This window comes from Gallinula chloropus (genome assembly GCF_964237585.1).
Source record: "Gallinula chloropus genome assembly, chromosome: 1".
Classification (NCBI taxonomy): domain Eukaryota; kingdom Metazoa; phylum Chordata; class Aves; order Gruiformes; family Rallidae; genus Gallinula; species Gallinula chloropus.
The window spans coordinates 186,569,562-186,713,740 of NC_140085.1; the positions used below are offsets into that span (position 1 = coordinate 186,569,562).

Sequence of the window (144,179 nt, forward strand, 5' to 3'; positions counted from 1 at the left end):
AAAATTAGCAAGGAGAAGGTTCACTTGCTGCCCCAAACACAGACTTGCCACTATGCACTCCTTTCCTTTAAGCTACTGCCTTCTGCCTGGTGGAGAGAGGATACAGTGTCCCATTGATCTTGTGGGGTTTTTCTGGTGGCTGTTTCTGTCTCGGGGATGGCAAAGCATGGTTCCACCAGTCTCTCTCAGAATCCCTACTGCCATCAGCCACCAGTGAAAGACTTTGGCATGCCCTGCAGCATGAGACCTGGATGGCTTCAAGTTTTCATGGGAGCTCTGTCTGGGTTGATTCAGCAGTCCTAGTTAGTGCAGAGGACTTAGCTTTTTGCTTTTTTTTTTTTTTTTTTCTGGCTGGATACCATAGCTAACCTCTTTCTGGGAAGGTGATAGCCACTAGTTGAACTCATCTTTTGAGCTGGTAGGATGATGACACCCTTCCTGCATGGTCTTCTGTGTATGTACTCTCTTTGGCTATAACTTTTTGAAATGCTGTCACTTTGAGACCCCAGCTGTAAGGATTTAAGCTTTCAACACATTGAGTAAGAACCTATTAATATAAAGATAATGCTGTCATATAGGTAACTGAACCATACCTTTGAACAAGCAAAGTGCTGCTTCAGAAAATTACCAACCCCTTGTACTAGCTACCAGAAACATTAAAATAACTGCAATACTTTTAAGTACCAGTAAGCCAGGGGGAGATTTGTTAGGTTTTTAATGATCAGAGCAATTTATGTCAGCACTAAAGTTTCAGCTCAGAAAACAATAGATTCAGTTATTGTAGCTGCATCTATATTAACCTGGTATCATACCAGCAGAGTACTCTCTGAGTGGATCTTCTGATTTTCCTACTACTGTCACCCTTTGTTTGGCTAGAGCAGCCTGGAGCACGAGGACTTGATTCCTACAGAGGACAGAAAACCAGAGCATGTGCTCCAGCAGCATGCCTATCATGCTCCAGCTGCTAACAGTCAGTTCACAGGACCAGGATAGAGCTCATCTAAGGCAAATCTCTTGAAATACAGGTCTCAATAATTTTTGTGTCACTCTAGAGGTGTGCTCCCATTGCACTGTGTTATTTGCCAAGGCAGATGGAATCAGTGTGTCTATTCCTCTAGGCATCACAGCAAGAAAAAATAATGCTCAAGCTCCAGTGCACTGTTGTGACCCACTGAAGTCTTGCAGATGCTTTTAAGGAGCACAAAGCAAGTCTCAATAAGGAAACTGATGCTTTCCTTATGCCTTGGTTCTGTCACGCAAAGATCTGCAATAGCAGGTGGTTTTCTGAATATAACCAAGACAGCAGGGCTCTTGTCATGGCAAGCACAGGTACACCTGTTCCCTCTTCCTCTTTGGTGGTTGCCCTTGATCAGGCTTCTCTGCAGAGTTAAAAGCAGTGTTGCAATATTTAGCTTTTTTAGCAGTCTCTCAGCTGCTCTCGTTAAATCAGCTTTTACTTGTACAGTAGAAGTAGAGCTGGTCACCAGCCAATTTGATTCTTCACTTCTACCTTCTCACCTGACACAAACTGAAGTTTGGCAGATAGGCTGCTAACAGTTTTCTCCATGAGGCTGACCTGTTTTCCTTTACACTTGCCATTTTTAATTTTGGTCTAGTTTTAGTTTTTGGTTTTGTTTGGTTTTGGGGTTTTTTTGAGGAGAGGTGTGGATAAAATTAAAAATTGAAGAAGCATGAAGGTAAAGGTAAGGAAAAGACTTGCTTCAGAGCCTGGCACATGATACTGAAGTCATCTTACTCTGTAGCCCCTGAAAATATGGCAGCAACAGGTTGTGAATGCACTAAAAAGCTTTGCCCATTGTCTCTTAGCAAAAGGCAGACATATAGCCAGTATACTCCAAATCTTTCTAGTTAAATAGATGCCATAGAGGAAAACACACTAGGTCAATGGTTGTCAATAAACAGGCTGTTAGTAAAACTTATTTAAGTAGGTCAGTATAATTAGAAGTAATGGGGTGAAATTTAGCGAAGGAAAATATCAACTAAGTACTTGGAAAGCATTTTGAAGAGTGAAGTGTGTTGGACTGCGAAACTTTCTCTCCTAGTGTTGAAATACTTGCATATGTATTCTTCATTTACATTCTGTGCTGTTTCGCCTTTCTAATGTGATATGATAATCATGTAGCTATGAAATTTGTTGGTAAATCTTGGCGCCTCTGATTTAATCCTAGCAGTATATATCTCTCTATTGGGGCAAATATTGAGCCAAATATCATAGATCAAAAATAACCAGATGGCAGCCCAGAAGGGCTCTGACGTCTGCTCGAATGTGGAGTAACAGGGTACCAAACTGTGGATGATGACACCCTGTTGCCTGCTAGCACTTCGTGTCAAGTCAAAAACTTTAATTGCCCCAAAAGTGAAGCAGTGTCTGCAACAGCCTCATGTGTGCCAAGTGATGACTGCTAATGTATTATCTCTTCACTTTCTCGTCAGATATGGATTTAATGTGAGACATTCTTGACTTCTGTAGCAGCAAGTACATGGCAAACTCGAGATCATGTATTGAGGTTCAACTGCACGGGCATCTCCCATCCACCCCAGTGTGTTACTAGCATCTTTGAAATCTCAGTCTTTGCTGACTTTCTGGGATCACAGGGAGGGGAGACATTCTCCTTTCCACCCCTTTGACCCACTGTGTGGCCTTTTATATGCTGCACAACCAAGGAGAAGTTTGACAATAACAACACTCCTTGTGGAGCTGCCTTTGGAATTGTGTGCATTCCTCCTTCCCCAGCAGGTATCAGAACTCATTGTGCTCCTTGCCTCTTCATAGGGAGTAGTATGGCAGAGAATACCTGCTGTAGAAGCAGCCAGTTTCTTGACTGGCATGACTTTCACATGACCCATTTCAAGTGTACTTACTTTTGTTTCCCTACTAAATGTTTTGTGTCCAGCTACCATTAATTAGAGGTGACTGTGAGTAACCACAGGGAATCTGTGAGCTGGAGCTTGCATTGCTGATCACATTCACTTACCTTCATCACTAATTCTCAGATAGTGCCCGCTTCGAGTGTGTCTGGGGCAGAACGTCCCTTGCCTGTCACTCCAAAAGGATATGGGTCTTCCACTGGGTTTGTGTCATAACTATTAGTTCCCTGTGGACATCTCTGATACCCTAGTGTTTCATTTTATGCTCCTACACACCAGTATTCAGGCAGATGAAATCTGCTCGTCAGATCTTCACAGGGTCTACTTGCAGGTGTCCGTACGTATACTAGGTGAGAGCAGAGACTAGAAAGTGTTGCAACTGACTGGCATGTAGATAACTAAGGCAGGTTGAATAATTTTGCTGTGATAAAGTTGCCCAAAGGTAGCGGTGTAGTGACTTCTGAGATGGAATCCTGCTTGTCCTGTACGTGTGGACAATGAAGGGTATAATCTGTTTGTCCAGTCCCCAGAGATGTCTCAGGCATGTAGGATATCTTAACGGCCATTAGACTTTCTGCTTAGAAAATCTAATTCCATCCTGGCTATCCACTGACAGCAGAGAGAGTTTAGGGACTTAGCTGAAATGTCAATGTCTACATTTAGACATCTAACGTAGGTGTCTTAACCCTGAACAGAATCCCACCCACAGTTTTATCCTCCAGAAACCAGTAGTCTAAGGACATGAGATTGCCTGAAGCAAAATGCCAAGAACTTGCCAGTAAATGATTGTCAAATATATGCAGCACTTTGACACAGCTCTCATCCAAACAGTTGGTTGCTTTTCAGAAATAAATATGAGTACATTTTTAGGGTCCCCTGCCACTAGGTGTGATTCTCAGTTCTGTGTGACTTATTTTCTGTTGCTTGATCGACTGCCCAGTTGTTGTTGCTGTTGTTGTTGTTTTGTTTCAATTTCTTTTCTGGCCCAATCATGTCAATTGCTAAGCCACTGCTAAAAATGGTGAACATTTTTTACTCTTACTGATGTCTACAATATGTGGGATAATGATACATTTGTTCAGTCAAACCGAATAATTGTTTCTGAGAAAGTTTTATTGCCAGCTGTTTTTATTACCTTGAGGTTGACCTTATGTTTTCAGACAATTAGCTTGATTAAGTTCTTCCTGATATGCCACTGTGCAGTGAACAGTGGAACTATTTTGCAAAGGCAATACCTAAATTATACAACCCTTGAATTAGTCCCAGTTGTCTCGCTACCTGAGCAACTGAGTGTGATTATTCTAGAAACAGTTCAACCTCGGAAAAACAAAGTTGCTCAATTTTAGCATGAGAGTGGCTACTGCAGATGACATTAAAACCTCTTCCAACATTTCCTCACTCAACCAAAGTACTCAAGCAGAACACGTACCAATGGCAATTTAATTTCCCACCTTGTTCCAAGCAGTGAATGTAGAAGATGAAGAGATGTGTGCCTCAGTGACATGCTATCTGAGGCATCTCATACCCTTGAATTTTTGCTGCTATAAAAAAATAATAATTTTGAGAATTTTGATTCATAATCTTCCCCAAAAGGAATCTGCTTTGCATTCACAAGCCTTAATTTTAAATGGGAATCTTTTAATTTATGAGTCCTCTTTTCTCCTCAGACCTCTGGTAAAACAGTATCAGCTGTTCTTATAGAGGATGATACGAGGTTAACAGTTCCTGATTATTTTTTAAGGGCTATTGCATTCCTGTACCTCTCAATGGAAGGAATGTCATTACATAGTTTTAGATTTCCTTGAATAGAAAGCACTGGTGTTGGGCAGAACATCAGGGCACTTGATCCACTTTAGCAGTGTGCTATGTTCACTGTACCTGGCTGTCACTGGGCTGGTGGAGACATATGTCCTGTGGGACAGCACAGCCTAGCTGGGACCAATGGAAATCCCTGCCAAGGACACCAGTTTGACTGTAGGGAAAGCAGTGGCTGAAGGGCATATTGCTATACTGAAATAAGGTAGCTGTGCCTTCAGGGAGGATGCTGCTGTTGGGCCAGCATATTTAATGCCCCTCCTGGATGTGGAATTTCTAACAGTCATCATTAGGTTTTCAGCAATATTTTTTGCAGTTTCATTTGTGCCCTACTGTTCTCCATATATATCTACCCTCAATACTTTTTTTCTTTCATCAGGTTCTGATATATCCACTCTTAATTACTTCCTAGACAATGTTCCCTCTTGCTTTGCTTCTCTCTTTTACTCCAGCAAGTTTTCCTGGCAACTAAAATTAATCTTGGCATGGGTCTTTTGTCTCCTGCTTGCACTCATTTGGAACTTGAAGCCAATTTATTTGGTGGTGTTCTCCTGTGTTCCAAAACCAAACCAAACTGTGTAAACAGTTTGAGATGCATTCTGATTTAAAAAAATACAATTTTCAGGGAGTCTGACTTGTATGTAACCTGATGTTTGGTGTTTTTTTAAAATTATGCTAAAAGGTGCTTAAATGAATATTTAGACCCATAATGTTTTTTGAACAGTGCACTGATCATTCAAAACATTGGCCTGATCTCATATTAACATGGCAATCTAATAAGTGATAAGATGAATTATACAATGGTGCAGCTATTACTGTCTAAACATACATTGTCTTTACAAACTCATGGCTTTTTATAGCTGCACCAAACAGCTCTCATTCATATTACTAATATTACTTTATTCCTTGCACACAAGAATAATTCTGTTTCCAAAGTTCAGCATCAAAATAGCATTGTTTCAATTTCTCCCTGTTCCCTGAAGTTGGAAAGGAAGCTGAATTCATTCTTAAAGGGAAAATGACAATGCAGGGAGTCTGTTTCTGCTAACCATAATTTTAATCATTCCTTTGAGATGAATCCTGGAGTGACTCAGAAACCCAGTCAAGGAGCCTAAGATATTATTGTTTATGTATATGAATATGTTAGGTAGTTCAAAAAGTTACTCTATAAGCAGGTTCTAGAATGAGGGAAAAACGAGTACAAATTTTCTGAGTAATTTTTGACTGAAAATTAGGTTTTTAAAAAGGTCTGTTTTGCAGTGATATTCTAGTAGATGCATGGAGTCAAGAAACAATCTACTTTCATGACAGAGCGTGAAGATTACTTACTAGAAGCACCTAACAATGTTATACCTTTGGTTTATATGGATTGTGCTCAGCTTCGTATATTAAAGTCTTAACTTCAAAACAAAAACAATTTTCACATGGAAACTCCATCACTAGCAACTGAGTTTGGAAGAAATTCGTATGCTCAGCTTGTAACTGGTACGTTATCAAGCAGGGATTAGAGTGTGTTGGATGCACCTGCACAGCTATGAATGATTGTAATAGCTTGCACATATGTATTTGAAGGTCATCTTCTTACGTAGCTTAGGGTCAATTTCACCTCTTACAAAATAAATCACCTTACCAGGTGTAATGGATTGCAAATATATATATCCCTTGAACTTGCATGGGTGAGATGCTTTAATGTTTCAGGATGTTTTATGAGATTTCTAATGGTCACCAATGGTTTGATATATTGGTGCAGCAAAGTATCTGAAAAAAGACATATGCCACATCTTGCCACATGCTGTCTACCTGGACTTCAGTAAAGCCTTCGACACTGTCTCCCACAGAATCCTCCTAGAGAAACTAGCCGCCCATGGAATAGATGGATATACTCTTTGCTGGGTTTAAAAACTGGCTGGACAGCTGGGCCCAGAGAGTTGTGGTGAATGGAGCTAAATCCAGCTGGCAGCAGGTCACAAGTGGTGTTCCCCAGGGCTCGGTGCTGGGGCTGGTCCAGTTTAACATCTTCATTAATGATCTGGACGAGGGAATTGATTGCACCCTCAGTAAGCTGGCAGACAACACCAAGTTGTATGGGAGTGTTGATCTGCTGGAAGGCAGGATGACTCCGCAGAGGGACCTGGACAGTCTGGATCGATGGGTAGAGGCCAACTTTATGGGGTTCAACAAGGCCAAGTGCTGGGTCCTACACTTTGGTCACAATAACCACAGGCAATATTACAGGCTTGGGGCAGAGTGGCTGGAGAGGTCCCTGGAGGAGAAGGGCCTGGGGGTGTTGGTTGACAGCCAGCTGAACATGAGCCAGCAGGATGCCCAGGTGGCAAGGAAGGCCAACGGCATCCTGGCCTGTATCAGGAATAGTGTGACCAGCAAGAGTAGGGAAGTGTTAGTTCCATGATACTCAGATCTGGTGAGGCCACACCTTGAGTACTGTGTTCAGTTTTGGGCCTCTCACTACAGGAAGGATGTTGAGATGCTGGAGCGCATCCAGAGAAGGGTGATGAAACTGGTGCAGGGTCTTGAGCACAAGTCCTGTGAGGAATGGCTGAGGGAGCTAGGGCTTTTTAATCTTGAGAAAAGGAGGCTGAGGGGAGACCTTATTGCTCTCTACAACTACCTGCAGGGCGGTTGCAGAGATGTCAGAGTTCATCTCTTCTCTCTAGTGACAAGCAATAGGACTAGAGGGAATATCTTGAAATTGCACCAGGGGAGATTTAGGTTAGATACCAGGAATAAATTATTTACTGAAAGGGTTGTCAGGGATTGGAACAGGCTGCCCTGGGAGGTGGTGGAGTCACCATCCCTGGAGGTATTCAAAAAGGTGTGTAGATGAAATGCTTAAGGACATGATCTAGAGGTGGACTAGTCAGGATTAGGCTATGGTTGGACTCGATGATCTAACCTAGGTGGTTCTATGATTCTGTGATCCACAGTGCAATCCATCATCTGCTGCTCTGTGTATTCACACTTAAAAGGGAATTAGAGTAAGAAGCAGGTTTCCTCTGAAGGGAAATATTTCCAAAACAAGATTGTCCCCTTGCCTGCAGTTAGATTGTTGCTGTATCTGATTGACAGTAGTGACAGGAACTTTCCATGTATCAGGAGATTTTCCTAATCAGGATAGGGGTCGTGTCATCTTTTCTACATTAATCTAACTTTGGTTTGGACCAAATGAAATTTATTTGCATTTCTTTCTTTCCAAAATGCACTTTCTGATCATCTTTGGCTCAGAAACTTCCTCAAATGCAGATGTTCAGGCTTAGATTCATACCCACTTATGCCAGTCAAAAGAAACAAATGGAGATTTGACTGAATTGCTTGCAGCAGGGCTTTCCTTCTCTTTCTGTACTAACTCTAGGAGTCCAAGATAAATACATTCCAATGTAGAAACCTTAGCAAGCTGTCTAAATTTAGGTAGGTTGAATATAGGTACAGCACCACTGAATATGGTTAGTACCTACAGTATTTACCTCTTCCATTCACTAGTATGAGATAGATGCCATTTTATTTTCTTCAGAAAAATGGTAAACACAATAATAATTTCTTTTTAGCCACTTGATGATGGCCTCTGTTTTGCCTCACTGTCAAGTCTGATAAATGAAATGACATGAAAATAAAATAACAGAAGAAAAAATAATGGCTCATATTTTTGTTCCACCTATCTTACAGAATAAAATAAAATGGTGGTAGGTATATTTAGAACAAAGTTTTCAAGAATAAAGTTCATGCAGTTCACAGGCAACATTTGACATTCATAGCTACAAGAGGTCAGAGAGTCAAAGACTCAGTGAGTACTAACAGAAGCAGGGACCTCTGTGATACACGTAAGTAAATAGGAAACTGACTGAAACTCAAGCACTGGGGAGGAAGCTGATTGCTGCAAGAGTAGGAGAAAAAAAATCTTTTATATATATGTATCATTGCTGAATCGAGTGCATTAAGAGACATGAATTTTCTTTTGCTTTGCTCTTGAGACCAGTTATTTCACTATTGCAGGAAGCAAAGTTTGAAAGGGTAGTCTGTCCAGCATTGCAGACCCTATATAATAAAGTATAAGTTTTTTCCTTATACTGGAAACTTATTGACTGAAAACAACTGAGGAGCAAAAATACATGGGTTGTCAGCATATTGAAGGTGATGATTATGGTACAGCCTTGAACAAGGCGATTATAGGTCTAAAACTTAAGTGAAATACCTAAGCATGAAATAGAGGATTATTGAAATCATTGTATGAGAAAGCAGCAAAGTGTGTCTTGGAGTAAGTTGTGCACTTCAGGTCACTCAGAAAAAGTGATACAGCAAAGAAATAGTGTAAACAGAGACTGAAGATTCAATTCAGATGTCCACTTGTAAAAACCTGTTACCACTTCAGGGCCCCAGGGCTCAGGGGTGGGACAGAAGAGCTGGAGGGTGTCCATACCCTTTCAGGGCAGCAGCTGGGTGACAGGTAGTGCACCCTGAGACGTTTTGGGTAGGAGCAACAGGCTGGAGCTGTTAACTGACAAAAATACTGATTTCAATAAAATTCTTCTGTTGGAGTTTGTAGCCAATGGGTAACCAACTTTTTTAGATTAGTATAGCTACATTTTGTTTTATCTAATTAGATTGTAGAACATTGTCTACTATTAAGTCTTAATTGTTTTGCTTTGATATAAATGTTGTTTTGATTTCATTAATCATTATATTTCTTTTTACTTGAGTTATTATATCATTGGTAGCTGAGTTTAGGTAGTAAGTTTTACAGATTTTCTATTTTTGAAGTCTTTTAGTAAAATATATTAATGTGTGCTGACTCACATGTCTCAATAAGCAGTGTGAGGGCAGAACCATTAAGGATCTGGGGGGGGATACAGGCCAATAAATTCCAAAGACTGAAGAGTTCCCCTTAACTAGTCTTTATTTCTTGCCAGCTTTTGTTTTATTTTAGTTCGACCTCTTTTGAGGCTCCCTGCAAAATACACATACCACTCTGAGGGCAGCAGCCAGTACTTAAATGTTTATGTGAGTGTATATGTTTGTACGCAGATCTCCTTGCAGCTGGCTCACTATTGGCCCTAAGCACTAGAATGTGTTTTAACTTATGCTTGGGGTGGCTTAACTTGTACATCTGAAAATGGACCCACACGGGAGTGTTTTTATTAGGAAGTCTTTACTGAAGCTATTTGGGCAGCCTGCCCAAAACCTCCATTTTCTGGCCAAACTTCATGCGGGCTGGAGCTTCATCACGTGAAGCATGGGAAGACATGCAGACCTGCACAGAAACATTTCCTGGAGCGTAACTCCTACAAGTAGTGCTCCTGTCACAAGGTACTCTGCTTCCTCTCTACTTTCCTCCTCAAGTGAAGACCTTTTCTGTGCAACCATAGTTTGATTTCTCAGCAGAAATGGTGTACTCCCATGCTTTCCTCATTTGGAGAAAAAACACCGACCCTTTCCATAAGCAGGAGGTTAGCCCACTCCTCACATCTGATAAATGTTCTTGTGATGTACAAATGCTACAGGATCACATCCACAGAGGATAAGGTCTGAGCTACTGTTGGAAGTGCTGGCAGAAGGCCTTCTGTGTAGCCAGATGACATTGAAGTACTTTCTCTTGAAAATTATTTTGGAGAGTTCCTGGAATTCACCCAGGAGAATAACACCAGACAAGGAGACAGGGAGGTCAGCTCAACTGGATGATGCAGTCACCATTAAGACTATCTGTGTTATTGCCTTCTCTGTCCTTCCCACTCCAAACTGTCTGCCTACTCGGTAGGCTGGGCTGCTGACGTTTGTTCTCCATCATTTTGAAGAACAAGTTCGTGACAGTTACTGGAAAACAGTCTTCTCTGCTGTGGTAGCAGACTTAAACGTATCAGTATGCCCCTCTGAGCAAGAACAAATATTTCAGGATTCAGGGTAATTCCCACACTTTCCCAAGGATGTTTGCATACTGCTACCCATCCACAAGAGGTAACCACGCATGCGGGTTTTTTTTTCAGTGTCCTCTTTCTAGTTTAAATAAAACTGGAAAGATGAACTAATTTAATGTGTACTAGAGAGCTATAATAACTTAATGATACTTTTGTGAGCTTGTGGTGCTTTTTCATATGAGGAATTTACTAGGCTGTTTTAGCTGTATTTGAAGCAGTAAGTTCTTGAATCCCTCTGATTTTAACAATTACGGAGATTTGAGATACAGTGTTCCTGACCCCAAATTTTCATGCCCCTATATGATCTGTTAATAATTTCTAATCGCTCTCAACAATGGGGATTTTTTATAATCACCTGAAATTATATTTTAATATTTCTCAAACCTCAGGCTGATACCAATCCTGACTTTAAAGGTCACTGTTACAAGAAGAACCTGTCTATCTCAACTAAGATCAGCCCTAGAAGATGAAAATTTTCTCCCATTCAGTGTAGCCTAAGTGAACTTACAGAACAGCCTTACACTATATGTGAAGCACTATTCTTTCAAACCCTCAAAATTGCTATGAGATCGCATCCTGTCTTAAAACTGACAAAAAAACTCCATCTAAGCAAGTAATCCATGTCACCGCATTAAAGGTTTATCACATTCGGTGTCAGCATTTGCACTCTCCTGGGATCTGATCTCTCTGAATGTAAGATGCTGGTAGAATTTCATCTGTCATACATCCATTGTATCTTGGTCCCTCAAAGCTGTCCTTTCTACTTGATGTCCTGCCTTGCTGACTGTCAAGACAGAACACACAGAAGCAGACAACATGACATCCTACCTTCCATCATCCATCTGCTCACTGATGGCTGTGTACTGTGTCCTGTTCTTTGCTTTACTGCAATGTGGATTATACAGTACTTTAAACCAGCACACAAAAAAATTAATCAACTATATTCCAAATTAATCAGCAGTCTCAAGGGACTATTCATACTGCACTATTCAGTTCATCTCCTGCATGCATGACTCAGTGTTAAAGTCCGAATTACTACTTTTGCTGTTGTCAGCTTTCAAGTCCGAAGTTGATCATAGTTCTAAGAATGCAAAATTGCTTGCAGATGAAGACTCCATATACTTATTGCCAGTTATAACAGCTGTAAACCCAACAGTGCTAGAAGACACGTATGGGCAGTCAAACTCCATCACCTGCAGCTGAGGTTGTTATAACAGTCCCTGGGAAGGTGTTGGCTCAAGCCATTTGACATCCTCCCGTGCAATTTCCAGGCAGTTATCATGGACCACAAATTATTCCTGTAGACAGTTCACATTCAGCTGTCCTATTTTGGGACCTTAAATTTTCAGCAGTATGTGCAGAGCCTTTCCAGTTGACCTCAGTGCTAGAGGCATGTTTGAATTACTCATCTAGATATTTGGTTATACACCAGTACCTGGACTGATGATGGATTCAGAAATAAAGGGTTTGTCTGATTTTCTTTTGTGCTTATTCAAATGAAACAGTCTGTCCTTGTGACTGAGAGTGAAGGAACTTCATGCTTCTTTTGGACTGGGATTTAACAGAGCCTGAGTCTTGCTTTCAAAAATTCCCTTAGAACATTATTTTTACTGTGTATCAAATAGGATTCTGTGTCAGATTAAAGCTGGGTATGTCACAGATCTACTTTAGAAAGAAAATTTCATACTTGCATGAAAATAACAAATGTCAGAAATTTTCCTTTGCCATGAAAATTGCATATATAAAATAGTTTCAAAAGATCACAGAGAAATCAGCTTGTTATTCACTTGTCATAATTGTTCTGGTTTCATGAGCAGGGTGCTTCCATAGTACTTCTTATGAAGTTTCCCCTTTTTGTTTTCATGCAAATAGTCTGAAAAGGAAACTTAGGAGCACAATCAGAAATGTGGTTTAGACATCATGGAAGAAGCTATTTGGTATAATAATGCTATAATAAGTCTTAGGGGTCAGTGTCCTGGTTCTGGCCAGGCCAGAGTTAACCTCCCCAAGCAGTCAGTACAGGTGAGCTGAGTTATCCCAGGTCAGCTGAGTTAGCCGAGCTGTTTCCCACACCACCTGACATCACTTCCCCACAAAAGGGGCTGGTTGGGGAGGGGCGCTCCTGGGTGCCTCCAGGGTAGTCTGAGTCTTTTGTGGTCCTTGTGTCCTGCAGCACTCTGTAATCCTTGGTATGGGTGTGAGTGTGATTGGCTGTTACTGTTCCCCTTTCATGGTGCTTTTGTCAGTAAACTGTCCTTAAACCCACCGAGGCTCTGTCTGTTTCCATTTTGGGAGGAGCAAGTGGTGTGTGGTGCTCAGCCGCTGTTTGGGGCTGAGCCACCACAGTCAGTGATGGAAATAAAATATCTTTAGAAGGGCATTATTAATGAGGATTTTAGAAGTTGCACATGTTGATACTATAGAGCACATCTGTGTCCATCCAGGTGCCCATCTGCTGAAGGAGATGTGCTGCCATTGAGTGTCTCTACCTGTTTCTGAAAGGGTTACAATAGGTAGGAAAGTGGCTTTTTACAGAGGACCTAGGTAGGTGCTGGTGGGTCCCTCTTCTCTCTGTCATACCCAGCTAAGAGTGTTTTGGGTTAGGAGACAGCATGCAAGGGAATGCAAATCAGGGTCTCCTGGAAGAATAGTAAGCAACTGATTCTATTTGTAGGTGCAACAGATAAGGCAAAGGCAGAGGCTGCACAAAAGCTATGGAATTCTGATTGCTTTTCTTTTTAGCTTTAACTCTGATGGGGAAGCTTCTATGTACCTTTGTTTACAATGTGCATGTATCTCATGTGTAATACATATGATACAGCAGCAGAAGACAGTTTCCAGTTATTTATTTTAGCATCAGTAAAATCAATAATCAGCTTAAGAAAAATCGAATTATCAAACACAGATAAATAGCGCTGAAGCGTTAAACCTTTGCCACACTTCTTTGGGTGCAGCCCAGGATACAGTTGGCTTTCTGGGCTGTGAGTGCACATTGCCAATTTGTATCCAGCTTTTAATCCGCCAGCACCTCCAAGTCCTTCTCCACAGGGCTGCTCTCAATCCATCCTTTATCCCAACTACCTTACTGACCATATTTGATGCCGGTTTATTTTTTCTAGTTGTGTGAAAGTTTGGCTAAGTGTTTAATTGTTTTTAAGTGTGTTTTTTTGAGAAACATGCACTGTCAAAAAAGGTATATTTTCAGCTATGACATAATTTTCTAATAAAGATTATTTTTAAATGAATACATCTTCATTTTGCAGACAGTGAGGTTTGGGGTTTTTTTCCTACCATTAATCGTAATCCTAAAACATTTCACAGCTGGGTTTACAGTTAGTCACCTGTGCATGTTGCAGCCTAGTTACTCTGGTATTCCACATTGTATGTTACATAATCTCTTCATACAGAGTGCATTAAAGAATAAGTTCCATCCTTTCAAAGCTTGATATTAATTTTTACCTCTTCTATTGTAAGTGCTGTAACTTAATGCCTTGTCTGGATTAGTAGAGCAGAACACTGATCAGTGTACTATTACATCTTACAGCAGTAGAAATTTTCTGAGCTATCAGTTGGGCCAGAGAAATTATCAAATCTCTTGCAAAGGCAATTGTAGGATTTTTTTTTTCCTATCAAAAATACAAACCAGCCCACAGATAAAGTAGAAAGGGGATATTGTGATACTTCTCTAAACTGATCAAAATAATTTATTTTGCTTTACCACATCTGTTGTATATTCTTCAAGTCAGAGAGGGTTCCTCTAAATGTTGAATATATTGCATTAGTTATAGCATATCTTAAATACAACCAGTCAGGTTTGTGAAGATGACAGGCAAAGGAAGAATATTATTGAAGATCTATTCCTCTCTTTTTTAAAGTTCAATAAAGAGACGGAAAACCAAATGAATTTCTCCAGGGTATGAATTTGAACTCCATGAGTCTGAACACTTGGACGACTTGGGTACAATCTGTCACATGATCTTTATTGGCTTCTGGTTGTAATGTATTTCTGATGGGTGGTTTTATTCTTGTTTTCAGGGCAAGTTATGATGTCTTTATCTTTTCTGTGAAGTATTTTGTTCTATGTCATGTATATGGAGTTTGTGGAAACTGTAATTCCCCTTTTGCTAAGTTTTGCACCAGAAGTGGTATGTTTTCTTTAATTCCCCTCACACTGGTCCAGTGTACAGGACCTCTTGTTCCTTTAGACTCTTATTCCTGCAGAGTTTACAGCTCTCATAATGTGACAACGTAAATCTGTCATATGCATGTTTACTTGTGACACCACAGTATCAGTTGTCATTCAACACTGTATGTACATAAAATCAAAATAAAGGTTTTATTTTTGTCAACACCCATGAAACTTACCTTTGATGTATATACTATCTTCCAGGAGTGCACTATATCAGTAGTCAACCTCTACTTTCTAATTGCATGTAAACATATATTTTAATTATGAAAAAAATCATTTATGGCTGATTATTTTCAGGAAGTGGCACAGGCAAGAGAGAAAGACTAGCAGAAGGCCACTGTTTAGAAGAATGATGATGTGTGTTTATAAAACATTAATTCTGAAAGAGGCAAACTAAGCTTAGATATAATTTCCCCAATCAAGAATCATGAAGAGGTAAACACAAGAGTTCCAGCAAGTGTTTTCTTTAGGACTTACAGTGAAGTAATAATAGACTTTCCCCATCCTTGTCATAAAAACAAAGAAACAATCCCCCCAAAAATCATCTTAACAAAATCACAGTAGATCCCATCTGTAAATCCCTACACTCTTCTTCTACCATAAGCATCTCTATGGGGCCCAATTTAGTTTATCCAGGTTATTTTCTGCTTTAACTCCCAAGAAATGGGAGAGTAGGGGAGCTTTTATCAATGATCTTCCAGTTGCAGTCACTCAGTTTTCTCTGGGGTCTTGAACTTTGTGGAAGACTCTGCTCTACACTGGGCTGCTGCAGCCTCACCTAGACTACTGCATGCAGTTTTGGTCACCACAGTACAAGAAGGACACAAAACTATTGGAGAGTGTCCAGAGGAGGCCAATGAGGAAGGTGAAGGGTCTGGAGAGGAAGACTTATGAGGAGGAGCTGAAGTCCCTTGGTTTGTTCAGCCTGGAGAGAAGGAGACTGAGAGGAGACCTCATCATTGTCTGTGGCTTCCTGACAAGGGGGAGCAAAGAGGCAGTGCTGATCTCCTCTCTTTGGTGACCAGTGATAAACCCCGAGGGAATGACATGAAGTTGAGACAGGGGACGTTTAGGTTACATATTAGGAAGAGGTTCTTTACTGACAGAGTGGTCGGGCGTTGGCACGGGCTCCCCAGGAAAGTGGTCAAGAAGCATCTGGATGATGCCCTCAGTCCCATGCTCTGACTTGGCTGGTCCTGTGTGGAGCCTGGAGTTGGACTTGATCCTTATGGGTCCCTTCCAACTCAGGATATACTATGATTCTAGATATTAAGAAACTGAATAATGGTTGTGCATTGTTGTGGATTAACCCAACATCTGCCTGACAGATTTTAAATAGAACCCTCCCCCCCTTTGAGACCTAAGTCATTCTCAGGTGTCAGCTGGAATCAGGCAGGATGTCCTTCAGCCTCCCTGTAACTGGAAGCAATTTGTGAGCAGTGGAATGGAGCCCTGTATCTCCATGGCTGTAATGGGAACCAGCATCCTACCTTTCTTGTAGATAACTGCTTGCAAACATCTACTTTTGAGTCTGTTTATTTGGACATGAACATCATTAGCACTTTTTTCTTCTTGAATTGAACTTGCAATTTTGAAAAGCAAGACTGAACAGCAAACTGATCAATACAGTGCATTAACAAGAAGTACGTGGTATCTCTGTTCCAGGAGTAAAAATGTGTGCTATCCATCTGTACCTTATTTTACTTAGAGTGTGATTAACAGAACATAGTCCAAAGCAGCCCAGAGCGAAGACCAGTATCATCTTCAAAGGAGAATTGGGAAACATATTGCAAAAGATTGCAATTGCTCAGCTCCTGTATATGGATCTGGAGAAGAATTCTTTCTAACTTGTCTCCTTTGCTGTCTTCTGTCTGCATTAAGCTCTGTTGATCTGCTCTAGAAAACAAAGAAAACAATTTAGTAGTGGCCTCTGTACTTACCTCTCACCACTGCATAAGGAGACTGGAACAGATAAATTACTATGTTCCTCACAGTGTTTAGTTAAATTTGTAGAGAATCAAAACTTCACAATGAAAATACATACTGTCTTTTCACATTTAGTATCTCAACAAAGATTTTTTTTTTTTAAACACCTGAAGGAATTTGACAAAAAGACAGCAGGTTACTGCAATTTGGGTTGTCAGCTGAGAAAATTACAAGAAACTCCAGTTATTTGACTAATAAGCTGTTCAAACTCCGACTGAACTGTGGAGGGAAATATTTTATGTGAACCTGTCCTTTTAAGTCAAATTTCTCTTCTTCCTCTTCATTTTTTTTTCCAAGAGCAAGGTATAGCCAGGAGAAAATTTTCCTGTTAGAAGGAATTATTTTTGCAAAGTCCTTGTACAAAATATGCAGAGTAAAAGCAGAGGCATCAGATGCTTTATTATATGTCAGACTTTAGCATTGGTTTATAGTTGTAGTGTTTCAATATTCATTCTAGTTTACAACTGAATAGTTCAAAATCAAAACCATGGTTATTATCTGTTGGTCTGTGGGACTTGATCTCATATAGATTTTGTTTCTCCTTCTAGGCTCTGAGTTCTGATTTGTACGTTAGTAATTCTGGTTGGAAAAGCATTTCAGATGAATGTTTTTCTAATAGTATGTAGGATTGAATCGAAATCTTAGTAGGAAAGCTCACCACTGAGCTGTGCAATCTGTGATGGCCACAGATAAGGTAAGTCAGGGCATTTCAGCAACACTAGGAAGACGTAAATGGTAGTAACTATTTCAGCTCTGAAATGCTCTTTCTGCCTGAGCTAAAGAGGCAGGTAAAAAGCTGTATCAATTATCCAAACACCTAGGTTGTGTAGGATATTGCATGGAGGTACCAAATATGCAAAGGCCTCATGAAAGACCCAAGCCATGTTGGAGTGCAGATGGGATGACTCATACATCTCAGGGAGTACCTTAGATGAACAACTGAACCTAAACTACTACCACAATCAAGTTTAAACTCATCAGCAGCAATTCAATGAAAAAAAAATTGAGGATGAAGTAGAGCTACACATTTAGTGCAAACTACGTTGTATCACCTTGTGCTTGTCACAGGTTTAAGGAATAGGTAACAACTGCATGGTGTGCTGACAGATGTACTTTGACTTGGTTATATGCTTCAGTTTGCAGGTTTTGCTGGTGGTTGTACAAATTCTGTCAGTAGAGACTGTTTGTACTTGTTTAATTGTCACTTTTTAAAACAAGTTTTAAATTCTTATGTAATGCAAATATCAATTTGGTGCACTGTACCCCAAAAATATATTACTGATTTAATCTTTCTTTTCATATTGCAGAGAAAAAGTATTAGAATGGCATAAAATATGGCCCAGTTCTACTACAAAAGAAGTGTCAATGCTCCCTACAGAGATCGAATCCCTCTTCGCATTGTACGGGCAGAATCTGAACTGTCTCATTCAGAGAAAGCCTATCTGAATGCTGTGGAGAAAGGAGATTATGCCAGTGTGAAGAAAGCTTTGGAGGAAGCAGAAATTTATTTCAAGATCAATATTAATTGCATTGATCCCCTGGGAAGAACTGCACTCCTCATTGCAATTGAAAATGAGAACCTTGAGCTCATTGAGCTGCTCTTAAGTTTTAATGTATATGTGGGAGATGCTCTATTGCATGCCATACGAAAGGAGGTAGTCGGTGCTGTGGAGCTGCTCTTAAACCACAAGAAGCCCAGTGGTGAGAAACAGGTATGTGCAGGATTTTCTCTAGTTTTGTAGCCTGGTGTAATAATGAGAGAAGTATTGTTCAAAGGAAGCAGCCAAAAAGAAAAAAACAAGCCAACCATCATCTGGCCCATGACTATTTGGAATCAGAAAATCAATAGTTTTGATGCCATATGTGTTCTATGCATTTGTGTTTAGACATCATAGAATGATTTGGTTCCAAAGGAACACTTAATGATCATCTAGTCCACCCCCTTGCAACAAGCAGGGACATCTTTCAGTATATCAGGTTGTGCAAAGCCCCATCCAGCTTGGCCTTGAACAATCTTAAGGATAGGGTATCCACAGCTTCTCTGGGCAACCTGTTCTAGTGTCTTACCACCCTTGTTGTAAAAACTCTTACATCAAATCTAAATGTACCCTCTTCCAGTGTAAACCACCTTGTCCTATCATTGCAGGCCTTGGTTAAAAGTATCAATGTTTTTCTCATTAGCTCCTTTTATATAATGAGAGACTGCCCTAAGCTCTTCACAGAACCTTTTTCCCTCCAGGCTGAACAACTTCACAACTTCAACTCTCTCAGCCTTTCTTTGCAGGAGGGGTTTTCCAGCCCCTCTGACCATTTTCATGTCCCCCCTCTGGATCCAGTCTAACAGCTCCATGTCTTTCTTGTGCTGTGGACCCAGAGCTAGACACAGGACTTCAAGTGGGGTCTCACCAGAGCTGTTTAGAAGGGAAGACTCCCAAACCCCCTTCTTGGAGACTGTGCAATAAGAAGATAAAAACTTCTTTAAGTCACAGCTTTCATCCGTTATAAACTCACTCAGAAAAATCTGGAAGTTGATAAAACTGTTAGGTTTTGCATGTGAAACCTCTGAGGTGGTAATATTACTCCTGCAGATACTAGTGGGAAATCCTTAGTCATTCAAAGATGCACGTCATTCCAAAGAGAATAGTGATGGAAAGAGGTGGTCCATTTGAATTAATACAGCCCCTCCATGTGGAGATCACAATCTCTCAGTTCAGCAAGGCAACACTGGGAGACATGACCCTATTGATCAGAACTTCAGCCTGTCATAGTCATCCATCCTAACAAGGGCAACTGAAAGGGTACAAACTCTTCTCCTTTTCTCCTTGTCTTTTCTAAAAGGAGAATTCATTAGATACAGTATTATGTGTCAGATACTCTGCTGATACTCTGCTTCCCCTTGCACTATCTTGAGACATCACTAGGAGGAAGCTAGCCTCTTGCATATCCTCCTCATTTTAAGAAACTAGTGGAGATGGGATAACGTCCAAAATTTCTGTTCTTCTTAGGACTCTTCCAGGAAGAAACATCTTTAAAATAGTTATAATATCATACTGTATTTTCATCTATTTCAGTGTTCATATATTACAGGTACTGTATTAATGTATTTCAATGAATAGTATGTTGAAATGATTACACCCCTTTCAAAGATAATGCATACAATATACTTTAATTACAGTATAACGTACTTGCTATGGATAGAATTGCAGATAACAGGTAAAGAGTATAATTTTTGCTGATAAAATAACATGAATTCTATGCTTTTTTATTATGGAAAGAAAGAAAGAAAGATAGTAGGTCTTTGTACAAATGTGTGTGTCTGCCTTCTTTTCTCGACAGTAAAAGCAGAGCTCCTTTATAATGACAACTGTTTTATGTCAGAGAAAGGAAAGAAAACTAGATTAATTCTATGTTTTTCTTGTTTCATTATATCTCAACTGATAGTGTAGATGATAATACAATATATGGGAATTTCTCAATGCAGCGTACCAAGACCTGTAAGGCTCATTGCTCAGCCCTGGGCCAAGCTGGTTAAACCACCGGTGACTCCATTCTCCAGCCTCTATAGTGAAAGTTGCCATTTACAGAACATTTACCCCACGTCATTGTAGCCATCGAAAGTTGTATCTTATCTGTGATCTAGCTGTCTGGGCTCCCCTTACCAATAGAGAAAAATGGATATTCCTGGAGAACAACTCATGCTGTCTTTCTCAATTACTTGTCTTAGCATAAACCACTTTTTGGACTAGATAGAGGGCTTACAAATTTACCTTACAGTATGTGCCTCAATTTCAGGCTGTTCTTTTTACTTTTAGGAGTACTTTTGGTATGTGCCACAGCTACTATAATGGAAACGCTTGAATACAAACAGTAAAACTTGCTTTAGGTGAGCTTCATGCCATAGCAGGCAAGAGATAAGCTTACTTTTTGGGTGCATACTACGGTGTAAAATTAGCCAAAGACTGCTTTACTCCAACTAGAGGTTACCTCTCTGGGATGGAGTTTAAGCACATTGTTTCAGTGCCAGACCCCATTGCTGGCTGTACAGCCGCTTCTCTTCCTTGGCTTTCCTATGGGATAACAGTGTTAACATCCTTCTCAGATTTGATGTGCAAAGTGTTTTACAAAAGCTAAGTTATATGCTCTTTTCACAGCAGCGCTTGCTGAGAGTCTTCCCATTACTGCAAAGAATAATCATGAGTCATTTAAAACAAAGACATCTCCTTTTGTGTCTGTACAAGGCTAGGCTTGCCCATTTCAAATGCAAATAGTGCTTGCAAGCCAGTGCTTGCCAAAAACGGCTTTTAAACAAATAGATATCATCGCTTGTACTGGGGACCCCAAAGACCATTAAACTTTTCTAGGTGTTGCATGTGTAGATAATCACGTTGGTACATTTTTAGGAACAGGTCATGCTGAAGAGAATGTAAATGAGCTTTACATTTTTGCAGTAAGCATTTTGCTGCAATAAAGGAGATACAACTGCGAATATTTAATATAATAAAAAGTACCTGCTGGCTCAAAAATCATTACAGCAGCCTGAAGATAATGAAATCTGGATGGTTAGAATGATATAATAAAATTGGTATTTTCAACACTTAAACAGAAAGATACATTTTTTCCCAGAAGAATCTAGTTTCTTTTGAAACTCCCGTTTCCAACTACAGCATGATTTTTTTGGATGACTTTTTATTTGTAAATATTTGCCATATTGTTTAGATGGTGATTCATTTTCAGATCTGTGTTTTTAATAACATGAGATATTTGCTTGTTTGGTGTTTCTTCTTTGTGTAAAGTTTGTCATGTGTGGTAAAGTCCTGGTCCCTTAAAGTTAGTGGGAGTTTTGCCATTGATTCAGTGAGGTCAAGATTTCACCTGTTGGGGTTTTTCGCCCTGATGAAAAACTATTCACAGAGGAGACAGATAATAAGTAATAAGTAAAATTCATGTGCTAAATACTGCCAAGCTCAAGAAACAGTATAGATTCCCAAGTATGTCATTAGTTATGAAAGTTTTGAGCATTCAAAGGCGGAAACAAAAACTAATGACTCATGATTTACAAGTAAACTGATTAACTCTGTTATTCATGAAATAATATGTATGTATGATGCATAGATAATTTCAGCTTCACTCATACAATACAGTATGTAAAAAGAAAGAGTTTTTAAGTGTAGGATTTCATACATAATTCAAGAGCTCATTGACAATATCAGAAAGCCAGAGAAAATGTCCTTTTATATCAACAGAAAGCTACAATTCAGGACAGCTGAAATGGATCTTTTGAAAAAACTGATTTTCCCAAATTTAATTTTTTAACATTCAGATATTTTAAAAAAAGGTAGAGATGTAAAAAAAAAAAAATCCAACCAAGAATCAATGCATTTAGGTGGGTTTTTTTTATTTTTTCATTTTTGAAAGCTTTTCCAACCAATATCTTCAAAACTAGAGATCCCACCAAATCTTAGTATTCAATACTTCCTCCTCACCACCAACCTAATAATGAGATCTTGTTAATATTATCTCTGAGCTAGTCTACTGACCTCGTGGTGATTAGGGTCTACCTAATATCCTAATGTAATGTGCTTTGCATTTCAAAGACCACATGTGTTACATTGGTTTTAATCTGATTATCAATATAGGGATACATCTGGTGCCACCTGGTGACTACAGATGAGGCATGTATGTTTAACAGCTTTGAATTCTGTTTGACTCATGTTACTCAGTGTATGAGTGAGGTTTATACATTAACACAACTCAGGAAAAACTTATTTTATCACTTGCATTATATTTTCTACACTTTTTAGCTGTACCAGCTGCTAAAGCACATGTGAAGGTGAATGAAAGCACAAATTGAGGTGAATGACTTGAGGAAACTTGTCCAAGTACTTCTAAATTACCAGTTCTTCAAAGCCATATGTCTTGAATCATATGCCAAGTCACTACCCTGTTGGATAGTTGAATGCTAAATTAAGAGGGGAAAAAAAACCCCATGCTCTTTAAAATTTAGTATCTGCAGAAAACACATTTATCTTATTAAACTGCATCCACAGATGGGATGGAGGTTAGGTAGCATAAAGACTGAGTAGAGTACCGTTATTTGAATCACAGTGTGCTCTACTACTTGAGGAAACCAGGCATCAATCTCTAGTAGGGTGATGTGCCACCTAGATGTGCATGTATATTCAGGAAGACTGAAGCAGAGGTATAGCTGTCTTCTAAGGATGCTACAAAGCACGTAAGTGAACCTGAAGTCTCAGTCATTAAACTTGAATCTGTGTAGTGTTGTATTAGCCAACAGTCTAGATTCAGGGCATGGGAACCTGACTGCAGTGTTTACAGACATTGCCTGGTTAGCAAAAGCACAAGCTAGTGCTTTCATGCCTCCCTACTCACTATTAGACGTTGATCTTGTGATACTGTGGGTATTTTTGTAGGTGAACACCCTAGGGACAGCTTTCTGCAGATGGCTGAAAAAAGTACATTGCTAATGCCAGACTGACATCTGCAAACATAAGGCAATTGCGAGAGGAGGGAGAAGTTTAGGACAGGGAGGGAAATGATCACAGTGATGTGTCCCTTGTTCACTCCTCCTGTGGTGTGGAAGTCAGTTAATGTGGAAACACTGCTGGGCATGGAGGGAAGGCAATGGTAAGACAGAAGCTGGCAGACTCCAGCCCCTGCAGCTTTTATTCTCTCAGTTTGGAACCAAGAAGTTAGCCATCAAGGTGGTTTGGGAGGGAAATTTATTTAGCACATTACTCACTCCATGGGTGCTTTGGATGCAGAGATGACGTCACTGTCTTCCCCAGAGGTGCTGCTATCCTCAATGAGACTTCTATCCCTGTCTCCTGTCCACTGTCCAGACAGATCTTTCTGCCTGTAGTGCATCAGCTCATTGTACATCACCATTTCTGTGGGGTCCCAGCAAGATACATAATATCTAGATTTTTCTCATCTCTTGTTCAACATTAGCAGAACATGCAGAGAAAAGGAGAAATTGCTGGCACACAGCTGGAAGTAGGAAGCTGAAAAGAGACCATATCCACCTCTTGAACCTTTCATAGCTTGTTTACTCTCCTGGGACAACTAATGTCACATCATAAACTACTTTATGAAAAAAATAAATCCCTATCTTCTACTTGTTATGCTATGTCATACATGTTGAATTTCTCCATCTCATACTTGAAGCATCTGTTTCTGCTGCTTGCTCACTCCCACACACTCAATTGTGGACTCTGCCAGTTAAAGTCAAACCAGGAAGCCAGGCCCCAGCATCTTCAATGTGCACTTCAGACATCATTGACCTTGTGCTGGGTGTGCATGGCAAGGTTTAGGTAACAAGAGGAGGTGGCTTCTGTGGGAATCTGCTAGAAGCTTCCCCTGTGTGCAATAGAGCCAATGCCAGCTGGCTCCAAATGGATCTGCTGCTAGCCAAGGCCAAGTCAGTCAGCAGTGGTGGTAGTGCCTCTGGGATATCATATTTAAGAAGAGAATTTAACCAAGAGAAATTGTGGCCAGAGAAAGGAGTGAGAATATGTGAGGGAAATGGCTCTGCAAATACCCAGGTCAGTGCAAAAGGAGGGGGAGGAGGTGCTCCAAGTGCTGGAGCAGAGACTTCCCTGCAGCTCATGGAGGTTGATTGTGGAGCAGAGATTCCACCTGCAGCCTATGGAGGACACTACGCCAGAGCAGATAGATGCGCAAAGGAGGCTGTGCCTCTGTGGGAAGCCTGTACTGGAGCAGGCTTTTGGCAGGACCTGTGGCCTTGTGAAGAGAGGAGCCCATGCTGGAGCAGGTTTGCTGGCAGGACTTATGACCCCATGGGGGACCCATGCTGGAGCAGTTTGTGAAGAACTGCAGCCTGTGGGAAGAACTTGTGTAGGAGAAATTGGTAGAGGACTGTTTCCTGTGGGAGGGACCCCACGCTGGAAGAGTGTGAGAAGGAACAGCAGAGACAATGTGTGATGAACTGACCACAACCCCATTTCCTGCCCCCCCTGTGCTGCTGGAGGGAGGAGGTAGAGAAATTGGGAATGAAGTTAAGGTTGGGAAGAAGGAAGAGGTGGGGGGAGATGTTTTTAAGATTTGAATTTATTTCTCATTATTCAACTCTGATGTGATTGGCAGTAGATTAAATTAATTTTCCTGAGTTGAGTCTGTTTTGCCTCTGACAGTAATTGGTGAGTGATCTCTCCCTGTCCTTACATTGACCCATGAGCCTATCATGATATTTTTTCTTCCCTGCCCAGCCTAGGAAGGCAGTGATAGAGTGGCTCTGGGGCCTCCAAAAATACTGATCCATGGCACAGACAGTTTCATATCATCGGTTTTAATGAATTTTTGTGGCAATGTCTCAAAGACCTAAGAAAGGGTAAGATTAATGCATTGGATAAATATTGATAAAAATAGTAGTTATTAGAACAGACGAAACCCAAACATCCAAAACTTAAAAGGTACAGACAGACATTCCTGAAGGACTGAAAAACATAAAACATATTCCTTGGTGAAGAGCCTATAGTGTGTAGGTACCAGAGACAGGGTAAAAGAGTCATAGAGTCATAGAATGCTTTGGGTTGGAAGGGACATCAAATATCCTCTAGTTCGTCTGGCAGGGACACCCTCACTAGACCAGGTTGCCCAAAGCCCCTCCCTGGCCTTAAATGCTTCCAGGGATGGGGCTTCCACAACCTCTCTGGGCAACCTGTTCCAGTGCTTCACCACCCTCAAAGTAAAGAACTTCTTCCTAATGCCTAACCTAACCCTACCGTCTTGCAGCTTAAAGCCGTTGCCCCTTGTCCTATCACTACACTCCCTGGTGAAAAGTCCCTCTCTTACTTTCCTGTACAACCCCTTTAAGTATTGGTACGCTACAATTAGGTCTCTCTAGAGCCTTCTCTGGACTGAACAAGCCCAACTCTTGCAGCCTGTCTTTGTAGGGGAGGTGCTGAAGCCCCTTGATCATCTTTGTGGCCCTCCTCTGGACCCGCTCCAACAGCTCTGTGTCTTTCCTGTACTGGATACCCCAGAGCTGGACGCAGTACTCCAGGTAGAAGAACAGAGAGGGGTCTGGCATATGGTTAGGAAGTGGTAGCATATACTGATAACCAGAATTAGCATCTCAGCAGCTTCATGAATTTTACTGCCCTTTCAAGGCTATTAGTTAAGGTGGGGTTGAGCTACCCAATCTGTAAAGGTCCCTTCCAACCCACACCATTCTATGATGCTATAATGCTAAGATGGAGATGATCTCAGCAGGGATCGCCAATGCTACCTGGTCATAGTGGACCTGGTAATGCCCCCCCGTCCCAAAAAAAGACACATGCACCTTGCAGAATCCTCTTCCACCACCGCAATTCTCCTCATAATTCCTGTGTTTTACAAATCTTGTTAGCTACCATTTGGGTTGTTCTTAGAGCAGATTCAGTGTTCTGATTTCACTACCAGATTCCAAGACTGCCTCAGGAAATGCATAAGGATAGCTGTCATTTTCTCTCCAAACAGTTGGCAAGCAACCCTTTTCATTAATATTTAGGGGTCTTTTTAGTAGCCTTTCCAGTCATAGAGGCTTCACAACTGGGATATTCCTGAACAGTTACGCAAAAGGAATGGTATATTTTAGCCTTTGTCTCTGAGGGAAGTGACCCCAAAATGAAGGAGATTAAATGTCTGATGTAGGGGGTAGTGATGGCAAGCTGGGTTTATATACTTTTATAAGGAACATGGTATCTGGAAGAGGTGGGTGAAGAAATGGGTAAGCTGAGAAGTGCCATGTAAGAGGATATCAGTTCTGATATTTTTGCATACCAGGTGTGAATCCAGGAATCTAACCCAGCCAGACATATCCTAATGCTGTTGTATGACACATACACAATGCTTGTCATGGATATTTTAGCCATATGAGAATGAGAGGATCCATTTTTGAGTTCCATAGTGACAGTATCTCTCAGGGAGGCACCTGACCATCATCCCACCTCTGGATGTCAAAAGAGCTAGTAGAAAGCTACAGGGAGGCCTGGGCAGCTCCCCCACCCCTCCCCCCCCCAACTGGATGAGAGGCAGATCAGCACCTCAAAGCTTCCTCTGGTATTTATTGTGTTAGCAGTCACTGTGAACTCTTGGGCAGGAAGAGTTATCCAGAATTAACCGTGCGGATCGGTAGGAAAGCTTGCTATCTTGGGTATTTTTTGGGACATTGGGAGAGAAGGAGCATTATTTTTCTGTCACAGGCTAAAATTATATTTTATAGATCTTGACGCATTTAGCTGGTTGATAATATTTGGAGTGTGGGAAGGTAGAAGAGGAGGTTTTTGACAATACCAGTTGTCTTTCACTTGAATCTGCTGCATGCAGTTCTGATCAGAATAAACAACGATTGGTTTCATGCCAAAACGTGTCTCAACGTCTGATTTTTTTTTTTTAGCAGTGTTGCCATATAGCTTTGAAAAGAAGGAAAGGATGTAGAACAGCAAGAAGGAAGGAATGGTCCTTCTTGAGGATGTGTCAAGGATGTTGTACAGTATAGTTTCTAGGCCACTGGGGCAGGCTGCTATGTGGATATTCAGGCATTTGTCTAAGCTATCTGGGAAGGGATACAGACAGCAAGGCTAGGCAACTCTGCAGGCAAAGTGCCTTCATCCTGGCAGCATTCCCAGAAATAGATAAAAAGTCTAGAGGTGAAAAGTCAGGAAGCAACATGAAAGCAGCACAGAGCCTGAAGAGTCATTTTCCATTCCTGAGACGCTGGCAACATAGATTCTGCTTTTCTTATGGAGCTCCTAATTCCCCACATGTGGCCTCATCTCCTGCTCTGTCCCATCTGTGTCTCATAGTATCTTTGGATTTATTGAAATAGCCCTTTGAGGAGTCTTAAGGTCCTGAGATGAAGGTCTTCTCTGGAACTGTGTTTGTAGCTGGGAGGATACCATTTTGCCACCCCTGCTTTGCCCAACAACCTAATGGTATATGCAGAGAAATTGCAATGTCCGGGTTGTACGTCCCTATGGTAACAGTGTGGGTCATCATGGGAGAAGACTGGGGAATATATGCAGCTTCTAGGTCCAGCACATCTGCAGTGGACTTTAAATACAAAGATGTTGGACCTGTTTTAAGATGTTACTTCAAATTTTCACCTGGTTATCAAACTGGGACTTAGATTGGTGAAGAGGGACCAGAAAGAAATAGATTTTATGAGCACTGCTTGATCACATGTAGTTTCTCTTACCTAAAACTATCTCCAGTAACTTTGGAAAATATCAGTCACAATAACTTGTGTAATGCTCTTCATCTCTTGAGACTAAAGCATCATTTTTGTTTTGAAAATGTTTCCCACAGAAGTTCATGAACTAAGTGCCTTTTTTGAATGCTCTGATTAATGACAGTCTAGCTAGTAATGAGTATGGAGGAGGCAATGCAAAGCTATTTTGTCATCTTGAAGTGGAATGTGAGGGCACAAAGTTGGTTCTACCCACTTCTAGCTGCTTGAGTGGGTAGCTGAGTATTTTTTTTCCCAGTGGCAACTGATTAATTAGAATTTTCTGACAGGTTTTAAAATATTAGTAGACAGAGATGAATGGGAGAGGCTGCGTAGGGGATATTTCAGTTTATTGATGAAACAGATATAGTAGCCTATACATGTGTTCAGTCTTTCCTATAATCACTTGGGTACATGAAAACAACATGTAGCTCTTAAGGAGAGGTGTGCTATAAAGGTGGAGATTGCACATGAGATGGAGATAGAGATTCACAGAAATACTGGTCCTTGATGTTTTGGAGGGATGCTGGCTGTTTTCAAGTTTAAAAAAAAACCAAAACAAACCCTACGACACTTGCATGTGTCATTACATTTTGGCAATAAACCCAAATTGTCTGTGTTTACATGCATCAGAGGTAGGGTGGGTGGTTGTGTAGAAAAACCTGTGACAATTACTAAAGAAAGACGCCAATAGCTGGTGTGCTGGTGCCATCAAATAGAGCTGCAAGCAATTTCAGTATTGAGGCAGGCAGTGTGCTCGACAATACGCACCTAGCAACAAATGCTAATTCATAATACTCCAAAGTTGAAGCAGTGGCAAAAGAAGCATGCCAGAATATGGGGAAAGGTGACAGTTTCTCAAACTGTACAAAATGGTGAGCTATTTTTCATTTGCAACATTTAAAAAAAGTATAATCTGATTAGCAGGATCCTTACAGATAGATTCCTGGCAGTTGTTGTTATCAGTGATCACTTACACCAGCTCTGAATTCATTCCTCCGCTTCAGCAGTTGGCACAAGTTCAGAAAACACTGACGATTACAAATGCAATTTAGTTCCAAGAGAACTGGCAAAGCAAACTTCTACCTAGACTTAAGATTAAGTGTTTTTCTGTCATTATTTACTGGTTTTTCCACACTTCTTGTTTTAGTTTATGCTGGAAATGAAAGCACTTTTCTGCCATGAGGAGATAAGTGCAGATTGGCAATAAACATTTGAAAAACTAAATTGAATAAAAATCTTTAGAAAAATCTAAAATAATTCAAAATTCTAGAAGGTTAATGCAAAAATTATTTCTGTAGTCATAAAGTCATAATTACTCTCAAGAAGTCACATTTTCAGTGTTGATTTCTTTTCCCTTCTTACTATATTTGTTGAGCCCCACTTTAAAGCACTCACCCAAGTTTACAGTCAGGATAGGGACAGCATAGAAATGAAAAAAGGATAATGTCCAAAATCTCTGTTTTCTACAATTAGTGGTCCTGTACCATCAACTTCATAAGCTTCCATGCCTGGAATCCTTTTTGCCAAACTATCTCCTTTCACTTCCTGACAACTCAACAACTGCAGACAGTTTCAACTGAAGATTTTAAAAGCCTTTCAGTGCTTGGAAACAAGCTAAGAGTCAGTTCTGAGCCCAGTAATATTAAGGTGACCAACAAATAGAACCTTTTTGATGGAGGTAGTCTTGTCCTCTAAGATATAGAAATCCCCATAGCCAAATATCTTTACATTTGGCTATGCAGTTGAACTTATGAAGTTAAAATTGTATAAACATTAAAGGAGCAATATAAATGAACCAGTTCCTTCTCTGCCTAGAGCAGCCTCTCAAGGTTTTACCCTTGATAAAAGATTGAGATGTGTGCTATATAAAAATATAAGTATATATTATACATGCATATAAATATATGTATGTAGAGGGATGGGAGTCAGCTCCCAATTCGGATGCCTGAAGCTGAATGCAGTGCAGCAGCAGAGACAAAGATTTATGCAGGGATGTCTCCTGGATCAGGGCCGCTTGCCTGCCCTTCACCTGCACCGCAAAAGGGTGAGATCCTACCCTCCAGTAAGTTTTGTGTCATCTATGTAGATCTCTCCGGTTCTCTAAGGTATCTTAAATGGTACTAGATGCCAATGTCTAGGTACCAGAATCACTCCTTTAGTGCTCACATAAAAGCCAGGTATCTGAGCTCCCAATTAGGTCAGTGAAAAGCTAGATGGTCTGCTGACCAAAGGCAGCAAATGTCTACCGTATGCTTAGAAACAGAGCTCTCTGGACTCTACTGGGCTACCAGGAGCTCAGCTCAGACACTCACATGCCGTGGATAAGTGAAATATGACACATCCTAGTATACCTGAGACACGTGGGGCCCTGGCAGTTATGACACAGGAACTGTGCAAGACCTATGCCTGTGTGGAGCGGTGACTGGTATCACAAAGGACACATGGAGGTATCTAAAACAGCACTAGACACTGACATCGGAGCAATTGAGATGAGTAGATTTGCACTGGGTACCACAGGAACTTAAAAAAACTAAAGTTCACATATAGAGCCTATAACTAGGTGTTTAAATCTGTCAATAAATCCCATCCTGAAGGTTTATCTACAACCTAACCTCTCTCTTACAGAGTCCAATGCAGAAACTCAGGAAGGATTTTAGGAGTAGGACCACCAGAGCCCTGTTGTTGAAAGAAATTCTTTTAAAGGCACAGGAGTTCCTGGTGGATGCAAGTTTTCAGGCAATCCAATACTGCAAAGTGGTCCACTGATAAAATTTTTTTAAAGGGCTATTGTACAGTTCTTCCTCCTGTGCTGAAATGCGGTTACCTGGAACTTGCCATGGAGATACCTCATAAATAAGTTGTATTCAAGGAAGAGTAGAATTCAGAAGACATTTTCAAAGTGAGCATTAGTCTTTGAAAGTCAAACATGCAATCATGCCTAATAATCTTTAATATGAATGGCTTTCCAAACCTTCAGCCATGGTAAAGCCCTACGAAACTTTAAAAAACAGAAATATGTCACTGTTGAGAAGCTTGGTCATATATGGCCCACACCACTTCACAGTTAGATTTGCTCTTGTCATAGGGCATCATCCCTTGTCAGATTCTTCTGTGAGCAGTGAAAATTACAAAATCTGATTTCCATATAGGTATGTGCATCCTTATTTAATTTCTTTGGTTTTTAACATTCATATGTTCATCACAGCTTTTAAAGAAGCTGATGCACTTCAAATACCCTCTTTTCATATGAGTTCTTTGGTATCTAGTAATGCAGTTGAGCTCACACTCCACAATTTTCTTCAGATATCTATCAACCATCTCTTTTAGGAAATGCAGGAATTTAGTATCTTCAATATTTCTTCCTGTTAGCATCCAGCTGGAACAGCCTAACAAATTCAAAAGTCACAATGGGGTGACTGACAGAGTCCATTAACATGATTACATAGACTTACTTTTCTTAGGAGACCAGCAATTTAGCCTGTCAATTTACCAACTGTTTTCTGGATGGAGGATACGCATGTCACATATTGTACTGACAGAAGTGTTTTAATTGTCCTTTATGCCAGTGCCAGGATCCATATCTTCCACATCTTTGCCCCAGACTGTCAGGAAGCAAAATTATTTCCCCTTTCAGTTCAGCTACTAAAATATTAATGAGGTTGGTAATAAATTATTATCTAAGTTTGCAGGCTTCTTTCAATGTGTGAGGCCCGTTGGCAGGAAAAAAAAAAACCAAACCCACTAAAAGGAAACCTGAAATATCTATCCTCAAAGCCTTACATTTCTTATATATACAGGCAAGATGCAGCTGAATATTTTCAGAAAATGCAAAAAAATGTGTGCCACCGTTTTATTTGTTACCAAGTAGTTTTGTGACATCAACTGTAAGTACAACCTGGCTGACAAGATGAAATATTTCTTCCCTGCTCATCTAAACTTCTGCTTATTAAGCTTCTGTTACTATCTGTACTGAAGAGAGTAAAATATACCTATATGAGCTCAAAAAAGGTTTCCATATCCTAAAGCACATTAGGAATAACATTTTACCCATGCATTAGTAGGATGCACCACATATATAAAGTGTACAGATCAAGATCTGCAATGAATTAGTGAACTCGAGAGGAATACCACACAAAGATAAGACTAACCTCAAACAAGGAGAACTCACAGTGTTAAAGGATTTGAACCAATCCATTCTCCTTAGCACCAGTTCCAAAGGCTTCTTTATAGCAGTCTGCCCTGAAACACCTCTAGCTAACTATTCTGCTCCTGGTCACTCACTGCATAGGACCGGTTATAATAATGTACAGCTCTCACATTTCTCCTTTGATCTCTTTGCAGTGGAAATTCAATTATTTGTCAAAATTTTAATTATTATTATTTCTAGTCATTTTCTGTTGTTTGCCACTACATTTATAAAAAAAATTCATAAGCAGTAGTATTGTTCAATTGATTCTTGAATTCAGGAAGGATCTTAAAGCATCTGTTGTTAAGGAATTGAACACAGCTGAAAGTATCAATAACCTGTAGTAAAATTCAATTGTCTGTCCTTTGACTCTCAAAGGACCTTCCATTTTTCCTTGGTCTCCTCTGTCTGCTCCAGAAACAAGTCCTGGTTTGCATCTGTGAAATACAGAAATTTTATAGTGTGGTTCAAAAACTAGAGCTGCTGCTAAATAAGAAACCCCTGAATAACATACCATAAAAAACATACTTATGAAACAGTTTACTATGACGTCTCTCTGCATCATCTGCAGATTTGTGGAGCTTCTATGTCCCTACCAGACATTTTTACTTTTTTTTTTTATTTTCTTCTCTTAATATTTTGAAAATGTATGAAACATTTTTCTTGAAGTTTCTTGCAAATTTTATTCCCACTTTTGTTCTTTGAGTATAGCCCTTTTAAGTTTTCCAGATGTGAAATTTACTTCCCAGGTGTGAAGATATCTCAAATTACTTTGCAATGCAAATAATCACAATCAGCTTTAAATTAAGTTTAGCTAAATCCTGCCTTTGCCTCTGAGACGCTTGTATCTCTTCAACAGTTTGCTGATACCTAGAGAGGCCATGAATCTGTGATTGTTCTTTCTGCAAAAGCTCCTTTTCAAAAACCATCTTTCTCATTCCTCAGCCAGTGGGATACGTTTTCTTGTTTCTAGATCCATGGAGCTCTGGGCTAAACAAGGGAGGCAGCTCAGATACTAAGGACTCTTTTTTTCTATCATTTCTCTCAAGTCTCACTAGAGAAGCAAGCCAATTTCCTTCTGCCTCCCCAGCTAACTATTGGAGTCATTGTGGGAGCAGGCAAAAACCAGGGAAAAGCAAGAGTTTTTCAATGTTTTTTTTAATCAGACCAGACACAGGTTCTCAGAAAATCAAATGTCAGCCATAGACTTAATTAAAATGGTTTTACCCTTATGAACCATTCTGTGTTTGAAAAAAGTATCTACGTGCCCATTTAAAAATGTTCAGATGGGAAGGACCCCACTAGGTCTACTTAGAACTTTCAGGAAGTTTTGATACTGGCTTTGTTTGTCATGCAAACTTTGAGGAATACATAAAAGAGTTTTACTATGATTTGGCAGAAATAATTTGAGTTGTCCTTTAATCATTTCCATAAGATCTTTTTTCTTTCTTAGCTCATATATTTTTACAAACTATTTTCATTTTCTTCTTTCAGTGTTCCTGAGTGAAAACAGCTCTGCTTGTCATTTTCCATTATGAGTGCTCAATCAATGCTGAGAATTCTTACATGAAAAAACGTCCTCTACCTAGTTTAAAAAATATATGTGGTGAGAGAACTGGTGTGAGTTTCAAAGCTGGAAACAAATTCAGAATATCCTGACAGTCTTTTACTGAGTGTCTTTTAAGTTATTTCCCACCTTTGCTCAAAATACTGACATTGAAAGAAGGGCATATGCATCCACTAATAATGCTTACAGGAAAGCATTAACTGAAAATGGCCATTTTTGTGTACAGGCTGTATTTTGGATCAGCTTGCAGAGATACAAGGAGGGACAAAAAAAATTATAAAAAATTTAAAAAATGAAATGCAGAAGCCTTTTGGCATCAGTCACACACAGCAAATGCATGTCCCAAATCTATCAAATCAAATATCTTTTCCTCTGATTCCATCTATAAACTGTTATCAATTCATTGTGCAGCACTTCCTTTCCATTCTCTACTCTTCTTTTTCAAATAGAAGAAATCTATACTTTTTTCACAGCAGGGAGGATCCTGAAGAAAATAATCAAACATTCTGCTTGTAAGCACCTAGAAGAAAACATAGACATGAATAGCAGCCTACCAGAACAAACCTTGTCAAAACAATATAATTTTCATTCATCACCAGACAGCAAGCTCTGTATGTTGGGGAAAAGCAGTACAGATCATATAGCTTGAGTTTTCTAAGATTTCAGAAACTGTCACTCAAAATACAGTCTAAGAAAACCACCCTTAGAGTAGTTGCCAACAGTACTTGGTGAAACAGGGTGAATTAATCAAATGGAAGGATGAAATGAGCAGTTCTGCAGGGGTCTGTCCCAATCACTATATTCTTTTGTGACATTTAAGATGAAATAGAGGGCATGTTAAACCTGTAGACAACACAAAGCTGGGGGGATCACAAGGCTGTTGCAGGACACAGTATGAACTCCAGATGGTTTTGGCAAATGAAAAATTATTTCTGTAAAAAAACCCCAACTGGTTCAGTAAGAAAAAAAGTATGAAGAACTAAGTAAGCAGAAATAATCGACCAAGTATATATTGGGGGTGAAAATTATTTAGATAACAGTTCTGCAGGGGGGATTAATGCGCTAACAGAAAAAGACTGGACAGTATCATATTACTGTGCAAAAGTCAATATCGTATTTCATCACATCAGAATGAGCACAGATGATAAGATACACTCAGAAGTGATAAGGAATGTGCAGAAAGAAATAAGCAGGCTCAGAAAATTGGCAAATATTCCCTGTAAGGAAAGTCTGAAGGAGTAAGAGTGTTTAAAAGAGAAAACTGAAGCTATAGTGAAGATCCAATGTATTATCTGTATCCACATTTTACAGAGCAAGACATTATAGGCTTAAATTGCACAAAGGCAGAGCAAATTAAATAGCAGAAAAGTTGCCTGGAAATGTTGCAGTCTCCACCCAGCGCTGCGGAGCTTGAAGAACAGATTGATCAAATATCTCTGGGGATTGATCTAGGTGTAGTTACCATACTTCGGATTCAAGGGGGTAAACAAGACATGCTGACAAGTTCCTTCCTGCTATCCAGTGCTTTAATTCCATTGCTGAATTCTTATACGCTGTTTGGCTCAAGTGTTCCACAGATGTGTTAAGTATATGCTGTTGTTTGTATCATGCCATTACGCAAGTCATCCTCATTGTTTAGAAAAGCAATGTTGGTTCCAGTGAATTACTAAAAGCTATTGCAATTCTTTTTCTTAACATACAACATCACCGCTTTTTTTGTGCAATGTGGCTGGCACAGAGACTGGAAGTCATCAGTCCATGCTGTGACTATTGTGACACACAAATTGATTCAGCTGTAATAGGATGAGCATGAAAAAGCATTAGAAAACCATTGGCTTACATCTTGCGGTAGGTTAAGTGTAACTGATTTTTAAAAACCACCAGCTCTGAGGTTATGAAAATGCAGTTTGTACTTGGAAAAATGAATTAAAATAACACAGACCTGTAAATTTAATGTTGCAAAATTATTTTATGTACAGAAAGGCAAGCACTGAAGCCTCCTTAAATGTGACAGAGATTTTGTATTATCTATGATAACATCTTTGCTCCAAATCATGTTCCATCAAAGCCAAAGAAATGGACATGATATTATATGACACACTTAAATAACTGGAAGGAAGATATCCTTTGCTAGGAATGATGCATATTACATCAAATATGGATATTTAGACCTGATCCTCAGAAACGTTTAGGGCTAATGTGATATACACTTAGAAAGGCTTGGAGGGAAGCAAAAAAGAGCAGGTCTTTGCCCTACCAACAGCAGATAGAAAAATAGAAAACTTCTAAATGTAACATGTTCCACAATAAGTGTTCACACCTTCTTTTTGAAAACCATAGAAAATTGGCCAGAATGATGAATCCAATCCTTTTGAAAAATATCCATGTAGCATCCCAGCAGTGCATATCAGGAGGTGTGGGCTGTGGTTAGCTGTGAGTTAGTATTAGCATGAGGTAGTACAGCCATCAAGTTTTCAGATAGTTCAGCATATGGCATGTGCCTGCCGAATAAATCCTGTTGGGCTGTATGCGTGTATTACCTTACTCTGCTTTAGTTATCTAAAATTGGGCATCTCTGTTAGGTTGCTTATCAAAGCTCATCTCTGCTAGGTGCAACTTTCTTGGCTGATTTGATATCTAGTATTTTTGTCAGAAAATATTAGGGACATTAAGAAAAATCGGAATTTTCATTAAAAATAGTGTAATCACAATAATTTGAAAGAAAATGTTGGGGGAAATCAGTTCTTTTTATTGATAAATTATATAGGAATTTTGGAACGCATTAAGGTTTCAAAATACATAAATAAATAATCCAGAATATTTTTTTTCAAAAATGCTCCCTCCCTCAATCTGATTTTTTTTTTTGTTATATCTTCCTGACATTAATTCATAACTGGAATTACATACTGGGTTGATATAACAGTTGTTAAGTGTACCCAATTGGGAGAAGAAGAAGAAAGAGATGGTCTGCCTAAGCGACCTTGAGTCACTGGCAGAACTGGTACCAAAACCCATGTCTTGAGGTCCAGATAGCTGCCCAGCTGTTACTGCCTCAAGTCAGATTTATGTGTCTTCTCTCAAGGAATCCTTCACTTTTTTCCATTCATAATGTTATTTGGAATCTGACAGAAGATACCAACTCCAAGCTGCAGCCCAAAGAAACCTTTCTACCATGAGCCATGAACTTGTGGTTATGGTTTCATTTTGTCTGTCAGTTGTTTCATTTTGCTGTGAGCCATATCCTGTAATTTAGCACAAGAGGGAGTTTTTATCACCCTGTGAGCCCAGCATTTAGAATTTTGAGGTCTTGATATATTTTATATAAGAACAGGAATTTTAATTCTTTAAACATACTTTGTTTCAGATTCGATATTTCATTTAAGAACCAAGAAGATAAGCATCACTTAACCTCAAATACATACTTCCCCATTTTTGTCATCTCTATTGCTTGTGGCTGGATTTCAGAGAAAAGAATTCTGAAAGAGGAGTGATAAACAGACAGCATTGAGATGAACTGTCGGTGTGAAAATGTTAAAGGACACAATTTGTAATGAAATCTTATCTGCTGGACTAAGGCAGCATTTCACATGTTTAATTAGTATTCAAAGTGTGCATTCTTCAGAAGTTACAGTATCTCTAAAGCATTTCATTGCACATTCATACATTTACACTTAGTTGTAAGTTGTCAGTTAACTCACAGTGCCTTCGAGAAAAGTTGAGGTTCTGTGGATACATCTGTTTCCTACAAAAAAGAACTGATGTGAAGGCAAAATATTATAAAATGAAAAGAAAATACCTCAGTGGCACATTAAGAGTCCACTACTTACCTTCAGGAAATATAGTGAGTCCAAGGACAATAAAGAAGTTGAACCCTTTCCAGGGAGGACAGTAAAGCTGCCTGTGGAAAGCAGAAAATGACAACACACCAGATGGGTGTTGCACGGCTGGGATCACACACACTGCTCCTAAATGATGCTGTCCCTGAGCTCAGCTTAGCAACTTCCATTTGTCTGCCTGCCTTACATGCTCAACGGCCAACATGGCAATACACAGCGAGTGCCCTGGGATGGAGAAAAGTAGTTTTGGTCAGATCTGGGGCCACCATTACAGGCCTGAAGTTTGTGCAGTCTCATGAGGAGAACTTCAGCACATCTTTTCAGGATGGACTGTAAACAGACCCTTTCAGTGGTGTGACAACTGAATTTGAGTTATCCCGAAGTTATATTTTCAAGTTCCTCAAATTATTTGCTAGTTTATCAATAACTTAGAGCACAGGAAAGAAATTGGGTTTAGAGGATTATTTTTAATCCTTCCTAGTGGAACTACTTCCACCATCACACTCAGAATGTATTTCAGCTGATATAATATGAAACAGAAGAAGAGAAGAACTCTGTAAATCAGAATGTAAATCAGAAAAATGTTAATGCACAGGGATAATTTGTATGCTATGGGCTCTGCTGAAATGTAGAGTTTCTCATGTTCAGGAAGGTTGGCTAAAGACAGCTGTAGGATAATAGTGCTGAAGCAACTGATGAGCTTGTAGCACACCTTTATAATATTAATTTCCTAATATATTGTGGTACTGCATGAGATGACATGTATTAATCTTGTTATCTGTCACATATGCTTTTATTTCTTTGCTTTAGGTTTCTTCCCCAATCATGCTGTCATGACTGACATGACTCAAATTTATTCAGTAATTGCAGCCACTGCAGGATTTGCTCTCCTTTACAAGCAAAAGGCAAAATAACTGTAAATAAATAACAAGAACTGTGCAAGCTATCTGTTTACCAAAGGCTTTATGTAAATTCTGAGCTGTTGTACATAAACAGTAGGTAAATGGGCAGTGCAGTTTTCAGTCTCTCTGTTAAGATATTACAGTAATGAGAGCCGCTGTGAGAAATATAGATGGAGACACAGACACGCACCTGTGGTATTGGTTCCTCCTTTTCCACACTCATTGTTATCTTTTTCTATTTGCTGGATGTCTAACAAAACATCAGTAGTTGGTATCTCTACCTCGATGTCATAGGCACAGAGGATGTCTCAGACTTCACTGGCATTAATTTATCCTAGATTTCTCTTTCTGTCATAGCAAAGGGGCTTCTCTCCACGCAGACCAGACAGAGAACTTCCACATATTCAAGGAGGTTGTTCTGCAGGGTATCTAAAAAAGTTGCTAGATACCTAATTCCAACTGTCTCATTCCCACTTAGAGTAAGTGCAGGGAAAAGGGACATAATAAAAAACTCATGTACTTGAACAGTGCACAGACTTACATCTGCGCTCTCATGTTTCCTGTTTTGTATTGGTTTTGCCTACTCATCCCCATTCAGGTATGCATTCAAGTATACAACCCCAAAACTGTCCTATAAGTAAAGTTGGAGTAAAAAAATTTCAACAAAACCTAAGAAGGTGAAAATCATTTGACCTTTCTAAGTTTAAGCAGCCTCACACTTGACATATTAATTCCAATATGTGGAATATATCCACACCACTCTAAAGCCCTAGGGAGCCACAGGCACAGCTAGTGACTCTAAGACCTAGGAGTTTCCCATCCTCCCAGGATTTAAGGACAATTCATATGTTTTCTGTGAGTGTTCTGTCAAAGCTTTAGATTGTATGGCTAATATCAGTGTGTGCTGGTTATTTTTATTGGCTTCAGTAAAGAGTATTATGTTTCAGTAGTTTGAAAGTAAAATTTATCATGTCTGGTGGTTTCAGAACAAGTATTCTGGGTCAACAGTTAAATGCTAAAATATTCTGAGTGCCATGAGAGCACTCAGAACTTCAGAAGATAAGTACTTCATTATGCTGCAGATTAGGGAATTATTTGACCTTACTGCTCTGGCATGCTGTATATCTTTGGTTTAAATGAGTAGGAAATCTTAAAATAGGAGGTAAATGGTAAGAGGTTAAACTCATGATGTAATTAAAGTTGCAGTCTTAAGGTTTGTCCTTTATGTTTAAATGTTTCTGTAAGTTAAAGCCAAAATGATTTAATACATACTTCTATATTTGGGTAAAGTCTGATGGTACAGATTCCAAAATGTATGCATTCAATCTATAGCTGAGTTACTTTAAGATGAAAGGTTTTGATATTAGGAAAATGGGCAGCTTTAGAGTTAATGGACCCTGTGTACAAGTCAGTCATTGCAGTGCTGTGTTGTTTGAAGCTGTGTCTCTTAATTTTCCAGAGAAGATTGCGGTTAATGACATGTTAAGATAGCCTTCAGTTCTGGCAGGGCTTGAAGCAAATATTGGTTTAGTACTGTCAGAAAGTACAAAGATAATGACATGCTAAGTGACAGAGGAATATTCTGAGCAGACAGTGAGTTTGGAGTTACAGCTTTGCATCCTTCAGTTTTCTGCCCTTGTGTCTCTCTCCTCTTATCTCTGGTACTGTGACCCTAGGGCTCAGAGAGAATCTCACTGGTTGTGGCAGATGCTGTCACAGCTAACCCATCCCTCCCTGCCAGCCATTTTCAGACCTATGACAGACCAAAAGCTCACTTCTCCAAATGCAGTGTTTGAGCCTTTACTGCCATTTTCATTTCTAGCCTCAAGAGCATTGACCAGAGGTGCAATTTAGAGAGCAGGAAAAGTGTGTGTGTGCCAACAGGTGCGCTCTCTTTTTCTATATAACATGTGAGTAAAAGGGAAGGTAAATCTAAGACTACAATAACCAGGGAGGTTTGGGGTTGAAAATGCATCTCATTTTCCCCACTGACATCACAGACAAGTGAAAAAACAGATATGGATTTCAAGCTCCAGTCCAAACTGTGCAGGAATAATGAAGCAATCCTGGTGCATGGGCAACCCTGGGAGGGCTCTGCTCAGTGTTCAGCCTGGAGGTGGCAGATGACCTGAGATGCCCTGGAAATTTCCAGCATTGTGAGCAGTCTGGACATAGCCAGAAAGTCCTCTGGATACACGTCTAGGTTGAGTTTCTTGTCCTGACTGCAGCAGAGCCTGAGCACAGTGATTAGACCTTCTGCTTGGTTTTTTACCCAAATGCCCCCCATTCTTTACCTACCAAGTAACGTTAAACCCATATTTTTCCTTATGTCTGCACACACTACACAATCTCATTTCTACCTCAGAATAAAGAGGAGGAAAGCAGAAGAAACAGCTTGCTTGGAAGCTGTTCAGATCACAACTCAAGGTTGCATCTCCCATTAGATTGTGGAGAGGACTGTGAGGACGGCCGATCCCTCTGTATGGGGTCATGAGGGTGGGTGGGCTAGCTCAGGCATCCCACAGCCTTGCTCTGAAACAGACTCTGTGCCAGGCTTGCCCAGTGCCAAGCCAAGTGTGCATGTTTGAGTGCGTGGGAAGGGAAAAAAGGGATTTCTTCCCATTGACTCCACATACCTTCTCAGAATCCAGTACAGCAACTCGAAGTCAGCAATACACTATGGCCAGGAGGGGATGATTTCCCTAGGGATGTGTGATTACAATCCCAAACGATGGATATCCAGTCTTGACTTTCCACCCCATTTTACATGAATAAGTGGCCACCTCCCAGAGTAATTCTCTCATTCAGCTAATTAGTGCTTCAGGCCCAAGTTTTACAGCCCACACACATAGCAACTCTTATACATGGACATGGTCCCATTGAACAAACATGAGCTGTTTTACATGCAGAACAGCTAAAAATGTACAAAACACACACAGTGTCTTCATTAGACAGAGGGAGAAAAAAAAATCCATGAATGATCTATGGATTTAGATCCACAGGCTTATATTTCTTTTCAGCTTATTTCCATTCTACTTTTCCACTGAGTTTCTGTTTGATTCTGTGCATTTAATTTTGTTCTGCTTCTTTCCATCCCAAGGCTCTAAACATAGCTCGTTTCAACTCATTCTTACACTGTTCTCACAGGCTTTACCTGTTGCCTATTAACTTCTCTGCTTAGCTATTTCTGCTTTCTCCATGAGGTCATTCTGCTGTCAAAAGGCTTCTATCAAACATTTTTTCCTCTGTCCAGTGGCCATCTATTTCCCTGGACTTTAGATAACTTTGAGTCAAATGTCTTCCTTTTTTTGTCTACCTAAAAGAGCATCACTCAGAGCACCTCGATGATGTGGATTGAATTTATACTTGGTTACTGAGCTATGGACCAAAGACAGTCTGGTGATGATGCCAATACCATGTTTTTAATTGACATTGGTTAATTACACCTACATGGCTTAATAGTCTAATAAGCTGTTTTCATCTGGGAAACATTTTAGATATTTAGGTATTGTAAAATAAATGTGCCAAAAGCAAAAGACCTTACAATCTGCTGACAAAATGTAGAAACACAGAATAAGACTGAAAATGCAGAAATGTAGACCAGAAGAGGCTTTTAAAATGTTGTTGACACCCCTTTTTCCTATAACAAGTCTGCACATATGAACAGGACCAAGTCTTAAGATGTAAAGCTCTTTGCAGCAGGTGGCTTTGTTTCTCTACACAGTCATATTTCCAATCTTCTCTTTAAGAAAACATATTTTTTCTTTCTGGTTTACTTACCTGTTTTATTTTATAAGTCCAGCTGGTCTGTGTCCTGTTCACTGCTTCCTTCAGAGAATCACAATTACGCCCCCATCATTCTGTCTTCCCAACAAAATTGTGATTAACCAGTGAGAGATGAGAAGTATTTCCATCTTGCTCACAGCTGGCACTCCAAGGGACCCAACAGGAGTGTCTAATCATTTGCTCCATGAGCTGTTTATATACAAACAGGCTTTATGAAAAATCACACCCTGTTTATAGCAATTTATTAACTGGAAAGAGACTGTCTTAGGTAATTGAATTTTTATGTGTAAAGCATTTCCTTCAACTCTGTCCAGAAGCAAAGATCCATCAGCAAGTGTAGTACCTGGAGAACTATTCATAGTTTTATTTTCTATAGCTCTTTTTCAGTGAAGAGGGCTGTAAGGGTTTTTTTGCTTTTTTTTTTTTTTTTCCCCAGGTGCCACCAGTGCTTCTGGACAAGCAGTTTTCAGAATTTACGCCGGATATCACACCCATTATTCTGGCTGCCCACACCAACAATTATGAAATCATCAAGCTCCTTGTGCAGAAAGGGGTCTCTGTACCCAGGCCACACGAGGTCCGCTGTAACTGTGTCGAATGTGTCTCGAGTTCAGATGTGGACAGCCTTCGCCACTCTCGATCCAGACTCAATATCTACAAGGCTCTGGCCAGCCCATCGTTGATTGCTTTGTCCAGTGAGGATCCTTTTCTTACCGCTTTTCAACTGAGCTGGGAGCTACAGGAACTGAGTAAAGTTGAAAATGAATTTAAGTCGGAGTACGAGGAGCTGTCACGGCAATGCAAGCAATTTGCGAAAGATCTCCTGGATCAGACACGGAGTTCCAGGGAATTGGAAATTATTCTTAATTACAGAGATGATAATAGCTTGATAGAAGAACAAAGTGGTAATGATCTTGCAAGATTGAAACTGGCAATTAAGTACCGTCAAAAAGAGGTGAGTCTGCTGGAGAATATTTAAGCGTATTTAGTAGTAGTAATGTGATAGATAATAGCCTGAAATACATCTTTTTAACTGAGACAAATTGCTGCTTATCTTTTTTTGTTTTACAGGATCACTTCTTTTTTCTTTTTTTTCCATTTTGAATTTGCTGAATTTGAGTAGCTGTTATAGTTTGACAGTATCAGAATTTAAAATACTCCTTTATAGCACAGATCCAAAGAAACCTTTTTTCTTTTGCACCTGACTAGACATGGTTTCCAGTAGTTGTGCTCTCTCATCAATATTAGGATGAGAAATACATGCAGAATACTTCAAAATAGCTTTAATTGTGTCTGATTGATAGAAAAAAAAGAAGCTACGTACTTAAAAATCTATTAAATGGTACCTCTATGAATTACCTCTATAAAGATATTTCAAAGAATCACAGGGTTGATTGGAAAAGACCTTTGAGGTCATCGAGTCCAACCTTATCTGTCCTCTACTAAACCATATCCCTAAGCACCACATCTACCCGTCTTCTAAATACATCCAGGGATGGTGACTCAACCACCTCCCTGGACAGCCTGTTCTAATGCCCAGTAACTTTTTTAGTGAAGAATTTTTTGGTAATGTCTAATCTGAGCCTTCCCTGGCACAGCTTGAGACCACTTCTCCCCGTTGTATCACCTGTCACTTGGGTGAAGAGACCAAAACATAGCTATTGTAAGTAGATACTGAAACATAAGAATAACAGCAATGCACGATTCCCCAAAACGACACTCAGATGCTTTTTCATAAAGAATCCAAAGTTAAGATACCTGAGAATTGGTTTCCATGACAAGTAAAAACTCCTGAGTTTGCTTCACTGGTACTGATACTCAACTGGAATCAAAGGAGGACTGTGTTTGTTTTAAAAATACTCAAGTGCTTATGTGCATACAACAGCAAAAGAATCAAGGCAGAAAAGTGAGTTAGGAAGACAGTTCCCCTGATACTTCCAAAAGTTGACTTGATCCCTGCTCATCAGAATGTTAGAATATGTTTTATCATCTCATTTGGAACCTGTACATCAAAAATCAGCTGAACTGTGGAAGTGTATAGGCAAGAAAAATGCAGTTAATAATTAATAGTTAATTGTTCATATAAAATATGACAAATGCTTAATAAACTTCTGTTATACTGAACTAGTCTTATCACTGGTAAATCCCTGTTCTGCAAATGCAATAATGTATGAAGTACAACAGAAAGGTTTGCAGGAATAATAACTAAACATGTAATGATTCTGTTGCCCATTGGAGATATAATTTAATAATCACAGAATCACAGAATTGTAGGGGTTGGAAGGGACCTCGAGAGATCATTGGGTCCAACCCCCCTGCCAAAGCAGCTCCCTAGCTCATATTGCACAGATAGGCGTCCAGACAAGTCTTGAATATCTCCAGAGATGGAGACTCCACCACCTCCCTGGGCAGCCTGTTCCAGTGCTCTGTCGCCCTCACTGTGTAAAAGTTCTTCCGCATGTTGGTGCTAAGAAGTTATCATGAAGGTAGGCATCTACTGAAGTACTACTGGAAAAATACCTTAAGTCTTCTAATGAGCATTTTTACCTTCAGGAAATGTATTGCATAATTTTATATTTGATAGTATATTTTTTTAGGAAACGTGTTCGCTGCCTTTGTAAATTATTTTCAGACAGTACTGTTCCAGACTTTTCTTAACAACTACTATTTCTATTTCTTGAAGTGCCACTGCTGTCCTACAGGACAATCCTGTCTTGTCTCCTATTTAAGAGATTCTAGCTTGGACTTCTTTCCAAAGGATTCACGCATTGAAATAAAATTCTGACCTGTCGTATTTGCTTATTTTATTAACCTAAATACAAAGCTTGAATTTTCTTAATTTGAGATAGAGACAGTGAGAGACTGATTTTTTTTTTTTAATAATTGCATCTGGTTCCCATGCCTAATTAAATTGCAGTAATACAGCTGGTTATGCTTCGTTGATTCTCCGTGATACCAAACATTAAAGCAACACTGATTGAGTGCAACAATTCCAAACAAGTGGATCTTTTATATTTTATATTTTACATACATTTTTCATTTCTATAAATATTTTCCACTATCTCTAGGATTTGAATCTCCCTGAAGTAAACTCAAGTTTTATTACATTCTTTTGCTGTGTTCCTAAATGTATTCTCTACTAGACTGTGGAGCAAATAGTAGGCACCATAACTAATCAGTCGTTTTATTTGTCATCATTACAGCAGTATTCTGGTAGGCACAGATCCAAGGCCAAGAAGCTTACCTCAGGCATAATAAATGCTTGGATTCTGGCTGTCCTGCTGTATGTGCATCATGATGAAAATATATCAGACGGGTCTTTCGATTTCTTGTGTTAAGGAAGTTACAGGAGCCACTGAATAAAAAAGCCTACCAGGTCTGGGAATTCTTTTGGCCTGGGCACTGGAGCTCAGCCAGAAGCACCTGGAGACCCTGGGGTCTCTGTCCCAGGAACAAGAATCCTGACTGGCCCTGCTTACATAAGACTGGCCCCTTGATTGCTTGCTTGTTTGTCCCTGATCCTTTGCCATTGTTTAGCCTTCCTCTAAACATCCCATAATAAATTTTACATAATCCCACAACACCCTTCTGGTATCCCATAGTAACTTTGAATTTCTCAAGAGTCACATGAAACCCCTCCAACATCCCATAATACTTGTGATAATGATGCTGTCCCCTCCTAGAGGCTGTTGCAGGCATTCTCTTAGTGGCTGCTTTGTCAAAGGCTAGAGTCTCGGTCTTCGTCATTCCTTACTATAGCCTGTTTTCTGTGTTGAATTTATCATTTTTATTGTGGCTTTCTAGCTCTGTTATACTAACTAACGCTTAGTCAGATAATTAAATGAACAAATAATTCAACGAACCATATGATCTCACATTTCATATACACTTACAGCACAAAAATCCAAGCTTGATAACAAGCAGCAGAGGCAACTTATAAATCTGATTTTTTAAATAGCAGGAAAAAAGCTTAGGCTGGATTTTAACTCACCCATTAATATGTTATTTGGGATTTAACCTGTTTAAAAATCCTGGTTTGGGGTGTGTCGTGGTTTTACCCCAGTGTCCTGGCTTCAGGACACCCAGCTGAGAGCCAAGATCCAAGCAGCTGCCTGCTCTTTAAAGGAAAAGAGGAGTGGGAGAAAGCAGGGTGGAGGGGGTGGGGGGGGTAGGGGGATGGTAAGGGAAAGGAAGGGAAGGGAAAAGGAAGGAGCAAGTAACAACCCAAAACCAAGAAACAAAAAACTCGTGAGTTGGGTTAAGGATAGTTTACTAGAATAGCAGAAAGATGAAATATAACAATGCTAACAGGACTTTAGAGCAAAAAATATATGAAGCTGTTGATACACAATGCAGTTTCTCACCAAACCCACAACTCAAGCGATGCCACCCCGAGCCGTCCCGGAACCTGACCGTCCCCCAAAACCCATGTGTCCTGTAGCCGCCCACTCCTCCTCCCATGAGCCCCCATTTATACTGAGTATGATGTAATTGGCATGGAATACTCTCTTTGGCCAGTTTGGGTCACCTGTCCTGGCTTCGTCCCCTCCTTTCTCATTAATAGAGAAATATGAAGAGCTGAGAAAGTCCTTGACTGCTTGACAACAACTAAAAACATCAGGGTGTTATCAGCACTGCTTCCATTTTGACACCCAAACACAGCATTCCATCTGCTGCTACAAAAGAAATAAACTCCATCCTGACCGAAACCAGGACAGGGTGATACATCTGCTTCCTCTGCCCTATGTTTCTCAACCACCAAGAGTCAGTTCTCAACCGAAGACTTTCCTGTTATGAGAGGAGGATTTGTGATTTTTTTGATGGTATCAGTTCAAGTTACTTTCTTTCTCTTAACTTGCCCGCTAACCTGCAGAACAATAACAACAGACAAACCAAAAAATATCCTCCAACAAAACAGCAAAATGGGTAAGAATACATGGTCTACTGTTCTTACCTTGCCACCCATCCTTAAAGTCTCAACCTTTGTTGACACTGTTTACCAAAAGGCATTGTAATGCTATATCACGGCTGAAGTAAGAGCTCCCTGAGTAAGCAATCAGGTCTGCTTGTTCAGAAAATCCAATATAACTCGAGAAATAGCAGCTACCAGTTGCAAAATAATGAATCATAGAATCATTTTGGTTGTGAAAGATCTTTAAGATCAAGTCCAACCTCCTGGGGAATGAGACCAAGAGGAACACATGTCCCTTTACATTGTTTTTACAATTAATTGCTCAGGAGTTAAAAATTACTTTTTTTCTTTCAACTTGAAAATAATGCCAGAAATTATTAGCAATAATTCTTCTTGCAATTAATAAGCAAGTGAGTATGAAACAAATTAGAACTAAACCTTGTAAATGACTGCAATAGGCCTTGGATAATATAACTTGGTTTAATCTCAAAGCCACAAGATTGGGCAGGAACAGCAGATTGAGTGTACTTGTAGGAGAAACAGACAAGTGGATGGGGAATAATTTTCCTTATGTAAAGAGAGGAAAATTGACAAACATGAGAAGAAAAAATCATCCAGCAGGGAGTTACTGAGGAGATTCAGGATGACATAGTCTTTGATCAAATATAGATCTAAAAATACCTTGTAATGAACAGCGAAAGGCTCCTAAAAGTGAAGTGATTCCACAGTGCTTGGTGTAGCGGTCTGCAAGCCACTTACACCACCTCTGTATTATCATCTATGGAAATGAAGAAAACCCATTCATTCTCAGAGGTCTCTGCATTGCTTATGGTCAACAGATTGCCCCTGAAGTGTAACTTCTCCACAAAACCAAAAAGTTCATGCCAGTTGGATTTGAGGATCTCCACACTGAAAGAGCGTATATTCTGCGTTTCCATTCCTTTCATACTTGTCATAAATAATACTGCAATCCTCTTTCATGTACTGTCAAAAACCATCTCAGTGGTATCAATTCTCAGTCCACGGAGTCACATCAGAAGGAACTTATTACGCTAGCAAGGAAGAAACTTCCCTGATAAAACCACCTGTCATCTTTCATTAATAACTAATAAGTTTGAATGAAATTTATAGTTTCAAGTTTACACTGCAAAATAATGCCTGGAAAGATGGTGGATAGTGTCTGTTCCAAGTTAGGTGACAGAACCAGGGACTACCAACCAGCACGCATGTTTTGTGTGCTTACCCAGTTATTACTGTTTTTTAGCACAGCACATGGGTAGTGGCACCTAAGGTACCATTATTTTATCTGTTCATTTTGCACCACTGATGCTGTTTGATTGCAAGCAAAGACACATGGCTGATATGTAAAGTGCCTGCTTCTGACATCTACTGTTGCCTGGGGCTACAACTAGCAGCAGCCAAAAAAGACCCCCTGAAGTCATCCAACGAGTCTGCATTGGGCAAAAACATTTTGTTGTCTAATTAACATACTGCATAAAGTTATCTGAACTGAGGGAGAGTCTGGCTTTATGGAGGCTGTCATCTACAGTATCACTATGCTTATTTCTAAGCAGATAATGACCAATGAGAAAATTTCCTGTTTTCCTGAACCAAACAAAAATGTCATCTGATTCAAGTGTAGTTTTGTTTAAGGTTGCAGAGGGGAAATCCCTGATTGATTAACAAGCAGAAGTTAGTCTACCTATAATAATAATAATATTAATAATAATAATACATAATTCTAAATTTTAAGTAATTTGCAAAACCCTGGTGCAACAATCCAATTAAGTAGCAGAGAATAGCAGCAGTCTCCAATAATTACTAGACAGTCATCTTTACCACTAATTACAAAATGCATGTTCTGTCTCATGTAAATTGAGAGTTTTTAATAAAGGAATCACTGGAAAACTCTAGTGTCTCTTGCTTTTCAGTTAACATTGGTTTAGCTTTTGTTTTGTTTAGGTCTTATGCGTATATCTGCACTTAGGTGAAAATATGCTGTAACACTTAGTAATTTTTCCATGTATATGAAGTAAGGAAGGGAGGTCAGGGAGGTTAATAGACTGAATCAATATCTTACGGTTTCACAGTAAACTTAATTAGTGCAATTCAAATACTTGTAATTTATATCTCTGTCTCATCTTGCCCCATATTAACTGGCCCGTGTCATTTAAGCTATAGGTGTATGAGGATAAAATGATAACACAAGACAGTAGCGGGATTATTGGCAGCATTGTCTCATTTTCCTTTATTAGCCATTCTGATATCAACACAGAGGAAATATGAAATTTTAAGTATATAGCAGTTAACCTTTCACTCTCCAAATTAATAAAGACTAGGTGGTGTTTGTTGATTTATTTTTTATTTAATTTCCATTCTGTTTACTCTATAATTTTTCACTTTCTCTGTAAGGATGAGATCATTAGAAAATTTAGGAAACTTGGTATTAGCAGGATGTAAAGTAGGTTAAATTCTGCACGTTTCAGTTTGACACTCTTGAAAAAATTTAATAAGCTTTTTTCTGTCTGTATCTTAAAAAAATAAAGTAAATGCGTCGTTACAGCATCCATGCATGGCTCTGTATCATGTTGAGGTATAGATCCAGAAAGAAGAACTAAGTTTGCTAAATTATACATTCAGGAAGGACGTTTTTCCTGAATTTGTAAAGGTTTAATTTAAAGCACAGAACCATTTCCAAATTTTCATTTCTCTTTCTAGTACATTTCTATAGAGCTGACTACTCATTGTTTATCAAAAATTTGGCTGCTCAACTACTAAAATTCTCCCAAATACCTCTAGTTGGTCTTCTAGCAGTTCCCAGGACAGGCCCTGCTTTTCTGAGCTGTTAGCACCCGCAGGGCCTGAACTGGCAAAGAGGCAGAGAAAGAGTGAAAAGATGAGTGGGTTTTAACAATTTAACACAAAGTCATTTAGATTTAACAAGAGTACAGGCTCTTTTAATAAGAATTTCAGGGAAAATATTTCGGGGAAATCAGCTTTAGACTAGCTTGCTCACTTACTTGCAGGCGGGCGAGAAGTGAGATAGGACTCCCTAACACAGGAAACGCACAGCATGAATCAACTTTTTTTAACATAAACCTGTATGTTCCCATAAAACACACAGCAACAATTACTGATATGAGCAATATTGATAAATTTTTAATAGGTTAATTACATCTTAAGTGCAATAATACGATATTTACATTTCATAGATCAGTTCTTGTTTTCTGGGAAAATGGTGCTGCAGGGTGAAAAAAGTTGTTTGTTATTGATAATAATAGCCACCTGTTTGCTCCTGTTCAAAAGAGGACTTTTTAAAATGCAGTCATCAGTCTTTACTAGGTTTTGATGCAAAATACAGCCTCAGTGAAATGGAAATGTCCACAATAATGTTACATATTCAGTTAAATTTTCCATGAAAATATGTCAAATCATTTAAATTCTTTCATGTCTATGTCTAAACTTTTCAATAAAATAATTTTGTTTGACCGAAGTTTCTCTTTATTTCACTTGGACTTTAACTTTTTTTACAATGCAGTGCTTACACCTACTATCATCCATATTGTATTATCATACAAAGCAATATAAATATGATAGAAAGCAAAAATTATTCCTTATCAAAATTGAATATCTCCACAATGTCTAGAGAAAATAATTCCAATGTACTAAAATGAAAAGGTTTTGTGTTCTTAGTAATGGTGGGGTTTTTATTTTTAAACTGCACTGCCACTCTACTAGGAGACATTGGCTTTTTATGGAATATAAAATATGCCTGGAAATGCTGGAAATTTCTGTAGTAGTCCTTTGGCTGTAATGGAGTTTAAGAGCCTTAAGTCAAGCTTTGTGATAGTTACAAAGTGGAATTTTCCTTTGGAACCACAGTTTGGTTTTGAGAAATTTTAGTAGCCATTATTATACATTCCTCATTAAAAGTCTTTCTGATTAAAAAAGACTGAATTATAGACTCTGCAAGCAGTAATGGCTTTGGAAACACAACATCTAAGAATTATCCTGTGTTTGAAAAAACACCACACCTGAAAGATAAACAGAAACAAAGCAGCCATGTGCCAGCAAGTCACTCTGTGTGAATATCAGTTAAAAGGTGCAGTCAGAAGTATCCATGTATGAAATAACAAAACCCCACAAAAAATGGACTCTGATAATATTTGGACATTTTTAACACCAAAGGAAGATGTGTTTAGTCTATGAATCCCCTAACTGAGAGGAGTGATGTATGCACGTTTGGGTCCATGTCTCCAAAAGACCCATTTCTGCAGACTCTCAGCCATAGTGTTCAAAAAGTTTGATAAACATTTTTCCAGGCAAGAGCCAGGTACTCCAAACCAGGTCATATGTTTGCCTTGTAAATCATGTAAAAGTCTCTGTGTTTATAGATAAAGACTCCGCAGATTGTTAAATAGTATAAATTATGTAAGTAGCTTATCTGCTACACATACCTAAAGTCTTCTTCTAATTGGTGATCTATTACCTCAGAACTGAATGAAGTGTAGGAGTCCCTGTGGAAGCTGTACTTATTGCTGCTGGAAAAAAATTGTTCTTTAATCACAGGGTGGGAGCACATCTGCTTAATACAGCATTTAATTGTGCCCACATTTTAAATGCATGATGAAGCAATCCTCCTAAAGTATGTGAGCAAATTCCTTATACAGTCAAAAGACAGAGGTATGCACTGAGGGAGATCCTGTCTGCTCAAGATAAGACATCTAAGTTAACTCCAGAGACATCTTTTCCCTTGGCTGGAAAAGGAAACAGGGCACTTCAATTAGAAAGAACTTCACTAGGCATTGAAAATGTAGATGCAAGTTAGACAACTTACCGCCTCGACTGCAATTTCTACCCTGTGGTAACAGAGATTTCAGATTCTGAAGGCCCAGAGCCCTCATAAGGGGAAATGAATCTCAGCAATAACTTTTTAATGATGTCTCAGAAGGCATAGATAACCTTTGAATGCTATCTGCTGCAGACAAGTTGCAACCGTCTTATCACAGTTCTAGTTAAACTATTCATGAACTGACACCAACATCTTTTTATTTTGAACACTTGCTAGAAGTAATTAACTTAAAGAGGAGGAGACTTGCTGTTAATGAAGTATAGTAGTCTGCATCTTCCTTAACAGAAGTATTTCTGGGATGTCTGCCTTCAGCAGAAACAACCAGTACTGCACAGCCCTAACCAGCAGTGCGCAACCATTTGCTTGGGTATGACTGGCTGCAACAGAAGTTGGCTTTTGGTTTATAGGAATCACTACTAACATACCTACAAGCTTCCCTACAAATGTGGAATAGATTTAGCACCATGAGCTAATTTTTTTCTACCTACAGTAAAAAACCCAAATAACTTAACAAACAACATTTTAGAGAAAAAAAATCTTTAAGAAGGTGAATAAAGATGGTAGTGCATAGGGTTTCATTTTGAATGTAAACCTATAACTGTAGGAATTTGCAGCCCTCTTTTCATCTTCCATAAGCTTGCTGGGGATCTGGTGGTCTTCCTCTCACTCCTACAACAGCATCTAACCCACAGCTCCGGTTAATTAGTTTTGCTGGGTGATAAGCTCCAGACCAAGCTGTGGTGGCATTTGCATCTGGCAGCTGCCTCCATTCCTCCTGTGGCCTCCACCAGCCATTCCTGACTGCTGTCCCGCCTCCCTTGTGCAGCTCCTATGTCGTGCTCCCCATACCTTCTGCTGTAGCTGCAGTTATGCTTCTCTTCTCACTAAGTCATTTTGGCAAAACCCAAGAGCTTCAAACAGTTTGTATTATTTCAGCTCTAGTAACTTCCCTTGTAGCACAAAGAACTTGTACAGGCATCTAACTCACAGGATGCTCTTAAGCAAACCTCTCGTCTTTCACATGTCTCATAGAAACCCTCTTACAGCCTTTGGTCCTCCTGTCCAAGGCCTACCTTTCCATGCCTCTGCTGGGTACAACTGGCCTAAGATAGAGTGACTGCTTAACCAAGGCATGTTTGAACATATGGGCTGAAACTTATGTATACCATTGCAGTATTTTTTTTCCCACTGCTTGGAAGGACTCCCTCCATTAAGATAAATGTTTATTGAATAGTGAACAGCCAAAGCAAACTTGATTTAGGCCTGCCTACTCCTTCTTTCAGTTAGACAGGACTTTTAGGACCGAAGCTCCTTCTAAAGACACATAGGTTATGAAAGGAAGCTTCTCTTGTTTCCCCAGGCTCAGTTCTAGAAGAGGCATGCTTAAGTAGTCAGAACAGTGGATGTTAGTCCTTCCTTTACCACCAACTTGCTCACTGCCTTTGGAAAGACGATTGCAAGTTAGATTTAAAAATGAAGTATGTGTATCTGCAAGTTCTGTCAAACTTTGTAAGTATGTAAACTCCCTAATCACTTAAAGATTTAGTGGAATAATCACTAGAGGTCTGTTCCAATCCAAATCAGTCTGTGATTCTATATATTTTGTCTGTTACTCATGGGTTTTGTGTGGTGGCCAGCACAATCAGACTTTAGTTACAGGTAGGGCCTCTTTGTGTTATTGCATTACTATGAGAGCAGTAATTACATTGTAAGGCTGACTGCAGCTCTTAATGATGACAGGTGAAGTAAATACAGCAGGGATCCTCATTTCTTAAGGCTTGTATTTTACTTGTTTAGTGGATAATGCACTCATGACACTGGCAAAACAAATATTCTAATGCTTCTTTTCTGCTTAATGAATGAAACTCATCCAACCTACCTCAGCAGAAAGTGTATGGCTGAAGCAGATTATGGTACTTATCGACTCAGCTTCCGCTTTTATTGTGCTTGATAAAGCTCCTGCTTAGACCTGCCACAGAATCGATCTCTTTCTTGTGCTCCAGTGAAATTTTGAGGACTTTTTAAGGTTTGAATCTACCTAGGAGAATTTGTTATTGGACCATGAAAGGGGATTTTTCTTTGTTTCTGTGAAGATATTATCATCTATTTCTTCACCTTAAAATAAAGTCTTAGCTTTCTTTTAAAACATGGCAACAAAGTAAAATGATACCTTTTGAGGGCAAAACTACGGAAGAAATTGTGGTTGTTAGTTACAGCTTCAACTGGCTGGAAAACAACACATCAATATCTGCTATGTACTCTTGTGGGGACTGAAGGAAGGGTTAGAAAAAGTAAAAGGCACGCAGAGTTTTTGCTGGAAGGTTGTGAAAAGCTTGCTAGTTCTGTGTTGCTTAACTTTTCTGGTAATTAAACTGACGTTTATATTTACAGGACCAGACACAACTTAAAACCAGTGTAAAGACATAGAATCATGGCATCATAGAATGCTTTGGGTTGGAAGGGATGTCAGAGATCATCTAGTTCCAACCCCCCTGCCATGGACAGGGGCACGCTCCACTAGACCAGGTTGCCAAAAACCACATCCAACATGGCCTTAAACAATTCCAGGGAGGGGGCTTCTACTGGGAAACCTGTTCCAGTGCCTCACCACCCTCGTAGTAAAAATGTCTTCCTAACATCTAATCTAAACCTACCCACTTTCATCTTGAAGCCATTGCCCCTTGTCCTGTCACTACACTCCCTGATGAAAAGTCCCTCTCCCACTTTCCTGTAGGACCCCTTTAAGGGGTAGGCTGTAACTAGGTTTCCCCAGACCCTTCTCTTCTCCAGGCTGAACAAGCCCAACTCTCGCAGCCTATCTTTGTAGGAGAGGTGCTCCAGCCCCCTGATCATCTTTGTAGCCCTTCTCTGGCCTTCCCTTAGTAGAACCATGTCTTTCCTGTACTGGGGAACCCTGAGCTGGATGCAGTACTCCATGTGGGGTCTCACAAGAGCAGAGTGGCAGAATCATCTCCCTTGACTTGCTGGCCATGCTGTCCTTGATGAAGCCCAGGACATGGTTGACCGCCTGAGCTGCTACTGCACACTGCTGGATCATGTGATCTTATCATCGGTCAGCACCCCCAAGTTCTTCTCCCCAGCACTGCTCTCAATCCATTCTCCATCTAGCCCATTGTTGTGCTTGGGATTGCACCGACCCACATGCAGGACCTTGCACCTGGCCTTGTTGAAATTCATGAAGTTCACATGGGCTCATGACTCCAGGCTCTCGTGGTCCCTCTGGATGGCATCCCTTCCCTCCTGCTTGTTGACATCACCACACACCTTGCTGAGGGTGCACTCGATCCCACTTGATGCTGAAACAGAATAAAAAGATGAGAGAACTGAAAACACTTGGGGTTTTTTTCCAAGTGGTATTTTTATTAAATTTGGTCACACAATAGTGGAAGTACACTGTTTAAGAATTTGAATGTGCTACATGCAGTGCTTTTCAGACACACTCAGGATCTAATCTGCATAGCTGGTGTGGAACTGCTTTCAGTTGGGGTTTTTTGTGGAGTTTTTTTCTGCTTAGACAAATGCTTAGCAAGACCATCAAAGAAGTGAGGTTGTAGACTCATTCTGACTTGTACATGTTAGTATGTTCGGGATTTCACAGACCCATAATTTTCCTTTATACAATAACCCATATTTCCTGTGCCATGTATCTCAGTTTTGTGCAGATGTCTTGGAAATACTTGGGCATCTCAAATAGTGCAAGAGATGTACTAGACCAGGTTGCCCAAAGCCCCATCCAACCTGGCCATGAAAACTGCCATGAGGGGGGCATCCACAACTTCTTTGGGCAACCTGTGCCAGTGTCTCACCACACTCACAGCAAAAAATTTCTTTCTTGTGTCTAATCTTAATCTCGTCTTTTTTTAGTTTAAACCCATTACCCCTTGTCCTATCCAGTTTTCCTGTAGGCACCTTTCAGGTACTGGAAGGCTGCTATAAGGTCTCTCCTGAGCCTTCTCCAGGGTAAACAAGCCCAAATCTCTCAGCCTGTCTTCAGGATATCTAAAACCATACTTACTACATGTTTCTGTGTGGGTAGCTGAGTTGTATCTCCAGATATAAGTGAATTTTTTTCCTACAATCCATTGACTGTATTAACTAGATTGTCCCTAATTATTTACTTATGGCACAGTACATACATGTTTCAATCTCAAACTGGATTTCTTGTCTATGGTAGTCATTCTTGAAAAGGGACAAGCATTTGTAGGATATTATGCTGTTAATCTAACCTAAAATGAGATTATTTGCCCTTTGGAGTTGCATTTTCTCCCCATTGGCTGGTGAAAGATGTCCTGATGTTTGTTTTAGGCCATATTTTCAATAGTTAAAGCTGTAATGGAATTTATTTCAAATTGGGTGTCCAGTTTTGCAATAACCAGGGTTTTTCTGCAGTACTGTAATTTATTGGTGATAACACTGGAAGAAAAATGTCTTTTGGCATCACTGTTTTATACTGTCACTTCCCCTTGTTGCATTAAAGGTTAAAGTAATTTGCAGTTATGCCCAATTCGTTGTTTTAAGTCCAGTCGCGGTCAGTGTACTGAACTATCACATTACAGATGCACAAATAACATGATATATCTTCAATCTAGTTGCCTTCCATGAACTACCAAGGCCACACTTAGAAGAGTTTGATCACATTCAATGAGAACTATTTTGGCTAGATTAATGAATAGTGCGGTTTATTCAAGCAACAGATACACAGGTTCTTTTGGATTGCCGGTGATAAATTCACTGTCTGCAAAGCATGTGCAAATACCAAGAGTATGAGTAAAACTGCTTGGCTGAAAACGTGTTGCAAGATATAAAGTGACTCTGTAGAGATTTCTAAGTTTCCCAGGGAGACACTTGGTGTAACCGAGTGTTCGAATCTTACCTAAAGAGATCTCAGTGCAGGGGAAGAGAGGCTCTGCCTGTCGACTAATCCCAGAAGTCAGAATGGATGGTACCTTCCCTAACATCATCCTCTCTTCATTAAGCTATTTAATATAATTTCTTACCTTTTAGGTGGAGCTTGAGTGATTCTAGTCATACAAACCTTTGTTAGAATTGGTGTAAAAATTTCTTGCTTCGTGTTTGAAGGTATAGGCTGGCAGGAATTCAGAGCACATACTCAGTGGGGGGGTAGTTGCACCTTGGAGGCAAGCAGCTTTCAGGATGGAGGCGTGGGGTTTTATTATAGTGATATTATAATGAGCAAAATTTACTGAAGGACAGCATTTTGTCAAAACATGACACACGGCCCAGGGTAGCAAATGTGCAGCTTGTCGGTTCCATTGTACCTTCAAGTTTCTGTACTGACACAGAGCCTGGCCTCGGTGTCTCCACTCTGCTCCACCCTCCGTGTACTGTTCTCTCAGTGTTAGCACATAAAGCTCCCCTGATGTTACTAACCTCCAAGCTAACCTAGGAACTTATTGTGAAAAGGACTTTTGACATATCAGCTGCTCTTCGCTCTGGAAGTTTCTTGAATGCTGAAACTTTTTTTAAAGTGTGAACATCAGTCTTTGTGTCATTCTTGTCCTGAATTACGTAATCTTTATGGAATCTCCAAATAGGGTGGTTTAATCTTTTTATTTTGTTTTGTTTCTGCTGTAATTCATTTTAATTTGATGTTTTCTCTTTCCATTATTGTGTTCATATGCTCTTCTAGCGAAAGATGAAAAGTTTTAGCAAGGCAAATGGGTTGTTGAAATACTTTGCAAAAATAAGACATTTTGAAGAAAGATTTTTAAAAAGTTAAAGCTCCTATGCTATGAGGAGAAGAGGCTCACTTGTTAGTGAGCACTTGCAAACAAACAAGGACTTGATAAGGAAGGATTTTAGAGAATGTTTTGAAGAGCACAGGAAAGCCAAAGGTGAATGCATATGAATAACAGAAACAAACACAGAGCTGAACATCCTCTGGCATGTTTTTAATACATCAAATCATGGGTTTTATTCTTTGAATGTGTTTCATTCCTGGATAATGTTGCAAAAATGTGAGGATCCTTACCATCTGTGAGAAAGATGAATTAAGATCTTCAGCAAGTAGAAATTGATGAAGGTCTACAAAGTGCAACATGCCTATCCTCTGTTGCCAAAGTACAGGATCTGGCTCATTATCTTTTTAGGTGGATGAAGAGGAAAAGGAAACGTTTTACTCTGCCTGCTGTGCAAAAAAGATAATAATATTTAATTACCAGGGTAATGTAGTCATTTAAATTAGAGGTTGTTCTAAATAGCTAACCTTAAGGGCTTCATTAGCATCCCTGTTATGGTTCACAGAAAGACATGACTCAGTTACACAGTGTTTGACATAAAACAAGCTGAAAGTGTAACAGAAGGTAAAAAAGATTTGACACATTATTAATAGCATTAGCTCAAGGCTTGGAGTCTTTTTTTCTGCCATCTTACTTTCTGCCCTCTACTAGAATGTAGAAAGAAACTAGAAATAGGCATTCCTGTCGTGTTTGTGCTATTAATCCCTGACTCATTCCACAGAACCTCAGGTATTTAAACTAAGGTACCTCTCTGAGCTGCCAAGCCTTGGGCCCTTTCACAGTCAATGGGAAGAGACAAACATCTCCAGACAGCGACTCAGCCCATCTAAGAAAAAAATCATTTTTGTCACCACCTACATTACTTAAATTTCTTCCAGAGGAGACATGGGGTAACAAGGAGTTTTGTGTTGGCTGAAAAGAAGGTAAAATCCTTCAAGAATAGCATGTAATTTCTGAAAGGTAGGTGACAGTGGGCATAAGCTAATGTGGTTTTGTTTTTTGTGGGTTTGGATTTTTTTTTCCAAGTCTTGTTGGTATTCTGTAGTTCTGAGAGCTGCAAAAGGTCCTTAAGCTGAAGCAGATAAACCATAAGGGTCTGCTTACTGGGATCCCTTCGGCAATCTAAGATGCAGCTTCCTTTCTAAAGCACTGTGTTAACAGATAAGTTCAGGCAGAAAACAAGTTTACCACTGTCCTGGTTTCAGCTGGAAGAGTTACTTTTCTTCCTGGTAGCGGGTATTTAGGATAAGAATAATGTTGATGACACACTGGTATTTTGGATGTTGCTAGGCAATGTTTATACTAAGTCAAGGACTTTTCAACTTCTCGTACTGCCCTGTCAGCCAGGAAGCTGGGAGGGGACACAGCCAGAAAGGTTGACCCAAACTGCCCAAAGGGATACTCCATACCATATGATGTCATGCTCAGCATAACTTGGGAGAAGCAGGCCAGGGAACTGACTTGGGAACTAGCTGGAACATGACTTGGGAACTAGCTGGGCAATGGTGGTCCACAGGTGATCACTTGTTTTGTATATATATGTGTATGTATATATATATGTAGATACATAAAAATTATTATTACCATCATCATCATTATCATCTTCCTTTTCTGTCATCTTGAACTGTCTTTATCTCAACTCACAAGTTTTAGCTTTTTTTTTTCCTGATTCTCACCCCCATCCCACTGTTGGGAGGGAGCAGGTGAACATCTTTATGATTATTTTAACTGCCAGACTGTTAAACCACAACAACCACAAAGACTTATCTATAATTGTTTATACATGGTTACATATTTAGACTTAGTCAGCTTACACTCAATCTAGAGTTTGTTGGAGGGAGAAAGCCTAAAAGATGATCTTTGATCTAAACCAAAATTATTCTATGATTATGTGACTCAGTATTAAAAATAAATTTTACTTTAGGGACACGACTCCGTTCATGGAATCCTGACAAGTTGTGTTTGAGCTATAAAAATGATCAGACAGTCTCACATCAGCTCTACCTGAGCAGTTTAATGTTTCTGGACCTGAGCTACATACAGACTAAAAGTCAACAGTTTCAACAGAAATATGTGAGACTCAGAGTTCACTGTACTAAGGTCAACAGCTAATGTTCTTGAACCTGCCATTCACTTTTCAAAGAATCATATCTTTTCTTTGACCAACACGATCCATGTATCCACCTTTCAGAGGAGCTGGCAATGTGTCCTTGGGAGATAGCTTTACAGCTCTCATACTGCACAGGCAGCACCTCCCTCCTGTCAAAATCAGCTGTTAGGGAGCCTCCAACATGCCATGCTGGGACATTTTTTTCACCAATATACAGATACTGGGAAATGAACTTAAATTTTGCTTGGAGAAGTAAGAACTGTGCAAAGCTAGATTTCAGAGGTTTGGTCTGATAGAAAACACCCCTCAATTTTACGTGAAGATTCTCAAGTTTAGATGGAAAGTTGTGCAAGAGATAACAGTTGTTTGAGCTATGACAACCTGCATGACTACACTTGTGTTGAGACATTTCTTCATTATTATTTCCAAAGCAGGAAGCCTGTAGTGAACTTACTCAAAATCAAACTTCTGAAATAAAAAGGCAAAACTTTTATATTTTCTTTCACCACATGTAGCCCTATTCTCAATACAAATATATTAGTCAAATCACATGGAAGCTGAGTAGCATAATCACACTTGAATGAAGAGACATTTTCATACAGTTAGATCTTCCTAACCTGACTGTAAAAAATTGCTCTTTGCTCTGTACTAAAACTTGGCAAAAGTAGTCTGGGAGTAGGAGCAATTTTTGTTTTCAGTGACAGATCTTTCCAGGTGTAATCATTGCAAATTACAGTGTGCAAATGGTGGTTAAACAAGACCTTGTCAATACTTAAGACTATATTGTTTTGAAGTTGGCTTGCTTTTCTGTTGCAACTTTTTCAGTTAGAATATACATATCTGATCACAGAAACAGTACTTGGATACTAACTAGATTTGTGGCCAAAGAGGTATCTTTTACCTTGAATTTACCAAGGCTTTCAGCTTCTTTTCTTGCTGTATTGTTGTATCCCAGGCAGAACATTACAGTCCGATTGGAAGAACAAGACAGGTAAAAAACTGGTTGAATGATCAAGCTCAGAGGGTTGTCATTAGTGGGTCATAGTCTACCTGAAGACAGATAAAAACTGAAGTGCTTTAAGGATCTGTGCTGGCCCATTAGAGAGGCTGGAGGAACAGGATGACAAGAGCCCAGTGAAATTCAACAAGGACAAATGGGAAGTCTGGGAAAGAAAAGCTCCTGCAGTGGCACAGGCTGGGGATTCATAGAATCATAGAATTGTAGGGGTTGGAAGGGACCTCGAGAGATCATCAGGTCCAACCCCCCTGCCAAAGCAGCTCCCTAGGACATATCACTCAGATAGGCATCCAGACGGGTCTTGAATATCTCCAGAGAAGGAGACTCCACCACCTCCCTGGGCAGCCTGTCCCAGGGCTCTGTCACCCTCACTGTGAAAAAGTTCTTCCGCATGTTGGTGCGGAACTTCCTGTGCTCCAACTTGCAGCCATTGCCCCTTGTCCTATCCCCACAGACCACTGAAAAGGGGCTGGCTGATTCCCCCTGCATCCCCTGCTTAAGATAATTATAGTCTTTAATTAGGTCCCCCCTTAGTCTTCTCAAGGCTGAAGAGTCCCAACTTACTCAGCCTTTCCTCATAGGGGAGATGCTCCAGGCCCTTAATCATTTTTGTAGCCCTGGCAGCAATGCAGAAAAGGATCTGGAGGTGGGAGCACCTCAAGCTGAACAAAAGCCAGCAGCAGAGGAGGCTGATAATAACCTGGGCTGGACTAACAGGAACCTAGCTGAGGCTGGTGATTCTTGCACTCTAATCAACACTCATTTGATCACATCTGGATACTGCATCCAGCCTTGGGTTCCTCCATTCAAAAGATTCAGTGGAAGGCCACTGAGATGGTGGGATTCTGGAGCACTTGCCCTCTGAAGAGAAGCCAAGGAGGCAAGGCCAGTTTAGCCTGGAACAGAAGAGCAGAGATGACTTCAGGGGGATCCAACATTGCCCCCCCAGTAACTACAGGGAGGTCAGTGAAGACACAGAGCCTGGCTCTTCACAGCGGTGCACAGTGAAAGGACAGTGAAAAATCAGCATCAGTCACAAGAAGAAAAGTTTGGACTGGAAGTAAAGGAAAAAAAAGCTTTCCCTTAGGTACAGTTAAAAAATGGAACAGGTTTCCTGCACAGGTTGTGCTGTCTCCATCCTTGGAGATTTTCGTGACCTAACTGAATAAAGCTATGAGCAACCCAGTCTGATCTCACAGGTGACCCTGTTTTGAGCAGGAGATTGGACAAGAGACCTTCTGAGGTCCCTTCTAGCCTGAATTTTCCTATGAAGAGTCACATTCATTGTAGCCAGCGTGCTTGGAAGTCTCCGTGAAACTCTCATCAAGTCTACAGAGGATGACAGATAATTGCCTCTCTCTTCTTCTGTGGTATTAAGAAATCTGACCATATTAGCCTTTCTCATACATATTTGCTGGTATATGCCCTGGCATTTCAGCTGAAAGCATAATGAGAGGAACATTTTTATATCTTCCTAACCCTTAACACATTTTAAGGGTACAGGAAGAATATTTCTGTTGTTATTAATACTGTAGCAATACTGCGGGGATATTTAACTTTACATACAAGTAAAACAAGTTTCAACAAGTTTGCAAGAGCCAGGCAATAGGAATTCTCAAATTATTAAGAAAGTAAAGGTGTAAATCAGCTTTTTTTTAATTATTATATTAGAAGATAGAATATGAAAGTGTTTAGTTTCCAGTTTTTTTTTCCCCAGGAATGAAACACAAATACGTAGCAGTAAAGACAAAAGTAGTAGCAACAACAAAAAGCCCCTAAAACAATGGACTATTTAGCAATTATATATTCTTCCTCTACCAACTTTCAAAAAAATATGATACTACCTCAATACATTTGGGTGAAAATTATTATCCTTTTATTTCCAAAAGGAAAATCAAGGCAAAGAAGTTTCCTTCTTTGCTGCTTTCCTTCATAAATGCAATTAATGTAAATTGACCACAGTCGTAACACCACCAATATAAATATTCTGCCAATACAAACATAAATATTATTCTCTCAGTCTCAGGCCTTTGGCTTCTATCCTCCCTCCATTTCCATGGTGAAGCTGGGTTTTGTAGCAGGTCCAGCAAACTCAGTATTTCAGAGAAAGAAAAGCATTTCTGCAGAGTGGTAGTGATATGTGTCTGCCATCAAGTCTTCTTTTCAAAAGAGGTGGTGAGTTTTTGCCTTCATAAACCATCAGGGTTAGAGAATTAATGGTTTGTTGTGTCAGATCCTTCTTTGGGCTTTCTAAAATTCCCTGCAGAAAACTCTGATGTTAGATTATCTCTTAGGTTCTGAAATGAAGCACTAAAGGAGCTTGCAGTTAAAACTTCAGAGCGCTGCCGCTGTTTCCCCACACAATTACAATGTAATTTAGTTGACATTATAGTTCAGTTACCAAGTATGGTTTGTTTTGGCTGCCATCCTCTCTGCCTCTCACTGAAGTGTTTGGATGCTGAATAAATCCCAGTTTTGTTATGTTGGATGCTGGAGTTGCGAGCTTCTCTCGGGGTTGGAGCTGGCTGGTGCAGGATAGGTAGGGAATAAAGAGGAAAGAGGCTGTCACCACCATCACCTCAGCAAGGTGGTATTTCAGGAGTATATTCGAGAGGGGTGTTTGTTAAAGGAGAGGTGTTGCTTTTCTAATTACATTATTTGATGGCATTAGCATGAGGCCTTTACAGCTGCAGGCTAGAAGTTGTGGAGAAAAATAGGTACCAAACATGACTCTAGCTCAGGTGTCATCCAGCCTGCCTGTGGGTCAAGGCAGAAGTCCTCCAGGTTTGAGTGATTTCATTAAAGCCTATATGTTACGCATAAGTGCAGGGGATGGCAAAGCTACGTGAGAAATCTAAATTTAAATTGCACTTCATGTAGGAACTTCAATTTTTCCTCGGGTTTGCTTTATATTTTTACTCTGTATTCACTTATGTCTAACTATACAATACATTTCTGTGTTCTTAATTATAACATATGTCTGATTCCCAAATAAATTTCAGTTTATGGAATCGTTATTTCATGCATATGATCAGGATACATCTACACCATAGAAGAGTGCAAAGGAAGCAGAAGAAAATACTCCTTCAGAGTACCAGTGATCTATCTTTCACAGGGATTAAAGAGCAGCTCTTTCTTAGAAATGTACCCTTTCTGACTTGCTGGAGCAGAAGTTAGGGCATGCCTGTCATGCAGGCAGTGACAACAGCCTATGGAGCACATTTCTCTGTCAGTGAACAAATTGTCTGTGATTTGCCAAGGAAGAGGGTAGCCTCAAACCTTCAGGGACTGAAACACAGCCTTTGCTTATATCATTCCACATATGCCTCTTCCACCTCTAGCTTTCTGGAAACGGTCATTTTTCTCCGCATTTTTAAATAAAATATATTCCATTACCTAGAACTGTGTGTTTTACTGCGTCTCTGTAAGAAATAGCCACGGAAGTTGGGCAAAAACCATCTCGCCGGTTACCCAGTTTCTAGGAGCATGCAGTGAATTTTAGAAACACTGGTCTAACAGAGAAACATCACATACATCAGTAAAATGCCATACAAGAAACTGGGTTTTTTGAGACTTTTGTATGCACTGTTAAATGAAAGCAGACCCTAGCATGGCCCTAAGACTGAGTGATTTCTATGCAAACAAGCCGCAGCATGTTGCAGGTTTGCCTTTCAAAGAATCACCTAGACAGGTTAAAACTTGAATGAGGCAGGAATAAATAGGTAGTGGGTATGACTGGGGCCCAGTGCTCTAATTCAGTCACTGGTTTCTCAGCATGGATGTAGCCGAACATCCCTAGAAGTGACCCAAATGTGAAAACTTGATTAAAACAAGCTCTTTATGTGTTCCTTCATCACTCTGGGTCTTCATTCCTGTGTACAAGAACAGTGAGAGTAGCTCCAGATTTTCTTTTGAGGTACCAAACTCTAATGTTTTGCCACAAATAGCAGGGAAGGCACTGCTCCAGGTCTGTCATTATTTCTTCAGGCTGGCACATGCTAGGGACACAATGTCATTGCCAGCTATTGTAGGTATCTTACCATTATGGGAAAGCACAGTATTTCTTGGGTCTTTTCACAAGCAAAGGTCATTTTCTTCAACCACAACCTGTTCCTAAGTGTTAAGAAGCTTTTGGAGAGCAAGGTTTTTGAGCAAGGAATTATACTCCCTGCAATTCTTTCCAAGATTCATGTTCTGTGATTAAACTGCTGAAGCTGCACATGGTGGCTGTCAATCGGCCATCCAAGAGCAGTACCTCTGAATTCATTTAAGGCAAAAATGAGAAGAAAGGTGGATTGTACAGATCATGAAAACATTGGGGAAAAGAAAAAAAATATCTCTGAAGGACAGAAGGAAGTTTCATGAAGGCCACACTTGACTGATATAATTGATGCATCTGCTGCACACTCACATGCCTTTCTCTCGCAAATGATCTCAGAATAACGCTCACTGAACATCATTGCCAAAGACCTATCATTTCAGCTTAGTCTTTATGCAGGAGCTGGGTGATTAATTTGATTTCTCAGCCTTTAACATTTTCTCGGATAAACACACAGCCAAGTTAAACAAGAGGAACATAAAGATGAAAAGAGAAAGAAAAGCAGATTGAGTGACTATATACATTCTGTTCCTAAGTAATAATGAAACTACAAATCCAGACCTCCCTGCAACATGTTAATAGAGAACTTTCAAGAGAAAAATACGCAGTTTATTGCTTTATTTAGTTTCAATGCTTTTGTAATCAGTCTGTGTTTTTATTTTCCCCTCATCCCTCTAATACTGTATTCAGTCAGCCTTCAAATGAGTGTTGTGCTTTCCAAAAAACTGGATTCATACTGATTTGGGGGAGCTTTGGCATCTTTGGTTCCACACAAGCTTCACATAATAAACAGACAGTTCTAAGGAAAGTGGGAAACCTTGGAGTTCAGCATGACTCTTGCTGGCTCTTTTATCACTTGGCTAGAACAGCATAAGCTTGGAGTCAGGAGCAGTTGTGCTCATATCCATTTTTCACATCAGGATGCAGGATGGCACCTCATAAAGCTAAGCTAATGGAGTGAAACCTAGACTTGCCTGGTGCTAATGGAAGGTGAATATCACTTCTACAAGAAGGTTTCTCAGGCAAAGAGCCTGAAAATGGAGAGAAGAAGGAAGAAAAAATTTTGTAGTCAGGTTTCTTCCAAAGAGCTCCATGTCCTGATCAAATCTCAAAGGACGTTCAGGAAGGGAAACAGAGGTGGTGACAAGCAGTGTTCCTGAGGGGTTTGTGCTGGGACAAGTGCTGTTTAATATCTTTATTAATGACATTGACAGTGGGATTCAATGCATCCTCAGAAAGTTTGCTGATGACACCAAGCTGGGTGGTGAGGTTAATGTGACAGAGGGATATAATGCCATCCAGAGGGACCTGGACAGGCTTGAGAAGTGGGCCCAGGTGAACCTCATGAGGTTCAACAAAGCCAAGTGCAGGGTCCTGCACCTAGTTTGGGACAACCCCTGTTGGTTAGGAGATGATGTGCTGGAAAGCAGCCCTAAGGAAAAAGACTTGAGAGTACTTGTGAATGAGAGGCTAGACATCAGCCACCAGTGTGCATCTGCAGACCAGAAGGCCAAACACATTCTGGGCTGCATGAAAAGAAGTGTGGCCGAGAGAGGTGATTCTGCCCCTCTACTCTTCTCTGGTGAGACCTCACCTCCAGCTTTGGAACCCTCTAAACAAGAGGGACATGGACCTGTTGGAGCGTGTCCAGGGGAGGGCCACAAAAATGATCAAAGGGCTGGAGCCCCTCTCCTGTGAAGACAGGCTGAGAGAGTTAAATGTGTTCAGATTGGAGAAGAGAAGGCTCAGGGGACCTTATAGTGGCCTTCCAGTACCTAAAAGGTGCCTGTAAGAAAGCTGGTGAAGAACTGTTCATGTGGTCATGTAGCAGTAGGAGAAGGGGAAATGGTTTTAGACTCAAAAAGGGGAGATTTAGGTTGGATATTAGGAAAAAAAAATTCTTAAGTATAAGAGTGTAGATCACTGAAAGAGGTTTTCCAGAGAGGTAGTGGAGGCCTCATCCCTGAAGATATTCAAGGTCAGGCTTGAACTGATCTAGTGAAGATGTCCCTGCTTACTCCAGGGAGGTTGGACTAGATGACCCTTAAAGGTCCTTTCCAACCTAACACTTTCTATGATTCTATGGTTATGATTCTATAAAGCTAAGAATGTATCACTACCTTTTTTTGGTGTCTGCAACAAATTGCCCAAACAAAGAGCATGGTGGTCTCCAGTGATGACCATAAAATTGCTCAGATGAGCAGGCAATACCCAGAGGAAGAACCTAGTTTTTGTAGTCCCTTTCCTACCCTTCTCTCACTCAGAGATTTTCCCAGATAATTTTTCTGCAATTAAACTCACACTGGGTTCTGTGCTTCAGTTGCTTGCAACATTTTTATTTGCAGGGCCCTCCTGAATTTTGAAAGCTTGGTTTATCCATTTCTAACTTATCCTTCTGGAGACATGGCAGCTACAGAAAGTAAATAAAATGATAGAATGATCTGGACGTGAGGGAACTTATTGGTTCTGTCATACAGCGGGGATTGTAACCACCTTAAATCCTACCTCCTTTTGACTCACCAGTTAATTCATAAAAACATTAACAGTTCAGGACAGAAAACTCTTCAATGTAAGAAACATACACTAATAATTGCTGACTAGTTCAGAAGTGTGGGGTGTTTTAGTTGGTTTGGTCTTTTTTACAGACCCTGGGCTGTATAATGTTCATTATACAAGTGGCAATTTGTTTCCAAATCAGCTTTAGTTGGTAGCATGAGCATGATTTACAGTGACTGTATGTGAAACACAGTGCATGTTACTTCTACCTGTATGAATATATGCAGTTGCTTAGAATATAAATTGATTTTGATCTCCTAGAAGGAACTTGAACTTTTGAGTTTATAAACAAAATGTGTTTATTGCCTCAATTTATTCAATGTTAGAATGAATACTGGGAGAATGGTCATCCACTATTTCTATTGTTAGTGTATTCTGAAGAAACTATTGGTGCAGACAGCAAACTTGGAATCAGAAGTATCTTGAAGACTGCTTTTGGAATAATACCATTGAAGTGATAAAGATTAAGCAAATATTTTGGCTGTTACGTCTTTTTACCCGTATGTGGTACACAGTTTATTACAGCACAAGTGCTTGGAACAGTTGAAATAAATAGTTTAATGTATTTTTTGGAAATAATGTGGTTCAGTGATATGAGAGACAGGCTCTGCCTCTTTTCAAAGAGACTAACCAATGGTGAAAAAGATCTTAGTAATACTTTGTATTCCGAGAAAAGTAATTCAAACCTAAATAAATAAATTACAACCTGTAAACACAATTAATATGGCTCTTACTAAGATTTTTGTTGCCCCAGAAGACTCTGCCTGGCTTAATGCAGTAAGAATGTGGAATCATAAAAAATTATTGGTTGAAAGGTACCTCAAAATCATCTGGTATGTCCTGCTCAAAACCAGGTTAACACTAAAATGAAATCAAATTGCTAAGGAACTTGCTCAACCAAGTTTTGAATATTTACAAGGATGGAGATTCTGCATCTTGCTTGGACAACCAGTGCCAGTGCTTAATTGCTACAGTAGGGAAGAATATTTTCCTGAGATCAAACCAGAATTTTCCTTGACACAGCTTGTGACCATCCTCATCCTTTCATTGGGCACCTGAGAAAAGTCTGGTTCTGTCCATAATCTCCCTTTCATTTGTGTAAGACATCATGTTCCAAACATGATTCTTCTTTTTTTGAGGCTAAGCACAAGCACACCCAATTACTTTCTCCTTTCCATGTACATCGTGGGGTTCAGCCCCATAACCTCTTGGAGGTGCTCTGCTGGACTCACTGCAGTTTGCTCACGTCTCTATGGTAGTGGGGGACCCAAAACAGGACACTGCACTTGAGATGTAGTCTCACAAATGCCAAAGAGAGGAAACTATCACCTTCCTTGTCATGCTTGCTGCACTTTTACTACTATGGCTCAGGCGATACTTTTGCACTGCATGGGCCCAGTCATATTTAGCTTCTTGCTTACCAGTGTCTCCATGTCATTTCTGCAGTTATTCTCTAGACTGCAAATTCCACCCTGTAGTGTTCCAGAGGGTATATAAATATCACTATTGGGGTTTTTTTTTTTTGGAGAGGGAAGGGGGCCTTTTTTTTCTTATGCATGCAAATACATCAGGGATCCAACATGAGTAAATACATGTTTTCTTATCTCTGCAGATACTTGCAGAGCATTTTTTAATTACATTTCCCTAGCAGAATGTCTTAAACTTAGGTGAGTCTAGCATTTTCCCAGAATGGGAACCACAAGTATTTTACCAGCATGCCAGTTCTAAAATCTGGAGCTACTTTACACACTCATCCCAAAGCCCAACAACTGATTCACTTTTCTCTACCACTGGGAAGTCTAACAGTACCATTCATGCATACCTCATTCCTAAGAAGTGCATTCTAGTGTCAGTTGCCATTGTCTTTTCTAAGGAATTAATCAGAGTCACTGAAATTAAAGATAAGCCTTGACTTATTTAATAGATATTTAATAGTTTTATGTGTGCTGATTCATTTTACTGAGAAGGAGCAATGAACTAAATGAAGAGCTTCTGTCTGTGCTGATGCGACAAAAAGGAAATTTAAAATGTATAAATTAAAACCTGCAGTGTCATTGTTTGTATAATAATGTTCATTAATCCTTTTAATGAAGCATTTCAGTCTTCACTTTTATGTTTTCCTTTTCTTTTGTTTTCTTCCTCATATTTGAAGTTAACAATAGGAAAATTATAATTAAAAAACCTCAAACCCTGGCATTGTATTCTGTTCTTGGGGAGAGCAGGATAAACTCTGGATTTTATGATGAAGGCATCTGTGCTGTGAATTCTTTCACTGTAGGGACCTGATCTGAAGGCGTTTGCTCTGGTGCTCTGATCCCAAGCAAGCTGCCTAGTTCCTTTAATGACAAAACTGCAGATAGAGCTGAGGAAAGGTTGACCCAATGGTTTGTGCCCAGCAAGATTCATGATTATAATGGTAGTCGGCTCCAGTCAGCACTTGACTGAAAGGGGATGGACAAGAGAAGATTCATAATAATTGACACAGAAATCTGGGCTTCTGGCCTGAGACAGAAAACAGACAGTATAACTGGACCCAAAGGACTGCAGAAAATGGTCCCTAGATTTTAGAAAGGAAAATGTAGGGCTGATCCAGTCAATAGCATTTAAAAATATAAATTTCAATTAAATGTTATTTGCCTTAATGAATCAATCCTCACAGAGTAAGTGCCAAAATCTGCAAATACAAGCTTTGGGGAAGATATAGAACAGAATATGCAGTGATTTCTCTAGAGGAGAAACAGTCTACCAAATTTAGGAGTCTACTTAATGATGTTGGGACTTGAATCTGTCATTAGTGCCAAGAAAATATAATTTTCACAACCAGTAGACAGAGAATTTTGACATCTAAATTTGAAATTAAAATAACTTAAAGGAGATTGGGTTTTCATGAAATATCTGGGAAGATATGTAAAATATGAGAAGTTAAATGTTCTAAAGAAAGAAAAAATAATTGGTCTTAATTCTTGTTGAACTAGACCACAATCATTGGAAAATGTGTGGGACAAAGCAGCAGACCTCAGACCTAACATTTCCTACCAGCTTGGCTGTAATGGCAGTACGAAACAGTACAACAGAGAATCTGGCCATGGTTTTATAAAACTTATTAGTAAAAAACTTTATGATAATAATTTCTTTTTGTTTTCTCCCCCCAAAAAAGATCTTGAACAGTTGTCTATTAGCGGACAGTATCAAGGATAGTTCTTTGTGTTACAGTGTAATTCGCTTCTACATAAGTTAAAAAGGAAATCACTTTCCTTTGACAGCTTTCAGTTCTAGATAATAATCAAATGCTTTTTCTGTATTACCTACACTAAACTACCTACTGATCTCAGAATGAGAATTTAATTAGGGCCTCATATTTTGTAAGTGTAAAAATGAGGATTCTGTTACACGGGATGTTTTTTTTTACTGTATTTTTGTGTATTTCCTAATCCATAATGAAATAAACAGAGGTATTATTGTGTTGTAGACAAGAACTTGACTTATTATAATGATATATTTATAAAAGAATTATTTTTATGAAATATCTCTATAAAGACATTATATAGTTAATAGTATCACTCATGTTATTTCTTCATAATTTCTGTTGACTGAAGGGTATGTATTATAGAAAAACTAAAGATCAGATTCAATCAGCAGTGAAAATGAAATTCAGGGCTATATATAAGCTTGGGTATCAGTAGAATCAGGCTCTGATATTATTTATACCAGATTATTTTTGCTGGCACTGTGAAAAATTTCTGATTTTCACCAGTCTGAGGGACGAGCCAATTCCCAGCATGACAACTAAGAGAATGAATACCAAAACATTTTCAGACGGGCAGGCTTTTATAAAGGAGCTAAAGATGTGCAACCAGGAATAATCATTACAGAAAAATCCCTCACATAATTACAAACTGCTGGAAGCTATTGGAAGCCATTGTAATGTGAAAATATAAACTTGCTGATTGCTAATTATATGGAGGCAGTGTCAAAATCAAATAATATGCAACATAATACTGACAGTACAAAAGATATTTTGAATACCTCAGAATGTAATATCTCCAATTAAGGAAGAAAAAATATACTACAGTGAAAATATTTTGGCATAGGCAATGCGGAACCGACAAATTAATGTCACAGAGTTTTTCTATTTCTGCTAGTCATAAAATACCCATGTAAAACTACTTTTTTTTTTATTATTTTTTTTTAGCTCCCAGTTCAACAGAGGATTTACATGTCTACTTAGTTTTACTATGTAATCATCCTAGATGCAGTCCTATACATTTAATAAAAGAAGTGCCTTATGTCTTGGAGCATGTCTTTTTGCCATCCACTTCTACTGTTCCTTTCTAATAGAAGATTTATAATGGAGTATAAAACTCATTTGACCAGAGAATTTTACCATGAATACTTCTTTTATTCTTTTTTTAGGTAGAGAAGGACTTTTTAGTGGATAAATTAGAAAGTCAGCTGTAATAAGCATCCAGGATCAGTAATAAAATGTAATAATTGCAGATAAAGTTACTTGACCTTTATAATCATATGTGACCTATGGGTAATGTCTGATACAGCCTATACATTTACCCTGCAGGTCCCAGGAATACTTCCCCGCCCCCAGTTCCTGTATGTGCTCAAATACTTACTTATATTGTTACACAAGAGGACAATGTGTGGGTCCACATCTTCCTCTCAATTCCTCTGGTCCACAAGAGGGAAGATTCCCCTTTCTGGGCAGCTGAGGAACAAGTCTGTAGGGTTCACCATTGAGTGCACCAGGGTACCCCAACTGTTCCTCATTCAAGGACTTTTATTTAATAAATGTAGGTATTACTACTAAACATATTTCACAGTGTAGGATGATAATCTCTCAACCACAAAAATGGAGCAAGTAGTCAAATTTGTGAAAATTAATTTTGATATTTTTAATAATTCCATACAATTCCTTGATAAGTGAAGCAGAAAAGCATAACTCTAAAAGAAGGTTATTGTTTGAGGTTATTTTCCAGTTGTCTGAATTTGGAGGGTTTCATAGTGAATTTCATTGTGTTATACAGCCAATGGAGCTCAGAACCATAAAGAAAACACTGCAGTGAAGAAACAGATATTTTTGTTACTTTAGGCCATTGTTAGCTAACCTTGCCAACAGCGTTGTTAGATAAAAATGACAGCATGATATCTGGATCTCTCAGAAATGCATTATGTTATCTGTAGACACTGTGTTGCAGTTTCTGTAACAGACCTTTACCAGCAGCATTAGAACTCCCCTATGCATGCAGCTCTTAGAATGCTGAAAAAGTATTTTATATGCTTGCTGTACACTATTAGTTGCTTGTTATGTGTTTTATATCCAGTAAGCTGTTTAAAGTACATTACTGATGGTGCTCTGCTTAACTCTAGCCATATAACATATATAGCCTATGTTATTTTTCTTCTATAGTCAGAGGATCCAATCAGTGCTAAAACTGTCCTGTCACAGTCTTAATTTTAAGAAAAGTATGAGAGCTAATTTCTCCAAAGGTTGCAATTTAAAAAGCTGACTCTTCAGTCCCTGGGATTTGAAAATTTTCTGAACTTAATGGAAAAACTTTCTCTACCTCAGAAAGCAGTCCTTGTCCTTAACAGGTAGTGCCGTAGATACACAGTCACACTGCAATGAATTCTAGTATGGGTATTAGGAGATAACAAACAATTTTTCAAGCCTGCTCAGAAATGCTTTCTCTATGCCTATTAATCTCTCCAAGGATTAGAACTGAACAGCTACTGCCCACCCAGTGTGGGGCACTCTCCAGATGGTGCAGTCAGCAAGCATCAGTTTTGGTCTACACATCCCTGGGCAGCCCAATATTTGGTGGAGATTGGAAAAAAATCCCATCGTTTTACTTAATTTCCTCTACATTAAATAAATGGAAATTAATTCCTTTTAAGCCGCGATTAGCAAGTAGTAGGCCCCCTACGCATGTCATCAGGCTTTCCTAGCCACTGGTAGTTGTTCCTTCACCTGGGTCCCCAACACTGAGAACAGCCCAAATGTGGTAAGAAAGGGTACACAAGAGACACTTAGGAACTGATTACTTTTAGATGAGAGGATGTGTAATGGGAAATTATTATGAATCACAGAATCACAGAACCACAAGGTTGGAAGAGACCTTTGAAGATCATCGAGTCCAACCATTCCCATCCTATGCTAAACCATATCCCTAAGTACCTCATCTACCCTTTTTTTGAACACATCCAGGGAAGGTGACTCAACCACGTCCCTGGGCAGCCTGTTCCAGGCCTTGACAACTCTTTCAGTAAAAAGTTTTTTTCTAATATCCAATCTAAACCTGCCCTGGCACAGCTTCATGCCATTTCCTCTTGTCCTATCTCCTGTCACCTGGCTGAAGAGACCATCGCCCACCTCTCTACAGCCTCCCTTCAGGTAGTTGTAGGTGGTGATAAGGTCTCCCCTCAGCCTCCTCTTCTCCAGGCTAAACATCCCCAGCTCCCTCAGCCGTTCCTCATATGAAGGGGAAACAAACATGCATCTGGGGAAAAAAAACCCCCACAAATATTTTACTCAGGAATTAGTTTACAGGTCATACATTTTCACTAGTCAAGCAAAGAACTAAACTGTACCTACTCGAGCAAACTGAGGTGAGAAATTTTATAAGGAGATCCCCGTTAAAAACTTGGCACAAACATAACTTGAAGACCATCTGGTCTGACTGCATGCAATATTATTCCAGACATTTGAATCTTGAAACAAACCTCCCAAAACCTTGTGAATGCATTTTTTCTAATGGAAGAGAACACTCTGTTACTCTTCTTTATTTTCCAGATGCTTAAGGTATGAGTAAATTTTCTTGTCTTTCACAACAGTCAAGAGACTGTTTCAGTACTGGTGTCTGGTAGACAAATATGTCTCTGCTAAGGATACTGGCATATAATGTTTGAATTTGGCTCAGGTTAACCTTTCTGACAGGATCCAGACATATATAAAAAGGTGCGTGTTGACTCTCATTCCAAATAAATAGCGTTTTCTACCAGTAGTAATCTCAGTGGTTTCAGGAACAGTTGGAGAAATTACCTATTATTCATACCCAAAGGAACTTGGCTGCTGTGGTTCGAAGTATTATCAGAATAATGTAAAATCCAAAACTAGGTGCATTTGATTAGAATTCAAATGTGAGATAATTTGCTTACAATTAATACTTTTATTATTTAGTAAGAAAAAGAAGTGTCTGCATAGCTTTATTAAGTCTTCAGCTACTGACTTAATCCAATGTATCCATATTTGCATGTGTATAATGTATTGGGTTATGGTAATGGCAAGGGGAAGGCTACAGTGATGGCTCCTGCAAGAAGCTGCCAGAAGCTTCCCCCATGTCCAATGGAGCCAATGCCAGCCAACTCCAAGACAGACTCACCACTGGCTAAGGCTGAGCCAATCAGCAATGGTAGTAATGCCTTTGGGATAACGTATTCAAGGAGGGGGAAGAAACTGCCGGACAGCTGTAGCTGGCAACAGGAGTGAGAACATAGAGGAATATGTGAAACAACGCTGTAGACACCAAGGTCAGTGCAGAAAGAGGGAGAGGGCATGCTCCCATGCAGCCCATGGAGAAGACCTTGGTGAAGCAGAGGTTGATGGTGGAGCAGATATTCACTAGCAGTCCATGGAGGACCCTATGCCAGAGCAGGTAGATGCCCAAAGGAGTCTATGACCCTGAGGGAAGCCCGTGCTAGTGCAGGTTCCTGACAGGACCTGTGAACCTGTGGAAAGAGAAGCCCACACTTTGCTGGCAGGACTAGTGGCCCCATGGGGGACCCATGCTGGAACAGTTTGTAAATAGCTGCAAGCCTTAGGAAGGACTCACGCTGGATCAGTTGGTGGAGGGACCCCATACTGGAGCAGAGTGTGTGTGTGGAGAAGGGAGCAGCAGAGACAACGTGTGGTGAACTGACGGCATCCCCCATTTCCTGTCCCCCTGTGCTGCTGAGTGAGAGGAGTAGGTAGAGAAATCAGGAGTTTGAGAAGAAGGGAGGCATGTGTGCAGAGGTGTTTTTAAGACTTGATTTTATTTCTCATAACTCAACTCTGATGTGATTTGTAATAGATTATATTAATTTTCCTGAATTGAGCCTGTTTTGTCCATGATGGTAAGTGATGAGTGATCTCTCCTTGTCCTTCTCTGGACAAACAAGCCTTCAGCTGTATTTTCTCTTGCCTGTCCAACTGGGGAGGGGAGTGACAGAGCCCCTTTACTGGGGACCTGGCATCAACGCACCACACTAACATTGTTTTCTTTTTCTTCTTTTTTTTTTTTTCAGCAAAAATCAACAGCTCTTGCTTTCCTTCATGCATATATTACTTCTACTTTCTTATGTCAAGTGTAGGATGCTGCTACTGTGTCAACTTTATAAAAGAAAACATTAGGGAAAATAGGAACTAGTGATCAAATAAAAATATGACATAAAATCCTGGAATATCCTTAGAGCTTCTTTGATGGGCTATTTGAAAAAATAAGTAATATTTACTTAGTTTATGTTTTTGGGGATTTTTTTTGTGAAATTCAGTTTTAAAGATCATATTTTAGAAAATGAAATCACAACATGGAGAACAGGCAGACCATAAAATATGATACAGGATAGGACTATATCCTGACAAGGATTAGTGAAGCACTGGGGAATGTTACTGCTTAGCTCATATTGTGCAAGCATTATATAATGTATCTATAAGAATTTTGTTAGTATGAAAGCATGTAACCCTGATTTTAAGAGAATTAGCAGGGGACATACTGATAATAGTTGTTTCATGGCTGTGGAATCCAGTTCCACTGTTTACACATCTCGGTCATGTTTTTCATTTTCGTGGTGACTTCTACCTCATGTTCTATGAATTTTCCACAAATGTTGCTGGTTGGATAGTGGAAGTATTTTCTCTTTGAAATCATCTTTTGAGGTACATGTGTTTTACAGTCTGTTGGGTCCTTGTGTACTCATCCGATGGGGAAGTCAATTTTGATGGATTTGTACTCTACTTTTTTCACTGAAGGAAAGGTGGGTTGATTCAGCCCTGTTTTACTGGGATTATCAGTATGAGTGGAATAGTACAGGCTGTGGATTAATTTTTTTTTTTTTTTAATCATTCATTATACCGGTGTTACTTACAGTAACATACATAGCATGGAAATGCCTTTCCAGAGGTAACAAGGAACTAACCATCTTCCTTTTTCTTTCTGTAGTTTGTTGCTCAGCCGAACTGCCAGCAGCTGCTCGCATCCCGCTGGTATGACGAGTTCCCTGGATGGAGGAGGCGACACTGGGCTGTGAAGATGTTGACATGTGTTGTGATAGGACTCCTTTTCCCGGTCTTCTCTGTGTGCTACCTGATAGCTCCCAAAAGCCCATTAGGGCTGTTCATCAGAAAGCCATTTATCAAATTTATCTGCCATACTGCATCCTACTTGACTTTCCTGTTCCTGCTGTTGCTTGCCTCTCAGCACATTGACAGGTCATACTTGAAAATGCAGGGACCGCCACCAACCATCGTCGAGTGGATGATATTACCGTGGGTCCTGGGTAAATGTATTACTAAAGAAAATACAGTGAAAAGTGTTTTGACCCCCGTGGTTTTACCAAGTGCTCCTGAGGCGCGGAAGTTCTGTCATTAATTACTGACCTACTAAAACAGGCAATTGGTCCATCTCCTCCAGTACCTAGCAGGAGCAGTAGGCAACTTGGGAAAAAAAACACAGTGAGGGAAAGATATTGTCAGTTCATTTGAATGATTAAGCAGTGCCCTGAAACATACATATTGATATTCTTATTTATATCTGTTGTCTCCAGGTCAGAAATTGTTCTTATTCTCTCTCCTCTCCTCTCCTCTCCTCTCCTCTCCTCTCCTCTCCTCTCCTCTCCTCTCCTCTCCTCTCCTCTCCTCTCCTCTCCTCTCCTCTCCTCTCCTCTCCTCTCCTCTCCTCTCCTCTCCTCTCCTCTCCTCTCCTCTCCTCTCCTCTCCTCTCCTCTCCTCTCCTCTCCTCTCCTCTCCTCTCCTCTCCTCTTCTCTTCTTTTCCTCTGTTAGTCTGCTTTTTAAGAAAGGGTCCCTTTGCCATGATAATTATTTTTCATATATTAGAATGAGGCACAGTTTAATTTCTATAGTGTTATCAATAACCTTAGCTACCTATTCTTGTTTCTAATATGACAGTCCCACCTATTGCAAATAGTACTGATGAGCATCGTCAAGTATTTTCATTAAACCATTCATGCAGAGTATTTTTTCTGCGCAAAACTATTAGAAAGAAATTGTCACACGACTTCAAACAAAGTATGTTTACATCAGAAGACATAAGAAAATCCCCCAGCATTTTTTAACGGGAAAATATTCCCACCCTGTCCTGATGGATTAAAATAAAAATTTCAGTCTGAGAGTATCGAAAACCTACTTTCTGGGAGCCATGTTGGCTTTAAATGTCTTCCTGCATGATTGCTCAGTCTGATCAGATTGGACTATCCTAGGTCCTCCCTAGCTTCTCATGTCTCCCCTGGTAGATGGCATCTCTCTTCGTGTACCATGATCTCCTCCCTGTTTCTTATTTTAGGAACCAACACAAGTTGGACCAGGTCAGGGCAAATACTTGATCTTGACTGAAATCGAATTGTAGAAGGAGGGACTTAGTAGTAGCCTTAACTGCAAGAATTTAAGTTTGATTGTCTTCATTTAAATTGTCATCACATGGACATGCTCATTCACAGACCTTTCTGAAACATTTTAGTGGGGTTTTGATACTGTTACCTCTCTCAGAACTTCCCATTAAGATGATGTTTCTCTTCACTTTTGCAACTTTTACAAAAACCTGGTTTTTTTCGAGCAACCAAATTGACAAGGGTTTTAGAATCATTGACCATATCTAATTTACAATGCAGCATTGAATTTATAATACACGGATTGGCAGTGCCTGATATTCTAGAGGAGAATGAGTCAGTGACTTTTCCTCTATATGTTCCTTGGTAGAACACTGTGGGAAGCAGGAGGCAGGGTTACATCTGTCTTTCACTTAAGCAAATAAGCTTGCATGACCAAAACCTGTGATCGTTTCCTTGTTGGGATCCTCTCAGAAGGAGCTGCCTTCCACAGATTAAATGCTTTCTGATATTTGCCCCATGATAGCACAGAATAAACAAGTCCTCACCACCAGCCTTCACTTTAAGGTGCGTTGTCATTCTCTGTGTAAATATGTAAATATGGCTGCTAACGTTAAAAAGCCAATATCTAGTATTATTGCAAAGAAATTAATCGATCTGGCAGGCTGCTTAGAATGACATTTCCTACAGACAAAGTAGACTAACTTCAGTGGGTGAGATTAACATTTAAATATGAAAAACAAGAATTAAGAGACCAATACAAAAAACAGTAGTTTAGTACCTTATTTCCCTAGAACTAAATGCTGCCATTCTGAGGAGGAGCAGGGGGCTCTTCTGTGCTGTCCTGTGCCCAGAGGATGTATTAGCAGCTTTTCTGTCCAGTCTTCCAAAATAGCAGGTCAGCATCTATCCAAATTTCACAGTATCCTGTGGTTGAAGGGTAATAAGAACAAACACATAGCTGACACATAGACCTTGAGATGCCAGAGTGGGTTTTATCATTAACCTGCCTTTGTAAAGAAGGAACTTAGAGCCCAGAGAAAAAGGCACAATTTGAGAAGGGCGAGGGCTAGTTTGAGCTAAAGGCAGTTCTACAATTGTGACTAAGTCCTCCAGAAAACGTGCAGCAGGAGGGGGAAGAACCTCCATTGCCCTCAACCTCTGACACTACTGTTTACTTAGGAAAGATTTTAAATAACTCAGCATCCAAAAGCACGTGTTGGAAGAAACCATTAACCCTGAGAATTATGACTATCAAGATGACTATCATTTCTAAAAACAACACTAATATTTCCAGTACAGACTCATATGGCCAGATGATGCCTGTACTTCTAGTCAAGGAAACTGCTTATATAAAAACATATTCAGGAGCATGAGTAAAGATAATAGTCAGATACCACGTGGTCAAATAGTTTGTGGTTATTATAGACTGTAATGTTCAGAAAAACTCTACCTTCCAGAATCTCTTGCATCTAAACCAACGTATTTTACAAACTGTTTTCTAGGGTTTCCGTTGGTTTCCTGTAATTCCATGTTTCAAGTTTGCTGGGTTAAACTTTCATACTTGAGTTGCCAAATAAGGCCCCAGATTCACCCATCTTAATCTCAGGCAATGCGTTAGGCACCTGAATTCCCTCTATCACTGAAGGAGACAGACACAGATCTCCACAGGATGCTTCAGCTCACAGTTTGTGATCAACATACCCATTTCAGTGAGGTTTTTGGTTTTTTTTTAAGGAATCATTCTCAGTTTTCATATTCACCTAAATACAAACTGTGGTCTAGTCATCATTTAATAAACTAAATAGTTTTATTAAGTCCTTGTCAATAAGCTAAGGTTAGTTTCAGGGCCACAATTTAGTCTGTCATCTCTTCAAAATGTACAGTTATGTAGCACTGGTAAAAAGAGTAAATGCAGCACGTAGAATTATACAAGGGAGCCAAAATCTGAGGTACATAGATATATCTTTGCATTTTCTGGATGTAGATGAAAAATGTTAATGTCTGAGACAAAACTAATGTGCCTCTAGGGTTACACCTAGTCTCTGAAATTGGAAACATGACCAAGTAAAACCTTTTCCCAAAGCAAAGGTTCCCCTGGAGCAGCTACAGAATGTCAAAACTATTAACATTTTAAACAGTAGAATTCTTTTTTGTCTTCCTCTTAATTCATGCTCTGCGTGCAGTTTGCATTTTAATAGCTACCTCCCTTAAAATGAAGGGAGAAAGAGGAACTCTACTTTCCAAGCTTCTAATTGACATGAATTTCAGCATCAAGTCATAGAACTGGTTTGGGAAAGATATTTAAGAGCATCAAGTCCAGCCATTAACTTAACACTGCCAAGTCTACCAATGTCCCAGAACACCACAACTACCTGTTTTTTAAAAATCTGCAGGAATGGTGACTCAACCAATTCCCTGGGCAGCCTGTTCCAGTAATTGACAACCCATCCAGTGAAGAATTTTTTCCTAACGTCCATTCTAAACCTCCCTTGACATAGCTTGAGGCCATTTCCTCATGTGCCATCACTTGTTACTTGGAGAGTAGACCAGCATCCACCTCAGCTACAACCTCCTTTCAGATATTTTTAGAAAGATAAAGTTTTCCCTCAGCCTTGTTTCTCCAGATTAAACAACCCCAGTTCCCTCAGCTGCTCCTTATAAGACTTGTGCTCCAGACCCTTCACCAGCTTCATTACCCTTCTTTAGATACACTCCAGCACCTTAATGTCTTTCTTGCAGTGAGGGGCCCAAAACTGAACACAGTACTTGAGGTGTGGCCTCACTAGTGTTGAGTACAGGGGAACAATCCCTTCCCTAGTCCAGCTGGCCACACTATTCCTGATATGAGCCAAGATGCTTTTGGCCCTTTTGGCCACGTGGGCACACTGCTTGCTGCTATTCAGACAGTTGTTCCTTTTCCTCCAGGCACCGTTCTTCCCCAAGCTTGTAGCAGCATTGCAGGGGAGGATTGTGACCTAAGTGTAGGACCCAGCACTGAGTCTTGTTGAACCTCATAGAGTTGGCCTCAGCCTATCAATTGAGCCTGTCCAGATCCTTCTGTAAAGCCTACCCTCAAACAGAACAACACTCCTGGCCATCTTGATGTAGTCTGCAAACTGACTGAAGTTGCACTTAATCCCCTCACCCAGATCACTGACCAACACACTAAAGAGAACCGGTTCCAATATGGGCCCTGGAGCTCAGGGTCACAAGCACCACTTGTGACCAGCTGCCAACTGGATTCAACTCAATTCACCACAACTCTCTGGGCCGAACCATCTAGTGAGCTTTTTATCCAGAATACACCAGTCGAAGCCAATTTCTCCAAGAGAATGGAGCATATGTATTTTTCATAGAATTTAACAAGTTTTGAGATTGTCCATAACAATCTACAGTTTCCAGTGATCAAGCAGTTATTAACATTTGTCAACTACTATGTAATAGAAGACTGAATGTGCATAATTAGCACATATTAAAAGTGTCACTGGAGTAGGAGGCTCAGAGGAAAAACCTGTATTAGGCTACATTTCCATGGAGACTATCGATTTTACATTTTAAAAGTCTCTTAAGGAAACTTCTGCATTAATTTTATTTTTCTTTTACGTGATTAGATGATTACACAAGTGGTGTTACAGTATGTGGTGGTTATTCGTGGAACAATAACTCAGTATAAAAAGGCTAATCTTATACCTTTAAGAAGCAGTTGTGGAAAATTCTCTCAGTGAGAAGATCTGAATGTCCTGTCCTTGCATTTAAATAAATAGGAAACAAGCTTTTTCTGGTAAGGAAAATTAATTCTGTTCTTTATATTACCTGTCAATTCTGATATCCCAAGCATGCCAGATGTTTTATAGAATCACAGGCCTGTTGCTTGTATTTGAGGATCCATCACCACTGAAAAAAAGGCAGAAAAACAAGAACTCTGTGTTGTGGAAAAAATTAAGGAAGAACAGTATGTTTCATCATCAAATTTCCCATCCAGTTGCTGAGTGGCCCCTGAGCATTATAACAGTGATACAAAGGGGAGATTAAGTAAGGCCCTCTGTGTGCCTTGATGGCAGCACACATAAGAATCACATAGATCCCTACAGACTTGCCATACCTGTTCTTCTGCTCTAAACCCTAATCCCAGACCTAGCAGTGAGCATGCTAAATGTTCTCACAGTGGGCATTCAGTTTACCAGGGAGTGCTACAAAATACAGAAAAGAAAGCTGACAGCCAGAAAAACTTTGTGCTTCGAAGATGTGGTTAAAAATCTCCCTGCCCGTTCGTGGCTGCAGCAAAAGGAACATTTTTTTGGCAAATTTGTTTTGATGAGCTTTTTTCTCTTTTATGGGCATCTTTAAATGCTCATCATAATTATGTTGTTCAGAATAGTGCCTGGAGCAGGAATGCTTCAGTGCCTTACTGAATGTTTGTAACAATGCATTCCCCATCCTTACTGTCAGAGTGGTTTATTCTGTTGGAGTATATGAATCTATAGAGAATGTGGATGTTTGGGAACTGTGCAAACTGCAAACATTTGTGGTCAGCAAACTGCTGGTGGGAGGTATGGGAGCGTACAGTCTTGTCAGTACTTGACACAATGTACATCCAAACCAATAGCACGGCAAAACACTTCGTATGAAATGATCAGAGGTGAGAAGTTCACTCTGCATCATCTTCCAAATTTGGTCAAGAAAGCGTTGTGTAAAAAATGAAACAGTTACTACAAATTGATGTGTTCCGGGCAGAAAATATAAAGGATAATATGAACAGCAAGATGAAACAGTACATAACCAGTAGTGACGAGTAAAGTGCAGAAGAGGAAAATAATCCTAGACAAAGCTGGAACAGAACTACTAGTCAGAAAGAAGGATAATGCACATGACCATTCAAGGCCAACACAGGCTAACTGAACTGCTCAACACAGGCTAACTAAAACAATAGATCAGATTGCTCAGGTCCTTGCCTAGTCAAATCTTGAATCTCTTCCTGTGTCTAGCAACTGGTTAGCTTTTTCCTGGTATCAGCTGGAATATCCCATGCCACAATGCAACCTCTTGCCCTTCCAATGTGCACCTCTATGACAAGTCTGGCAGACAAGCAGCAGTTTCATTAGTGGATGACAACAGTAATATCCCCCCACTAGTGTCTTCTTCTCTAGGCGGAACAAACCCAACTTCCTTGGCCTCTTCTTGTACACCATGTGATCCAGCCCCAAGTCACCTTGGCTGATACTTGTCTTTGTGTGTTTAAGATTTAATCTAGAATGGGGTTGCCATTTCCAAAACTGAGATCAAATAAAAATGTCTTGATTACGGTAAAAGAAGTCAGGAGACTTTTTCTTGGGAAAACATTTTCAGTGGTGCCATGACCTCCAGTTAACTATGGGTAACCATGTGTATTTTTTGCTATTCTATTAAAAATCTATCCTAGAGTTGAAAAACCTTTGTAAATGTGTCTCCCATCTAAAATAGATGTGTGAATAAAGACTGCACTTTAGTTCCTGAATCCCATTCATAGTGTCAAGACAGCCATAATTAATGGCTGCTAGTTGCAGTGGCAGAGATGTGGTCCAGGACAAGGATATCCCTGCACTTTGCAAACCTGGAACCTTTTGCTTTATTCTCTCTTCAAATCCTTTCCCTAAGCATTCAGGATCAGCTGCAATTTAGGCTAGATGGAACAGTGTGCTGCCTATCTTTATTGGTCTTTTACATTGTTCAAATAGAGTACAGAAAATAAAGGGAGTTCTCTTCCTTGATAATGACTGAATGTTCATTTTATATGCACATTTATTAGCTATGGCAAACTTGCTTTCTCAGACAATGACTTAGAGCTGCATGCAAGGACTCTGCTTTTACAGTATAATAGGAAATAATCATATACAGACAACAAATCAGTGCAATGAGATTGGCAATCACAATATTTTGCTGAAGAAAAATACTGGTTTTGGCAAGATCCAGATACACTCTTTGGCCTTCAATTGAAAAGCATTGTGCTTTCTCCCTAGCATTCAAATATTTCACATTTTAACATTACTGTCATATAGCATGAGGATAGAGACAGCAGAAAATGCCTACATTATGTGTGTAAAGCCTGACTTTGATGCCTTTGCTTCCTAGTAGGGACCCTTAGTAAGGTGGCTAAAGACATCTGTAGGGATTTTTGTCTTCTTTAATTCTCTTTTCCTTCAGAAGATTCCCATCCTCCCATTTTCAGTTGAATGTTTCACCCCCCACACCATTATGCCTGCCTTAGTACTCTTCTGGGATAGAGGTTTGGTTGTCCCTCAGGCTGAGAAAAGGCGGCTTTCCTTTTCCATGTGAAAGATACCATTTTTGGCAATACGTGGGGTGGCTAGCCTGGATACATAGGTCATCTGAAATGGCACTAGACACTTTTACTTAAGCATGATAAATTAAAAAACCTAGTATCTTTCATGTTTCTCTAGTTCGTGAAAACTGCACCATCACCATTTATAGTCCACTGGTATGGAAAGCTTAGATACATGAACCTGAAATTATTTGGATGAATATCTTTGATTAATTTGAACTTTATTAACCCCCACTGGACCACTCTTATTGTACATAACAGTCAATTTAGTTACAGTTAGTTAACAGTTACAATTTATTTTCACATACAATTTTTCTCGGCTTTTATTCCTATTCTTAAACCAAAGCCCTCTTTTAAAGAGGGGGAAAAAAAAAGGAAGAAAAATGGCCAACAATTTTGAGATAGATGTAGTAAGTTAAATCTCTTCTAATCATCCACTATGATAATGAACTACAAGTCATTTGCATTTCAGAACATCTTGCAAAGGAAATTCAAAAGACTGCTTAAAAAAAATTAACTGCTAATCACATATATTTGCTTGAAAATCAGACTTCTTTCTATTGAAGTTATGTAAGGATGTGTGTGGTCTAAAGATACCAGTTAGTATCCTTTCTACAGATCAAAGAATCATGGAATCATAGAATGGTTAGGGCTAGAAGGGACCTCAAAGATCACGGGCAGGGACACCTCTCACTAGACCAGGCTGCTCAGGACCTCATCCAACCTGGTCTTGAACACCTCCAGGGAGGGGGCATCTACCACCTCCTTGGGCAACCAGTTCCAGTGCCTCACCACCCTGGTAGTGAAGAATTTTTTCCTAATATCCAATCTAAATCTATTCACCTTCCAATTTAAAACCATTCCCCCTCATCCTGTCACTACTAAGATACCAGGTTAAGGGAACAGCTGTCCCATTTATATGGATGCCATAGTGCATAAATACTCAAGCAACTGAATAATCTGATGCTATTGGACCAGGTGGTGAAACTGAGCCATAAATAGTTAAGGAGCTCTTCATACTGATTTTCCAAACCATTTCCACCTGCCATTCCATAGTGGGTGAAATACATCTATATAATGACATAATTCATAACAGCGTGCCTAGGACAGTTTAATTTGCAGCTGATTACTGTTTCCTAGAAATTTTATTTTTTCTTAGGGATTGGACTAAATGACCTTTAAAGGTCCCTTCCAACCCAGACTATTCTATGATCCCTTCCTTGAACAGATGAGTAAACACACTGCTGATGCATAATCAGCACTGAATGATCTCAGATCTGCTGTAGTTCGTCCAAAAAGCTCGAATACTCCGTAATCCTTGCATTGTTCATTACCTTTTCACTGCACTCCAGAGGCATTGCTAAACTCATCTTCACTGCTTCTGTGGGGGAAGGAATTAAATCCAATTGTATAGATAAGAAAGTGAAGACAAGGAGTGAATTGAGGTTACATATTAAGAATTCTCAGAGTTGAGTTGTGTGCACAGATAAGTCAAACCAGCAATTTCCAGACTCATCTTACTTGAGTGTAATTGTCATGGGAAGAGAACTGGGACATAAGTGATGCTTCTGGCCATGTAATTCTCAGCTCTTTCCCTGCCCAGACACAGGACCCAGACACTGTGCACAGTTGTTCCCCACCTGAACACCAATTTTCCTGTCCCAAGGGGAAAGCAGAAGGCGTGTTTTTGTTGGGGTTTTTAAAATTTATTTTCTGCATGATCCTTTGAAATAGCTGTTAACAAAATATGCTGCAGATTGGGAGTCCCTGAATTATGCCAGGATGTCTCTCTGTTCCTCTTTCTACCTTTGCATACCTTCAGCAGAGATCAGTTCATCAGCCCAGGTGTAAAACAAAAGAGATATTTCAAGCCTTATCAATGCTCACTGAATTCCCTGGAATTACTTTCTTTTGTTTCAGAGAGCTTTGGATCCTTAGCAGCTTCTCTCACTTCTTATATCTCTGAAAACCCCTAGATAGCATAGTAGAGCAAAGTTGAGTTTGTCAGTTAAATGGTTTCACAGTCCAGTGAAAGTATGTTCTCCAAGAAACACACTAAAAGGTTGTTGAACTTGGCATGCAGAGATTGACCCTGAGGAACCTCTTGCTTCCCATCACTTAATGGTAAGGAACAAAAATAGCACAGAGCAACCAACCTTTGCTGGGAAAGGTAAGGACAAAATTAGCTAGGGATCCACAAATGTTTTTAAAACCAAAAATAGGTCAGGACACTGCCTTTCCTATCTTTCTTTGATAACTCATGATATTATTATTTACAGTGAGACTTTAAATGTATGTATAAACAATAAAAACCAGTGTTGTAGAGATAGCATAGTATTTCTATAGTTATCTTCCAGCCTCCACAGAAAGGCTTAACCTAAGTGACAGAGAAGATTTGTAAGAGAATTGAGCTGCTGCCCTGCTTAAAGTCAAAAGGTGTGAGTGTGCAATCTGAGCCTTATTTTATGAACAGAAAAGTATGTCCAGTCATTTCAGTGTCTAACATCCAAAAATTTCAAGACTGGAAGTAATAGTTCTTGTAGATAAGAATATATATAATAAAGTATTATTTTATCTGTGTATATGTATTTATCTTTGTATACAAAAATCTGCAGATTCATCCTCTCTAGTAAGTGATATCCATTACTCAATTCTTAAAGAGTTTTAAAAGTCTTATGAGGTAATTATAGTGAAATACAGCATTTTTTCTAAGGAAGATTTAGTTTTATTTCAGTGCCTTTTGTTCTTCAGTTGGAAGGATTTTAATTTCCATCCATCTTGTTGGCTTGGAAGTTTTTTTTTATATAATATGTAGGATTTATTTTAGAAGAAAGAACTTTTCTCGTCAATGTTCAGAAATGTTTACTGTGAAAATATATTTAGCGCACAGTTTCCTTTTTTTCTTTTTCCCCCTCCAGATTTATTTTATCTGATCTATTTTGGTCCCTTTCTTGCAAAAGGCAAACTGGACTTCAGTCAAATGGCTGCATTGATCAGCTTGCATGTATAATACTTCACAGTACTACACAAAACCTTTCCACGGTGTCTGTCATTACCAGGGCCTCATGTGGTCTGTAGGATTCTTGCCCTGAATTTATGTCTATTTGATTCCATTAAAACCACAGGGTGTATAATGAAATTTGTTTCAATCATCTCAGCCCGTTTCTAAATATCCATGCTGTTATTCCTCTTTTACTGCTCCAGTACCTAGTTGCAAACAATACAACAAATGCTTGAAAGTCTCACCTTCAACTTTTCAATTTAAGTCCTTGATTAATGAGGTGGAAGGCTGCATAATGTTGATAATTTCCTTTCAAGTGGCAATAAATGATAAAAGCATGTTGATGGGGAATGGATAGGTGAGGGTATAAGAGGCAGGTGTGAAATCTAGTTGGTGTGAAGAGATGGGAAGGGCACAGCTGGAGCAAAGGGACATCCAGAATATAGGAAAGATTATCCAGTCAAAACGGTGAAATTTGTTCTGGGTGGAATTATTTCAGCTAAATACAGGCACCTGGGAAGTTAGCCATCTGTTTTCATTCAGCCTGATCCTGCATGGATCCCTTTTCAGTCAGTGGGAAGACTGAGCCACCTGCAGATGACAGGATTATTGCCTTGGAAATGCTTGTTTCATCCCAGGGCTATAAAGAAAGCTTTGGGCAGTGAACTTGTCCCCAACTTGACTGTGTAAAGGCTCTTGCTTTTAGATCTCCCCTTTGTATTTGGCTGGTTCCTCTTAGCAATTTTCCCTCAATGCTTGTGTACAGTCTGGTGATGTCCCCTCTGCTTTGTTGAGACGTCTTTCTCGCTGCTGAACACGTAGCTCTGACATGACGTTGCTGCTTTGGCACATTAATAAGCAGACAATTCTTGGACTCTTGATCTCTTTGCTACCTGTAACAATGCAGCCATTAGGCAGTCCTGGCACTGTGTGTCTTCTCCTCTTCTATCGTGTCAGATCGTATTTTGCAACTGCCCAAAAGTCTCTTTAGATAATAAAGTCAGGTTGTGTCTAGCTGTCCGTAAGTCTTCTAAATAGAAAAGGGAAGTGTGCAAGGTCACAGAGATACTGCTGCCCTTTTTTAAAAAAAATACATGTATTTTCCTAGCCTTTTCCTGATACTCCCAAGGAATGTAGCAGAACAAAATTGGCATATTGTATTCAGACCCTGTGAAGGTGAGAGCTAACTGACTTGTGCCCTCTGACCCTTCCTCTTTGTAGAAAGGTTTAGTTATGATCTACAGCAGGATTTCAAGACCTGTGGCTATGTGAGCATAAAATGATCCTAAAGAGCACAACCTGGAATACACAAAGTTCATTGCTCAGAATAGGTCCATATATAAGCTCAACAGAACTTAGAGAAACCTTCAGTTTTGCAAAAAGGCTCCAGCATTTCAGAATATGCTTTTCTAGGATAACCCTTCATGCATACTTGGGAGGATTTACAGAAATCCAGAGATCCCAGTTTTTCTGGCATTCATTTCTCCAATTAAATACCCCTCAGGATACCTAGCCATAGAGGCCTGGTACCTCCGAAGACTCTGATCCCAACTTTCGCAGTGAGATTGCCCTGGTCTTGTGGATTTTGGTGATCAACCTTAGGATTTTGTACCTTCAAATATTTGCCTTCAAAAAGATATATCTGGGAAGCTGTACTTGTGCATACATGGCTTTTGTGTCTGTCACAAACATAGCATCCATCAGTCAGTCTAGCTTGAATTTCTCAGAGACTCCTAAGATTTTAGCAACTGTATATCTGGATTTTGCACTCAGGTGCTTTGACTGGCAAGAAAGACTGAACATCTCCAGTATAACCAATAAAAATATGTAGGATTTCCAGTTTTCCATAACCATTAGCTTGAAAAGAGCAAGCCCTGCATCAGGATGAACATAGAAGTTGTCTTGAACCAAGAGAAAATTTAGTAGCGCAGCTGTTACAATGTCAAAGAGCACTTAGAACTTTCAGATGCCAAATGACTTCAACATTACTGGTAGTTTGGACTAGTTTTTAATTCAAAATGATCGCATTTACAACAGCCATATACTCTCTTCCACTATTCTGTAATGGGTCAGTATTTCTCTGTTAGTGTCAACTCTGCAATTATATTTCATTTTCTGAAGCCCAGGAAGTGCTTGGAAGAACAGTCTGGCTTTTCACTCACAAAACAAATCAACTGCAGCAGCATTAGTCAGCATTTCTTTTTCAATCTGTACGTAATTCTATTATATTTTAGGCAGTGCCATCAAAGTATATGATCGTAGAATCATAGAATTGTCTTGATTGGAAGGAACCCTTTAGATCATCAAGTCCAATGATCACCCTAACTTGCCAAACACCACTAAACCATGTCCCTCAGCACCACACCTAACCATCTTTTAAATACCTCCAGGGTTGGAGACTCCATCACTTCCCTGGGCAGCCCTTTCCAATGCATAACAACCTTCTCTGTGAAGAAGTTTTTCCTAATATCCAATCTAAACCTCCCTTGGTGTGTGATGATGCTGAGCAAAGACTCTTACAGAGAACAGCTCTGTTGCATTTGTGTCAGTTCATGTCTTTGGCTGGTTGTGAATCATGGAATATCTCAGCAGAAGACATTAATGGACCTACAGCCTCTCGCTTAAGCATTCTTTTTATTAATCATCTCAACCTATAACTGCCCTGTTTTAAAAGTGTGCTTTAAAGGGAATGCTTAACTGTGATGAATTACAAAAGAGTTAATTTAATTCTATGAATGTATTGATTTGTGTAAAGCCTTTTCTTTGGGGATTTTCTATTAGTGCTACTGTGCTTTCTGTGCCATAGCAGTCTTCCCAATGTCTGGGAAGCTACATCTGTATTATTAAACAAAGAAGGCCAAGGAACAGTTCTCTAACAGTGAGGCTTAGGGCCATAGCTGTCATCCCAATGTCTGGGAAGCTACATCTGTATTATTAAACAAAGAAGGCCAAGGAACTGTTCTCTAACAGTGAGGCTTAGGGCCCATATCTGCATTACACAGCCTTTAGCTCCAGATTGCCTCTTAGCCTGGAGCCAGGTGTCCCCAAGCTTCTGTAGCACTGTAGCACAAGGGTTATTTTATGTGACATTCGTACATTGGGGTGATTCAGAGCAGTGTCTGAAATGTGAGGGTATAGTGCTGATCATGAAACATCTGCTTTTATGACCTGATGATGATTGACATTGTGCCTAAAGAGTAGCAGAAGAACAAGCAGGGATATTTGTGAATATATTTGAAGGTTGGAGGGGACTCTGGAGGGAAGGGGCAGCCAGACCTGCTGTTGTCAGTTTCATACTGTGTGTCAGGAGGGACCAGCTCTTTGAAGAGTAAACAATTGAGTCATTTCACAGGTATTTAGGAGCCTGCCTAGTAGCCTTGTGAAGGTGTGTTTCCTTTGTGATGGCACTTGGACAGTTAACAGCAGCAGTGGACACTGCTAGTGGATGTTGACTCCTGCCATGCAATAGTGTTCAACTGTTTTCTCACTGTGACTCATCACAATTCATTGCAGCTTGAAAATAAATGTTAGCTTCTTGATAGTGCTCTATTTTGTGTGTTAGTTTTACCTTATCTGATCTGTTAGGGTTGCACTCAGTCTGTCTAGGCTGCTGTAGGCCCGAAAATCCTGTATCTCACTTCCCACCATGGTGCTTTCTCAGAATGTGCTCCCACAGCTGAAATAGTGATGGTGGCATGGCTGGAAATGAACTCTATGCAAATAAATGTGCTATACAAATGAGATGATTTATGTACTCCTGAGGCTTGTGGTTATCGGTGGTGACACGCAGAAGCCAGACAGAAACGTGGCTGAGATTTTAAGGGATAAAGTGATGAGGAAGGGAACCTTTCCTTTTGAAAGCAATCAGGAGATTATTTTTTAGGGATCGTGTTTGGGGGAAGACACAAGTTTTCCATGCAGATAACTAGAAGACCGATGAGACCAAATGTTAAGGTTCAAGGTGAATTAAGCCTAGATTACAGTGATGCAGGAGTCTATAGGCCCCTGCATGGAATCTGCTTAATGTTTTCTAAATGAACATGTGATAAGCAGATGGATAAAAGCCATGTTGAATTCACTGTATCTCAGCATCTATATGAGAGAGGCTTGTCTCTTTTGTGGTGAATTTTGTCCCTTTAATTAGCACAGAAGTAAGAAATTCCTTTAAGATAACTGTAAAAATTAAAGATTCTGTTGGGATTGTTATAAAAAATGCTCAGTAGATAATAACATGAAGTACGCATCTAAATACTGTTTTATCATACCATATTATACAATAATTTCGAGTATCTTCTTAAGAGATTTTTTTTTATGTTTACAGTGTTAAAAAGTCCCCACACAGTTGTCTCTGGAGCTGTTAAACCATGTTCACGTGTCAAGTCAACATGCAAAATTTCCCATTGGAATTTAATATTTCTGTATTATAAAGTATGCTCTGCACACCTGAAAACAGTTTCCATTCCTTCATATCCCAAAGGAAGGAATCAATAAAAATATTTTGTTGGAGACACTCCTCATTTCTATGCAAAAGGGAGATTTTAGAGCAGCATTGAAAACAATAGTAATTCTCTTCCTTTTTGTATGGCTTCCAATTGAAATATATTAATGTGTTGGAGTGAATCCTGCAGCCATAAATCTTTCAGTTTGAATTATACTGCAGCAGATACCAAGGACAGAGTTGGCAGTGGTGACCAGTTTTAAGACCCATTTTACATTTATTAGGATACAATGGGAAAAGAGATTGAAGAAAGCCAAAGAAATTGCTTTTGTAAAAGCAGATGATTTTTTTTTTGTTGTTTTGTCTGAAAAATTAATTCTGAAATTATTAATGGGAAGATAGAATTTCACCTAACTGTAATTTGGAGCACTTCTCCACCTTCCCTTTAAAATTAATGTAAGGACAATCAGTCCATTGTGAAATAAGTGTCTAGAATAGTCACATCCTTTTTTATTTAATATTCATGCTTAATGAATTGTGTTCTATTTACAGGTTTTATCTGGGGTGAAATTAAACAGATGTGGGATGGTGGACTACAGGACTACATTCATGACTGGTGGAACCTCATGGACTTTGTAATGAACTCCTTGTACTTAGCAACAATCTCTTTGAAAATTGTTGCATTTTCAAAGGTAAACTTTTTCTTAAAACTTCAACAAAATACTTAAGATAAATGAAGATAGGGTTCTTAAAACTTTCTTCTGTATTTGTTGGTTCTCAGGCTTGGTAAAGCAAGAGATGTATGATGCGCTTATTCAATATTCTGCTGCTATGACAAGAAGCTACATCAGGATAAGAGTGAACAAAACACTGTGATTTATACTTTTTTCTTTTTGGCCCAGGCAGTATTCTGTTATTTTAATCCTGAACAGTCATACTGTCATTTTCTTGGAAAAGGAAAATCACTGGTAATATTTAATGTTTGCAGAAAATTATGCTTTGTGTTAGTTTTTGCCTATTTTTCAGTAAGAAATTATTGCCCCAAAGACAATTTTATGCACCGGGCAAAACTTCCAGACAGGACTACAGGAAAAAATTACTCAAAATGGGGTGGGGGAGGGGAACAAAAAGCTGAGGGGCAAGATTTTAATTTTGTTTTGAAGATTTATGATAACAGCAACATGAAAAAGGAAAGCTGAAATGGTCACTCGTGTCTGGATATGTTAATTTTCTCATCCTCTTTGTGGACTTTTTGTAGATTGCTTTATATTCCCACTGTTTGAAGCATCTTCCAGCAAAACAGTCCTTCTTTCCAAAACTGTGGAACATGTTGCATTTTATATGTATTCCATATGAATCCGCAATATGACAGAAATTCCTCATAAAATTAAGTATTTTAATCCAAAAAATGGTCTTAAATGCAAGGAAACTACATCTGAAAGGAAATGAAATAATTTCTTAGCATCTGTCATGGAGCTCTTATCAATCACATCGAAGTAAAGATAACAAGCCCATTTATAACGGCCACTGTGATCAGCGTTGTGTTTCAGCTGTTTCGAGTTCCCTGCCATCAGCTATTCTGTATGCATGGAAGGAGAGTCTCTACTCTGACAAGATCCTTTTGGCTGGGAGGAGGAGGCAGTCAAGTAGCAGGTTATAGCTCCTTATCCTCAAGCAGCAGCTGTTCCCACTGCAGCCCTGCCATGAATATAGAGGAACTTAGGAACCTCTAATTTACATCATCTTGTGTTTATTCACAAGGTACACATGTCAGCTGATCAGGGCAGGGATGAGTAAAGACCAATGATCTCTGGACACACCAGCCTCCTCCTTGTGACAGAAGGTTTCTGGTATGCTGGCTCTCTGGCTGCAAACCTTTGGAAGTCCTCTCACTCAAAGAAATTTGGAGCTGTTGCCCAAAAGAGCAAGATGCTTAAAAGTGTGAAGAGAGCTGTCATCTATAGCTGATGAAATGCCTTTTTACACACAAGGTTGCCTTATCTTAAAGTGACTGGAAAATAGTTATTTCGCTGTCCCATTGTCCCAAGCAAGCAGTTCATTCAAAATGCATGTTTCCAAAGCATTGAAGATGGCCAATTATTTACTCCAGAATAATATTAATTAGAAGACATTCTAATCCTTTCATCTCCCATTTAGTTTCTGCTTATGGCAATCAGATTCCAAGGTGACAGTATCTGGGATAATGTGCATCCATTGCTCTCCAAATCAGTTCTTGCATGCTAATCACAATCAACACAGTGCATAAAGCACTATCTTTGGTTCTGTGGTTATTATTTTTTTGTACTGCATGTGCTTTTTGTTCCTTAAAAGAGCCTCAGTTGTGGCAGGCAATAGAAACATGAACGGAGTAACTGAATACCCAGTCACGCTTCCCTCAAATACCTACGAGTTCCGCACCTCTATGCCAGATGTGATTGAGATGATACCAAACATAACCACTACGTTTTGATGTAAAGCTTGTATTTTCATTTTCTACACCTTGCAAGACAAGTTTTTCTAAAATACAGCTTTTCTGTATTTATTGACTCAACCCTTACATGTATTCTACCTCCTATGAATCAGCTCAAACCACCTAAGAAAGGATTTTAACCAACTCTCTGGAACAAAATTAGAAGACTGCCCTCACGCTACTCTCCTGTGTGATGAATGTTCCCAGATAAAAATGTAGTGTTTATTGCCCGTTTGAGGCGCTCTGGCTGACATAGTCAAGCAGATGGATATTATTTACAGCAGCCAACGGGATAGCATAAAATACACCAAAGAGTGTAATTTCATGATGAGACAACTGCTAAGATAACTCAAAGTTATCTGTTTCACCGCCAGTATTCAAATAAAATGAGTACATCTCATATTTTTGAAAGGGCTATGCTTTTTGTCTCAGATTGTATATCAACATGTGAGGTCTTTTTAAATTACCCAGTATACCCACTGAAAATGCTGTCCCTGATAAATAATGTGATTATAAATAGCACATTGTCACATGTTTTATGAGATTAAAAGATGACTGATTTTAAGCAACATACCTGTTTTGATGGAGGATTATAAATATAAATAGAAATTGCACTCAGATAAATGGTCATTTTTGTGGTTTTGGAAGATAATTTATTGTGTACTGATGCATAAAGTTAGGTACAGTGCCAAGTTATGTGCAGACACTGCTTGCTTTATCTTAAATATTTGTTGAACTTGAGCATTGGACCTACTACTAAAGATTGCGTGCAAATTCATATTACTGAGTATGTGTCTCAGCCACTGACGTGAAAAGCTAGTAGAGAAACAGGCTCCTATTCAATGTAAGAACTCTGAAAAGTAACTAAAAATACATTTATTCCCCTCAATATTTACTGGATTAGTTATTACTGTGTCAGATCTGCTCTGTTCAGAGGTAAACAAGATGATGTTTCTCTTCCCATTCTGTAGAAGCTAAAATCTTAGTATGTTTGCATTGTAAAATAATTTTGATTGATGTTACACCAGATTCACAGAATAAATGTCAATTTAGATAGGAGCATTAATGCTGCTACCCCAAGAAAAAATACAGATTAATTACTCAGTGTAATAACTGTTTTAAAGTTTTTTGCTAGGCCACCCCCCTGTTCTCTTCTTATTGCTGGTCTGAAATTCTGCATAGTGAATGTAAAGACTGGGACTTATATTTGAAAATAGAAAGACGTCACATTCACATATGACCTTTCAGGAAAGGTTTTTAACTTCTTTTCGTGAAATGAATATTATTTAACCTTTACTTTTGTCATTGGAAACAAGGGGTCACATTTGACCAAGGTCCAACAGCCCAGTAGACAATCATGTAGTCTGATCTACATGTCTATTTGATTTCTCCTGGTGCTTTCGTGAGACCTACAGTTCATGACTTTTGTTTTCACGGGAGAACAGTGATCACTCGGATTTTTTTCTCACAAATTGTTCTGATATTAGATTTGCATTTAAATTGCTTTGAGTGAGGATCAAGAATTATTATCTTGTATTCTCTGTGTGACTTTGCACACTCATCATATATTTGCCTTGATATTTTGTTGCTTACATACTGTTCAGTTTGTTTTCTGCTCTTCTTAATTTTCCGTGGATGTGCCATGTACGTTTCCTAAAACCAATGAGACAATTATGGGTATTATTTAATCATGTTAAACAATGGTGGGCTTTGTTACACATCAAAAGGTTGTGTTTGGATTTGAAACGGGGACAGGAATTCAGCAGGGTCACAAAATAATAAAAGAAAGAGTCAACATCATGATTTACAGCAAGCTCAGCGTTGCTGTATTTGCTCTTGCCATTTTCCATTCCCTGGAACAATAACTATGTATTTATTCTATATAGAACAGAACAACAACAACAAGCATAAGTGAGAGAACAAATCATTTCTGCATGATTTGGGTTGTTTGGATCTAAAATACAGTTTTCTTTTTTTTCCCTATTTTCACTGTTTCTAATTTTGACATGCTTAGTGTTTTCCCTCTCCTGCTTTCTTTTTCTTTTCACACGCAAGGTTCTTTTTTCTCCTGGTTCTTGTTTGATACTCTAGATTTCAGCATCCTGTAGTTAGTGGAATCAGTAGAGCTTTATTGTCATACGCCTTTTACACTCATGGTTTTCTTTACACTATTTGTTGTGGTCTGCTATCTTGTACATTCACGGGTCATTTTCAAACTTCCTTCTCAGGCCTTCACCTTTCTCATTGTTTTTCAGCCAAGTATTTCCAGCCTCTTAAATCATGTCTCTTCAAAACCAAGAGTCCTCACTCTCTGCTTACAACTATGAGGCATTATGTGTTGTATCCACACATGCAGGAAGACCTTGAGCCCAAGAAAGGCAGTCAGTTAAGCTGGAAAAACGTGGTTGATTTTGTTTTTACAAATAAGAAGCAATTTGACCTTTTCTAACGGTTTTAACCCACCGTTTTTGTGTTTCAATCCAGAATATCATTAAAAAAGTCTTTTCTCCTTAACTTCATCTCTTCCAGGAAAGGTCACATTGGATACATCTTGTCAAACTACAACTGTAAGATAGGCTCTCCCCTGTCCCAATCATCAGTGAGGAAAATCAGAGAGTTAAACAGAAACCCATGTGACCTGTTTGCTATTATCTGGTTTTGCCCATTTTACATTGCTGACTGTCAAAGAAGGTGACAGAGAGCACAGATGTGGCTGTCCACATCTAATTGGTTTAATTTGATCCTCGTTCTCTTGCTATACCATATGTTATCCTTATTCAGTGTCCGATGGCTCCATGTTTATCTCAGAAAGGTATTTCTTAGATATGTTAGATATGCTTCATCTTCCTTGGAATCCGCCACTAGTTGCCTTCATCTAAAATATGCCTGCAGTTGCACGCTTTTCTTTCTCTACCAAAATCTCCATGTCTTTCTAGTTTAAAATATCTTCTTTTATTATTTTCAGGAATGTATTTTAACTCATTCCCCTGACACACCTTGTGTACTTTTCTGTAATCTGAGCATCTACTCCACTGTTCAGCACCTAGTCTTTGCTTGTATTGACGTTTCTTCCTAGTTACTTAATAGGTGCAAGTTTTCACATGGCAGGGATGTGAAGTGCTGTCAGAATTCAATATACCCCACCTGGAGTATTGTGTCCAGTTCTGGGCTCCCTGGTATAAAAAAGACAGGGATCTCCTGGAGAGAGTCCAGAGGAGGGCTACAAAAATGATTAAGGGCCTATGAGGAAAGGTTGAGTGAGCTGGGACTGTTCAGCCTAGAGAAAAGAAGACTAAGGGGGGACCTTATTAATGTTAATAAATATCTTAAGTATGGGATGCAGGGGGAAATGGCCGGCCTCTTTTCAGTGGTCTGTGAGGATAGGACAAGGGGCAATGGCTGCAAGTCAGAGCATAGGAAGTTCCGCACTGACATGCAGAACTTTTTCACAGTGAGGGCGACAGAGCCCTGGAATAGGCTGCCCAGGGAGGTGGTAGAGTCTCCTTCTCTGGAGATATGCAAGACCCGCCTGGACGCCTATCTGTGCAATATGAGCTAGGGACCCTGCTTTGGCAGGGGGGTTGGACCCGATGATCTTCGAGGTCCTTTCCAACCCCTATGACTCTGTGAATATACTGAACAACATTATTCAAAGAAAGACATTATAGAGAACATGCTGAGGAGTTCTCACTTCTCTTTTCTCAATAAACATTGAAAAAAACATGGGTTTTTTACTTTCTTCTTGGTTTTACCTATTAGCTGGTGTCTTTGGTAACTCAGTTCTGTTACTTCATCACCAGTCTTGAACCAATCAGAACTGTACTGAAGGGGAAAAGTGGATGAGGCACAAAAGATTCTCTCTAGCAGGTAGGATGTCAAATGCAGTAAGGCTTGATTTTACAGCATGATTATTATGGGAGACGGTAGTCTAATAGAGAGACCACTGACCTAGGACTCCAGCACATCTGGATTTAATGCCCTACTCTGTACAGCACAAATATTACTGGTGATTGAAATGTAAAGCTGCGTAGTCTCCAGTTTTGCAGTTCTCATCGCCAAATCCACAAGACTTGTCCGGTGCTGTGGCCACTTGTATATGTTTACATAAATAAAACTCTGCCAGGGATTACTGTCAGGTACTGTGACTGTCTCACCTGCACTCGCTGTTTGTTAGAGCAACCCTGGCATGGTGCGGGTCCTGTGATGACTAGTACTGTCCAAAACAGTGCCCAGTTCCCATCTGCAATTTGAATCATAGAATCTTAGAATGGTTTGGATGGAAGGAACATTAGATATGTTTATCTAGTCCAAACCCCTGCAAGGCTCAACAAGGCCAAGTGCAGAGTTCTGCACTTGGGACATAAACCCCATGCAGCACTACAGGCTTGGGTGAGACTGGCTAGAAAGCTGCCTGGTGGAGAAGGACCTGGGGATGTTGGTTGACTGCTGACTGAATATGATCTAGCAGTGTGCCCAGGTGGCCAAGAAGACCAATGACATCTTGGCTTATATCAGAAATAGCGTGGCTAGGCATTGGTGAGGCTGCACCTCAAGTACTGTGTTCAGTTTTGGGCCCCTCAGTACAAGAAAGACATCAAGGTCCTGCAGCCTGTTCAGAGAAGGACAACCAGGCTGGTGAAGGGGTTGAAGGGCATATCTTATGAGGAGTGGCTAAGGGAGCTGGGGTTGTTTAGTCTGGGGAAGAGGAGGCTGAGGGGAGACCTTCTCACTGGACTCAAACTTGGCTTCCTTGGCCTGCTGGTCATGGTTCTTTTGATGTAGCCCAGGGTATAGGTTGCCTCTCTGGGCTGAAAGCGTACATTGGTGGCTTATTTCCAGTTTTTCATCCACCAGAATCCCCAAGTCCATCTCTTCAAGGCTTCTCTCAATCCCTTCATTCCCCAGCCTGTATTAATACTAGGGGTTGCCCCAACCTAGGTGGAGGACCTTGCACTTGGCCTTGTTGAACCTCATCATGTCCACATGGGCCCATTTCTTAAGTTTTTCCAGGTCTTTCCTCAATGGCATCCTTTCCCCCAGGCATATCAGAAGCACCATTCATTTTGGTGGTGTCTGCAAACTTGCTGAGGGCACATTCCATGCCACTGTCTATATCATCAAGGAAGATACTAAACAGTGTTGTTCCAAATAAAGACCCCTGACAGACACTGTTCATTGTTACTGAACTCCATCTGGACATTGAGCCATTGACCAGTACACTCTGGATGTGACCATCAAACCAATTCCCTATCCACCAAACAGTCTACAAATCAAATCCATATTTCTCCAGTTTGGAGAGAATGATGTTGTTGGAGGCAGTGTCAAAGTCCTTGTAGAATTCCAGATAGATGATATCCATAGCTCTTCCCACGTCCACTGGTGTAGCTACTCCGTCACAGAAAGCCAACAGGTTGCCCTTGATGAAGCCATGCTGTCTGTCTCATATCACCTCCCCGTCCTCAATGTGCCTTAGCATAGCTTCTAGGAGGATCTGTACTATGATCTTCACAGGCAAAGACTTAAGACTGATAGATTTGTAGGTCCCAGGGTTCGCCTTTTGACCCTTTTTAAAAATTGGTGCAATGCTTTCCTTCTTCCAGTCACCAAGGACTTCACTTGATTGCCATGACTTTTCAAATATCAAGGAGAGTGGCTTGGGCAACTGCATCAGTCAGTTCCCTCAGGACTCTGGAATGCATCTCATCAAGTCTCATAGGCTTATTTATGTTCATGTTTTTCAGGTGGTCTCCAACCACCTTGAGAATAGTCACCTTTGGAGGGTGGACATGGTGTAGAAATCATAGAAGCATAAAATCACAGAGTGGTTTGAATTGGAAAGGACTTCAAAGATCATCTAGTTCCAGCCCCTTGCCATGGACAAAGATGCACTCCACCAGACCGGGTTGCCCAAAGCCCCCTCCAACATGGCCTTGGACACTTCCAGGGAGGGGTCAAATGTTGTTGTTAACTGGCAGTGTTGTTTCACCTGGTCTTAGTAGCACAGAAGAGTCCCTTTCCTTACTACTGAGGTTGTACACACCAGCTCTCAAGGATGCACTTGGTAGCCTAGAGTAGGTAAATATAGACCACATCACAATCCCTCTTTGAAATCTGCTTCATATTATATTATCCAGTGGTTTTGGAGTGGTTCATAGCATAGATTGTGTCCTCTAATGCGTTCTGTAAAACAGATTAATGAGGCCCAATTAATAATGATGAGTCTGGCCACAGCTTCAGTTCAAAGTAACATCTTTCATCTTCAAGGTATTTTTTGGTAGAGCTGGAATAGTAAAGAGTCACAGTTCCAGGGATCAGACTCTGATAATGAGACACAGAACCAATTTGCTATGGTTCATTAATAAACAGCTTTTTCATCATTGGTCCAGTGTTAGTGATTAAATGATATACTTATTGCTTGATGAAATATTTTCTTCCAACTTGCCAAAGTTCTTGTAATTTTTGATCCATCATTGTTATATCTGCACTGTTCTCCAGGGAACTAATTTACCTGATTTTTACAGCTGAAAGTTTCTATAATTCTAAAAACCCAGGTGTTCAAAAACTGTTCCTTTTACTTTGTCAGAATTGTTAGACTTGCTTTTGCTACTGTGAAAATTATAACTAAATGCAAAATGCAGGCCAAAACTAGGAAGCATAGACCATCCTGCAGATAAAAATGAAAGACAGATACATGGGTACTGCCCATTGTTTGTTTTGTTAAACAAAACCTCTCTCCTGAAGACATTTTGCTTTCCAAAAGATGTTTAGTTTTATTGTTCAATCTGCAGATTAATTGAACAGCTTATAAGGAAACTGTCATAGATGTTTGTCCATAAAACCAGAGGAATAATTTCTTCCCTTCTGCTTGTTTTCAGTATAGTGGGCCCCTTCCACGGGAGAGCTGGGACATGTGGCATCCAACCCTGGTGGCTGAGGCCCTGTTTGCAATCGCGAACATCTTTAGCTCCCTACGATTGATCTCATTATTCACTGCAAATTCTCACCTGGGACCTCTGCAGATATCTCTAGGAAGAATGTTGCTGGACATTTTGAAGTTTCTCTTCATATACTGCCTTGTGCTGCTAGCTTTTGCAAATGGATTGAACCAGCTGTACTTCTACTATGAGACTGATGAAACTGGCAGCTGCAAAGGAATAAGATGTGAAAAACAGAATAATGCATTTTCAACGTAAGTGGTTGAGCTATTTCTATCCCCTCCCCAGCCCTCAATATGTTAATCACTTAGATGCTGTTTACAGGACAGAGACTATCTGTTCTCTATTGGTATTGCAGTGTTGTCCTGACAGACACATTTAATGTTACCCTAATAAAACAAATAAATATTCACATTACGTCGCTCACTAATAATGTTCATCCCATAGCACAGTGAAGTCTGTACAATTCAAGATATCTCAAAAGGTAAAAACATAAAATAAAGAGGAGGGGGAAGCAATATGAGATTAGAAAGTACATATTTAGAATTAAGGGAAAATGGTCACCAGATCAGAGCTTGCTTATCCCAGCAGCTGTCGCTCTGCATTTCTTCTCTGTCTACTGGTGGGCATTAAAGAAGTTTTGTGTTCTGAAACCATGGTTCCTTTTAAATGTGGTAAACTGAGGCAGGAAAAACATTCAGTCCAGGCTTCCATTGACCCTGAATCTATTCTACATAGTGAAATACTGTATTCTAATTTCTGTTTTTAAAATAAATCTACCTTTTTTTTTCCCTTAAAAATCTATTTTATTTCACTCTGTTCATATATAGTACTAAAACACTACCAAATGAATGGTAATTCTCTATCTCATATTTCAACTTACAATCTGATTTGAACTCCTGCTATAAATGCCTGTTACCTTCTGTGAATCATGTTTAGGCTATTTTTTTAAAATGCATTTGTTACCAATGGCTTCCTTCTCAAGGTAAATAATTTTATAAAAATAACACCTTTTATATCATCTTAATCAAGTAATTTTGCCTAGGCACAGCATATTTATTTTACACATTGATAACATGCAATGCAGGTCTAAACTTTGTGAGATCTGAACAGAAGAGCACAGGGATATTTTTCAGAGCTGAACACTGAGGAAGCAATATTGTTCATCTGGGAAATAGTTGGACCTGCTGGTACTAGTGCTGGAAGATGGTTTCAAGGCAAACTATGAAGCCTTAGGAGCCTTTTCTGCAACCATGAGCAGGGGAGAACAGTTATTCAATATGTGCTCAGGCAATCGTAAGGCATGCGAAGCACTCCAGAGCAGTATTGTACTTCTCATGGACACTGTTCTAAAGGAGCAGAGAATCAGGTCTTAGAGTTTCTATAAATAAAAGCACACTGCCCACTCAGGTATCTCTGTAGGGCAGCACCGTACTGGGTTTCATGACAAAGTTACATTTCACAGATACCACGTGGTGGGAAAAGAGCCAAATAATTCAGCTTTGCCTAGTTCAGGGCAGCGGGTCCCAGCGTGCAGGACCATCCAGGGTGGTACAGGTCCCTGCAGTTCAGCAGCCTCTCAGCTCTGGAGGCAGCAGGGACAGTGCTGGTGACTCCACACATCCTTTCTGTGTAACCTGCTTCTGGTGTCAGGATGAAGGAGAGGAGAAGAGTGGGACCATGGAGAAAACCCATTCCCATTCATCTCAAGGATCTGAGAGGAATAAATTTTTGCTCCAAACTTTTCAGGAGCGACTGGGCCCACACTAATGACACAATAGTGTAGTGGAACATTGTTCAAAGTGAAATTATGTGAGCTATCTATTTCCAGTGACAGAGCACTGGACCAGACTGACCATAGAGGTTGTGGAGTCTCCTTCTCTGAAGACATTCAAAATCCGCCTGGATGTGTTCCTGTGTGATTTAGTCTAGGTGATCCTGCTCTGGCAGGAGGGTTGGACTAGATGATCTTTCAAGGTTCTTTCCAACTCCTAGTGTTCTGTGATTCTGTGATTTGCAGAATACTTTTTGAAGTTGTTTATTGTTATTTAGCTTCTTAGCTTTTGTCCAGACTTGTCTAAGGGAATATCATTTAATTATAAAAGAATGTTTCATTTGAGAGTCTCCATCTTTTGCAAAACAAAACATATGCTAATGATAACGATTTCCTTCTAATTATACAACTCCTTTTATCTCAGTGGCTCTCAATACAAATAAGCAATTGCATAAACTGACAGCATCAAGTAGGTATGAGGATACCATAATTGTTTTAACATCTTGATGAATCACAATCATTGAGTTACTTTTGGATACTTGTTGTACCCTCTGCAGTCAAGGCAAGTGGTCAAAATACTTCAAAAGCAGGTGTCCAACATATCTCTAAAACTACATTTATGTCTCAGAAGTCTAAACAAAATCAGCCTTTCACTCACAGACTTATTTATAGATTCAGTATTGTATATCTAGAGGCTCAGATTTGAAACATTATTCCCTTGTTTTCCTGGAAAGATATTCCATATATCCTGCCTATATTGTGCTAAGTATCATTCTTCTCAGTCAAAAACTTTTGTGTGTTTGGGGAAAAAACAGCAATCTGAAAAGTACATTTATTGTTATTATAAAGCTATTCCTTTTCGATTTTGTTTTTCAGGTTATTTGAAACGCTGCAGTCATTATTCTGGTCTATATTTGGACTCATCAATCTCTACGTGACCAATGTGAAAGCAAGGCATGAATTTACTGAATTTGTTGGGGCCACCATGTTTGGTACCTATAATGTAATCTCTCTGGTAGTTCTACTCAACATGCTAATAGCCATGATGAATAATTCTTACCAGCTTATTGCTGTAAGTTGCCTCTTATCCTCAGACCATTTATAATATATTCCTTCTCTCTGTTCCTACATCCCATTTTTTTTCTGGCAGTAAATCTTTTTTACAGACAGAATATTGGAACAAATTCTCTGATTTTTTCTTATTCTTTGCACTGTTCTGGACTGAACATGGAAACCAGACCCCAGCTGGATTGGACAGAGGGGAATTTCCCCACAACTTTGAATGGGGAAGAGGTGTCTCTGGTACAGAAGTCAGCTCATGGGTTGAGAAAGGTGTCCTGAAGCTGCTGGCATTTGACATGGGTACATCCCTGCCCAAACTGTGCAGGTCCTCTTTTAAGAAGGACTCCAACAAATATTGTTATGTCTCTAATTTAATTAATGATATTTATTAAACTTTAAAATTATGCTGCTTTTTTAAATTTTTATATAGTGTGAACAGACAGTTAATAGCAATTGGTTGCCCATGTTTGGCGGACGATTTTGGACCCATTAGCATTTCAAAAAAATAGGTCATGAATTCTTACTCAGCAGTGTCCTGTTTTCTCCTTTGATGAAAACTGTCTTTACCATTTAGAGCTATTAGCTTATTTTTATTTCTTAGGTATTAAGGATACTAATGGAAATAAACACTGATTCATCGTATGATAATTCAAATATGATCATGCAGAAAGCAAACAAATAAAACACTTCACAGTCATAAGATTTTGAAATGTGCCTTTTTTTTCTAATCTGGAAATTACGAGTTTTACTACAACAGAAATACTGGCTACAAGTGTTCCTATAATGCTAGTTGGCAATGTCTGGTAGATGATATCACAACATGCGTTCATCAAAATTTAGATTGCAGGTAGAATACTTTACCTACTACAACTTCTAAATTACTGTTTTAATTACTGGATATCTGGCTAAATACTAAAAGCTCGGGTAGTAGCCTTTAGTATTACCTTTAGTAAGGTAATACTTAAACCTGTAGTTTAAGTGCTTGGATACTATGTTAGTAGTCCAAATGTAATATTAATTATTTAAACTTCTTGTTCAGCTGCTAGGATTTAGCAATCTTTCTATGGACTTTAATTTTGATTTTCAAAATTATGCATTATTATACAGAATAAAAAAATTTCAAATAAATACTAAACAAAAATCCCACAACCTATTCCAAATATATAATACTGAAGTAGAACTGAGAAATTTCAACAGTTTTAAGTAGCCTCATGATGAGTTGGATAACCTATTTGTGAATTTCTGGGACTAGCAATTACTAAGAGAGTACATGAGACTTGCAGACTTGTTGAAGCTGCTACACAGAGTAATTAGAGTGATCTATGTGGAGCTGCTATTATAACAAAACATCTCTTTCAGAAATGCAGCATTTTTCTGCTTGCAGTTATCCTTTGTTTTTTGAGAGACTTTTAATTATTTAAAAGCCTGTAGCAAGGAAAGAAAGGTTGAAAATGGATATAGAGTGCACATATCTACCATCTCTTTACTGAAGTAAAGTAGATTAGCTTTGTTTTGCGTTAAAGACCTTGTGTAAAAATAAGATGCCAGTATTTTAACAAGAAAATTCATTATTATGTCAGGGTTTTTCTAGATTTAGGCTTTTGGATTTTTGTAGAGGTTTGTTTTGCCTCCTTAATTACAGCAACATCTGTTCTGGTGTGTTTCTTGTGCGCAGGATCATGCAGACATTGAGTGGAAGTTTGCTCGAACAAAACTCTGGATGAGTTACTTTGAAGAAGGAGGAACCCTGCCGACTCCTTTCAATGTCATACCAAGCCCAAAGTCTCTCTGGTATCTGATCAGATGGTTATGGAGACACATTTGCAAGAAAAAAATTAGAAGAAAGCCTGAAAGTTTTGGAACAATAGGGGTAAGTCCTGCATTTTACTCTGTAGTCCTCCTGTTGGCAATACAGATGGGTCTTTGTCAGCCTTACAGAGCATCCAAACTGCCAGATAATGTACATGTGACTTAGGGAATAATTGTAGCAGAGAATGTTTATTTTTTACAGTTACGTTCACATATTTTTAAGAGAAAGCATCATTGTATTCCTGTGCAATGACAATGTAAACCATAATTGTCTACAGGTAATACAAGAAAGATTAAAAGCAATACAAATATAAGAGATCAAATGTGTGCTCTTGTCTACCAGTCCCAGAGGCCTGGTTGATGATCTCTAGCTCAGGTGTCACAGTTGAAGTATCATGAACCACAGACTTGTGTATAAGGAATATCCTCATGGGATATTTTCTCTCTCTATTTCTCCATGTAATGAAATGGGTTTACCATAAAAGTATCCTTACCACAAAGCATTCCCATTAAAGAAATCATTTTGAAAGTTAACAGCATTTACTTGGAACTGCTTACTTGAATTTACAGGTATTTATTTCAGAACCACATTGGTATCCTATTCTAATAGTGCTGATTAGCAGTGATTTTTTAAGAAAAAAACAGGGGAAAAGACACACAAGGGGAGCAAGAATAGACCTGCACCTGGATTCAGCAGATACCAGTGTCATATCTTAGCCACAAGAATTTCTCTGGTAGCTGCAGTGGGTAAAGCAGATCTGAATTTGTCCACCCTAGCTTTATCCAGTTGAGATACCTCAGCAGCACGTTTGTTTCTGTATTGTCAGAGGAAATATCCAGACAACCAAACTCACCAAGAACTAGAAGTGTGTAGTTTTGTTTTCTGCATTTCCCATAGTTAGTGAGTCAGTACCTCAGTCTAGGCTGCGTTTAGCCAGCTCCAACATAAAGAAAACTTTTGCAGGTATAATGTGGATAATGGTACTTTCCCTGTACTATAGGGGTTTGGTGAATATAAATGTTTTCAAGCCCGTTAGGAACTCAGATAGCAAAGCATTAAGTAAGAGTATGAGAGCATCGTGTGGATAAGGAGGAGAACAAAGGGTTATAGTTCTCATGCTATCAACCTTGGCACCATCACATCCATTAATTTCAAAGAGGCCAGGGAATAAAATACAATTCTTTACTAGGCCATCATCTCTCTATCTAAAAAACAGTGAAGAGAGATAAACCGTGATTCAGGAAAAGACATGATCTGAGCATGGATAGTGAAGAAATTCAAAACAAAAAATTACTGTGTAAACTAGTAGGGAAAAAAAGTAAATGCAGACTTCAACTGAAGGACAGACTGAGATTTTGTTAGAGAAAAATCAAGACAGTGATGTATTTTTGGGGGAAGGGGGGTGGGCAATACTTCTAGGTATTTGTTAAACATTTGGTAGGGATGATTAGCTAGTGTAAACTGATAGAGTGATATTAAAATTAATGGAGTGATGCCAGTGTATAGCAGCTGAGGATCTAGAGTTAGTTTGACTGGGACAGATACAGAATACCTTTATACATCTCAGCAAAACCTTCAGGACAATATTTTCTGTCAGACTTTCCATGCAGGATAAGGTTGGGTTTTTTCCCTTTGTTTCCCTCTCCAACTGCTGCTCTTTTGTATTAAGTAAACTCACTCCTGCCTCTGTGGAATAATAAAAGAGACAGGGCACACTCAGCCATGTGCTGAATGGCATGGTGAAGAAGGGTGTTCAGAAAATCACTGTTTCCTTCAGCTACCTCCTGTTGGGGTACATAAATAGCAGCTTCCAGAAGTTAACAGCTTGGATTTTGGAAAACGGGTGCAGCAAAGGATCAAAGGGCAGAGTCATTACACAGAGCTGGTTGGAAACTTTTCTAAAAAGATTTCTGTTCTTGGGGGGGGGGGGTAATTAAAAAAAAAGCACAAAATCATTAAACTCCCAACTTTTTTCGTTAATATATAATAATTTCAAAGAAGCTTTTTCGGGAAAGACTTAGCTTCAGATGGAATTTCTGTTTGAAGAGAGGAGCAGGTGCTAAGTAAAACAAATAGCTTGGGCTAGGGGAGACCCAGGTTCACTTCTGTTCTCTAGTGGATATTTAATTATTTACCTCAGGCAGAACAGCTCTGAAAGGAGAGATTTCTATATCAAAATCCTTAAGGCCCTGGGGAGGAATGTGCTCTCTTGGGAAAACAGAAGAGAAGAGATGAACTTAGCTTCCCTATGATTTGAATATGAACTACTATTTATTAATATGTTTGCGAGTTGAGGGAGAGAAATGGGACATTTTTGGTTGTGGGACATTTTTGGTTAATTTCTATGCAGAAAACTTTTTTTAAACTTCCTTGATCAGAAAAAGTGGAAGTCCTAAAGTCTGCTAGACATCAGGGCCATATCCATCACTAGTTTCCACTGCAGAATAGGCACTTAGCTGGAAGTGTAGCTAAAATCTCTCTGAAGCAGAGGGCTCATGAACCAAACCATCACAACAGGACTTCAAGTGAGTGGCTATGACTGACCAGGCAGACTTGTTCCACACGTCTAGGCATCTCATAAAACTACAAAGTTCTTCAGCTAGCTCCTCAGCTATAACAGAAGCCCCACTAGGGTCACCTGAATTCAGAACATTTTGAAATCTCTAGGCCCAGTTATGCACCCAAGCTCCCAAATGGGGTAAGATGTGAGTATGCACGATGCATGCCGATTTCCACATTAGGAAAATCTTTCCATACCCATCACATTGTGAGAGCCACTATTCATTCCAGCAGTCAGGTCTACACACAGTTAGGGTAAATGTAAACCTGGTACTGTTAACTGGATTTTCCCCAAGAAATGAAGTCATTGGAGAATAAATAGGCACACCATGGTGGTCTCACAGTTGGTCCTGGCATAGTGCACTGCTTTCTGCTTTTGAAAAACTTATTCCCATCATCCACAGCTCACCCTTGGATTCTCAGAACTTCTTCAGTTGTCCCAACAAACTGCATAAAAAGTTAAATTTAGAACCTCTGTGCCCTTACAGATGAAGGGAAATAAAAGAGTTTTCCCTGCTTTTTGTTTGGGGATCTCAGCTGAGAGCTCTTCGACTCCAGCTCACTGTAATCTCCCCTGTAACACTCTGGCCTCAGAGCTACAAGATAATCTTTATTCAGACCTACATCTTTTCATTGAGTCCTACATTATGAACTCTGATCCCCTCCCAAGAAATAGAACTGAAGAAATAAAAACATTAGGCAGAACTCAGATATCAAAACATTTTGATCTGAAACCTCTTAATGGTAATTTTCCTATAAGGGTGCTGTAGTCAACAGTGATGTACTGTGGTGCTTCCCAGTAGAAAAAGCAATAGGTGCATCCAAAGGCTGAGTCAGTGCTAGAGGATGCAAAACAGATGACAGACAGAATGCTGGCATTTTTCAAGCTCATTTTCAAGCATTTTTTAAATTATAACTACATAAGAAACCTTAGTACTAAAAAGCTAGGAATGAATCAAGGATGTATTAAATGTGTCACCCACAATCCACTGTATCTGCATATGTGTGTACATATATGTACACTTGAAAGTTCATTATTTTCAGTTACTGAAAGGACTTCTGTAGCTTACATGATAAAGCAAAATGCCAGTAGAAATAACTACGGAATGATTTTTTGGGAGGACCATCCATAATGCAGCTATCATGGGAAAGAACAGGGTATGCAGGGAGGTGAGGTGCTTCTGAGGAGAGCTACATTTGCTTATCCTTGGACATCAGTTCTGCCATCCTTTGTTGTGCTGGGGCAGCTGAAATAATGGATAGTGGAGTCAAGGGGAACTTCTTCGAGGGACAGGACTTTCCTCCAGAGCAACACGCTGCCCAGCCATGCTGATGGGCATTTTCTCTAGCCTCAGCTACAGCTGAAGGAAGGCTGGGATGCTTACACAAGATTTACTAGCACTTCAGCTCTGCTATGATTTAGACAGACATCTTCTACCTTTCATATTTCAGCACATTTATATTTTCTGTCATTTTGACATATCCCAGGTATGCAGTACTCTCTTTAGCTATTATCACAAAGTATCTCCTACACTTAAAACTCTGAAATAACAGTGTGTGCTACTCTTTTTATATACATATATCAGTTCTGTTAACTTTGTCAGCTTACCTTTGCAAAAGCCAGGTTGGTAGTGTAATTCTGTTGATTGGGCTGAAGTTTTCCTGACTGCCCAAGGCCTTTGGGTATCTTGAGGCTACTCCTATTTGCCATCTAAAATCTATTGCTATTTCAAAATAGAAGAGATGTAAGAAAAGAAACCCAAATCCCTCTGGAATCAATTGTACTATTTTCCTCAAACTACATTCCACTTATGTCTGATCAGTCACCGAAAAGTTTTACCTATAATTTTAAGTATTTCAGAGGAGAAAATGAAAAGGATTGTTAGGGATATCTTCAGTAATATTTTTTTGTGCATTTGATGCTTAGATAAACAGTTTTCTCTTTTCTAGCTATCCAGATTTTTATGTCATTTTTCCAAGCAACTGACATGATATTTTTTATCATTTATCAGAAAAAAAATCTTCTTTCCCCTTTTCTAATTCTTTGTTCTCCAAGTGGGATACAATGCAATTCCTAAGTGAATAGAAGCATTTGTATTTTCTCAGTAACATGTATTACTGGAAGTTGAACAAAGAAATTGCACCTTTGTCAACACAGATGAGTTCTATTCAAGAAGTAGACTATATATCCCATTAATTCAGACAACCTTTAAATTTTCTGGACCTATATCACTAAGGAGTTTGAGGTCAAATACAGACATTAAATTTTATTTCCTGTTCTATAGAAGATACTTTTTTATATAAATAAAAACTTCAAAAGAAGCAATTTAACATCTTTTTTTAAAAAATCTTTCTTCCAGACAATACAAATTACTACCAATGGCATAAGCAGGAGGACCAAAATAATTATCACTACTAGTAAAACTACGGTTAAAGCTTCCTAAAGGATATTAGTGCTCCCTTTGGAAAGTGATAGAAGTATCCCGTTTAATTTCATGATCTCATACAACATTGTCATCAAAAGAGTGTTTCTTCCCCTGTTGCTATTTTGGCTCAGATTTAATTTTTATCCCTTTGTCACCTGGAGCTTTCAACCATTCTCCATGCACACAGCAGAGCAGTTACTTGAAACAAATTTTGAATGAACACATATTAGACTATGACCAGGTGGAGAAAAGAATGCTGGCTGAGAAGTAAATAAGGACAATATGAGTGTTGATTCTGTTTTATTTGTAGTGAATAGCTTGATTTTCATATGTGTTTAGACAAAGATTCATTGTGCTTCAGATGGAATCAATAGACAATTCTGAACTGGAAGCTGAGGCTGAGCATTTAAATAGGAGGTAGAGAACTGATGGGGGTAATAGCTTTGATGGAATTATGCATACATGTAACCTGCACAGTATGTACGTGTCTGTGTATCAAAATGCATTGTTGAATGCCTTCTCTTCCAGCTTCTCAGTGGTATGGATTGACATTTGGTAAGTGTAGTAGAGCTGTTCTGGCCACGTTACTATACCGCACAAATAAATGTGTTTATATAGTCATCCCAAATTACAGTTTTTGAAATTACATCGAGTGGAAGAGCTGCAGCCTCTGTTTCTGGGAGTTTTAGAACTGGTTGCAAAAGAGAGGATAAATCTGATCTAGCTATTACTTGTTACGGGTACAGAATTAAACCTATGCATTTATTCCACATCTCAATATAAAATAAAGCCGAGCCGACAGACAGCAACTGCAGAAAGTATTCTTCGCGACAAGCGTCAGCATCTGGTTTATTTATAGCAGTTATTAGCTTTACCTGAAGTGTGTTTCAATTACACCTTGAAGTGCTTTTTTTCCCTTTGAGTCAGATCTATCGCTGAGAGCTCTCTTAGCCACAGGCAACCCGGGTGCTCTCAGCAGGAATGGAACATCTCCATCGTGTGGACAACTGCGAAAAATCAGAACATTAAACCCGACCAAAGATGGGTGGTGGAAAGGCATCAGCCTTCCCACATTCGCCTTGCCCCCGCCCCACTTCAGACCCTGTGGTGGGCAATCTCGCCCACCCCTCCACCTTAAACACAAGGAATTTCCACCTTCTCTTTGGATGAGGCATAGATACACAAACACAATCTGGAGAAATGCTGAAGGGGTTTATGTGTGAAGCCCTACCTACCCAGCAGTGTCTGCTCAGAGCGATGAGGAAGTCATGGTTCTTCCCATCTTTTACTGTCAAGGCCAACCACACACCTGCTGCATCCCTCATATTAATTACAAAGAAGAATCAACCCCAAAGTGTAAACTGATTCCAAGAACAGGGAAATTGTTAAGTTTAAATTGCCAATCAGTTTCAAGTAAAAGAAGATAACAAAATACCTTACTATGCTGATCTCATTATGCAACTGAGGTCAATTTTAACAAGTCCCTTAGACATCATTTTATCCTATTTTACGATGCTGGAAGTGTTCTGTTATATAGAAATACCAGCAGTGGTCAGACACCTTTGCACAGCAGCAGATATAAGAACCCAAGTTAAAATTTTAAGTCTTCCTTTCACTAGTCAGGGATTATTAAGATAGATAATAGGGAGATGTGACTCAGTATGCTATTAAGGACGACAGTAATTCAGGAGCAAAGTAATTCAGGGCTTCCTCTCCCCCACCCCCCCATCTTCTTCTGGACTGCCCTTAGGTATAGCAGTACAATCTAATGCAACACTTGCTTGGAGCTACGCTTTCAGCCTACCACACTTATTTGGCTCTTCCTCTTCAGTTACTATCCCTTTTACACTCCCTCCTTACCAACACCAAACACTCCATTTCTTTCTTCCTTACACCACTCTGTGACAAAATATTTTTAACAGGTAACTGAACAGGAAATTTTATCTTTAATATGGTTTTATACGGCACATTTTGGTTAGCTCTAGCTTAAATGAGACCGTAGGAACCATAGCAAGTGTCTTGCCAACATGATGTTATGACAAGCTTTTCTCAGTTCAGCAAAATATGCTTCAGCCTGTGAAAATGAGTGATATATTAAAATTGTTCCACTTCCATCTCAGATCAGTGATTTGGGGTACTGCAAGTAGACACCTGGGCACCCCACCACATGCCAAAGCTGGACTAGCAACAGTGATGAAAATGTAGAAAATCAACTTTGCCTACCCAATAGCAAATGTGAGCCCTGTCTACATGAAGGGCTGGAAGGAGAACCTGAGGAACTACAGGCCTGTCAAACTGACCTCCATTCCAGGAAAAATTATGGAGCAGATGATCTTGGGTGGTGTCATGTGACTTGTAAAGGAAACTCATGGCAGGCCCAGTCAGCATCATGAGTTTATGAAAGGCAGGTCATTAACTGTGTGACTAATCTAATCGCCTCCTGTGAGAAGGTGACCTGCTTAGTGGATGAGGGAAAGGCTGTGGATGTTGTCTATCTGGACTTTAGTAATGCCTTTGACACCATTTCTCACAGCATTCTCCTGGAGAAACTGGCTACTCACAGCTTGGATGGGTGTATACTTCGCTGGGAAAACAAAATGTAATTGAAAAAACCCCTCTAACACTTGGGGAAGTATGGTTAGAAAGGTGCCTGGAGGAAAAGGACCCAGGAGTGCTGGTCAACAATCGTCTGAACATGAGTGCACATTGTGTTCAGGTGGCCAAGATGCCAAAAGCATCCTGACTTGTATCAAGAATAATGTGGCCAACAGGACTAGGGAAGAGATTGTGCTCCTGTACTCAAGCACTAGTGAGGCCACACCTGAAGTATTTCGTTCATTTTTGTGACTCTCACTACAGGAAAGACTTTGAGGTGATGGAGTTTATGTAAAGAAGGGTAGAGAAGCTAGTGTAGAGTTTAGAGCACAAAACTTATGAGAGTCAACTGAGGAACTGGAGAAAAGGAGGCTGAGGGGAGACCTTATCACTACTCTTTCCAACAGCATGAAAGGAGGTTGCAGCCTATGTGCGTTTTGGTCTGTTCCCCAAATAAGAAGGAATAGGACAAGAGGAAATGGCCTCAAGTTGTGGCTTTGCTTCAACACTGACATTTTTCAAGAGACTTGGAGCTATTTCTCTCAGCTTGCTAGATACCACGTATTGCCCAGACCTGCTGTTTTGCTATGCTGCAAGTATTTTACTACCAAACAGGGATTGATGATTTTTTGTTATTTTCTTCTCTTTTTTTCAGAGGCGTGCAGCTGACAATTTGAGAAGACATCATCAATACCAGGTACAGGCCCATGGTGGTTTTTTTGAGCAATTATTTTTCTATGTTTGAATAATGTCTTCAGGGTGGAAAAAAGGAAGAATTTCATGAGAAAGCAGGGGAAAAATATAAAAGGAAATAACCCCACAAAATGAATACTTATTTAATCATCAGTAAATTGGCATAGTGTTTTCGGTGTTCAGACAACAGCATTTGAGAAACAGGGTTGCCAAGTTTTAGGATGCAAAAGAATGTTTCCTAGAGCAATAATATACTAACCAGCATTTTGTCTGCTGTAACATGGAATGCCTTTAAGACTCTGTAACATGGATTGCCTTTAAAAAGGAAAACACATAGTCCCACCTCCCTGCTGGGATTTGTCAGGATCATATATGTAGTTTACTGACATCCCCCATCAGAACCGGCTCTTCATCTCTGGTCCCTCATAGACAACTTCCTGTCCCTTAATAACCCTTCTGCCTAGATCCACTGTAAATGCTTCTTCATCGTTCCTGCTTTAATGTCTGATTTTTTGAGTTTATTACAGTTCAAGGAATAATTTTCAGATTTATTTTCATATTTTTTGTGTGTTAAAAGAGCTGCAGATTAACCAAGATGTGGGCTGTACACTTGTAGGTTGGGCAATTAATATATTCTGTATGGGAAATGAGTAGGTAAACTAGGATTTTTCCATCCTGAAAAAGAGACAGCTGTGGGAACTACAACAGGCATCTATAAAATCATGGGGAAGGTGAACACAGAGCAGCTGTTTACCATCTAATCTCAAAATGAATACCAGACATGCAATACACTGCGTTAGTAAGGCTGTAGGTACCACCTTCAGGGAAGGAATTATTCTCTTCCAGTCCACACTTATATGACTGTATCTGGAGCAGTGTGTGTCTCTCTCCCCTCCTCCACTGTGAGAGATGTTAAACTGAAAGGAATTCAGTAAAAGGACACCAAGATGGTTAGAGAGCTGATACAAAAGGAGAAATTTAGGACAGGGTGCTGGGCCACTTTGTCCAGATGGTGCTTTTGTCTAGATGGAGATTTTATCAAGAAAGGTTGGACCAGATGATCCTTGAGGTCCCTTCCTAGCTGGGTATTCTGATTCTAATTGCTGTCTTCAGTAACACAGTGGGTGGTTACCAAGAAGAGGGAGTCAGATTTTTCTTGGAAGCACTTAGGAAAAGAACAGGAGTCAATGAACACAAGGTACAAGGAGGGAAATTCCATAAGGTAAATCATCATCACAGTGAGGGTAGTAAAGAATTGGAAAAAGTTGCTCAGGGGGCTGCTGCATTTTCACCTTTGGAGATCTTCAGCACTTGACTGGACATGTCTGTGAGCAGCCATCCCTTCCAACCTAAATACTTTTAGGATTCTTAGAAGTAGAAGACAACAAAGGAAACCATCAGAGAGCTGGTTAAAAATAAGCAAAACCCCAAATGGAGTTTTATTCCAGCTATACCATGGAATTCATTGGCAGAGAATTTGTGGATGCTGAAAGTTTATGTGAGTTCAGAACACACAGGAAGACCTGTCACAGCCCATTAAACCTAGAGCTATCATTTCTGATTCAGAAATTCTCTGAATCTCATACCACAGGAGGCTTGGGAGAGTATAGCTGGAAATAACATTATAGAACTGCACTAGACTTACACCCCTCATGAGGCATCAGCTCACTGTCATGTTCCTGGCATAAGACATACCTTTGCTGAAACCCCATACAGCCATTCTCAGGATAATTAACATCACTGCTTTCCAGTGAAAAGCAGCACAAATTTTCACCAAAATTGAAGGTTTATACATTTTTGCCATATTCCTAAAGCAACAAGAAGTCCAAGCAGACCCAGTAAGTGTAGGTTTGGCCACTAGTACCCAGAAAACTAACATGTTATTTTATATTTTTAGGAAGTTATGAGAAATCTGGTTAAGAGATATGTTGCAGCGATGATAAGAGATGCCAAAACTGAGGAGGGACTGACAGAAGAAAATTTTAAGGTATGTGATAATTTATATGTTTACAGGTGTTTTAATAAGATGATATAAGACGGTGAAGCATATTTCTCAAACTCGCCAGTTGTTCAGGTAGTATATATATTGCTTCATAGAGCACTATCTGTATCCTAATGGACCACACACAGATAGTATTGTGCATGGAATCTAGCATCTCCTTTTTTATTTAGATGGAGAAATAATCAGTTTTATCAGCTGGTTTGAACTGTGCCCATGTAAGGGGACACCAAAGTGGAACTTGTGTAACAACATACTTGCAAATAGTTTGAGCACCTTAGGAAATAGTTTGTTTTGCTGTAGAGTGATGTTTTGTATTTATTTGAATGGAGAACACATTATATATGATTTTAAAGATAGAAAACTTAAATAATTACAATCTTTTGACACAGATGTAGCAGAGGGCCACGTGTATCACAATGCTTACGTCCATCACTCTGTATTTCTAGCATCAAACATTTTTGTCACGTTCAAACATTCAAAATTATACTCATCTGCCTCAGGTTACACACTCAGAAGATACAGCCAGAGCCTAAGTTAATTTCTTTATTCTTGCTTCATTCATGCCATCTTGATTGGCGTCACATGGCACATACAGAAAAAACAGGTGATCAGACCCAATTAGCATAGATTTATGAAAGGCAGGTCCTGCTTTACCAACCTGATCTCAGTCTATGACAAGGTGACCTGCTTTGAGGATGAGGGAAAGGCTGTGGATATTGCCTTTGACACCATTTCCCATAGGATTCTCTTGGAGAAAACAGCTGCTTACGGCTTGGACGGGTGTACTGTTTGCTGGGTAAAAAACTGGCTGGATGGCCAGGGCTGAAGACTCATGGTAAACAGAGTTACACCCAGCTGGCAGCTGGTCACAAATGGTGTTCCCTAGGGCTCAGTATTTGAGCCAGTTCTTTTAAAAATCTTTATCAATGATCTGGATGAAGGAATCAAGTGCACCCTCAGTCAGTTTGCAGATGACAAGAAGTTGCTCAGGAGTTTTGATCTGCTGGAAGGTAGGAAGGACCTGGGAAGGCTCAATCAATGGGATGAGGCCAACTCTATGAGGTTCAACAAGACTCAGTGCGGGGGCCCGCACATGGGTCACAATAACCCCCTGCAACACTTAGGGACGAGTGGCTGGAAAGGTGCCTGGAGGAAAAGGACTCAGGAGTGTTAGTCAGCAATTGTCTGAACATGAGCCAGCAGTGTGCCTAAGTGGCCAAGAAGGCCTAAATCATTCTGACTTGTATCAGGAATAATGTGGCCAGCAAGACTAGGAAAGGGATTGTTCCCCTATACTCAGCACTGGTGAGGCTACACTTGGAATATTGCATTCATTTTTGGGACCCTCACTGCAAAAAAGACTTTGAGGTGCTGGAGTGTAAGTAAAAGAAGGGCAGAGAAGCTAGTGAAGAGTTTAGAGCACATATCTTGTGAGAGTCAATTGAGGGAGATGGGATTATTTAAACTGTAGAAAAGGTAGCTGGGAGGAGACCTGACAGCCCTTTCCAAGTACCTGAAAGGAGTTTGCAGATGATGTGGTTGTTGGTCTGTTCTTCCAAATAAGAAGCAATGGGACAAGAGGAGATGGCTTCAAGTTTTACCATGGGGAGTTTCGATTGGATATTAGGAGAAAATTCTTCATTAAAAGAGTTCTCAATCACTGGAACAGGCTGCCCAGGGAAGTGGTTGAGTCACTGTCCCTGAAGGTAATTAAAAGATGTAGATGTGGTGCTTAGGAACATGGTTTAGTGGTGGGACTTAGCAGTGCTAGGTTAGTGGTTGGACTTGATGATCTTAAAGATCTTCTCCAAGCAAAATGTTCCTGTGATTCTCTCATTATCCCTTTAAAAAAAAGCAGAGAAATAGGGACTTCCTGGAGACAATGCACCTCTTCCTGAGCCAGGCCATTCAGAGGCAGAGGTTGCACTCTCTCAATGCAGCCTGCCATGATTACCTCTGTGTTAGCTGCTAGCTGCCAAACATCTAGTGGAAATGCACACTGCTACTCCCAGGGAAGTGTGCATGTGTCACACTCAGGATGGGATCAATCAAAATACTGTTATTATGATGGGATAATACTGTCCAGCAAACTGGCTGTAGGTCTCCATTTTGCACATGCTCTTTCCTCAACCACTGTTGCTTGTTTCCATGAGTAGTTTAGGCAAAGGCACATTTGTTCTGAAGTTTCCTCTGATAAAATCCTGATCACTTTTCTGTCTCACCTGTAAGATCCAGCAGACAGAGTCTGCAAAGCACCTTGAAGATGTCAGGTATTATCCAAATGGTGATGTTTAATATTGAGCCCTAGCTTAAATCTTTTATTTATCTTATCTTAATTACAGGAGGAAATGTCAAATTAGCTTTCATGCTGTGATATTTTATCTTTCTTCCTGATTTCTAGGAGTTAAAACAAGATATATCGAGCTTTCGTTTTGAAGTCCTGGGATTGTTAAAAGGAAGCAAGCTGTCTAATTTGCAGAGTCAAAAGATGAACAAAGATGCTGCCTCTCTGTCAGAAAATGAAGAAAATAGTGAGAGTGAAGGAAGCAAGAAAGGAAAGAAAAAGACCTTCAGCCTTTTTGACATAACAACGATGATCCACCCACGATCAGCCACTATTGCATCTGAAGCACATAATGTAAGCAACGGCTCAGCAATGATGGTGTCAGAGTCCACTAAGGAGAAACAAAAGCGTGTGAATTTTGTAACAGACATAAAAAATTTTGGGTTATTTCACAGACGATCAAAAACAAACTCTGTGGAGCAGAGTACAAATAAAATATACACCGTTTCTGAAGAAGTTTCCCGTCAACAGGCAGAAGAACAATGTGAGAAAACTACTGAACTGGAAGAGGGAGAACTGACCATGAACTGTGAATTAAACATCCAAAGTCCTGATGAAAAATGCGTGGTAGCTGAACCACAAAATAATGACAACTCTTCAGATTCACAGGAAGAGGAAAGCATTTGTGCTTCACAAACGGAGAAAATGGAGTTACAGAACTCAGAACCAGCCACACTGCAGGATCAGCTGGACAAGGAGTTGGACATTAGCACTGACTGTGATGGGACACAGGAAACAATTGATCAGGGTGATTATGTGATAACAAGGTTGTGATGCTTACAAGAGGAAGCATTTACAAATATATATATTTTGCATAGTGCTTTGGGGGGTGTTTTAAGAATTATATTAGCAAATGCTGAATTATACTTTATAGTACTCAACTGTGGCACATTATCTTGTAACATAGCAGTCAAGAGAAAGATAATACAGGGATGTTCTGTTTTGTAGCCTGCTTTAGCTTTCACGATTTGTTTTACATTTTTTAATAAATGGAAGCATCTTGTATTCTTGTACTGTTGCAATAACCCACAAAAACTTTTTAGCTATCTTTTTCAATTACAACAAATGCAATTTCTCTCATATGATAGTTGACTCCTATGATAAATATTTTTCTATGCAAATAAAAAGTAGCTTAAGAGACTTGTAAGCCTTTATTTAACTTTGTAGGTTCTTAAAAGATTCGGGGCACCATAATAATCATAAGCGGCTCCTGTCAGCATAATTCTCGTCAAGCTATTAGAATCATTTATTTAAATTGCTAGAAACCTGAGTTGTTTCAAAAGCTATACAGATTCAAAAGATAAAGTATATTCTTTTATTTATTGAAGGAATATGAATACCTGTAAATTATGAAAGATCAGTCTATTTGATTATTTAATTACAGCTTCTTCTTCCCAGCAAGAGGATTATCGCCGTCCTGATACCTTTGTTAGAAATGCATTTACAGGATTTGAAGACTGTAAAAAAATGTTTCTTATAGTAAAAGAAATATCTGTGGCTTGCTAAAAACTGATGGCGGATTATTTCCTGGAAATCCGTGGTCACAACAGCTACTGCTTCTTCAACCATTTATTTTTCAAAACATGGACAACCTATGCACTTTAATATTCAACTGCTTATTAGTATTTGCCTTCATAATACACTCATTTTTGCTAAGAGAAAGATACTTCAGGAATAAACAAACATACAGTGGTCCCCTCAGCACGTGGAAAAAATTGGCTATTTGTTGAGAAGTTTTTCAAGACAAGCCTTAAGAGAGTTTCTTTGACAATTGTGGAGTTTGGGGGAACCTGACTGGAGGTTTTATAAAAACATACTTAGGCATTTAAGTGTATAAAGAAAATCTAATAGTATTTTTCATAACTGATGAGTGACTTACTGTCTTAGTCAAAACCAGTATTTTTAAAATTAAACAGTCTGTTTCTTTTGAATCAGTGATTGGTGTCCTACATTATTAAAAATGTAATTTTCCAACTTACCTAAGAATGACCATCCTTGAACTCTCAGCACCATCCTTCTCCTCCTATGGAAACAGGTGAATATACCACATCAGTGTGGTCATTTCATTCTTAACTTCCCTACCCCACCATGATAGATTTCATAGGTCATACCAGCCTGTATTAAGGAACCTCCAGATGGACAGATTACACTTACATTTCAGGTGAAATCCATCACATGCAGCTCCCACCATGTTGGACCTGACCTGAAGCCATACCATTCTTAATCTTAACTATCTTGGTACTGAATTGAGCTTTTGAAAGTCCATAAAACCCCCTCTCATCTCTATACTCTTAGGTGAGTTTACCGGTTCTACTTCACATTATGTGCTATTCTCTCTGAGCTCACATAATTGAAAGCTTCCTTCCTGTAGGTCTCTGTGCAATGGTGCCTAGGAGTGAATTAGTTGAACCAAAATGGAAAATACAAGCAGGAATTGGAAATAGTTTGTATAGCTTTGCAACAATGCCTTCAAATGACATATGGTTGATTTCCATCTTGGCCTCTTGACTTCTCTATGGCCCACCCTTTCCTTCACAGCTATCTTCTGGTTCACCATTAGATTGTGAGCTCCTCGGGGCAGGACCTGTAGCTTTTCTGTTTGGAAAGGACTCGAATTATTACAAGAAATAAATAATAATAATAATAGTGGAATACCTTCATATCATTTCTACTAGGTCAACTCTTGCAGAGAATTTTGTCTTCTATTGTAACTTTTCTGCTAAAAATGGCATAAAGCCATTGTGTCACATGTTGTCACAAATTTCTCTGTATCTCAGTTAAAAGTCCTTCACCACTGATTTCATTTTTTCATTCTTCATCATTGTTTGCAATATTTTGGAGTCCTAATCTTACTACCCTTTCACCAACAAAATTGGAAACAAATGCTCCTTGCTTGAAAGAGCTTCAATGCATTTCAGCCACATGGTTTCACTCCAGACGTAATGTGCCTGAGCAGGGTATTTATGATGTCACCAGCACCATTATCAGAACAAGTTAACTACCACAAGTCTAAGAGCTCTTCATATTATTCTGCCATCATAAGATGCTGTTCCTCCTGTGCATGAAGTTCCCAACATGGAAAATACATAGGACAGCTAACCTGAAACATCAGCCAAGCTGTCACATCATGACTCCACTGTACTGGGAGTCAGTCCAAGTCTTGGACTATAGATACAAGACAGAACAGCAAAGGCAGTGCAAGTGGGAAAGGTACTTAGGCAAAGGGCTATGACACTGTATTGCATAGCAATAGGTGGTCAGTCTTTTGCTGTCGTTTTTCTTTCACAACAAAATATTGAAATTAAGATCTGATAAATAAAGCATACTGAAATCAACACTGGGTCTATTTTTTATGTGATTCTTAGGCATCAAAGCCTGACAGCAATAAGAACCTGGTCCTATTCCATTTAAATTTAAAGGCAAACAAGCATATTATTCTTTGGAAACAGATAGGAACCTAGAACATGTCCAAATTTGAAATGGTGGTGAATGCTTATTGCTTTGCAGACAGTCAAAAAACCTCTTCTCATTGGATGCCTTCGAGAGGATATATTTGCCAAGGAAGTTTTAGAAGTGGACAGATCAAGGTTTGTAACACTACAGCAGAGGCCTTATTAAGTTTTTCAAAGCTAAACAATCTTTCTACTCAAAAGAAATAAAAGGTTCGGACCTACCCATCCTTGCTTGCAGCCTCCGTTAACATCAATATAGGAGGAACACAAAAAACCCAGGTTACAAACCCATGTAAAAGGCAATCTTTTGAAGCAGAGCCTAAAATCATAAAATATTTCAATGAGTTAGAAAATATAGGGATTTAATCCCAATATTAGGTTATTCAGAATGTTCCAAAAACTTTTTTTTTTTTAATGTCTTTATTTTTTAAGGACAGATGCTTCACTGGCCCCCAGGAGCAATGCTGTGGTGAAAGCCATGCATCAGAACGTTCAGGCTGCAAGATGCTGTAAACTGGCTGCAGGCCAATGTGCTTCCTGTATGTGGCAGCATACCACCAGGGTGAGATCCGTGTAGATGCCTCTCAGAGGGGAACCATGAATCCGCAGCTGGTTTTAATCTTGTTTACTTGCTCAACACATCGAGACCATTACATTTTGACTGGTGTGGCCAAACACCTTATACATACTGTTTCTATGAGGGCCTTGGTAGACAGAAGCCTTTTTTGTTTTTTGATAGGTCAGGATATAATGAGAAATTCTACTATCCGAGTTTTTCTGGCAATAAGTCAGGTCTAGTTACAGGACTGTATAGCTTCATCACAGCTGTAGTTATTGAGAGTTGTAAAAGGTAAGAAAATTTCTAGTAGTTGAGACCCCCAAAATACTTCAACAGAGTGTTTCAAACAAGAATGTCTTCCTTAATGGCACCCTTGAACTGATATTTCAGGAGGTCGCTTTTGTGTAGCTTCCTCACAGGAATAAAGCACAGGCAAAAGATTAGTACAAATTATTATATGTCCATCTCAAATTCTACTATGTATGTATTGCAGCCTGTAACATCCCACTTCCTCTCTGAATCTCAGATGAACATTTAATCAAATTCTGGGCAGTAGCACAAAAGAGAAAAGGAGTGGATCATGCTTAAAGACTGTGATGAGGCAATGAGCTTTTGAATCCAGTTCAAAATATTTGGTATCTTCGGGGAATACAGAGGTACAAGTTGAACAACAACATAATCCATTTTAATTTGAAATCTATTAAGTGATATCAACAGCTTTAGTCTGTAAAGCAACCTCACAAAAACAATAGTACTGGTGATGGGGTAGTGATTGCAGTAGTAGCAACAATAGTAGTAGTAGTAAATATAAGTCTAATAATATCAATCCTATGCATTTGCCCCTTGGCAGTGGAACTCCTCAGTTCTAATCCCTGCCCTAAAGTTAGCCTGTTTTCCATGTCAAGCAACCATTCAATAACACCTGAAACTGTCCTTTGGGAAAGCTGTCATCCAACATAAGTACTCTAATCTCTAGACAAAAAGTCTTAACTTCTCTGTGTTTCAACTCTTTGAGCATCTGAAACTTTTTTTATGGACCCTGCATTCACTGCAGCAGGAGCACATTAGAGAACCTTTGAGATGGTATATTCTCTAGTTATTGGTATGCTTAAATTATTTGACATACTCCAAAATGAATTGCTGCCATTAAGGATGAGTTTGAACCTTCCAGATATGCAAAGGAATTGAGCCCAGTTCCACCAACCACTGATCTAGTGCTTGAGAAGGTGCTTTATTTGTCTAAATGCAAAAGAATGGAGTAGAGATATCTCCTTGTTAACCTTAAAAAAAACCCAAATAAATTGCAGCTTTCGACCTTCATGAACATAGGACTGTAAGAGAACTCAGTCATACAATATGCCTCAATTTTATCACAGGTCCTTCCATCACGCAATTCTCTTACTAAATGAATCAAATCCTCTGCTTTTGTTAAACATAGTTATGAAATGTTTATGAATTATTTTAACTGTTTATATTCATAGCCTTTAGGCAGTCAGTATCTTTTAACTGTATCGTTTTTCTCTGACTCATGTTTGTTCTTCTGACTGTTTTCTTCCCCCTTAGCCTTGGGTTTCTTAGGGTATAGTTTAAACCAGTTATGCTATTTAAATTTTAACTAAAATTTTCTACTTAGTTGAATGTCATAGTTACAGTCATGTGCTGTGAAGCATTAGGCGTTGCCTTGCTCAGGACTGGTGTGGTCTTTTCATTCTGGCCTTTGGTTCTTCGTAATCCAATACTCTTCTGCTGTGGAATTGAAGTGGTGTGTTCAGACACCAGTGCATCTTTCCATTTCAGACACTGTCCTTAGCAGCAGATCCTTACCTCCTTTGCACATTTCACAGTGAGTTTAGAGAGCTGTTTATAGCTAGAAATGTAGCTTTCCAAGAGCTGATAGATCAAATGAATACCACATGACATTTATTCAGTATCCTTTCTCTCACTTCTCTTCTTTGACAATGCAATTGATGATGACCTTGTTGATAATGCAGTCTCTTTAAGGCAACATACTCAGTGCTGCATTTTAAGGGTATAATAACTGTGCTTGAAATAGGCATGAAGGAGGTATACAAGATGCAAAATGGGAGCTTCCATAAAGACTGAGCGGCCTTTACATACCCTAATGCTTTCTAGTTACTAATTACCTTTAGTGATGCTTTATAGTCTGGGAATTAGTAATGGAACAACACACATGCAGAAGGTCCTGCACTTGGGTCGGGACAATCCTCGCTACCCATACAGGCTAGGAGATGATGTGATAGAGAGAAGTCCTGCAGAAAAGGACTAGAGGGTACTGATGGACAAAAAACTGGATGTGAGCCATCAGTGTGCACTCACAGCCCAGAAGACCAGCTGCATCCTGGCTCGCATCAAAAGAAGTGCGGCCAGCAAATCAAGAGAGGTGATCCTCCCCCTGTACTCTGTTCTGTTGAGACCTTATTTGGAGTACAATGTCCAGCTTGAACACAAGAATGACATGGACCTCTTGGAGAGGTTCCAAAGGAGGGCCACAAGGATAATCAGAGGGCTGGAACACCTGTACTACAGACAGTCTAAGAGAGTTGGGGTTGTTCACCCAGGAGAAAAGAGGGCTCCAGGGTGATCTTATAGTAGACTTCCAGTACCTTCAGGGCACCTACAGGAAATCTGGAGAGGGACTGTAAGGGCGTGGAGTGATAGGATGAGGGGCAATGGTTTTAAACTAGAGCAGGGGAGGTTTAGATTAGACATTAGGAAGTTCTTTACTATGAGGGTGGTGAGACACTGGCAAAGGTTGCCCAGAGAGGTTGTGGAGGTCTAGTCACTGGAGGCATTCAAGGTTAGGCTTGATGATGCTCTGAGCAATCTGATATAGCAAGCTCATCTGCTTACTCCAGGGGGGTTGGACTAGATGTCCTTTAAAAGTCCATTCCAACCTAACACATCCTAAGATTCTATTCCATGATTCTGTGAACTGAAAAAGTAAGAATAGTCCTATATATATTTGTTTCATGTGCTCAACTTTTAAATAAAACAAGGCACTCACAATAAAATTATTCCATGAATGTTTAAATAGGCAATAAAAGTCCATGGCTAATGAGGAAGACAAAATACCCTTGCAGAAATCCATGTGTTTCAATTTAGTAGATTATTGAAAATATTTTTTCTCCTGTAATAGAATTTTTTAATAGATTTAAATGCTGTTAAAAATCAAAACAAAACCAAAAAATCCCAAATAAAAATATACATACCTTTCAGACTTCAAAGATTTATGGGTTTTCTTAGGATAATTAATACCCTAAGAATCATCCAAAAGCATTGAGGTAACCTTTCATAAATTTAATGGACAGCATATACTGTTCCTTAAATGTGGCCAAGTGACAATAGTAACTACAAAATAACTCATTCTAGTTAAAGACTAATGTTTTTAGTATACAAAATATGATTTACAAGGTGGGAGATGCTACATTCCCATCTTCTGAAAGATGTCAATTATCTCTTAAATACATACATACACATTGGAGAAGTCCTACCCAAATGCTTATTCCTGCAATAATCATTCCTTTTTCTTCCTCTCATCTTCCTTATCTAACAACTTGTTTTTACAGAGAATGTATTGCTTCCCCAATGAAGATAGATACCTTTCACTTTTCCACTACATGTTTCTGAAAGTAGCCAGTAAGACTCAATAGTGCAATATTTTTTGTTGCCTCATCTGGAGTATAACCATAGGATTACAGGTTAGTTTACTAGGGAATAATAGAAAATTATTTTGTCTGGTTTAATTACATGTGGTACTGAGAGATATCATTCAGCCACATCACAAACATGAATACCCATAAACAGCTGCCAAAGCATGGAAATAATCTTTCTCCATTGCTAATTTCACTGAATCCAGTTTACCTCAAGAAAAAAAGTAAGCAGAAAAAAAGATCATTGAAAGAGATATTTTTTACAAAATTTGACTTAGTGTCAATTCAATTTTATTAAGTAAAATTAAACTGTTGTTTTATTCAGCATCCATTTTTAAAAATTTTGCAGTTTCTTCTTTGGTCTGCTTTGAAAGATACATAGACTTTGTATTAAATAATTAATAAGAATTTAATCAACTAGGAGATCACAAATCAGAAACCATTAAGGGAGACCTCATCTGAGGACTGGTTCTACTGATTTTATTTTTACAGGATTGTTACTTCCCAATAGATAGAAGTCACATACCATTTCCCAAATGAATTTACAGTCCTTGAATTATGTGCCTCAGATCTGAAATGGAGAAACTGCCAGGATTTCGGGCTCAGAAAATGTGCTGTTGGGAGATATTAGTTGTCAAGCTTAGCATAAGTGTTGCCATAACTAGCTTAGCATAAGCGGATAAATTTGCTGAAACCTTAGGCCACAAAATATGAACTTTCACACAGACATATTGAACTTTGTAAATTGTGGAACTTTGGTCTAGCTAAGTAAAGAATGGTCCCAGAGCCAGGTCAAGACAGAAGATAAGACACTTCTCAAGACACTGCTACAAGTATCAGCAGAAGCTGCAACCTTGGAGTTTAGAAAAGAAACAGCCCACCTAGAGGCAAAGAAAGGACTAAATGGAGAATGGGAAGACCCCATACCCTAATATTACTATTGGTCTGAACTGTCACATGTGGAGAGGGGAACTTGTATTATAAGGGTATAACTTCCCAGGGATTTCTTTGTTGGGGGTACTTCTGCAGAGGCATCCATCTCTAGCTGTTATGACTGCTGTACCACCTAGATAAATTATCTCATGGGACTTACGGCCTGAAACCCTGCTTTGGGAAGTCTAGGGTGAAGGAATTTCCTTATCAGGGCTCTGCTTGTTTCAAGTCTGCAATGATTTGCTTTTCGGAGAGAGGCCCATTGGATATTATTTATAGTCATCTAATAGTCACGTCTAAAGAATAATAACAATAATACAAAAAATAGAAGCACACAATATATATTGGAAAACCAGAGAGAATAATGCATGTTTCAGTATTTAGGAAGCAGACCTCTGTCTAAAACAGGCCAATCCAAAACATCAGTCCAAACATCCAGATTTTTAAAAAGTCACACTCAAACCTCCATCTGGTCCAAATTTCCCCAGAGAAATGAATACTGAAAAAGTACATTTATTAAGGACCATGTATGGTGCGGAAAGCGCACTTCATTTTGGGAGCTACTTTTTGTTTGTTTGTTTGTTTTCTATTTCTGCTGAACATGAGTAACCTCTGAAACCTGAAATATTCCCACACACTCACACCCTGGAGCTGATGAAGAGAGAACCAGATGTATGATACTGAGCCAAGTATCCAGCATGGTCAGGATAAGTAAGTGATGACAGACCATGTGAAAAAAATTACAAACCTGAAACTGTCTGTTAGTATTGCAAAATACAAAAGTTTTCATAAGAAACTGGGAAAAACACAATTTCCCTGGGAAATAAATTTTCCATATAAAGGCAATACTAAAAACTCATCTGAAGTATTCACATTAGTCCACTTCTGAAATCTCACCTGGGATTTGCTCACTGATCATCTGTGAACCTGTCATGAGTGTCCAAGAAAACATGATAATACTGACTTATGTTATCTCCTAACTACATCAAAGTGATTCTTCAAACTGAAGCAACATTTCTGGCTTTATTTTGGCTTTCCCTCTCTGGCCTGTTGTGTTTTTTGTTGGGGTTGTTTTTTTTTTTTTTCTCAGTTTGAAAAGCATAAAAGAGCTACAACTGAAAGAAAGACTTCAGATGAGAGTAACTATCCCATTAAATAGAGGTAATGATTCATCACAGAGATAGGTACATTGCATAGAAAGATGAAATAAGACCTCTCTCTCTCCATCTATTCATGATAATAGATATTCTGGGAAATTTAGAAGCATGTTACAACAATGATATTATGTATTCTTGCTGCATCTACAGCAAAGACTGCTGCCTATTGGCTTCTAAAAGCTTAAGCTGAAAGTGAAGAAAAACATATCCAGTCAGAACCGCAGTTGGAATTTACATCCGGTTTGGTTAAGACATTTAGTCTGCTACACCTACTCACACAATAATGACATCTGTTTTTTAATGATGATAAACAATGAGGATTTAGGATTGTATTTCATCATTCTGATTTCCATTTTGAGGTCTATTTTGTGTTTTACACCTCCCTGTCTGAGGTTCATACTGATGCTTTCAGACAGAGCTGTTTCACTTAATGGAAGGAGGAAGTGAACATAAAGATGACTAAAACATTCCCACCACATGCAAGAAAATTTACTAACTGATCTTCTATTTTAACCTTGTAAAGTGCAATATTAAAAAAAATTAAGTGAAATAACTTTTTTTAAGAGTTTCATACTTTGTTTATTTGCTATGAAAGAGGTTTTGCTTTTCAGCTCTTTCCCAGAAATGTTCTATTCTTCCACTTCTTGGGAATATCTTGTATTTTACAGTGTATTTTCTGCTCTTAATCATGTTTTGTTTGCTAATCGTGACCTTGTGATCTTTGTATTTTTCCAGTAGATGACTTGGACATGTTTAGGATATGCTTTTGATTTGGCATCAAGGCAGTGAACAAGCATATATTTTTAACACCCAAGCATGCGTCCTAAGGCCTACGCCATCTATTTTCACGAAGGTCCTTGGAACAATTACAGCAGAGGAGAAGCTAACATTAGCTTTATTGTTCTAGGACCTTGTTAATTAAATATTGAAAATTAAGTACTTCACTGCTATAAAGATTATCAAGTCACTTCAGCTACTCTGGGGAAAATTGAAGGGGCAAAGGGAAAGGCGGCATTTCCCTCTGTCTTAGATTCCTAGGTGAGGACTGGTCTTATTTCCAAAATATTGGTAAACCTATTTTAGAGGACAGACAGCTCAGAAGAGCCTGCTTCAATTCTTGATCTCTCTGAAGTGCACATCTACAAAAACTGCCCATATCTCAAGGATAATAGATAGTCTGGAGAAGCTTTCCACTCCTAAGTGAACTACATACTGTAAAAGACCAGATGTCCCAAACCCCAGCTAAGCACCCTGAACAGTTTCTCCATTTCTTATGGAAAATCAATATTTATAAAGTAGTACAAATATCACAGGAGAACCTAAGAAAAATGCTTATTACCATAAATTAGTCTGGTGGATTTGGCATTTATCCCAGCTACAACACAGACTTTGGTGGCGTTTATCATGGTGTTGTCAGCAGCAAGTATCTAGGTCTTCTCCCAATACTAGAATTTTCTCAGCATTAATTACTCTGGTATGAAAGGCTAACCATAATGCAGACCTAGCTGGGAAAATACTTGGCTTACCAAGATCTTGTGCCCCTCTGGCACAATGGACTTGAAGCTGCACCTTAGCCCAGGCTGCAGAGCATACTTCATTTGCAAAGGGAGGCAGACACTGAGTGGCCACTGTGACTTTGTCAGCAGCACCTCCACCATGAACTTGAGCCCACAAATATTTCTGGAAGCCTCCCAGCCCCACCCACTAAATCCTTGGGAACACAAATATATCAGAAGTTCAGCATTCATTTCGGTCCCATAGCAAAAAACTAGGAGGTGGATTAAAATTGTTTCTCCCTTGTATGTGTTTCTTTCTGCCTTGAGCAAATTCAGGGAATTGATATCGAATATTCTGAGAGCAAGGAGGAGAAAAACAACCTCAAAGGAGACTAGCAATTATTGCTGCATTCATGTTTTAGTTGCCCATTAGTTTTTGATGGCTTAGTCTTGATGCTTATTATGAACTACTTGTTACCAACTTCAGTGTTGTAAAACCTCAGATTGAATTCTCAGACCTTTGTAGAGAATGTACAGACCCCAGGTAAAATTATAGTAAATAAGGAAACATTTCAGAACATCGAACAGACTGAAATATGTTCACAGCACAGGAATGTTTTTTAAATTAGGATGAAATGATTGTAAAGCACAATAAATTTTACCTTAGAATTTTACAAAATAAATTTTACAAAAATACAAATAAATTAAAAAAAAGCCACTAAAAATTTAAGTATTGGAGTAGGTTTATGGGTCTGAGACCAACACACTTTGAAGTCTAAAACCAATTTCCAAAACACGTTTAGGACAGAAACGAAAAAAGAAAATTGACTTCCCATACTTGCAATAACTTAACCTGAAAAAAAAGACTTATCTTTATTTAAAACAAAAATTAAAAAGAAATTAATTTTAAATTCTACTCTTACTCATATTTATTTCAAAAAACTTCGATATTTCAGAAAATCTTTGGCAAAGTTGCTGTGGGTTTTTTCCTGCTCTTGGAAAATCTTACTTTTACCAGGAGCAAACAGTCCTTAATCTACAAAACCCACCATGCTTTTCCAATGTAGAAAGCTGCAGGCTTCAGCTCTGACTCTTAGCAGCTGTCATGGATTTGTGCTAAATAGTTTGTTGTGAGGTTTCTGAGTTTTTTCCTTTAGCACGAAGTGCTCCCCAAGCCTCAGAGGAAAGCCTGAAATGTGAAATACAGTCACTCCTTACAAAAATGGCTCCAGAAATTTCTGAACACTGTCTTATTTGTACTTTCTGATTAACAGGGCTTAATTCTACCTTTATAATGAAATTATTTGCAATGTATTGGGTCTCGCATCCCTAGGGACATACAGGAGTCTAGAATGATGGTGATTTGGGCTCTTTTCTCTTTACATTGTATGGCACAGAATTTTGCTCCTCACTGCAGGTCTACTTATAGGTAATTGTTAAAGTAAACCATGATCAATCCACTGGCCCTGCTCAGAATTCATCTTTAGGTCCAATATGCTATACATCAAAACTATTATCAGGACTGTGAATGCCCTGTACTGCTCTGTGTTGCGAACACACAGACACAACATTTCAGCTTTTAGCAACATTACCTTTTAAATCCATTTACTTCTCTATTTATACTTTCCTCTCAGCTTATAAGCAATTTATCTGGGGCACCACTATTGGGATAATATTAAGGATGACTATAGATTTGAGCTCATCATCTAACTTTCCTTCTGGAGTAAGCATTTCCAATTAATCCTCAGATGTTATGATAACATTTAAAGTTTTCCTTAAGTATAAAATAAGCAAGTTGGTCAAGCTTTTGTTTGTTTGTTGGCTTTCTTCTGATCACTGATTCAGTTTTGTATAAGAGATTGCAAAGGAAACTACACTATATTACACACACAAAATAGCCTTGCATATTTTAATTATATCTCATTCCCATTGTAAGTAAAGTGTACAACCTTGTAAGTGGCAAACATAGGGCTTAGCACAGACTGATCCTACTGTTAAAATGGGGTAAAGAACAAGAAGATATTATTACAATAAAGTCTCCATGACAGTCATTATTTGTCATAGGTATGTAAAAAAAAATTCATTACAGTTGGGAAAAGGATTTCAGGGAATTTTTATAGATATCTACTAGATTGACAGTTCCTCTGTATGACAGTGGTAAGGGAAAAAAAAGACTGGAGTGTTTTTGAGTGACACAATTTAAATTTTATTCTCTGTTCATCAGACACTGTCTGAACTGTTATGAGTTTTTGATGCAACGGTACCCTAGAAAGCCACAGCAGGTGAGCTGTTCTTTAAAATATATACCCTCTCAAAGCACTGAGTTGAGAAGACAAATTTAGCTGACTCCCTAGGATTATTTCCTTTTATAAAATATAATGTGGACTTTGAATCGAGTTTTTCCCAGTTTACATGCAGCATTTTAACATGTGAATATTAATTTACCTTGCAGTTATAATTCACAACAAATATTTACATTATTATTTCCCTTATTGCTTAGGCCACACATTCCCTGACAGCTTATTTAAATTATTTAAAATGAAACAGAACACAATTTGGGCTGTCAATTGTATATAAGTAGTTTTTACTGTGTACTTAATATCCAAACCTGAACTATCTGGTTCTTGATTATCTCTGATGTGTCAGTCAAGATTCATAGTGGCTGATCCTTGTTATGCTTTTACTGATCTATGGCAAAGCAGCCAGTCTTCCAAGAAGCTTTTAATGTTCATACACATCGACAAAGTATTTTAGTGAGTCAGTTTTAAATAGTTTTTTGGAAAAAAATTTCTCTTAAGTTTGTGAGATTTGATTTTATTTTTCTAAAAAGTGTTCAGATAATTCTAGTACTTATTTATTGAAAAACATTTTGGTTTGGCTTAAGGTCCATGTCTGCCTTTTGGGTTCTAGGAAAAGATTAGTAATTAGGAGTAATACAAATATAAGCCACAGCAATTTAAACATGCTTAAAATACAGTTTCATTTTGATGAAGTCTATATCTAAGAAGCTGGAGTCTGGAGTATCAAAAGGCCAATTTAAAACACTTAAAATTGAACAGTTATACTAGCTGAAGGTTTCTGCTTTTATATCCTGATCTCAAAGGACATGTAATGTGAAGCACCCTTTCTACATCTGTAAGGCGGAATGAAAGGTCCATTACAGGCCTTATAGTAACATGACTTAAAGCTACCAAGCATGAAGAATAATGATTGAAATTCTTTCACGTATATAAGCTTTCATGCTTCCGTCTCCTGGGTTCTGTTGCCCTTGATAATGATAAAATGATTGTTGAACTTTTACATCCTTGGTTCATCAGTTCACAGAAAGAAGAAAAAGCACATTCTGCTCTACATGAGTCAGCTGAATCTCTATAGATATTTTTGGAAAGAACTTAGATAACTGGGGTTATCTAAGTGATATATTTAATGGAAGGGTGTAAAAACAACAGACACTCAGTGGTACACAATGAATGGACAAGGGGCAATGAGCAAAAACTGTGATACAGGACACTCCAAGAAAAAGGTGTTTCACTGTGAGGGTGGTCAAACACTGGAACTGGTTTCCCAGAGAGATTGTGGAGTCTCCATCCCTAGAGATATTCAAAACCTGACTGGACACAGCTCTGAGCAACCTGCTCTGACTGCTCTGAGCACAGGACTGGATGAAAGTGATCTCCATATGGGTCTTCCTGCCTCATTCTTTTCTAGCTCTAAACTTTTAACTGAAGAACTTGAAATTTAAACAGTACAGCTGGAAGAACTACAGTATGAATGTAACTGCTCCACTGACAATTTCATTGATGATTTTTTTTACATTTGCAATGCATTGAGTTTCTGGAAGCATCCAAGAAGGAAAACTTAAAAGATTGAAGTCTATTCTTGTAGACAGTCCAAGAATTAAGTTCTCACCTCATTTTTTCACTACTACTTGCTGATGTGGGCAACTCTGTGGTAAACACCACCAGGTAGTAAAACCTGCAATATACCACTGAACATGTGCCTCTGAGGTGAAGGAAACCACATAATCAGTCGTAAGCTTGTCCACACCATCCATCCTTGAGATGTCTGTGTCCAACATGATCAATTCACCCTGCTTGAGAACAAGCCCTTGATACAGGAGATGGAAGGGGTAGTAGCAAAGCACCAGATTCATCCTGTCTGTGGGATCCTGTGAGTGCATTGACATGTGCTTTTTCATTAAGGAGGGTGGGCATAGTAAGAATTTTGCATATCTGAGGAGGTTAAGATGCATACAACGGTTTTAAACTCCATGGTATTTCTATTGTGGCAGACTATACTTTCCAGATAGTCTGTAAGCATTGCCACAAGTATATAGTAACACAGTTGTTAAAATAACTATTATTTACTTTATAAACAACGACTCATTTAAAAATCTTGTTATTTATTATATCAGAGGATACTTATTCACTTCCTATAGGACTCTTGCCACAGTTAACTGTAGCTTTTCTTTGAGTCATTACTTTCATTCCTGTATCTGCAGTCCTTAGAGAAAAATTTACTTCACCAATCACTTACTTGATAAGGCTATAATGTATAAAACAAATGAAGGAAAACTCTCTGTTCGGGAACATAATCTTTTTAGTACAGTAGGTGCCTTTGAAATTCCCTTTAAATGTTTATGCGTGGTCATTTATTTTTAATATGAGCAAACCACGACTCATCTATAAAGCTGAAGAGCAAAATAAGCTAGTTTATTTTTAAAAAACTGTTTGCTAAATTTAGGGGTGTTTGAAAATAATTCTAATACTCAAGTATAAAATATTTAACCATGAGGCTTCCTTTTTTTTTTCTATTCAACTCATAACAAACTGTCACTAGATTAATTTTTTGCTAATGACAAAAAGAACTCTTCTTTCTTCTGTTTGTTTTGTGTACTAGGTTCATCTTCAGGTTTGTTTTCTCCTTTCCATGATACTTATCAACATTTATGACATACAGCAGTTAGATAAAGAGTAAATGCAAGGCATCTGATTCAAGTGAACTGCTGCATTCAGTTTCCATTTATAATTTCCTGGTCCCAAGCCATAGCACTTGCCCAGACTCAAGGAAGGGCAGCTTTATCAGTTCTCAGTACTCCCAAAGGGCTAAGCAACATAATCCAAATACAGTTCTCTACAGACAGAGCTCCTCAGCCACTGTTTTTACTCTGAGGGCAGTAAAAATAATGTCAGCAGAGCGGTCTGGTTGCTGTTCACAGTCCCTTGGTGGTTCCTAGGACAGGAATGTTTTGCCTTCCCTGGAAGTGACTTTGAACTCAGACCGTGAGCATCATTCAGCACCTCCCATTTCTATGTCCAATGTAAGAGAAAAACATTGCTGTCACACAAGGACGTGAACATGTTGAAACCACATCAACACTCCTTATTGAATAAAAGAACTCATGTTTTTTTATGCTGGTCACTCTGTGGTTACTCTCAAATAGTAACATGAATGATCTTCCATCTTTATTTTTCTGTCAAATTTTTTCACATTTTCATTCATTTTGAATAGGGCTTATTTACTTAGGAAATAATCTTTCTAAACTAAAGAATTCTCTTAAGGATTTCAAGCATGAGATATTGTTCTGAACTGGAAGGCGGCAGCTGGAATAAGTTTTCCTGTGTTCCGCACATCAACACAAACACACACCACACACACTAAGGCACACATCCTGCCTCTGCAACAGGTGCCAAAAACATCATCATAATTCAGGACCAGTACAAGCTGCCTCCTCTCAGCTGTGTTTGCAGGATGTGTTCTACTAAAATTACTTTCCATTATCATTCTCTGAAATCCACCAAAATATTTGCTGTTTCCAAAAGCTGTTTCTGCAAAAGAACCTTGTCTGCAGAAACCATCACATCTGGAATCTTATGTCTTTAAATATTAAGGACTTAGAAAGATAGGCAATTGTTAGACCTCAGTTGCATAGGAAAATAAATAAAGCAACATTTGGGAACTAAATATGTGCCATAAATTGATTCATTTGTTGAAATACATGCACATGTGTAAGTTTTCATTTCATAAACCGTACAGCTCCCAGGTAAGCTGCTAAAAAGACACCTAGTGAGAATCTCTGTACTGAGAAAGTCAAATTAATCAAAGTCTTACACAGAAGAAAAACCCTCAAGAAATCTTGCGATTTAAATCCAAACAAATTCACTTTTGTCTTCAAACACAAATAATTAAAAAGAAAGAGTAAAAATTCGATGGGAAGAGTCAAATCTTTCCTATGGTATAAAACATAAATTCTTGAGACAGGTAATACTATGCATATCTTAGAATCACAGGATCATTAAGGTTGGAAAAGTCCTCAAAGATCATCTAGTCCAACTGTCCCCCTACTACCTACATTACTAACTAAACCATGTCCCTGCTTACCTCATCCAAACTTTCGTCGAACACCCCGAGAGACAGTGACTCCACCACCTCCCTGGGCAACCCATTCCAATGCCTAACCAACTCTTTCTGAGAAAAAAAATCTCATAATTTCTAACTTGAACCTCCCCTGGTACCACTTGTAGCCATTCCCTCTTGTCCTATTGCTACTTATCTGTGAGATAAGCTCACTACAACCTCCTTTCAGGTAGTTGTAGAGAGCAATAAGGTCTGTTTTCCAGGCTAAACAGCCCCAGTTCAATACTATACGTATCTTAGGATGGAGAATTCAGCTGTTCACCATTAATATTCAGGAATAAATATCTGCCACTCCTATCAGCAAAAGGTTATTCAGGAGGTTTTTGAGCAAACAGTCTTCCAATTCCACCCTTCCTCCTAGTCTCAAGCAACACATAGTGCGATGACAGACACACACTCCCTAATCAAAGCACTGCATCTAGCCTTCCCAAAACACAAAACTAGGAAGACTTTGTGTTTGAACCAGACCAAATCCAGGTGGCATTTCTGATGGCACCGTCAGCAAAGAGGAGTTTCCTAAACTGTGTGCACACAGTTAGCCAGTACACTGGGCTTTAGAGGCTGGGCCCTGACCTCTATAATGTCTCTCATGTCTACTCTCACTTTGGAAGTCCAGAGCTCCTCCAGATTTGATGACAACATTTGGAACTTCAAGGCTGGTCATGGCATCAGCATAAATGTGCAGTTGCTCTGTAATGACACAAACCCTGTGTGCATGTTAGCAGTGTTTTTGTCTGTTGTGAACTTTGTACACAGTTTGAACTGATTGCAATCTGTTTTGACAGCCTCATCCTCATTTATAGGTCCTCCATTTTACTTTACTCTGGAAGTCTTGAGGACTTCCTTAAAGTGCATGCAGGTTTATTTCCTACTCACTTCAACCATCCTTAACACACCAGAGGGAGCTGAGCAAAGTAGGAGGCCTTAAGTGTTTTTAAGCAATGGTGTGACAAAAGGACAAAGCGTTTGGAAGTGCTGCTAAATATGACAGAGCAAAGCAGTGCTAGATTAATGGTTGGACTCAGTGAACTTAGATCTTGGTCTTTTCCAACCTAAATGATTCTATGTTTACATTTTTTGCTATTAACGTTTATGCCTACACCATCTGCTAGAAACAAAAATCAATTTTAATATCCCCAAGACTGCTGTTCTCCCATGTTTTTCCTCCTTATCCTATTTAACTCCAGGTTTTAATTACTCATAGAGGGATTATCATATCCAAATTAAGACCTGTGTGAGCAGAACATAGGAAGAAACTCTAAATTAATTTAGACACAACTTTACATTAGAAAGGGAACCTTGGAAATGATGATTACTCATGCTAGAATTATCTAGTATTACTCAACCTAAAACTGGAGCTTATTATTCAGTAAGAAGTAACATAAGACATAATATTGTCCAAGTATTGCTCCATACAACTTTGATGACATGTTTGTATCAAGGCCAGTTGGTGTAAAACTGGTCAAATATAGGAATCTAAAAAACCCCATCCAGATTCATTCCCAGGAGCTCTGCATGCTCAGCTCAGGAGAAACTGCTTTTCATGAAAGCATGTGGCCACAATCTCATTATGCTCTAGTCAATTTTCTATAATATAAATTCTACAGAAAGAACCGGATGATACACATCTACCAACCACCGTATGCTTTGTGTGTGCTGTACATCATAGAAAATCATATTATACTTTGAATGAATCATAGAATGCTTTGGGTTGGAAGGGACCTCAAAGATCACTTAGTTCCAACGCCCTGCTATGGGCAGGGACACGGTCCACTAGACCAGGTTGCCCAAAGCTCCATCCATCCTGGCCCTGCACACTTCCAGGGATGGGGCAGCCATGGCTTCCCTGAGCAGCCTGTTAACAGTTTCTCACCACCCTCACAGCAAAGAATTTCTTCCTAACGTTTAAACTAAATCTACCCTTTTTCAGTTTGAAGCCATTCCCTCTTGTCCTGTCACTACAATCCCTGATGAACAGCCTGTCTCCCATATGTAAATGTCTTCATTGTAACTTGCAATGCACTGTGAAGGTGGCTTAAATTAAGTTTAGTGGGTTAAATTGTGCAGGTAAAAGGCCATCAAACATCAAACTTTCTCTTTCTCTCAGTCCAGTGGAAGTATCTGCCTTACATTTTAAGGAAACTATACTGTTAACTTAATGTTTAAATGAACAATCCAGGATTTCTTGGAAGATAAGTAAAAAGTTAAATTAGTCTTTATTAGTCTTCTTTTGTATTCAATGGAAATGAAGAGAGGTATTATTAGAGCATGGTCCTTCCAAAACTAAATTAAGACCATTGGACATGCTCGTTTCATTCCATTAAATGTAAAAAATCCAGGACCTTTAGGTATCTAACTTTAAATGTTGAAACTAGAGGAGATTAATGCTACTTTCCACACCCCTCCCCCACCCCTCCCACCCCACCCTCCCCAAAACCATGATTATCCTTTTTAACATCAGGCACTAAAGTCATCAAAATTGTCTACATTTTCATGCTTGTAAAAAAATTTTTTCTTGTTCTGTAGGTACTTTTCATCCAGACTTGTCACAACAGTCCATCTACACAGCTAAAAATAACAATTATTTTATATTGTGTCTATTCATCATTACCACCTCTTTGCCAATAAAGCATTTTTCCATTTGAAATTAAATATATTTATGTCAGATAAAATCAGAACATTCAGATTAGGAACTTTTCCAGGCTGATTCAGAAGTAATAGACTTCAAAATTCTTGTCTGAAGAAGAAAACCTCAAGGCTATTTTAATTGTAAAATAATTATTGAACCATCCAACTTGCTCAGTAAGGAACCCAATTTGTACCATTGCTGCTGAAGGTCTACTTGTGTGTTTTCAGAGAAAAGCCTCAGAAGAGGCCTCTTTTCCTGATGCTGATACAGAAACCCTCTTAAAAATCAAAACATACCTTTATAAGAGTCAAAATCCATCATCATAACCAAACATGCAGACACACAGAAAATAGAAAAAATCAATCAGTAGTGGGAAACATTTATCTTTGCAATCAAAGCTATGAAATTGCTATTGGTATTTTTGCTCATTGGTCAATGACTATTTTCCTTCTTAGTCTATAAATACAAAGCAGCTGTGTTGTTAGTCACCAGCTGATAAAACCCAGGGAAACTGTATGAATCTATGACAGGGAAGGTTTAGGTTAGATAGCAGGAAGAGGTTCTTTACTGAGAGGGTGTTCAGGTGCTGGAACAGGCTCCCCCAGGAAGTGGTCACAGCTAAGTTCAAGAAGTATCTGAATGATGCCCTCAGTCTCATGCTCTGACTTGGCTGGTCCTGTGTGAAGCCAGGAGTTGGACTCAATGTCCTCATGGGTCCCTTCCAAGTCAAGCAAAACTGAAGCAAAGGCGGCATTCAGTAACTCCACCTTCTCTGTATCTCCCATTGTCAAGGCACGCTCCTCATTCAGCAGTTGGGCCTACGTTTTTCCTAGTCTTCCTTTTGCTAACCCATGGGTTTCCCTCATCATCGGTGGTATTCTTCCCATGTGTGAGAGTGCATCTTCTAAGCTGCTAAATAAGTTATAGAAAGTTTGTCACTCAGTGCTCTACAAATCTGGCATCCATTTAAAATCTGTAGAATACGTTATTACTTTGTGCTTTATCAGTTATAACTGGATTCATAAACATTTCTGTTTGTATTGGTAGCATCTAAGAAGGTTATTCTTCGAACATCATTAAATCTGATCAATCAAAAGTCTGAGTTTTAGATGAATTGTAGCTACTGGTTATTTGCTTGCATAGCCTCACAATCAGTCAACACATTTTCTGCTCTCGATGCTCCACAGCAGTCAGCAGCACTGAAGTGAGAAAGTCACAGTCTAGTTGCTTAAAGAGGTGGTTGCCATGTGTCTAATAGTTTATTAGCTATAATTTAATTAAAAGTCAGTATATTCAGTGGAGTTAAAGGTTATTTAATGATCAGACAGATTTTTACCATCTGGAGTTTATTGCTTAGCAGTATAATGGCATCATCTGTACTGCAAAATGTATAAATTTACCTAGTCGTTCAAACAATCTGGTATAAAATTTTATACATGATTGAAAAGGAAAAGCTATCCCTCACACAAAAAAATACATGTCCTTTTGCAACAGTTGTTTTCAAGGAAGATATTTCTGGCATCCAAGATACATAGTACAGTATTTGGGCTCTCACTTTATTATTTTAGGTGATAGAAGAAATTATAAAACTTAACTTTTCAGAGACAGAAGAATCAAGCAGGAATTGTTTTTAGTGGCATAACAATACAGTAACTTTATACACAGATCTTTCTTTGAACTTTCAAAAATCTGATCTTTTATGGCTGTAGATGATTGTTTTCTCCCATGTTGTTTACGCCTAAAATCCAATATTACAGTTTAATTCCATTTAATTCAGCATTTCTGCAGCAAGGGATTATCTGATACTGAAATGCTTTTTTTTGTGGTGAATACAAGTAAGCTGTGTCACTTAAAGATACATCAGACAGGTTCTGACCTTACCTATTGCACCTGCCTCTTAGGGGGATGATATTGGAACCAGTTTCAATGCCAAACCACAGCAATAAAGTGTGTCATGTACCTATAACTTCAAGTGTTCTGCAACCACCACACAAAACAGGTGGGAACCACACAAAAATATGGATGAAGTCCTTATAACATGAAAAGTGACCACTCAAGGGACTAACTCTTGGCCCTTGAAAATATATTCATGAATTTATTAGTTCAAGCAGGGCTGGTTTCAAAAGATTGATTTGTAAGTAAGCAATAAGCCTGTTTTGTGAAGCTATGGGTTGTTCAGTGCAGTTAAGGATAATAAAAGTGATTCTGTCATTTTGATTAAGCTTGATTCTGAATACAATAACCCCTCCCCCTACTGATTAAGCTAAATCAAGTATTTCAAAAACCATTGGGTTGTATTGCTATGGTAACCCACTGAACTACTGAAATAATAATTATGTGCCTGGCATTATGCATAAAGATTTTATTTTCCCTCCAAAACTCAATACTGATACACTTAATCATTTCCTCAACCCTTTTCCCACATCAGGGAGAAAATCAGTTTTCTCTAACCTCACAGCATAAAATCTACTGAGTTGTCAAGAAAAATTATACTCTGCATGGTTTTGGCTGTGTGATTTTTCCTTATAAATTTGTGGAGGAAAGACACTCGAGTGCAGCGTTTTAAAAATAAAAAATAAGAATAATTTATTTTTGAACCACATGCATTCAATACGTCACTACTGCAGGTTTCATGGATACAATGGAGAAATGCACTACTGCTGTTTAAGAAGTATGACAACACTTCTTACAACCACAAGAGATTCACAAAATACACAGACTAGAAACAAATCTTGGATGTCTTTTTCGCGGTGCTTTGTTTTGTGCACAAAGGTAAACACAGTCCATTGTCTCACTGGTACTCTGCACTGAGTTCTTCTTAGCAGGACTCTCTATTGAGTTTATTGAGTGAACCCATAAATTTTAAAAGTTAAAAGCCTAAATATTCCATTCCTGGAAGAGGTAGTTTGTTTCTTAGAAAAGCTTATACATCTTAATCTTCTCCAAGGCTCAAGCTGCCTACTTTTTGAAAGAGTGTAATTCTGATTCTGATTCACAACCCATACTGTCTTTTTTATTCTACACTTAACGACATACAGAGGGAACTCTAAAATTTGTGCCACATACTGCAGCTAGTTTTGGGGAAGGGGTAGCAGGCAATTTCCTTGCCTCCAGAAGTTACAGAAATTTAAATAGGTAGAAGGAAGGCAGTGCATCTTGTCACGTTTGGAAGTGGTTTCCTGAATTTAATTTCAGCTCTGGGCAGTGAACACAAACTTCAATGCCAGACAGATAGAGATGGTTGGTATTTCACACCATGTGGGAAGCCAGGGTCCAAACTCTCCCTGCTCAGTTTCAGTGGAAGCTGTGCATATCCACTACCTCTTGAATCTCAAGATTTTAACCTCTGGTTTATAATCAATTCTCAACCCTGTAAATAGGATTACTCTAATTTTCATTAATGTTTGAGATAACATTCATCACTGAAATATACCTTAATATATTATTTATCACCACATTATCAATGATCACTCTTGCATTCAGTCTATGCAATGACTTCTGAAACCAAGAAGCATTGCTTTCAATTCAAAATAATAATCTGAACTGGAAGTACTTTTAGATCTTGTTAACAACATTAACAGAGCTTTTTCCTGAAATCCTTGAGAATCTGATGGATAAGTCTCAAAAATCTGCATCTATACGCCTAGACCACTTTTCTTCTTCAATATTAACACAGCTACAGCTTTTAATTAGCAATAACCATCAATTAATTTTGTTATTGTGTGTGCACTTGAAACTTGAGAAAAAAATATTAATGAACCCGCATTTTAATGTCAAATTCATTCCTCTTTCATACATTTTACCATCAGCAGCACAACTTCAGCAAGTTAAGTTCCACTTCAATTGTGGCAATCCTTATTTTCACATTTTCTAGAATACTATTTTTCCTTGAGTTTAATGTCATGACTTTATAAAAGCTAAAGGTTTTTCTTTCAGTTGGAACCACTGCTAATTCTCTACATTATACACCGTGCAAAGCAAAAAATAGAATCCATGGGACTCCTGATTAGTGTTCCTGACAATGTAGATGCTACAACAAATGGCCTTTTGGTTAACTAGAAGCATGGTAACTTTTACCATCACTGTAGAGGATTAAATGACCTTGGAAATCCATAAAAGCTTTGAGCAGAGTAAAGAGGCATTTAGTTGGGCCATTTATAATGCATATTACTGACAATTTGCTGTCATTTCAACCTCAACCAAAAATAATTATTTGCAGAGAGACCTATTAACTAACTAAAAAACTGGATGGTACTGGCTGACTCACAGGATGTTTTGTTTGTTTGATTGTTGTCCTTTAAACAGTGAAGAACAGAGTTTGTGGGCACACGGTGCAGTTCACTATCATACCATCTAATACCAGGGCAACCTTGAAATATTAGTGGTAGGCAGGGCAGGCACCCCAATGTAGGCTTTTACTGCTTCCTCAGGACCACTGCTGTGTGAATCGCTTATTAACTTCTATTGATTGGTTCCCTCAGGTCTTATCTCAGTGTTGCATTGACACTCACCCTGTGCTGTATAAGCACAAGAATTTGGGAATATTGTGGATTTTATCTCAAGCTGCGTTATCAGATGATGTGCTCATTATCTGAGGAAGAGGAAACTTTGTCTATGACAAGAGCATCACCTGCTGTTGAATGAGGAATTAGCAACCCCATTACCTGAGCAGTCTGCCTAATGCTTATTTTATTTTTCAGGGTAATTGAGCTGAATACGCAGCTCAGAATTAAGGAGGAAGACCACACAACTCTGGCTGAACTGCCTCCTTTTAAAAAAAAAAAAAAAACAACAAAAAAAAAAGATGGTAGAGTGCACATAACATTGTTGATAAATAACAATTCATACATTGGGATTGCTAGTGCCACTGTAACACAGACAATTCAGGATATTTTGATGGCTGGGACTTTTCCAAAATGCATAAGACAGCTCAGTCCATACCACAAAATCTTACAAGGTATTTCTTCAAAATAATCGTTCCCTGAATTTTCAAATAAACATTAATAAGGGCTTCCTAAAAGAAAAATAATTTAAAATGTCATATTATATACTATGAATCTAAGTTTAGTATCACTTCTAGCAACATTATGTTTGAAATTTAATCATTATGCATAAAAAGTATAGGATAATTTAATAATAAACAAAAACTGTAGTGTGTCCCACG

At 39.2% G+C, this 144,179-nt stretch overlaps 1 protein-coding gene across 1 annotated transcript; it reads left to right on the top strand.

The window, feature by feature from the left end:
* Positions 1-18,137: 18,137 nt before the first annotated feature.
* Positions 18,138-119,475, top strand: TRPC4 (transient receptor potential cation channel subfamily C member 4; the record flags this gene model as incomplete). The annotated part of the gene is made up of 10 exons (XM_084266429.1): positions 18,138-18,515; positions 42,768-43,286; positions 76,868-77,204; positions 92,584-92,723; positions 101,377-101,690; positions 104,087-104,282; positions 105,948-106,142; positions 114,318-114,359; positions 116,253-116,342; positions 118,759-119,475. The coding sequence occupies 10 exons, from the start codon at positions 18,138-18,140 to the stop codon at positions 119,473-119,475; spliced, it is 2,928 nt and encodes a 975-aa protein (XP_084122555.1).
* Between the last annotated feature and the right edge of the window lie 24,704 nt (positions 119,476-144,179).